Raw genomic sequence first — 144,179 nt, forward strand, 5'->3', positions numbered from 1 at the left:
GTGATAAAGGCTGAGAATGGTGTGAATAGCGTCCATTAAGCGATTGGGAATGTGTAAATGGCAGAACAAAGGTGCAGAGCGTAGGGATGTGGCAGGTGGTCCTAGTGGAGTGACGGGGGTGTGGACGGTAGTAGAGCAAGATGGAAAGTGATATTATAGAAGTGAAAAAAATAAAAATAAGAATACAAAATAATAAAAATGAAAGAATAAGATGAAAAGAAGAAATAAAATAAATGGAAATGGGGTGAAGGTGGGGGAGAGAGTTCATGCTATGAAGTTGTTGAACTCAATGTTCAGTCCGGAAGGCTGTAAAGTGCTCAGTCGGAAGGTGAGGTGATGTTCCTCCAGTTAATGTTGGGTTTCACTGACTCTTCCCTCTCTCCCCAGACACTGCCAGACCCGCTGAGATTTTCCAGCATTTTCTGTTTTTGTTTCAGATTCCAGCACCTGCAGTATTTTGCCTTTATGTAAATCTGATGGTGGAGAGAATGCCACAAGTGTCTTTCGGTAAATATGTGACAAAGAATTCTGAGCTCCAAGCAAAATGTGGTCTTTTTTTAAAGACCTTGTACTTTGGCCATGTGTGGTTTTGCAGCTATAGGTTGCTAAGCCCAGTACAAGTCAGATGAGACATACTGACCTCCAGAAGCATGCACACAAACCCAGCAGAGAGTGCGGATGGGTGAGCTACCAAGCCTGAGAAATGGATCCTGAGATCAAGGTAAGGTGCGTTTTTCAATTTTCAATTTCAATTTTCTTGGTAATACAGTTCTCCCATTTTACTGTTGTTTTCCGATCCAAAATGTGATTACCTTACTGCAAAAGAATTTTAGCTTATTACTTAAAATGCATACATTTTAAACATGATGTAGAATTACTTCAATTTGATCTTTAGAAATGCCTTTGAATTGAGTCTACTTGGCATAGTGAGAATGGGCTATGTCAGGGTTCTGTTGGTTCAGTTTATTCACTGACTCCAAATTCCAGAGCAGCATAACCTTTGACCTGTTACAAAGATTGGAATATCATTTTAATTGTTTTAAAGGAAGTATGAAAACATAATTAAAGGATGAACTTAAGATGCATCATGTATAACTTAGCCCAGTATGTATAACTGCTTAGCCCAGTTTACTAGGTGGTGAGTGCGTGGTTCTGAATAATACTAACTGCTCAGGGTTTGATCCCTCCTTTGCCCGAGGTAGATTAGGGCCTGCTTTTTCACCCAGCCCTGAAATAAAATCATGGCATAAATCAGGGTTTGGCAACACTCAAATGATTGAGGATGTTACCTGGAGCAGAAGCTGTACAACTTGATATTGTTAGGGAAGTCCTTGAGCATGGGGAAGTGATGGCCGAGTGGTATTATCACTAGGTTATTAATCCAGAAACTCAGCTAATGTTCTGAGGACCTGGGTTCGAACCCTGCAACAACAGATGGTGGAATTTGAATCAATAAAATATTAAGAATCCACTGATGACAAGGAAATGATTGGCAATTGTCGGAAAAACCCATCTGGTTCACTAATGTCCTTTAGGGCAGGAAATCTGCTGTCCTTACCCAGTCTGGCCTACATGTAACTCCAGAGCCACAGCAATGTGGTTGACTCTCAACTGCCCTCTGAACAAGGGCAACTAGAGATGGTCAATAAATGCTGGCCAACCAGCGACACCCATGTCCCACGAATGAATAAAAAGAAATTGATTTACAAAGCTCTTTAATCAAGTTTAGGGTGTTCTCTCCTGGAATCTTACAGAGCAGAAGGAAATCATTCAGCCTACCAGGTCTGCACCGATCACAATCCCACACAAACCCTGTCCCTTTAACATCATGCATTTACCCAAGGTAGTTGCCCTGACACTTAGGGTCAATTCAGCATGGCCAATCCACTTAACCCGCACATCTTTGGATTGTGGAAGGAAACTGGAACCCATGCAGACACAGTGAGAATGTGCAGACTCCACAAAGACAATGACCCAAGCCAGGAATCGAACCTGGGTCCCTGGTGCTATGAGGCAGCAGTGCAAACCCACTGTGCTAACGTGCCACTCTCTAAAGGCATATTCACTGACCAAATGAATGTAATCAAATACAGTGTTGAATTTTGAGACATTCTGCTTTCATTAAGGTATTCTTGCAGCTTGACAAAGTTCAAATCAAGAGATTCACAATGGAGTTTCCACATTAGGCTACATTCCCAAGCAGAGTAAATGCTAGATGGTGGAACTTATCAGCCTCAAAGGAAAATTGCATCTTCACTAGTGTTGCAAACACAAGTTACCCCCACATCTGGCTGTTTTTGAGACAGAGCCAACCTTATCTCTCTGTTATCTCTTATCTATCTGTTCCTGGATTATTCCTTTCTGTCTGGATTAAAATCTTCACTAAAAAGTGGAACACAGAGTAAGGTCATCTGCCTTATGGTAAGAATCTGCCCAGTGAAACATCAACAATAGCAATCAGATGTCTGAAATAGCAGTACATTTCTCATGTTGAAGTTCCCCCAGTAAAATTTCAGCAAATTTGAAATATTGTCCATAATCTTCTGTTTACATCACTTATTCCTGATTGAGTAGAGGCTAAGCCTCCTGAGCAACAGGTATTGACCAAACATTTGAATCATATGTCTATGCAGTACAGTCATAGTTTCTGCGTAAAGTGCCTCTTTTAAGTCTACATTTATATCCCTATTGTTCCTTTCAGCTTGCTAAATGTGATAATGGCACTTCATGGCCCCTCCCTCCTGCCAGTCAAGGGGGGGATGGAACAGTGCTCCGTCTGCCTCATAAGATGGCAACAAGTCTGTAAAGGGTGGCACGGTGGCATAGTGGTTAGCACTGCAACCTCACAGCACCAGAGACTTGGGTTCAATTGCTGACGTAGGTCACTGTCTGTGCAGAGTCTGCATGTGTTTTTGTGGGTTTTCTCCAGGTGCTCCAGTTTCCTCCCATAGTCTGAACGATGTACTGATTGGGTGCATTGGCCATGCTAAATTTGCCCTCAGTGTATCCGAACAGCTGTCGGAGTGTGATGACTAGGGGATTTTCACAGTAACTTCATTGTGGTGTTAATGTAAGCCTACTTGTGACTAATAAATAAACAATGATGTGTGTTCCCAATAAAGCTCCTGCCTCATTTATCACACAAAGATACCAACTGTGATATGGTGGCACAGTGGTTAGCAACGCTGCCTCACAGCGCCAGGGAGCTGGGTTCAATTCCAGCCTAGGGTGACTTGGAGTTTGCAATTCTCTTTGTGTCTGTGTGAGTTTCCTCCGAGTACCCTGGTTTCTCTCCACAGTCCAAAGATTAGGTTAGGTGGATTGGCCATGCTAAATTGCCCCTTAGTGTCAGGGGGATTAGCAGGGTAGATGCATGGGGTTATGGGGATAGGGCCTGGATGGGATTGTTGTCAGTGCAGGCTCACTGGGTGAACAGCCTCCTTCTGCACTGTAGGGATTCTATGTTTTCATACAACCCATTGAGTTTGCACCAACTCCGTAACTCCACGTATTTACCCCAACAAATCACTCTGTTCAAGAGCAGTTCGAGATGGAAAACAAATGATGCCAGTGAAGCTCACATCCCAAGAAGGAATTAAAAAGCTTTCATTCTCCGTTGCTATGTTTCTCTCTGCCAAAATTGTGACCAGGGATTTTGTATTTTGACTCATGATTACAAATTTCAGTTAAAATGGCCAATTAACACCCTTCATCTGCACTGTAACTATAATATTAGGTGTTAATAGTGATAAGAGTAATCAGATGTTTGAATTGGGTGCTGGACATAGGATTGTTTGTGTCAATGGATAGATGCATTATCCGATAATTACACCACCATATTGTGGTCTCTGTAGTTCAGACTATATCCAAAGGTGGGGAGGGGCGGGATATACTCATTTGCAGGGGGAGTATTCCACACTTTCTTTCCCTAAAGTTTATTTTATTAGCCACAAGTAGTACATTAACACTGCAATGAAGCTACTGTGAAAATCTCCTAGTCGCCACACTCTGGTGCCTGTTTGGGTACACTGAGGGAGAATCTAGCATGGCCAATGCACCTAACCAGCTCATCTTTCGGATTGTAGGAGGAAACTGGAGCACCCGGGGGGGGGAACCCTTCCAGACATGGGGAGAATGTGCAAACTCTGCACAGACAGGGATCCAAGCTAGGAATTGAACCCGGGTTCTGCGAGGCAGCAGTGCTAACCACTGTACTACAGTGCCGCTCTCTGTGTCCCAGCAAGTAATCAGGAAATGAATACTGGGTGCCTTCACCCCCGCCAGAACCAGTGTGCTGTGATGGTAAAAATACCAAATACAGGAACTGTTTATTACATATTCACCCACGCTCGGAATTTGTCACAGCAACATGATTCATTGTATTTACTAATAATGCCATCTGGGGGCACTGTGACACAATTATTCACGATCAAATTCCATTCAGTAGTTTGACCTTACAGGTGTAATTGCACCTGTACTGAGACAGAGCAACACGCATGCCAGCTTTGATATTTCACTGCACAAACACCTATGGCACTAATATCAACAAATAGCTTCCAAACAATGGCGAATGTTCTCAGAACACATTTAATTCCTGCAGCTGCATTTCTTAAGATGAGTTAATGGGCTGGCTACAGGAGACGTAAAGATAAGAATGCCACTAAATAATGGCATTCTATTATCTGTTAACTGCAGAGATGCAGAGGTGTAGAAGATTGCATCTGTCCCAGGGGATGGTGGACCACCTCTACCTGACCCTACAAGAGCTGGCATCACATCAACTGCCCGTGACCCTCAAACTCACAGCTGCTCTGAATTTCTGTGCAAGCGGTTCATTTCAGGGCAGCACAGGCGACTGTACCGAGTTCAACCTTAAAAATAAAACTCTCTGCTTCCGCTGCCTTTTGAGGAAGAGAGTTCCAGAAAGTCCCATTGGACAACAGAGATTTCTTCCCATCTCTGTCTTAAATGAGAAACCCCTTATTTTTAAAGGGGTTGGCCTACCTAGTAGTATTATCGTGAGACAATTAATCCAGAAACTCAGCTAATGTTCTGGGGACCTGGGTTCAAATCCCACCATGACCGATGGTGGAAGTTGAATTCAGTAAAAAACAAATCTGGAATTAAGAATCTACTGATGATCATGAAGCCATTGTCGATTATCAGAAAACCCCATCTGGCTCACTTTAGGGAAGGAAATCTGCCGTCTTTACCTGGTCTGGCCTACCCATGACTCCAGAGCCACAGCAATGTGGTTGACTCTCAACTGCCCTCTAAACTAGGACTACTCGGGATGGGCAATAAACCCTGACCAGCCAGCAATGTCCATGTCCCACGAACGAATAAAAAAAAGTAGCGACCCCTAGCTCTAGATTCTCTGACAAGAGGAATCTTCTTCTCCACATCTATCCTGTTAGTACACCTCAGGAAATATAAATGTCTCAATCAAGCTACTAAACTCTAGTGAGGATACAAACCTAACCTGTCCAACCTTTCCTCATAATGCAACCCACCCATTCCTGGTGTTAGTCTAGCAGTTAGTCTCTGAACTGCTTCTTACACATTTACATCTTTCCTTAAATAAAGAGACCAACACTGAACTCAATGGTCCAGATGTGATCTCATCAAGACCCTATGCAACTGAAGCCTAACCTCAATTTTGTGATCAATTCCCCTCACAATAAACAATAATATTATATCTGCTTTCCTGCAGCAAGCTGCATTAACCTCTGTACCTGTATGTTGGCTTTTTGTGAGTCTTTCTGTGTCTGCGTGGGTTTCCTCTGGATGCTCCAGTTTCCTCCCACAATCCAAAGATGTGCAGGTTAGGTGGATTTGCCATGCTAAGTTGCCCTTTGGTGTTCCAAAATACGTAAGTTAGGGGGATTGGTGGGGTAAATGCACAGGGTTATGGGGCTAGATAAGATGCTTTGTTGGAAAGTCATTGTAGATTCGATGGACCAATTGGCCTCCTTCTACACTGTAGAAATGTTATCGTTCTATGTACTTGGACATCAAGATCCCTCAGCACCTCAGAGGGACCGGTCCTAACACTTGCCAGGGGGAGTAATTGATGAGGCACAGATTTACTCAGATGTGGAGGGCTTGAAGTGCCAGGATCTGAGGAGTGCCAGGATGGAGACGTTCCACATGAGGATGCCATCGCGGTGGCAGGAAACAGAAAATAAGCACATGGAAAGCTGATTGCCACTAGGTCCCAAAAGGAGTAAGGTCTGAACAAAATGACAAGTGCACATATCTATCCATTAGTGACTTGGGAGTGATCAGGAAATCCTTCACGATCATTGACATCTCCAGCAAGCTCATCATCTAGCCTGGGACAATTAACCCTCAAGGATAACAAAAGGACAATGAAGGGATCAGTGTTGGAAAGGTCACCACACAAATGCCTGTACAATGTGAAAGGCAGCACAATCCGAGTCAACCGCGTGGTGTGTAGTCTTTGCTACCAACACATGACACTTTGAGCAGTCGTTGAAGCATGAACTTTGTCACAGGGAACATAATGCATCCATGGCATTTGCTTTCACACCCATAAGGAACGCAGCTCAGTGCTGATGCCTCAGCATTAGATGTCACCCTCCTCCAAAGACACAGAAATGCGCATTATTCAATTGTGTGTTGTGAGGTGTTTCTCTATCTACATGCACTTTCAAAGTTTGGCTTGCCGTATGTCCCTTAAATGACACAAGGGGTGAGATAACAAGACTTTGCAGAATATTAAATGAATTTAATGATAACTGATGAATGGGTGCTTAGGTTATCCTTGGAACACGATGGCGCATGGAACCATGTGCAAGTGGTATTTACGTCCCAGGATGTTAGGTTGTAAAGTCAAATTGAATTTACAAAGATATGTTTCATATCTGGTGAATGAGCACCTGTGCCACCAGTGTGCTTTCATAATTTATGAACTTCATACACTGTCACTATGCCTGTGCACAGCCCCAACATCCACAGCATACGTCCTGTTGCCTGAGATGACTTTGGCGGGTGTCCTCTGGAGACCCAGGACTTAGAAGAAGGCAACCTGCTGTGAGTGTCCTGTTGTGAGGCAGGCATAGTGGCACAGTGTTAGTGCCACTGCCTCACAACGCCAGGGACCCGGGTTTGATTCCCAACTTGGGTCACTGCCTCTGCAAAGAATGCACATTCTCCTTGGGTCTGCGTGGGTTTCCTCCAGGTGCTCCAGTTTCCTCCCACAGTCTGAAAGACATGTTAGTTAGGCGCATTGGCCATGCTAAATTCTCCCTCAGTATACCCTAACAGGCGCTGGAGTGTGGTGACTAGGGGGTTTTCACAGTAACGTCATTGCAGTGTTAATGTAAGCCTGCTTAAGACAGTAATAATCTTTAAGGTGCACTCTCCTTGACTTGAGTAGCTGGAGATCAGAGATCACAGACTGAAAGGATTCAGTATAAAGGACTTAGGGCTATAGTATATGGGATGGATAAAGAAAATAATTTAAGAATTACTTTTCAGTAAAACTGAGAGAAAGCTGCATTTTCTAAGAGCAATGCATGTACATAGTTAACTCCCTTCACACCCAATGTAACATTGTCAATAAAGATTACACACATTGAGAAGTTGCTCTCCTAAGGGTTCTTGCAATGACAACTAACACGAAAGTACGATGCCAGTCTGGATAAGTAAAACCACAAACTGATAAAGGAACATGAGGCCCCAAGCTTGATTATCTTTCTAGGTTGACCAAGCAGTTCAACAAACATAACTGTTATCTAACCCTAGATTTTCAAGAATAAAGTCAGAACAGCATTTCTTAGAAATTGAACAGGAAACCTAATTATAATAAAGGAATCTTCTCACCTAATATGGGATAATTATTGGGGGTGCTCTGCTATTGAGAAAATAACCGTCTTCCACGCCATTTCTTAATTTGACAATGCCAAAAAATCAATTATAAATATCTCAGAGCAATCCAGGCAACAGGTAAGTGATCTGTGGGGAACAGAAGAGTATGGAGTGGGAGTGATGGGGTTAGGGCAGGCAGTGGGGTGGTTCTCAGCAGGCATCCCCCTTTCTAATGCCCAGTTCCTCCATTGAGTGCCTTTGATTGAGGGACTTCTCCGTGCCCTCCCCCACCAGGGCTGGAAGTGGCAAGCTGGCTGCGTGGTTTTAGCTGCCACGCACACTGCGGGGTGATGGTTTGCCTGTTGCTAGGTTAATACCAACAACAGCAAGATGACGGCCTTAAAAGGTCAATAATTTGCCACTTAAGGACCTCAATAGACAGTGAGGTGGGAAGATCGACCATGGGCCTTTCGTATTATAATCCTGGCGGAGGTGAGAGGGCAGCAGGATTCTATTCCACCACCATCCCAGCCAATTACACGCTCTTCCTGCCTCCAGATTTGCCACCAGGGAGATCAGAAGGTTCTACCCTGAGTCTCTTGTCTACATCCCAGCGTCTTACACACACCATCTGGAATGGAAAAACATTGTTTTTGAGATAAATTCGATACAATCCAATGAAAACATTTTCACCATTTTTTTTGAGGAGATTCTTCTGATCTTCTGCTGAAGCTATGGGCAAGACATCGAGCAACCTCACCAGTTGTTCTACACTTCTTGTTATCAGATTTAGGCTTAGAATTGCACTGCAATTGAGATGATAGTATAACTTGTTAAATACATCTGCTCCACTCATTATTGCTTCAGTAGTTTTTTTTTCGGAGACATTACTTTGGAAATTAGATGCCTCCAGCCATGCTGTTGTGGGTTCTATTGCAAAAGAGAGTAGCACCTTATGGGATTCATATTGGAGTGTCTTATTAGGTGAAGAGTTACCTGTTCAAACTGCTGTCTTACAATTAAGACTTACCAGGGGAATTTGATCCTTTGGGTAAGGGTATAATTTGAAGATCTTTATTACTTAGACATAAAAAGGGTTTTAGATGGATTCAACAGCTGGGTATAAAATACTTAATTAGGATCTTGGATGCTGAACCAACTTAGTTGACTAATGTTTCTCTATTATCCCATTAGGCACAACAACAGGCAGTATGATTACAGGAGCTTAAAATAGTTCATAGGCAGCACACATTTATTATTTTAAAACCGAGACTGCAATGTTGTGAAAAAATCCGAGTACAAACAAAGTATATTCACCATTGAGAAGCTTTAAAAAAGAATGTGGGCATTGCTATCAAAGTTAAAAATTATCCCCCATCTTTAGTTCCCACAAAAGCAAGTGATTGTTGTTGCTGCCCTCGTGGTGGACCCTCTTCTTAAACTGCTGCCACCCATGTGGTCAATGTACTTCTGCCATCGGGTTACATAGAGATTTCTAGGATTTTGATCCCGCGTTGGTGAAGGAAGGAACAGCAGACTTATTGTATCTTTTTAACAGAGTTCCAATTTAAATAGATTTTGTTTTCCCCAAAAATATACTCTGGTTGTAAAATCAATAAAAGTACATTCCAAAACATTTTAAATTGCATATTACAGAATAAAATTCAACTTTTCTTCATTTCAAAAGTTGCACTTTTGAAATCTTTCAATTCAGTATGATATTTAATATATACATTCAGTGTCGAACAAAGAGCCAAGGTGCTCCGCAGTTACCAACCCATGGTGTACTACGGTGTGTATGTCTGAGAAGAATAGATCATAAAATCTGTAAAAATACATTTCAAAACATTTTGGAATGTACAGTAAAATTCAACTTTTCTCCATTAGGCATGTTGCACCACAAGGTACCTCAATATAAATGTAATGCATTTGATACTTACTGTATAAGTTCAGCATCAAGTATATAGGTTGAGGGGTGCTATATGTTTACCAACCCCTTGGTGTACTATGGCAGGCAACTCTCACATACCCCTAACAGCTACACCTGCAATGTTTGAGGCCCTTTCCCAAAGACACTGGCTCTCTTTTCCTCTCTCACTTTTCAGTGCTGTTCTTTGCTTTGTAATATCACTTAGTAATTCTGCTTGTTGTAAGATCAGACCAAATCAGGGAGAATTAGTGGGAAATTAACATGATGACATAGGCAGACACCGACTTTGTTAAATTAAAAGTGTCAAAAATGTTGCCAAATTTCTAACTGAGGACTGGAGGCAAGTTGCAGATTCCATAACAGGAGTGTTCAGGCACTCTGTCCTCATTAACCACTTAAATACATACCAGTGAGCCTCAGGTGTCATATGTAAAGCATATTCTCCTTTTTATACCCACATCTTAGGATGGAGTATGAAGGAAGAAATAATGGGAGCTTGTCAGGAAGGCACACTGTAAGTCAACCAAGACAGGAGCTAGTTTCTGGATTTTGCGGACTAATAAAATGCCATTATGCCAGAGGGTAACTTGCAATTGGCTAAGGTTAATGACTCATATTATTGTTGATTTATGTACACTGAAGATGATTGATGGCGGGAGTAATTACTAAAAAAACCTATAATTGACCTGTTTTGAATTGTATATGTCAGATTTCATCGGAGAGGTCTAGCTACTCTATCTCAGAGCTGTCCTGACCCTTTAGGTGGTTTCCTAGCAGCTGCTGGCCTAAATAAAGTTACATCTTTAAACGGAGATACTGGCCTTGTAAGTCTCGTATTGTCTAAAGTTAAGGTAGTACCAGCCACCTCGACAATCCCACCAACACATACCAATAATCATGGGGGGGTTTTAATCTACATATGGAAAAATCAGATAGGCAAATGTAGCCGAGACGGAAGGTTCATAGAAAATTTTTAGCATAGTTTCTTAGCAAAGCACATTATGGAGCCAACTAGAGAGCAGGCTACACTAGATCTGGTATTGTGCATCGGATAGGATTAATTAATGACCTCATAATGAAGGCACCCCGAGGTAACAGTGACCATAACGTGATTGAATTCTACATTCAGTTTGAGGGACAGAAGAGTGCACCCAAGACTTGTATGTTAAACTTAAATACAGGTAACTATGTGGGCATAAAAGGGGAACAAGCTAAAGTGAACTAGCAAATTAGGTTAAGGGATGAGTCAATAAAGATGCAATGGCAGACATTTAAAACAATAGTCATCAACTTCAGGAAGCATAGTGGAGAACATGCCCCTGTCTACCTCAATGGGGATGAAGTAGAAATGATCGAGAACTTCAAGGTTCAATCACCACAACCTTTAGAAATGGTTGAGAACTTCAAGTTTCAACCACCAACAACCTGTCCTGGTTCATCCATACCGACACTACTGTTAGAAAGCCCACCAAATCCTCTACTTTCTCAGAAGACTAAGGAAATTTGGCATGTCGCTATGACTCTCACCAACTTTTACAGATGCACCATAGAAATATCACAGCTTGGTATGCTCTGCCCAAGACTGCGAGAAACTACAAACGGTTGTGAATGAAGCCCAATGCTTCATTCAAACCAATTGTCCACCCATTGACACTGTCTACATTTCCCGTTGCCTCGGGAAAGCAGCCAGCATAATTAAGGATCCCATGCACTGTGGACCTACTCTCTTCCACTTCTTCCGTCAAGAAAACAATACAAAAGTCTGTGGACACGTACCAACCGACTCAAGAACACCTTCTTCCCTGCTGCCATCAGACTTTTGAATGGACCTACCTCACATTAAGTTTATCTTTCTCTACACCCTTGCTACACTACATTCTGCACTCTCTCCTTTCTTTCTCTATGTACTGTATGTTTTGTCTGTATGGCGCACAAGAACTAATGCTAGTGCGTGCCAATACATGTGACAATAATAACTCAAAGCAAATCCCATCAGTATTTCAGAATACACAGAATAGGTACATTCCAACAAGAAAGGAAAAAAATCCATCCATGCTTAACGAAAACATTTAAAGATAGTATCACACTTAAAAAAATATACAATTGTGCAATGATGGGTGACAGTTGGAAGATTGGAAGAATATAAAAACTGGTAAAGTATGGCAAAAGGATTATTTAAGGAGGGAAAAATTAGAGTGCAAGGTAAAGCTGGCCAGAGATATAAAGAATTCTCTAGATATTATAAAGGGGAAAGAGTTAACAAAGTGAACATTGGTCATATAGAAACCAGGGCCGGAAATCTCCAGCTGTTCATACCTGCTGCCAGCGGGGATGGAGAATTTGGTGCTTAGCCAAATCTCCATTCACTGCAGCGGGACCAGAGAATCCCGCTGGTGTGGATGGCTGGGGAACACTGTCCTAAGTCTGGAGAATTAGTAATGGAAAATAAGGAGATGACAGATGAACTGAACAGGTATTTTGCATCAGTCTTCACTGCAGAGGATACAAGTAACATTCCAGAAATAGCTGCAAATCAAGAATAGGGAGGGAGAGAGTAAATCAAAAAAAAGTTACAATAAACAGGGAAGGATTTAAGGAAGGATGTAAATACATTGGAAACAGTTCAGAGAAGGTTTACTAGACTAATATCTGGAATGGGAGGGTTAACTTATGAGGAAAGATTGGACAGACTAACCTTGTGTCCACTGATGTTTAGAAGAGTAAGAGGCAACTTGATTGCAACATGTGAGATGCTGAGGGGTATTGACAGAGTGGATGTGGAGAGGATGTTTCCCCATGTGTGCGAGTCTAGATACAAGGGTCACTGTTTAAAAATAAGGAGTCATTCATTTACTGATGTGGAGGTGCCGGCATTGGATGTGGTAAGCACAGTAAGAAGTCTCACAACACCAGGTTAAAGTCCAACAAGTTTATTTGGTAGCACGAGCCACAAGCTTTCAGAGCACTGCCCCTTCATCGGATGAGTGGGAGTTGTGTTCACAAACAGGGCATAATCTTGTTCATTTAAGACAGAGATGAGGAGAAATTATTTCTCTCAGAAGGTGGTGAGTCTTTAAGAACTCTCTTCCTCAAAAGAAAATCAGCGGTGATAGAATGGTTTTTCCTCATACAAATTCTGCGGAATTTCATTTTGCAGCTATTAAGTCTATGAGGTCATTGTGCAATAGATTCTGTAGGTAATTGGACAATAACAGCTGTTAAATCCACAAGAGATACGTGTTGCATTTTTAATGTTTGTGGAATGTTCCAGAAGATCACTTATATTTGAATGCCCCAACTAGACAAGCAGGCTAACTTCGAACCATAGAATCTCTACAGTGCAGAAGGAGGCCATTTGGCCCATTGAATCTGCACCGACCACAATCCCACCCAGGCCCTATTCCTGCAACCCCACACATTTACCCTGTTAATCCCCCGACACTAGAGTCAATTTAGCACAGCCAATCAACCTAACCTGCGCATCTTTGGAGGGTGGGAGGAAACCGGAGCACCCGGAGGAAACCCTCGCAGACACGGGGAAAATGTGCAAACGCCACACGGACAGTGATCCCGGAATTGAACCTGGGCCCCTGGCGCTGTGAGACAGCAGTGCTAACCATTGTGCTACCTTGTGCCCAAAATTGAGCAGATTCCTGTACATTAGCAGACAAAGAGAGAAGTCACCTGGCCCCCTTGACTCAATCTTGTCACAACTCAGATTGTCCATTCTCCATGTTTAAAGGAAATGTGCATTTTTCCATATATCCGTGGATAAGCCTGCTTGGGTGCGACAATTGCTTTTAAGTGGAAGTATTCTGGAAATTGTTCCATGTCAAGGTAACCTTCTGCCTTCCTGTTGTCTTGGACCATTCAGGCGGTCACATAACTGATGAATAGTTGAGGGCAGAGCAAATGCCATGACGAGCTCAATAAAAGGTGGAATTCCAGCCTTTAATTATTTAGGAACAATTCAACATTGACAATCATATTTATGCATTATTAATTTGGAAAGGCAAGACATACAACATGTCCAAAATTGCTTGGCACAATGCTTGACATCGTAAACAGTTTGAACTTCATTGCCGTCTGATATGAAACTTTCTGGAAAATTTTGGTACACTTACAAAACCAATCTTTACTTATTTAAGTAACAAAACAAATCAGCATTCTGTTGAAACATCCGTCACATGTTCCATGTTTACTCGTTTCTGCATATTGCAATTGCATCATTTGGTGTTCCATTCTATTCTGGGTTCGGTGCACTTTGCAGCAAGGCATTCTTTGCAGTTGCAAATCTTGTGCAAAACTTAAATGGACTGCAAATGACATTGTCAGGTTTAGAATGCTGGGGTCCTGAAACACATTAAAATCGAGTGGTTGGAGAATGAATCAGCAACCCTCAACAGGGGAAAGAAAACTTGCTTTAGCAAATAGATCCTGAAAGAGTTGTAACTGAAGCGTAAGAAAATTATGAAGAAAGATGCCAATCTTCCTGCTTTAGGTACAAACATGTGGAGAATTTTCCATCGCAGCAATATATCTTCTCTGAAATCAAAAGGGACAAATTATATGCTGGAGGAATCTGTAACAGGAGTAAAATGGTATAGATGAATAAGGGTGTATGAGAATCATAGAATCCCTACAGTGTGAAAGCGTCTGCATCAACCATAGTTCCACCTGGGCCCTATCCCCACAACCCCATTTACCCTGCTAGTCCCCCAACACTAAGGGGCAATTTAGCATGGCCAATCAACATAACCAATCAACATCTTTGGACTGTGGGAGGAAACCAGAGCACCCGGAGGAAACCCATGCAGTCATGGGGAGAATGTGCAAACTCCACACAGACAGTGACCCAAGCCGGGAATTGAACCTGAGTCTCTAGCACTGTGGGGCAGCAGTGCTAACCATTGGGCCACTGTGCTGCCCTGACCAAGCTTTGAGGAGTAGCTGATTTCTGTATAATGGAGAGAGTTTGAGAGTTGTGTTGGATGCTTACTTTCACGGTTCAGCTCAGAGTTGCATGCTTTTTCATGTGTGCATGAGCATTCTTTGCAATTCCACCAATCGTTCCCCATTATAGATAATTAAATGAATATAAGTTGAAAACAAAATCTCATTTCTAACTCATAGACTTTGACAGTGCATCGCTGAAATACAGACTGGCTGCAATGATAGAGATCTTTCCAAAATATGGAATGAACCAAATGGGCAAAATTAATCCAGGCAACAAGGGTCTTGCTCATTGGCTGGAAAGCTGGCGAGATGCCAGATGTCACCTCCTTTGGGGAAATCAATATAAATCAAATGAAGCTACAGAAAATTGAAGAGAGTAATTGGAAACAATTAAGTTAGGAGATGTTGTGAGAATAATAGGGTGTAATGTAATACCCTTCCCAAATTGCATTTAATCAGGCAGGATCAAAGGTGCCAGATGAGGACTCTGCTGCCTTCCTGCCACATTAAGTGACTAGCATCAGACCTTTTCTATGACCAAGGACCTCAGAGGATGGAAATCCAACCTACACTCCCCCCACTGAGGACTGCTGGCTAATCAGAGGCCAGCAGCTCCCCATTGAAGGCAGTGCCAACAGGGGAATGGTGGAAGCTGCTGGTAATGTAACCACCAGGGGCGCAGGATTGCCAAGGGACTCAGATCACAGATGATGAAGGTGGGAGGGGGAGTGGTGGGATACACAGGGATGAGGTCACTGGCTACGGGGTCAAAGAGGTCAGAGAAAGATGGGGGATTGGCTGTCATTGGATCCCTTCTATCGAATGTTGGGTCCCTCGGTTTCGTTAAGGGGAAGTCGTGTCTGACAAATTTATTGGAGTTCTATGAGGATGTGTCTAGGGCGGTGGATAGAGGAGAGCCGGTGGATGTGGTCTTTCTTGATTTTCAGAAGGCGTTTGACAAGGTACCTCACAAGAGGTTACTGCAGAAGGTAAGGGGGCATGGAGTTGGGGGTAGGGTGTTAGCGTGGATAGAGGATTGGTTGTCAAATAGGAGGCAGAGAGTGGGGGTTAATGGGTGCTTATCGGATTGGCGGTTGGTGACTAGTGGAGTGCCCCAGGGGTCGGTGCTGGGGCCTCAGCTATTTACCATTTATATAGATGATCTGGAGGAGGGAACCGAGTGTATGGTGTCGAAATTTGCTGATGACACCAAGATTGGTGGAACGGCAAATTGCGCGGAGGGTGTGGAGAGTCTGCAGAAGGATCTAGATAGGCTGGGCGAATGGGCCAGGAACTGACAAATGGAATTTAATGTTGGCAAGTGCGAGGTGGTCCACTTTGGTAGGAATAATGGTAGGAAGGATTATTACTTACGTGGCGAAAAACTGCAGCAGGTGATGGTGCAGAGGGACCTCGGGGTCCTTGTGCATGAGTCGCAAAAACCCAGCCTGCAGGTGCAGCAGGTGGTCAGGAAGGCAAATGGGATGCTGGCCTTCATAGTGAGGGGGATTGAATATAAAAGTAGGGAGGTCTTGCTGCAGCTGTATAGGGCATTGGTGAGGCCGCAGCTGGAGTACTGTGTGCAGTTTTGGGCGCCGCACTTAAGGAAGGATATTTTGGCCTTGGAGGGAGTGCAGAGGAGGTTTACTAGGCTGATACCGGAGTTGAGGGGGTTGAGCTATGAGGAGAGGCTGAATAAACCAGGCTTGTACTCGTTAGAGTTTAGAAGAATGAGGGGAGATCTCATTGAGACATACAAGATGATGAATGGGATGGATAGGATAGAGGTGGAGAGACTCTTCCCGCTCAGAAAGGATAGTAGGACTAGGGGACACAGCCTCAAGATAAAGGGGGTGCGGTTTAGAACGGAGTTGAGGAGGAACTTCTTCACTCAAAGGGTGGTGAATCTCTGGAATTCTCTGCCCGTTGAAGTGGTGGAGGCTGCCTCGCTAAATATTTTTAAGACGCGGGTTGATGGGTTTTTGATAAGCGAGGGGATTAAGGGTTATGGGGAGAGGGCGGGAATGTGGAACTGAGCCACGACAGATCAGCCATGATCTCATTGAATGGCGGGGCAGGCTCGAAGGGCTAGATGGCCTACTCCTGCTCCTATTTCTTATGTTCTTATGTTCTCAACTAGCCACCGAATGTCTTTGAATAAGTCCTCCCCCCGACACCACTAGGCTGTTCACCACTAGTTGAAAATCTGTGGTGGCAGGCTGAGACTCTTAAGAGAACATTAATTGGCAATGGGATGAGGAGTCCCACATGCCTTTCCATCATGGACTTAATCCGCTCTGCCCCACTTTCTCTTCAATGGGGAACTATTCAACTTAACCTGGGAAGAGGCAGGAAGGCAGCAGGGTCCTCATCTGGCACCCTCGATCCTAGCTGATTAAATGCAACTTGGGAAGGGTATTACATTACACCCTAGTAGATTTCTCACAATATCACCTAACTTAATAATTTCCAATTACTCCCGTCAACTTTCTGTAGCTTCATGTGATTTATGCTTCGGGTGTGAAAAGACCAATATTTTCTTCAAGTAGTTTTGCAGTTAGACTTCTTTTCTAATCTATTTATTTATTGTTGATGATCCAAGATGATATTTCTGTCTGTTTTTCAGTGTATCTTCACACCCACACTGTTTTTCCCTTTGGGAGGATGGGGGAAGTGATGGAAAGATTCCAGAGCTGATTACCAGTCAGTTGAACCATGGTTTGACTGCTTCTTCCATGAGCAACAAGTCCTGGCGTTGGACCCGAACCTGGAGTTTCAGGTCCAGCAATAGGGGCATATTACCGTGCCATAATTAAACCTCCTTATGGTTGTCATTCACTCTGCACAGATGCAGATCAAGGAGCTCTGCTGTTTAGTTTTAATCAGTCAGCAAAGATCAACTTAACCATTTGTTATTACAATGTATGTTTCTTTGAGACTTGGTGAGATAGCAACTTCATTGCATTCTTATCTGTTGGAAGACGTTCACTTCTCAGCTGTGACAGTCTGGCTTCAAAAAGCCAACTTAGCTGAGATCTTAGTTCTTAAAAACATAGGCCCTGATATTCTAATTCAGAGCCAGGGCATGGAATGATCAAAGTGTTCGCTGGGAGCAGAAATTTTTAGTGGATCTCAGTTCGAAGTTTAATTTTAAATTGCCATGGGCAGAAGCAAATGGGCCTCAGCTCCCAACCGCCGTACTGGGACATGTTTGGGAAATTCTCAGCTTTGCCGATAATTCTACTCACTATGCCCTTAGGAGGCATCAACTGAACTGTAGGCAGTTGAGAGTTTATGTGAATTCTGTTGAGGCAGAACGTCTTCTTCTGCTACCCGGAGACTAAGGTAATCAATCTCTGATCAACTATCTTAATAATAATGCATTTTGAAGCATTCAAACTTTCCATTTGCCTACAGCCCTGGATTGGGCCTCTAGGTCCATGATTAGTCATGCTGAGCCTTACAACAACAGGGCGGCTTTGTGGCACAGTGGTTAACACTGCTGCCTCATAGAGCCAGGGACCGGAGTTCAGTTCCGGTCTTCGGTGTCTCACTATGTGGAGTTGCACGTTCTCCCCGTGTCTGTGTGGGTTTCCTCCAGGTGCTCTGGTTTCCTCCCACAGTCCAAAGATGTGCAGGTTAAGTGGATTGGCCATGTTAAATTGTTCCTTTGTGTCCCAAGATGTGTTGATTAGGGGGATTAGTGGGACAAATCTGTGAGGTTGAGGGAGTAGGACTGGGTGGGATGCTCCATTGAAGAGTCAGTGTAGACTCGATGGGCCAAATGACCGCCTTCACCACTGTAGGGATTTTATGAACCGAACAGGACAAGCACCACGGAATGAATTTCAGGCACAGAAGGCCTACCTCAGTCATACATTATCCTAGCTGTGGCCTTAGATTTGGGAAGGCATGAGATGCCTGTTCTGCCACATTTACAGTGCTAGATTTAACCCGTTGGCCCTTCAACCCTCATTTATTTCACATTCCAGGACTATAGTTTTAACTCTCCCAGTTTTTCTAGCTCTGAGAAGTGTGATATAAAATATTCTTCTTTGGGTTAGCTAAAAATCCCTCCTTATAGGTCTGTCACAAAGCCATGCTTTATACCGAAAATGACTTCATGTGTTTATTAGGCTGCAAACCACTGGTGGAGTTTTAAAAAGACTGAATGGCAGGATTCTTTTAAAAAGGAACTTAGACAACAGCTCCTAAAACGCTAAACATTTGCATCACTGTACCTTAAAAATCCCAAACTCATTAAAGGGGAGTCAGTCTATCTAGAAACACCCAATCCAGACAATAATCTGGAAGGAATGTGAATGGACTATCTCTTCACCCCATTCACAGAACATGCAGACAATCACCGGGGTATAATACTGGGCCTGGAACAAACATTAGACATTTTAAAGACAAACATTAGACATTGACACTTTGGACAATGCACTCTGGCTGAGAAAGAGGCTTCTCTGGCCATAGTATAATAAAGTCAACTCGTTATAACCTTTTTCAATGAATCTGGGGCGAGGATATCATGTGACATATTCACTGACCTGTCTTTTGTTTTCAGAAACTGTTTTCCCCCAAGCCACGAGACAGGAGAGGAAGAGAAACCAAGACGAAGGACCCCTGATTTCGGTTCTCTCTCACTCCACCCATCCAGCAAGGTTGAGCCCTGCCTACTGCTTTGAGCATTTACTCACTACAGGTTGTATTTTCAAGAACCAACTCTATCCAGAAGGACAGAGAAACAGTCCATCAACTTCTTTAAACCATCTCAATAATGAGTCCCGAGGGTCCATCAAGCACTGTCTATAACCGTTCAAGTCATTAACCTACAAACTCATATATCAGTAACCTTTATTTGACTTTAAGGACTGCTTAATCTATGCTCCCACTTTCCACCTTAGTTGTGTGCTTGATGAATCTTTGGGTGCATGTGGCATGAAAGTTGGACCATTTTTATCATCTTGTTTCTGATAGTTGTTTAAGTAGAATAAATGCTATTCTCTTTTCTTTGTAAAAAAAAGCTTACAAGGAAAACTGTCTGGCTGTGCTTTTTAATAGTCACAGCCCACAAATGGTTAAATACTTCCTGAATTGGCAAATGCACCCTGTTTAAAAAAAGGCCTGTTGCAATTGAAAAGGGATTGGGAAAAGAGGGGAGACATTCTACCCCTCCTCAGCTGGCCACTCTTATCAAAATTCACATTTTTGAGGGATTATTTGTACATACATCCACAGACATTTCCATCCCTCCACACTCTTTGGGTTTTTAACATTGAAGTTCTGTTGCTGCAACCAGGTGAGAAGGGGTAAATTGGGCTCCTTTCTATTCATCCTACTTGGTTGCTCACAAAAAAGGTTTAAGTTTCTTTTTCATGAGGATGTGCCTTTCCCAAATCAGAATGTATTTCACTACTTAAGCTGTGAGCAATAAGGCGCCAGTCAAACAAGGTTCTTCTGAGTCAAAGAAAGGGCAAATCAGCCGCAATATCTGAGGGAAATAGTAAAAATGTGACACATACACACACGCACACACACACACATTACAGAGTGGGAGGATATATTAATCAGCCCTTAAGTCCTATAAAAGTTACTGAAATATGGGTCTTGTAGGCTGATGAGTTGACTGGTCTCAGGCTGCGTTTGATGGTCCTTAGGGATTCAGTAATAAGGTAGTTCAAAGATGTTAATGGACAATTTCTCTGTTCTTCTGGAGATAAAAAGAATAACATATCGTTAAGTGTCCTTTAATGATGCTTGATGCTAGATTTTAAATGCTGCAGCTGGTTAAGGTCAGCTGGTTTCTTTGAAGTGGTTGAAGTTGTAATTAATATGAGATCTCGTTTCTCTGGTAGAATCAGTTTCGTGAGCTGGGTGACAGATTTATTCCAAAAGTGAGTGGGGGAGAGAAGCAGCCTCTAGCCTGCTTCCTCTGCTGAAGTCTTTCTTGACCCCACCTTTGTCACTTGCAATCTTTCTCCAGTTGTTGCCCAGCCTTGCCTTGAAACACTTCACCCATTGTGTACTGCCGAGAAGTTTTGAGTGTGTTTGTTTATGGCAGCTATCGATTGTAGGATATACCCCTCTGTTCCCACTTCACTGAGGGTGATTTATTTCTCACCTTTACCTTGGAACGTGAATTTACATTTTTAACCAGTTCGCTCTCTCAGTCCAAAATTTCCAGTCAGCTGAAAGTCAAAAAATTCTATCTTCAAAAGTAAAGGTCATTGCCTTATAACACGCCGTCATAAAGAAGTGAAATGAGATTCACTTTAACTTAAAGTTTATTTATTAGTCACAAGTAAGGCTTGCATTAACACTGCAATGAAGTTACTGTGAAATTCCCCTCATTGCCACAATCTGGCGACCGTTCAGGTCATTGCGCCTAGCCTAATTACAATATGTAAAAACACAAAACAATAAAAATACACATTCACTTCCAGTCACTCATTTAGTCTTGATTTGGAGTATCTCATTATCTCTAAGTGAATCTCTGGATGGGGTATTCACGATCACATTTGATTTCCCTGCGATGCTGGTCATTTCTAGGTGACATGGTCAGAGAAACAAACTCTAACAGAATAGGCCCACTTTCTGCATTTTAACTTTTCCACAAAGGTCAAAGGGTTGTGGTTGGTATACACTGTGGTCTCACTGTTGTCTCCCTGTATCTATAGTTCAGAGTCAGTTGAAACCCAAGGATTTCTTTTCCTTCTTGTGGAATAAAATTTCTGATGTTTGTTCAGTTTTTTTTGGAGAACTAACTGATTGGTCTTTCTCTTCTTGACTCATCGTCCTGGAGAAGGACGGCCCTTACCCTGAGGTGAGCAGCATCAATGACTACTTCAAATGCTTGGTCAAAATTCGGAGCTGCTAACACTGGTGCCTTCATTAAAATGGATTTCAGCTTTGCAGACGCTGTCTGGCATTTCCTGGTTCATACCATTATTGCTTATTTCTGTAGTAGGCCTGTCAGAGGGTAGCTCTAGTATTAATGTTTGGGATGTAATTCTAGTAGAACAATACATCCCTAAAAATCTCATGATTTCTCATTTTGTTGTGGGAATGGGAAATTGTACAACTGTTAGTATCTTTGCAGCTCTGGGCAGTACTTGTTCCTGACCTAACATGTGCCCCGGATGGGTCACCTGATCTTTAGTGAGCTCATCCTTTGTGAGATTGACCACTAGGTCAGCCAACTGTAATTTCTGGAAGAGGCTTCCGGCAGCTCCAGATAAATTTCCCAAGTATCGCTGCCCACAAGGTGTTGTCTAGATATACTGCAGAATTGGACAAGGCTGCCACTATCTGATTCATCAGCCTTTGAAAGATATCTAGGGCATTTCTAAGTGCACATGGCTTGAATTGGTATAACCCATGCAGAGTCAGGAGGCAGAGATTTTCTTTGTGTGGGTGGTCAAGGGAACTTACCAGTGTCACTTGAGTAAACCTATTTTTGTAATATCAGCTGCGTTACCTGCTCAATCTATGTCATCTTCCAGACAGGAAGGTAGGAGATAGCTCTGGCCACAGCATTGATTTTTGGTAGCCAATGCAGAGCCTTGTGGAGCCATCTGGCTTGGTCACGAGTACAGCAGGGAGCTCCAGCTTACAGCCAGGCTCTATTAGTTGGTTCTCCAGCATGTGGTTAATCTTCTCCCGAACCTGGGCCAGTTTTTCAGGATTCAGATGATGGGCATGTTGACATAAGGGGGGGAGCTTGTTCCACATCCACATCATGTAGGGCTAAAGAGTCTGGCTTGTCTCTCCAAGTATTTTTAAATACAGTCAGCAGCATATTAGACTCCTTCTTCTGCATTAGGTAGGTGAACGTGGTGCCCAATTTTGTGAGAGGTTCTGTATTAGCTAGCCGGGCAGTATGGGGTTCAATGTGGGCCTCACTCATGTCTTCCTCCAATTCACCCTCACTGTTCCTCTCGCCCTACAGGCCTCTTGTTATTGGACCGACCATTAACAGCTTGTCCCCCTTCTTGGCTGGGGTTTATTTCATCATGTGACGTGGCCTTTGTTTTTTATTTCTCTGTGCTCTGTGATGTCAATTAAGTTACACTAACCATCTCCCTAAGCATCTTTGGAGGGGGGGCGATTCTTCCAGCTCGCTGCACTGCTTTTGTAGTACAGCAGGCCGAGAGACTCAAATGGAGGCCATTTTGCAGGTGTCCCACCGAGTGCCACGGTCTCCCCGAGTCTCTGACAGCCAGATTTCCGGCGCCATTTTGGCGCAAAGCTGAATAAATTACAGTAATCCTCATTTTAATATTATTTGCATCTCATTAGAGGGCCTGGGACTGAAGTCTCCAGGCCCACTAGTGACCGTCAGGACTGTTTCACTTCAGTAGGGTTAACAATAGCTCCCCACTTGCAGGGAGTTGGCAGCCCAACCCTGCTGGAGTGAAGAGGGCCATGAAGGCCCCCCCAGATGTTTGGGGAAAGGGGGGTGCCCCCTGGGTATTGCCAGCCTGACAGTGCTAGCCTGCCCCCCCCCCCCGGGCACTGCTCTAGGGCATCTTGGCACTGCTCACCAGGCATTGGGCAGTGCCAAGGGGGTGGAGCCTAATGGGAGTGGGGACTAATAGGGGTGGGGCCTCTGGGGATAATTAGGGGGATGGGGTGGAGGGAACCCGCTGCCACTCTGCAGAGGGATCAGTGACAGTGGAAGGGAGGCCAGTGATCGGGGCTGGGCATTGGGGTGGGAAGGGGGCTGTTGGGACATCGGGACTGCCGGTGGGGAGAGCGGGAAGTGTGGTGAGACTGAGAAGGGGGTGGCGAGGCTGGCCTGGGCATGTTAGGGAGGGCCAACGATTGGACTGTGGGGTGGTCATACAGCCAGCGATAGGGGGGCGGTGGGGCTGGCCACGATCAGGAGGCCTGCAATGCGGGGTCGCTGCACGTGCGCTGATCTTGTTCAGCATTATGCTGCCAGCCTCTCCAGCGGAGTAAGTGCTGCCCACAGGTTTTTTTTTGTGAGATTCACACTAGTGCACTTTGTGAGAGTATGGGAGATTCATTTTGAAAATCCCACTTAAAAAACCAGTGGGATTTATTCTGGTTTTTACACGAATTCAAAATTCTTTGGGGGAGAATCCCACCCCTGATCTTTTAGTGGTTCGCCCAGTATTGGGTAGGAGGAAGTTAGCTTGTAGTCTCCTCGCTGCAAGGTTCAGGCCCAAATGATTGTCCGCCTGTTTTTTCATAATAGCTCGGGAGATTTTTAAATGTTCTCGAGCCATTTCGCAGGCTCTCATGGGAACACAGTTCAGTAATCTAACAAGGAGGCTTGATAGTTTAATTTAATGCTCTTTTCATTCAATGATCAGTATTATGCACTTCCACAAATAGTTTCTAGTTAGCAGTCAGCAACTGGAATACCAACTGATCTTCCTCTTTCTGCTGAGCCAGCCCCCCAGAATCAGTTAACCTCAGCACATATGAGAGATTGAGCTAGGGGCTAGTTTATATGCCTAAACTATTCACCAGATAAATTAGCCACTGGTTTTAAATCATGCTTTAGGATGCTACTATGCATGCTGGCCTGGATGTCAGACTAGCTTATGTTTTCCCTTTTACTTTGTGGTTCAGTCTAAAACAAATAATATTTTATTCATAAAAAGTTTCAAAGCATAAACAATAATGCTGGTGCCTAATGTAATGTATGGTTCATCAGCCATTTTATTGTTATACATTCTAGCAACCGAATGTGAGTTCCTGTCCATTCTTATAATTTCAGTTTAAACAGGAACCAGGTGTAGTTTAAAACAAATGTGAAACCATTGCTATTTCTGTTATAACCTAATCAAAATCAGGAAGCATCACAGGAAAATATTTAGTTGGTTTAATTATTCTTAGTGAAGATACTTAACATTTATTGTATTGTTATAGGGGTAAAATGATTTTATCCATGAAGCATGGTGTCTTGTGACAATTTAGATATTCTTTATCATTTGTCTGAAATGGGCGTTTTTTTTATTCCTTCCTGTGGCAAAGTGAGGCAGACAATATTGAACTCACGAACAGACAGATTGTATGTATCAGCTCAGAGTATTCAGGATCAAGTGTTGTGCAGTCATACACGTTCAACTTTTGTAAGACTAAGTGTTTGGCACTGAAGTGTTCAAATAAAGCCCGGAGCATTTAAGTGAAGAATGTGCTGTACAATTTAAAATGACATCATTATGCACAGTGAGAATAGTTTTTCTCTCTCTTCCACATGCTCACTTAACAAACACAAGCTATTTGTTTGCCTATTCTCTGTCTGTTCAAACATGTTTGAAAGCAGAAGGGCAGGTCATTTGCATCATTGACATTCCACAGCAGGCCTGCCCAACATTTTCACATAGTGTCATAGAGGCATAGCGGTTTACAGCACGAAAACAGGCCCTTCGGCCCAACATGTCCATGCCTCCCCTTTTCGTAGCCCGTAAGCTAGTCCCAGTTGCCCACGTTTGGCCCATATCCCTCTATATCCACCTTGCCCATGTAACTATCCAAATGCTTTTTAAAAGACAAAGTTGTACCCGTCTCTATTACCATCTCTGGCAGCTTGTTCCAGACACTTACCACGCTCTGTGTGAAAAAATTGCCCTTCTGGACCCTTTGTATCTCTCCCCTGTCACCTTAAACCTATGCCCTCTAGTTTTAGACTCCTCTACCTGTGGCAAAAGATATTGGCTATCTAGTTGATCTATGTACCCCATTATTTTATAGGCTTCTATAAGATCAGCCCTAAGCCTCCTACGCTCCAGAGAGAAAAGTCTCAGTCTATTCTGCTTCTCCTTATAACTCAAACAATCAAGCATCTGTGAGGTCCACGTTTAAATTCTTTTCTCACTCAAGGGGCTGATGAGCAAATTTTGGTACGACACGGTTTGGCACATCATTAAATATTAATTTTTAATGACCAATGTCAAAGCAATAAATTGATTGTTTATCAAGATGCAATAAATAAAAAGTGCTAATATAAAGTGCCAAGAAGCAGGGTTAACCAATAAGACTTTATTTATCTTTACATTTTTGACAGTAAGAAGTCTCACAACACCAGATTAAAGTCCAACAGATTTATTTGGTATCAAAAGCTTTCGGAACACTCCTCCTTCAGTAGGTGAGTCACTCACCTGATGAAGGATTTCTTGAGAGAAATCTTTGTATCCTCACTGGCTACAGGAGAGGCCAACACAGTAAGAAGTCTCACAACACCAGGTTAAAGACCAACAGGTTTATTTGGTAGCAAATGCCACTAGCTTTCAGAGCACTGCTCCTTCGTCAGGTGAGTGGGGAGTTCTGATCACAAACAGGGCATATAAAGGCACACACTCAGTTTATAGAATACTGATTATAATGTGACTCTTTACAGGTAATCATGTCTTAAAGGTGCAGACAATGTGAGTGGAGATAGCATTGAGCATAGGTTAAAGAGATGTGTATTGTGTCCAGACAGTACAGTAAGTGAGATGTTGCAAGCCCAGGCAAGTCATGGGGGTTACAGATAGTGTGACATGAACCCAAGATCCCAGTTGAGGCCGTCCTCATGTATGCAGAACTTGGCTACTAGACTCTGCGCTGTCATGTGTCGTGAAGGCCGCCTTGAAGAATGCTTACCAGAAGATCAGAGGCCAAATGCTCATGACCGCTGAGGTGTTCACCAACATGAAGAGAACAGTCTTGCCTGGTGATTGTCGAGTGGTGTTCATTCATCTGTTGCTGTAGCGTCTGCATGGTCTCCCCAATGTACCATGCCTTGGGGCATCTTTTCCTGCAACATATCAGGTAGACAACGTTGGCCGAGTTGCAAGAGTATGTAGCGTGTACCTGGTGGATGGTGTTCTCATGTGAGATGATGGGATCCGTGTCAATGATCCGGCATGTCTTGCAGAGGTTGCTGTGGCAGGGTTGTGTGGTGTCGTGGTTACTGTTCTCTTGAAGGCTGGGTAGTTTGCTGCAGACAATGGTCTATTGAGGTTGTGCGGTTCTTTGAAGGCAAGAAGTGGGGGTGTGGGGATAGCCCTGGCGAGATGTTCGTCTTCATCAATGACATGTTGAAGACTCCGGAGAAGATGTCGTAGCTTCTCCGGTCTGGGGAAGTACTGGACGATGAAGGGTATTCTGAGCACCATGTCCCGTGTTTGTCTTCTGAGGAGGTCAATGCGGTTTTTCGCTGTGGCGCGTTGATTGTCGATCGATGAGTCGAGCGCCATATCCTGTTCTTATGAGGGCATCTTTCAGTGTTTGGAGGTGTCTGTCACACCCCCATTTCTTGCCTTCAAACAAACGCACAACTTCAAACAGACCATTGTCCGCAGCCAACTATCCAGATTTCAGGAGAACAGGCTTAACTTACTTCTGTCACAAGTAGCCTTATATTAACATTGCAACAAAGTTACTGTTAAAATCCCCTAGTTGCATGTTCGAGTACCTTGAGAGAAAATTTAGCATGGCTAACCAGCACGTCTTTCAGGCTGTGGGAGGAAACCAGAGCACCCAGAGAAAATGCAGACACAGGGAGAATGTGCAGACTCTGCACAGACAGTGATCCAAGCTGGGAATCGAACCCACGTCCCTGGAGTTATGAGGCAGCGGTGCTAACAACTGTGCCACAGTATTGCCCAGAAAAAAGATATTAGTGGTTGTAAAAATCATATACTGTTGATAATACGTAAACATGTCAATGAAGGATATTATGAGTAAATGATTGTCAAAGGTTTTTATTTTAAATGATACACTGGAAAGATTAAAGGTTTGGTTCTTTCCTTTCTCCTCTTCAAAACATAGAAATGCTAGATGCAATAGTGTCACGCTTGTGTAAAAGATATTTCCTTTAAGCAGTACATCAACTAAGAATTTGGGCAGTTGTGTGCAGCCCCTTTTTAATTGTGGAGTGGTTCAGTTTGAAAACAACTCAACAAACAAGCTTTAATCTTAAACAAGAAAGAAGTTATATTACTACAAAAATGATCATGAAAGTTATTCACGTAAAAGTGATAAGGTTATTAACTTAGGTATTTTTGAAAGATTAAAGGCAGATAAAAATACTTAAAAGATGATATTTCAAATGGGCGGCACAGTGGCACATTGGTTAACACTGCTCCTCACGGCTCCAAGGACCCAGGTTCAATTACAGCTTCGAGTGGCTGTCAGTGTGGGGTTTGCATGTTCATAGAATAGAATGTTCTTCCTGTGTCTGCGTGGGTTTCCTCCGGGTGCTCCGGTTTCCTCTGGGTGCTCCGGTTTCCTCCCACACTCCAAAAATGTGCAGGGTAGGTTGATTGGCCATGCTAAAATTGACCATTAGTGGCTTAGCAGGGTAAACGCACAGGATTGGGTGGGATTGTTGTTGGAAATGGGCTGAATGGCCTTCTTCTGCACTGTGGAGATTCTATGAAAATCAGGCTTTGTGAGATATCATTGCAGGCCCATTGCTTAAACTCCTTCGTTCCAGAGTGAAGCAGTTGAAACTTACTGGCTGGAATTTTGCCCCATCCACCATGGAAATTGGAGTGGGCAGGATTTTGAGGGTTCAGGATGAGCGAGGCTATAAAATCCTGCCCAATGTCTGGCTTGGCGTAAACAATGTCTTGGCTTGCCGGCATACCCACATAATGTCTGGCTTAGCAGCAGTGATGTCTTCTGCAGTCGATGCTTTGGAGGTTTGTCTTTTCAGGTGGACTCAGCAGGTCAGTAGGTTCCTGGGAGAGAGAGAAAATTTTACATTCCTCACTAATTCTGCAGTTTTGGCACAAGCAGGTTGCCAGTACTATTTCAGCAGAATAACAATTGATTTCTTAATACCTTCCTCTTTGTCCACCCTTAGCCAAAAACTCTGTCTGAAACAATGACCGCAATTCTCCCATCGCAACTTTTCTGGTGAGCTGAGGTAGGAGATGCGCGTCGCCAGCCTTGTACCGGGATTTGCGCATGTGCTGGGAACGCATGCGTATCTCCTAAACCTGGCCAACAGTCACGGGTCAGACCACACTGGAAATGGGAGGGAGGGCAGGGTAAGTCATTTAAATCTTTTTAAAATGTATTTTAAATACGTTTATCAGTTCACTTTCAGGAACTTTCCAGTCCCGATTGAATCTCCCAACCGCAGGAGTACTTCATTCCGGTGGGATTTATACTAGCTCCCCATGTCCGGGGAACTAGCGGGAGAGACCGCCAGAATGAAGGGAGGTCAATTGGCCTCCCCCGCCCCAGGGTTGGGTGGCAGAGGGTGGTGCCCTCTGGGCGTGGGCAGCCATAACATTTCCAACTCGGCCAACGTTGTCTCCCTGATATGCTGCAGGAAAGGATGTCGGAAGGCATGGGACGCTGGGGAGGCCCTGCAGATGCTATGACAACGGATAAACGAACACCTCGACAATCACCAGGCAAGAGTGTTCTCTTCCTGTTGGGGAACACTTCAGCGGTCACAGGCATTCGGCCTCTGACCTTAGGGTAAGCGTTCTCTAAGGTGGTCTTCACAATACATGACAATGCAGAGTTGCTGAACAGAGGCTGATAGCCAAGTTCCGCACACATGAGGATGGCCTCAACCAGGATCTTGGGTTCATGTCATGCTACCTGTAACCCCCATGACTTGCCTGGGCTTGCAATATCTCAGTAATTGTCCTGGCTGGAGACAATATACATCGCTTTAACCTGTGCTTAACCCTCTCTCCACTCACATTGTCTGCACCTTTAAGACTTGATTATCTATAAAGACTCGCATTCCAACTATTGTTTTGTAAATTGAGTTAGTGTCTTTATATGCCCTGTTTGTGAACAGCCCCACTTACCTGATGAAGGACCAGCGCCCCGAAAACTAGTGGCTTGTGCTACCAAATAAACCTGTTGGACTTTAACCTGGTGTTGTGAGACTTCTTAATGAGCAGCCTAGCCATGCCAGTCTGTGCCCCAGCATTGCCCAAGGGGCAAAATGCGGGCACAGCCCATTGGGCATCAGGCAGTGCCAAGGGGCCAGGGCCTATTGCAGGGCAGAGCCTAGGGGTGATCGGGTGGGAGTGAGGGGTCCTGCTGCCACTCTGTAGACAGGATCTGTCCAGGATGGAGGGAGGTGAGCAATGAAGGTGGCCTGCCTGGGGAGGGGGGGCTACCTCCAGGAGGGGTCAGCGGCAGGGGTGTCTGCCAAGGTGAGGGGTGTGGGGGGGTTTCCACTGCTGTGGGGAGGGGGGGGAGGTGGTGGGTTGTGCCCCGGGACACTCCAGGGCAGGGGGAGGGGTGGGATTCAGGGCTGGCCTGGGAATTGGGGACCGTGGTTGGGCCTTGGGGCAGCACAGCGGTGGTTCAGTAAACGGGGAGTCTGACAGATCGGAACCACCCGTGTGTGTGTAGAGTTCCAGAACTGTCAAACACTGGTGCCAATAGGCCCCACCCCCATGGGTTTTTAATGATATTCACAAGTGGAACCACTGCAGTGCGCAGAGTGCCGAGATTTGGGTGAAAAGCTGAACTGTTTAAAATGGCTGCTAACCCAAACCATCAAATCATGCTTCCATTTTAGGTATTGGGTTAGTTCCTGTCTGGAGGCACAGTCCCACCCGTTGTCTTTTTAGCTGAGGTGATTAACCCTTTCAAATATCTCAGCCATTAACTTGATTGGTTCTCATTCTCCCAGGTTTGGAAGGTATGAAAGAGTTATTCACATCCCCAGGGAAGCCAGAATGAGTTTCTGTTGAGCCTTGTGAAAATGCAAATTGAACTTCAAACATCTTCACATGTTTGGATATGTCTACTTGCAGTCTACTTTGAGCCATTTAGAGTTTGACCACATTGGAGTTGGGAAAGGTCAAGTGACTTGTGGCAGCCATCTTTAAGACACGTGTCTAGTTAAAAAGGTAAATTAGCTTTTTTTTTGTAAAATAATTTTATAACACAACCACTGGGGCAGGAGAGTGGTTAATACTACTGCCTCACAGCGCCAGGGACCTGTGCTCGATTCCTGGCTTGGGTTACTGTCTGTGTGGAGTTTGCACATTCTCCCATGTCTGCATGGGTTTCCTCCAGTTGCTGCAGTTTCCTCTCACAGTGCGGGACGTGTGGGTTAGGTGGATTGGCCAAGCTAAATTGCCCTTTGGTGTCAGGGGAATAGCTAGGGTAAATCCTTGGGGTTATGGTGGAGGGCCTGTGTGGGATTGTGGCTGGTGCAGACTCGATGGGCCAAATGCCTGCACTGTAGGATTCTATGATTCTAATTACATCTTTGTGACACTAATGAGACTGGAAGTGCATATATATGTGTGAAGAGACAGATCGTTTTAAAGAACAAGAACAAGTTTGGGAAACTCTGGTTCCTGCAACGTTTTGATGACAGTGTGGGATATCCAGAACAAGGGAGCATAACCTTAAGGTCAGAGCTGGGCTGTTCAGGGTGATGTCAGAAAGCACTACATCATACAAAAAGTAGTGGAAATCTTGACCCCTCTCCCCAATAGGTTGTTGACGATAGGTCAGTTGAAAATTTAAAACCTGAGATTGACAAATGTTTGTTAGGCGAAGGCAGTAAGGGATCAAAGTGGGTCAACAGAGTTAAGCTACAGATCAGCGATGATCTAATTGCGTGGTAAAGGAGGCTCAAGAGGCTGAATGGCCTCTTATCTCTACATTCTTATGTTTTCCAAGTCTGGTAATAATTCAGTTTCAAAAAATTATATCAGATGCCTTTATGAATTGTTGAGTTTCCCAATTGTATATATACATTTATTCTGCATTTTCATATTTTAAAAGTAAGAGTGCATTTGCAACAAATGCCTATCCATGGAAGCTTCTTTTAAAGAGGAATATGTTAGTGTAAGATTCCCTGCTGGTCAAATTGGAAGAGGCATTTCCTGGCACAGAAGTTAAAGAGAGTACATTAAGTAGTAAAGGCAGCGTCAGTAATCCTAGAACCAGGCACATCAGGCAAAAGCAAGACAGAGAGCAAGGGAAGTCCAGGTTAAACTGCATTTATTTCAATGCAAGAGGCCTGATGGGCAAGGCAGATGAACTCAGAGCATGGATGGGTACATGGGACTGGGATATTATAACAATTACTGAAACATGGCAAAGAGAGGAATAGGACTAGCAGTTCAATTTTCCAGGGTACAGATGCCAAAGTAAAGATAGAACAGGAGGTAAGAGAGGAGGCGGAGTTGCACTTTTGATTAGAGAAAACATCACGGCAGTACTGAGAGGGGATATATCTGAGGGTTGGCCACTGAATCTATATGGGTTGAACTGAGAACTTTGATAGGGTTTGATAGGTCTCCAAATAGTCAGTGGGAAATTGAGAAGCAAATATGTAAGGAGATTGTAGACAGCTTCAAGAAAAATACGGTGGTAAATAAGGGATTTTAACTTTCCCAATATTGATTGGGACAGGAGGAATTTCTCATTCAACATTTGGATAGCCCGACTAGACAGGGGGCAAAACTTGACCTCCTCTTGAGAAATAAGGAAGGGCAGGTGACAGAAGTGTTAGTGAGGTATCACTTTGGGACCTGTGATCATAATTCTATAAGTTTTGAGACAGCTATGGAGAATGATAGGTCTGGCCCAAAAGTTAAAATTCTAAATTGGGCAAGGCCAATTTTGATGGTATCAGGCAGGAACTTTCAAAAGTTAATTGGGGAAGTCTGTGGAAAGGCAAAGGGATGTCTGGTAAGTGGGAGGCTTTCAACAGTGTGTTAACCAGGGTTGAGGGTAAGCATATTCCTCTTACAGTGAAGGGCAAAGCTGGTAGAAGTAGGGAACCCTGGACTCGGGAAATTGAGGCCCTGGTCAAGAAGAAGAAGGAGGCACGTGACATGCATACGCAGCTGGGAAAAAACTGAATCCCTTGAAGAGTATGGAGGTACAGGAGAAGAGTTAAGAGAGAAGTCAGGAGGGCAAAAAGGGGGCCTGATTGTTTTGGTAGATAAGGCAAAGGAGAATCCAAAGAGCTTCTACAAATACATGAAGGTCAAAAGAGTAACTAAGGACACAGTAGGGCTTCTTAAGTGTCAACAAGGTCATCTGTGTGTGGATCCACAAGGAATGGGCGAGATCCTAATTGAATATTTCTCATCAGTATTCACAGTTGAGAAAAGCATGGATGTTAGGGAACTTGGGGAAATAAATAGTGATGTCTTGGGGAGAGTACATATTACAGAGAGGAGGTGCTGGAAGTCTTAAAGCATAAGATTAAATCTCATGGGATCCAGGGTGAGGTAGCTAAACGGATACAAAATTGGCTTGATGACAGAAGCCAGAGAGTGGTTGTACAGGGTTGTTTTTCAAACTGGAGGCCTGTGACCAGTGGTGTGCCTCAGGAATCAGTGCTGGGTCCACTGTTATTTGTCTTTTATATTAATGACTTGGATGAGAGTATAGGAGGCATGGTTAATAAGTTTGAAGATAACACCAAGATTGGTGGCATAGTGGACAGTGAAGAGAGTTATCAAGGATTGCAACGGGATCTTGATCAATTAGTCCAGTAGACTGATGAATGGCAGATGGAGTTTAATGTAGATAAATGCGAGGTGATGCATTTTGGTAGACTGAACCAGGGCAGGACTTACTCAGTTAATAGTAGGGTGTTGGGAACAGTTACAGAACAAAGAGATCTCAGTACAGGTTTATACAGGTGGACAGAGTGGTGAAGAAGGCAATAAGCACACTTGGTTTCATTGATCAGAGCATTGAATACAGGAGTTGGGATATCTTGTTGAGGTTGTACAAGACATTGGTAAGGCCACATTGGAATACTGTGTACAGTTCTGGTCACCTTATTATAGAAAGGGTATTATTAAACTAGAAAGAGTGCAGAAAAGATTTACTATGATGCTATGGGGATTTGATGGTTTGAGTTATAAGGAGAGGCTGGATAGACTGGGACATTTTTCTCTGGAGCACAGGAGGCTGAGGAGTGATTTATAGAGGTCTATAAAATAATGAAGAGCATAGGTCAGCTAGATAGTCAATATCATTTCCCAAATGTAGGGGAGTCTAAAACTAGAGGGTATTGGTTTAAGGGAGAGGGGAGAGATAAAAGGGTCCAGAAAGGAAATTTTTTCACACAGCGGGTGGTGGGTGAGTGTCTGGAGCAAGTTGCCAGAGGTAGTAGTAGAGGCAGGTACAAATTTGTCTTTTAAAAAGTATTTGACAGTTACATGGGTAAGATGGGTATAGAGGGAAATGGGCCAAAAGCAGGCAATTGGGACTAGCTTAGGGGTTTAAAAAAAAGGACAGCATGGATAAGTTGGGCTGAAGGCCTGTTTCCATGCCGTAAACCTCTATGATTCTATGACTACAAGCTTCCTCACGGACTGGAACGCTCCAGTTCATAGAATTTATAGAATCATTACAGTGCAGAAGACGCCATTTGGCCCATCGAGTTTGCACTGACTCTCTGACAGAGTGTCTTAGCCAGGCCCTCTCCCCCACCCTAACCCTGTAACCCCGTACATTTACCACGGTTAATCTATCTAACCTACACATCTTGGGATACATAAGGGAATTTAGCATGGCCAATCCGCCTAGCCTGAACATTTCTGGACTATGGGAGGAAAGCAGAGCACCTGGAGGAAATACCCACAGATACGGAATGTGCAAATTCCACTCCAGCGAATGCAGCCCTATGAATCCAGTCTGTGGTTTGCAGGAACTGGCTGCATGCAAATTGGCTGCTGCATTAGAAGTTTATTTATTATTGTCACAAATTGGCTTTTTTAACACCGCAATGAAGTTACTGTGAAAATCGCCTAGCGTCCACATTCCAGCACCTGCTCAGGTTCACTGAGGAAGAATTTAGCATGGTCAACGCACCTAACCAGCACATCTTATGGGAGGAAACCCATAAACACCTGGATGAAACCCACACAGACACGGGGAGAATATGCAAACTCCACATAGACAGTGAGCCAAGCTAAGGATCGAATTCAGGTCCCTGGCACTGTGAGGTGGCAGTGCTAACCGCTCTGTCGGCCACGTCGCAATTTCAACCTAAATTGCATATCTTTGGAGTGCGTGTGGAAACCGAAGCACCTGGGGGAAACCCACGCAGACACGGGGAGAATGTGCAAACTCTTCCGCACAGACCAGTGACCAGAATTGAACCCGTGTTCCTGGTACTGAGAGACAGCAGTGCTGACCGCCGTGCCGCAAGCGGCAGCTTATGGAAGAAGAGCCACCCTGGATGTAAAGTACTGCAGGACTTGTCCTGTGGTGGGGGAAGGTGCTATATAAATGAAATTCCTGTTCTAGTCGCCCCCCCGCCCCAAATCCCTGGCTGCTGAGGGCTGGGTCCCTCTCTGACGTCAGAAGCTGGGAGGCAGCAAGATGGTGGCGGCTGGCGGGCGGAGCTGAGAGGGCGGCTCGGAGCGGGGAGGCCGCCTCGCCAATAAACCTCCCCCTCCCTCAAACAAACACCTCCAACACTACCACTCGCCCTCCCGGGGATTATGCCTTATCGCCGAGGCCGGGACCTGAGTGCAGAATGCTGCGTTCCACCGAGTTTTTCCGCAGCATCGAGTGTCCGTTTTACGGCGCCGGGCCCGGCTCCTGTAACCGGCCCTATTGTCACTTCAGGCACCGCAGCCACAAGCCCAGGGACAGGCCGGAGGGAGACGGAGCGCCTCTAGCAGCCGACCGAGGTGAGTGGGCTGAGGAGGGTCTCCATTTAACCCACACCACCCCCCCCCCCTCAACCTCTCTGGCCCACTCATTAAAGGGGGGGGGGTCGGCTTATTACTGGAGGGTAGCCTTCATGTCTTGTCTTGTGGGTACTGGGGGGTGGTGGCCTTCATGTCTTGTCTTGTCTTGTGGGTACTGGGGGGTGGGGTGGCCTTCATGTCTTGTGGGTACTGGGGGGGGTGGGGTGGTGGCCTTCACGTCTTGTCTTGTGGGTACTGGGGGGGGTGGGGTGGTGGCCTTCACGTCTTGTCTTGTGGGTACTGGGGGGGGTGGGGTGGCCTTCATGTCTTGTCTTGTGGGTACTGGGGGGGTGGGGTGGTGGCCTTCACGTCTTGTCTTGTGGGTACTTGGGGGGTGGGGTGGCCTTCACGTCTTGTCTTGTGGGTACTTGGGGGGTGGGGTGGCCTTCATGTCACGTCTTGTCTTGTGGGTACTTGGGGGGTGGGGTGGCCTTCATGTCACGTCTTGTCTTGTGGGTACTTGGGGGGTGGGGTGGCCTTCATGTCACGTCTTGTCTTGTGGGTACTTGGGGGGTGGGGTGGCCTTCATGTCACGTCTTGTCTTGTGGGTACTTGGGGGGTGGGGTGGCCTTCTTGTCTTGTCTTGTGGGTACTGGGGGGGGGTGGGGTGGCCTTCATGTCTTGTCTTGTCTTGTCTTGTGGGTACTGGGGGGGGTGTGGGGTGGCCTTCATGTCTTGTCTTGTGGGTACTGGGGGGGGGGGTGGGGTGGCCTTCTTGTCTTGTCTTGTGGGTACTGGGGGGGGTGGGGTGGCCTTCTTGTCTTGTCTTGTGGGTACTGGGGGGGTGGGGTGGCCTTCATGTGTTGTGTCATGAGTACTGTCCAAATTAAATTATGCTGCTGAATTTGAATATCCCCTGGGACGAAGTGGGAGGGTCTGCCTTCCTGGTACATGCTTCAGTGTTTTGGTTTGTGTTATGTTCAGTAAGGTGTCAAGGCCAGACAGTTTGGAATTGCCCTTTTAACTCCCAGCAAGTGTGAATTGTATTTCCAGGTTAATTTGTATACTCATTTCAGGTATCTATCTGCTTGATGTACCTGAGGCTGGAACTCACTCTCTTCAGATTAAAAGGGTGTGATGCATTTCTCTGAAAAAATGTGTCCATGTAACTTGACCTCATTTGTAATCAATAGTTTGTCATAGTTAAATTTATTTAGCTTATCAAACTATCCAGATCTAACTGCTGTGATCAATGTTATGCAATATAATAGGAGTACCAGGGTGGGTGGCAAGTAGGCAGTGAACTCCAGCTTTCTTACAGTTTTAGTTATAAAACTTTGTGAACTGATCTATCATTACTGAATCAATTGTACATTTAGATACAGTTCAAAGAAAATATTATCTTTGATATGCAGCACACTAACTTTAGATAAATTCACCTGAGGTACATCAATTATTTTCACATATTACAAGTATGTGATTTCATGCAGAATGATGATATGCATTTTCCTGACTATTATAGATGTTTAAAGATCATAACGAATCATAGAATCCTACAGTACAGAAGGAGACCATTTGGCCCATCAAGTCTGCACTGTCTCCTAAGAGCATCTTGCCCAGGCTCCTCGACCCTGTCCTATCCCCTTAACTCCATGCATTCACCATAGCTAATCCATCTAACCTACACATCTTTAGACTGGGAGAAAACTAATGCCGACGCGCAGATAGTTATCCAAGGCTGGAATCAAACTCGGGGCCCTGGTGCTGAGAGGCAACAGTCTTTGTCACTGTGCTGCCCCACAATATAAAACCACTAATATTGGTTTGTTTATTTTTTTAAGCTCTATTTATCCCTTCTTGCAATTTCTGCTCCTTTACAGCTTTTTGCATCTTTGGCACAGTGGTAGCACTGTTGCCTGGCAGCGCCAGGGACCTTGGTTCAGTTCCGGCCTTGGGTGACTATCTGTGAAGAGCTTGCACGTTTTCCCCATGTCTGTGCGGGTTTCCTCCGGGTGTTTGGTTTCAGTCCACAGTCCAAACTTGTGCTGGTTAGGTTGATTGACCATGCTAAATTGCCTCTTAATATCAGGCGGATTAGCAGGGGAAATACGTAGGGTGGCGGGGATAGGGCCTGGGTGTGCTTGTTGTGGGTGTAGGCTCAATGGGCCAAATTACCACCACCTGCCATATAGAGATTCTATGATTCAATTGAGCATATATTCTAATTTCTTTTTCCTTTATTAAAGGCATCGCACACAGTTCTCCGCATTAAATTTTATACAATTTGTTGTTGTCTCTTGAAGTCTTTTACAGTTCACTTTATTGCTTGCCTTTTCCCACACTGATATCGTTTTTGGTAATGTTTTTCCAGTACTCCAACCTAAATCATCTAATTGTGTACAGGCAAAAAAAAATTGATCTATGAAATCAGGGACTTCCAATCTTGCTCCAATCTAAGCATCAGTTTATGATATGTTGACCTTATGTTATGGCCCATTAGCAAACCCTCTAATTATCATTTCTTGATACATCATATTCTTGAATTTTTAGTTAAGTGGAATGTCCTTGAAATTTCATGTGTAGTACATTTACTCATTGCCTTAATCCAATTGGTCACTTTTTCAAGAAATTGTTAAATTTGTCAAATACATCTTTTCCATTTAAAATAAAACTATGCCAACTGTTCTTGGTTAACCTTTGAAGGTTAGGTGACCTTTTTAACCTGAAAGCTAAATTTAGATTTTTCCTCTAAGACTTTTTGGAACATTATGAATGTAACATTATTGTAGGTTCTGTTTTTTTTGTTGCTTCCATAGTATTGTACCTTAATGGAGGTAATTGTGATACATTACTTGACACTTGGCTGAGGCTGATTACCTTTGTGGTATAATAGAAAGTGAAAGTATATCAGTGTTGGTCATCTCAATTTATTTGCAAGTGTATACTTGGAGTTGAAGGACCTTGAGGAGAAATAAGTGAAAAATATTTTTCGAAATTTGCAGGAGACTAGAAAGTTTTGGTTAAATGCAGCCGTTGTTCAGTGGTAGCAATTTTGTCTCTTATCAATAAACGATGGGTTCAAGCCCACTCTATAGATTTGGCCGTATAATATAGTATAATATAGGGGTCTGCTGACCTGTAGGTGCTGTTTGAGATTTAATATTCAGTTGAGATAGTCTGTTCTTTTTTCGAGATGAACTTGATCTCCGAACCATCTTGAGCTTGTGAAAAGCACTATATAAGTGCAACTTCCTACTTTAATGAAGACCTTCTGAAAATGTACTTCTGTGCTATGTGCTTGATGATAGAACTGTTCCATTATGAGTTGACCTATATTGTTCTTGCGGGTCGAACCAAGTAAACAAACTTAAATTACGTTCGGACAAAGAAAAAGGGGGCAGCTCCCCAAAAGGAGGGGGAACGGCCCAAACGGAAACAATAAGTACAAAGGAAACTTAAGACACGTCAAATCAAAATGTGATTATCGGGGTCTATAAGGCACCTCAGCCCCTGCGGTGCCCAACGGGCACAGAAGGCCTCGACAGTACCCGTGGACATCGCTTGACCTATATTTGATGACACAATATTGCCACAATCTTAAATGCATGCTATGTCTAGTGCTGTAGGAGATTGTAGAATTTGTTTCAATATATTGGTCATTTTATTTATGCATTTCATTGAATCATATAGCATAGAAGGAGGATATTTGACCCGTTGTGTCTGTGCTGGCACTGTAACAAAGCTATCCAATTGGCCACAATCTCTGTAGCCTAGAAGATGCTTCCCCTGTTCACGTATAACCATAGAAAATTACAGCTCAGAAACAGGCCTTTTGGCCCTTCTTGACTGTGCTGAACCATTTTATGCCTAGTCTCACTGACCTGCACTTGGACCATATCCCTCCACACCCCTCTTATCCATGAACCCCTCCAAGTTTTTCTCAAATGTTAAAAGAGACCCCGCATTTACCACTTTATCCGGCAGCTCATTCCACACTCCCACCACTTTCTGCATGAAGGATCCCCCCCTAATATTCCCTTTAAACTTTTCTCCTTGCACCCTTAGCCCAAGCCCTCTAGTTTTTTTTCTCCTCTAGCCCCAGTGGAAAAAGCCTGCTTGCATTCACTCTATCTATACCCATCAAAATCTTATACACCTCTATTAAATCTCCCCTCATTCTTCTACGCTCCAGGGAATAAAGTCTGAACCTGTTCAATCTCTGTTTGTAACTCGGCTTCGCAAGTCCCGGCAACATCCTTGTGAACCTTCTCTGCACTCTTTCAACCTTACTTACATCCTTCCTGTAACTAGGTGACCAAAACTGTACACAATACTCTAACTTCGGCCTCACCAATGCCTTATACAACCTTACCATAACACTCCAACATTTATACTGGATACTCTGATTTATAAAGGCCAATGTACCAAAAGCACGCTTTACGACCCTATCCATCTGTGACGCCACTTTTAGGGAATTCTGTACCTGTATTCCTAGATCCCTCTGTTCAACTGCACTCTTCACAGTCCTACCATTTACCCTGTATGTTCTACTTTGGTTTGTCCTTCCAAAGTGTAATACCTCATACTTGCCTGAGTTAAATTCAATTTGCCATTTTTCAGCTCATTTTTCTAGTTGGTCCAAATCCTTCTACAAGCTTTGAAAACCTTCCTCACTGTCCACTACACTTTCAATCTTTGTATCATCAGCAAATTTGCTGATCCAGTTTACTACATTGTCATCCAGATCATTGATATAAATGACAAACAACAATGGACCCAACACCAATCCCTACGGCAACTTCCTTTTATCCAGATCTTCCTTATAGATCCAACTTCCTTTTATCCAGATCATTATAACTTGTGTTTTTAATAAATTATGTTATGCAGTGTTTTAAAAAAATCTCCACTTTTTCCCCCTGTTTCTTCTATAGATCCATGTTGGTTGATGTGTTAACTTAAGCATGTTCTTCCAAGTGACAATTTTGCCCTGAATTAAAATTTTCCTTGATCTGTTAATATCTGATTCACACTAACTTATTTTTCCTCATGCACCACTCCTACATCTAAGGTGCATTAAAAATGTGATTAAACCCACTTCTATTTCCAACCTCGGGCAACCTGGGACTTGGGTGACTTTTCTATTTGAGTGCTGTCAACATTTAACATTTCTCTCTTGCCATTTTTATCCTATCCAATTTCAATACCCCCTTCTTTCCCATGACATTAGCAGCATTCTCTTTTGTAAAGACTAATGCAAGGTATTCATTTAGTATCTCATCTGTATCTCCATAAGCTTTCCATTTTTGTTCTTAATTAGATCTTTCCTTTATGATTAAACATAAGAGATAGAAACAGAAAAAGGAGGCTAACGATAATTATAAGGTTCATAATCAGGTAGAGAATCACACAGAATACAGAGCAAGCAGAGGAAAATCAAACTATGTTGTTGTTCTTCCACTGCTACTGGGTCAAAAGCCTGGAACTCCCTAACATTGCTGTGGGTGTATCTACGCCATTTGGACTGCAACAGTTTAGGAAGGCAGCTCGCTCCATCTTCTTGAGGACAGTTAGGGATGGGCAAGAAATGCTAGCTTTGCCAGTGATATTCACGCCTCATGAATAGAAAAGACTAAGAGCCTCGGCGTTCCCTTTTATGTTATCTGCTAATCTTTCTCGTACTGTTTCATTCACACTTTTACTTTATTTTTCCGTTTTCCTCTGTGTGCTCTTTGATTTTTTTTCATCTTATGAACCTGGCAATTATCATTAGCCTCCTTTTTCTTCTCTATTTTTAATCATCAAGCTCTATGTTTGTATGTCTTTCCTTTTTCCTCTTCAGTATGTACCTAGACTGCAGCTGAACAATATGCTGTTTGAAGGATCGACCTCCCACTGCTCCACTATTCCTAAAAGAACAAAACTAAATCTTTAAACTAATGAAGTGGATCTCAGAACAGTACATGAGCAAATTGTAAATTGGGGAAGAAAACAATTCCACAAAGAACCAGAAATACAACAGGAAGCAGGGGAGAAAACACCAAAAGATTCGGAAATGAAGCACCAACACAATATTTCCAAATTGTGTTCAGTCTTGCCAAAGCTGGAAAACTACTTGGTGAGGGCTTTGTGTAGACTGGATTTTTTATAATCTCAAGAGCAGCCAAGAGTTTTTGGAGCGTGCACAAAGCAAAATTCCACAAGGAAACACAGAATTCAAACTAACCTACATGCTATATTACACAAACTTTGTTTAAATATTGATTTTCCTGCAAGTAAATTGAAATTTCCAACCTGTAAAACATTTTTTCTTTACATCATTCTCGTCCCAATCACTTGATTATTTCATCTGGTGTAAAGAAAGAAATACATTTACATTTTACATCATCTGTTATAATTTCAGGATGTTCCAAAGTACTATGTAGCTATTGAAGTCTGTTAAAGTGTTGTCACTGTTACAATGTGGAGAAATGCATGAATCAGCTTCAAATTTAATGCCTATTATGGTTCAGGCCAGAAACTTCAAAGTGTTTATGAAGGCTGTCTGAACCATAGGTTTTCAACCTTGAATTTGGCTAGGATAAGCATGAGATGCTTCACATCAGGTATGATTCAATTGACCCACTAGGGACCTTTTATCAAACACAGTTTATCTGAATATAATCAAGATGTACAGTAAGAAAATTAGCAAGAACTTTTATCAGTTATAAACAAGAAGCAAAATAACCACTACGCTGTATAACCCTTAACAAATATATATAAGCTGCCCCAATCAAAACACCTCCATAAACAACCCTTTAACAGGTTCAATACAGCAAGGTCTACTGCTCGTGATAATTGGATTGAGACTGTTAAAAGAATTCTGCAGTCAAATGCTTTTGAGACTCAGAACAGTTTGAAGACATTCCAAACACCAGGGAGACTCTGGTCCAGCCCCCAACAACAGCAGTTTTTCATTCTTCAGGAAAACGAGAAGTTCCAAAGAAGAAAAAACGGGGAGAGAGAGAAAAACACTTTTTAGCTTACTGTCCATTCTAAAACTAAAACTCAAACCTGCAACTCCAAACTGAAAATGAAACTTTAAACTCACTGACAAAAACAGTTCAAACATATATGACCATCTTCCTAACAATGCAGAATCATAAAACTAATCCCAGAGTAACCACATAAACCCCATTTAAACCACTTAAGTAGCAATAAATGGACTCATTGTAATCAGCTCAGCAACAATGACACCACTGAAGCTGTGAACTAAGAAACATCTGAAACTGTGAGGTGCAGAAATCATTTTTTAAAAAAAACTTTTTAAAGGTTTTTTTGCATCCATATTTACTGAGGAAACGGGCATGGAGTTTATGGAAATAGGACAAGCAGGTAGGGAGGTCATGGAACCTTTCCAGATTAAAGGAGGGGGTGCTGGCTGTCTTGAAACAAATCAGAGTGAATAAATCCCCAGGTCTGGACAGGGTATTCCCACGGATCTTGAGGGAGGCTAGTAGTGAACTTGCAGGGGTCCTGGCAGACACATTTAAAATGCCAGTATGCATGGGGGGAGGTGCCGAATGATTGGAAGGTAGCTCATGGTGTTCCGTTGTTTAAAAAAGGTTCCAAAAGAAATCTGGGAAATTATAGGCCAGTAAGTTTGACGGTGGTGGGCAAGTTATTGGAAGGTGTGATAAGGGATAGGATCTACAAATATTTGGATAGACAGGGACTTATTAGGAAGAATCAACATGGCTTTGTGTGTGGTAGGTCATGTTTGACCAATTTTTTTTAGAGTTTTTCGAGGAGGTTACCAGGAAAGTGGATGAAGGAAAGCTGGTGGATGTTGTCTGCCTGGGTTTTAGCAAGGCCTTTGATAAGGTCCCTCATGGGAGGTTAGTTAGGAAGGTTCAGTCGCTAGGTATACGTGGGGAGGTAGTAAATTGGATTAGAAACTGGCTCAATGGAAGAAGCCAGAGAGTTGCTTCTGAGTGGAGGCCTGTGACTAGTGGTGTGCCGGAGGGATCGGTGTTGGGTCTGTTGTTATTTGTCATCTATATCAATGATCTGGATGATAATGTGGTAAATTGCATCAGCAAATTTGCTGATGATACAAAGATTGGAGGTGTAGTGGACAGTGAAGAAGGTTTTCAAAGCTTGCAGAGGGATTTGGACCAACTAGAAAAATGGCGAATGGAATTTAACACAGACAAATGTGAGCTATTGCACTTTGGAAGGACAAACCAAAGTAGAACATACAGGGTAAATGGTAGGACTCCGAAGAGTGCAGATGGACAGAGGGATCTGGGAATACAGGTACAGAATTCCCTAAAAGTGACGTCACAGGTGGATAGGGTCGTAAAGAGTGCTTTTGGTACATTAGCCTTTATAAATCGGAGAATCGAGTATAAATGTTGAAGTGTAACGGTAATGTTGTATAAGGCATTGGTGAGGCCAAATTTAGAGTATTGTGTACAGTTTTGGTCACCTAGTTACAGGAAGGATGTAAATAAGGTTGAAAGAGTTCATGGAAGGTTCACAAGGATGTAGCCGGGACTTGAGAAGCTGAGTTACAGAGATGTTAAATATGGAGCGTAGAAGAATGAGGGGAGATTTGATGGTGATGAATAAGATTTTGATGGGTATAGATAGTGAATGCAAGCAGGCTTTTTCCACTGGGGCTAGGGGAGAAAAAAACCAGAGGGCATGGGTTAAGGGTGAAAGGAGAAAAGTTTAAAGGGAATATTAGAGGGGGGCTTCTTCACGCAGAGTGGTTGGGAGTGTGGAGTGAGCTGCTGGATAAAGTGGTAAATGTGGGGTCTCTTAACATTTAAGAAAAACTTGGACAGGTACATGGATGAGCGGGGTTTGGAGGGATATGGTCCAAGTGCAGGTCAGTGGGACTAGGCAAAAAATGGTTTGGCACAGACGAGAAGGGCTAAAAGGCCTGTTTCTGAGCTGTGAATTTCTATGGTTTTTTGGTACATTAACAACAAAATGCCTGCCATGTTTTTGGAACAGGTATCAACTATTACACAAATATTAGTTTTTGACAAAGACCTGAGGTCAAAATGTGGCTGACTGAAATTATGTTTATCTTTCCCTGAAGTTTCTCTGATGACAAATATCCCAGTAAATAATTACTGCGCACAGTTTGGTCTCCCATATTGTAAAAATAATTTGAGGTTCTCAAGAAATAAACTGATTTACAAGAATGACACTAACATTAAAAAAGGTTGAACAGGCTGGGACTCTTTAGGAAAGAGATGCTAGAAGGGACACCTGATGGAAGCCTTTAGATAAGGAAAGGGTTTGATAGGATTGATGTGAAGATGATTATTCTACTTGTAGGGAGACCAGAACTGGAGCCATGGTGGCACAGTGGTTAGTGCTGCAGCCTCACAGCGCCAGGGGCCCATGTTTGATTCCTGGCTTTGGTCACTGTCTATGTGGGGTCTACATGTTATCCCTGTTTCTGTGTGTGTTTTCTCCCATAGTCCAAAAGACATGTTAGTTAGGTGGATTGGCCATGCTAAATTCTCCCTCAGTGTACCCAAACAGACGCCAGAGTGTGGCGACCAGACGATTTTCACAACAACTTCATTGCAGTGTTAATGTAAGCCTGCTTGTGACTAATAAATAAACTTTAATGTTGCCATTAATAAATATAATAGCATTTAGGAAAAACTTCGATACAGCATATGTTGGAATCTAGATCTCACTAGTTGAGCTGAATAGCACAGATGCAGTTAAGAAGGAGCTGGATAAATAAACCAGAGAAAGGAATAGAGGTTTTTACTAATAGGCCTGGGTGAAAGTTTTGTGGAGCATAAACACGGAGGCAGTTCAACTAGGTGATCCCTTTGTGCTTACCTTTCTATGTAATGCAGATGAAGTTGTAGACCAGATATTAAAATACTCTATTATTAAACAATATATTTTGCTTTTGACATTTCCCTTTTATCCACTCGTAATATAAATATGTTCACACTTTACTACACACGTGGAAAAGAAAATGACTGGCCTGTATAGCCTTAATACCAGAGTTGCCAGTGGGTCACCATAACTCTGCCTGTGATCACAATTACTGATAAATATTACAGTTTCCACATGGAATAAACTTTATAAAGGCTTTGTGCAATTTAAACTTTAACTTTAGATTTACGTAGATCTGTAAATTACATTTGAAAGAATTCATAATTTTTTTGATAATGTATTGACTTCACTTCTGCTAACCATAATACTTTTCTCTACAGTTGCTATTCTACAGTCTCACTTTTTTCTACAGTTGCTATTTTAATTAGTTTCAGAATCTGCACAAAAAAAAGTTGCAGTATTAACATTAAAAGAAACTTTGAATTACACTTTTTAGATGCTATTTATATATTTCTTCGATGTGAATGATGTATTTGAGAATTCAAAGGCAGCTTTGATTTGATTAGAGTTGCACAGGAGAAGAGTTGTTATACTAAACTCCCTCTTTTGTGATCTTGACATTGATGTTTCTAGGTCCAACTTGGCTGAAACTCGTTAAGTCAGCACAGACTAAGAATTTTATATGTTAACTGTTTGGCGTGTATGATACAGCTGTGTTGCAATTATCAGCCTAGTTTGGAGAACCTCAATTCTCTCTCTCATGAAAATTGGACATTACATCTTTAAGTTGTCGTGTAAAAGTCAAAGTTGCATTTGTTTTGCAGTTAAATTTTATTATCTGCTGCTGGATTTTGAAATTCTGTAATAACAGTATCGCAAGTTTAGAAACAAATTGTGGAACGTGGACAGTTTTTTGAAGTGTCCAAACACTAATTTTAGCATTATACTTCCTATTGAACTGACAACAGAATGCTTCAATCAGGCAGACAGGTAATTGTGCAGAATTGCTCATCACCCAGATTTAATCAGAATAGCCAAAAGCAACATGTCCATACATGTTTGTGCGTGTGTGTAGTGTAATAAAGACAGGAAATTTTGGAGATATTCAGCAGGCCTGGGACACCTATGGAAGGAGAAACGTTTTAAGTCAAAGACCTTTCATATTGAAACATCAACTCTGTTTCTCTCCACAGATCCTCCCAGACCTACTGAGTATTTTCCAGCATTTTCTCTCCAAGTTTCCAGTATCCGCCGTATTTTGCTCTTGTGTAACTTCTCTGTAACTGATTGGAGAACATCAGAACTGCAAACAAATTTATGATTACACTGAGAATGGAAGGAAAAATATTGTCATGTGTAACTTCTTTGTGGTTAAAATTGCCAAGGCAGTCTCAAAAGGGAAATTACATTCTCAGGGTTTCCTACCTATAAGACATAGGAGCAGAATTAGGCTACTCGGCCCATCGAGTCTGCTCCGCCATTTAATCATGACTTTTTTTTCTCCTCCCCATTCTCCTGCCTTTTCCCCATATCATCTGATCCCCTTATTAATCAAGAATGCATCTATCTCTGTCTTAAAGACACTCAATGACCTAACCTTCCACAGCCACCTGTACAACTATTTCATTCCTACTTCAACGTTATGAAATTCTGAAGGACATTAAAAATAAGTGAATTCTATAAGCAGTTTCCACTTACTGAATCTTATAACTTGCATATTTGTTTGTATAAAGAGGGGTAGTTGTTTTTATACCATTTTGTCTGCTGTGGCATAGCTCAGGGAAACACTGTTTCCCTTCCTGCTTGTTTCCTACATAGTTCCCCTCTTGTTAGTTTTCTCTTTGACTTTTTGTTTCCCTTGCTCCAAGTCTTTACATGCTTTCTGCTATTGGGGAGACTGATTACCTCTGGTGCTATATATTTGATCTCACAGATGTGTTGGGAAAATTTTCCTGGACTATGAAATATTGAATGTTCACAAAAAATGTGTTTTGCAGTTTTGATTTGAAATCCTGAAATCTTTTAGTTTGCTGCAAAAACATAGAAACTAATAAAAAAAATTTGCAACTTAATGTCGTTTCTGTGCATGTTTGTCCTTGAGTCCAATTACTGCTTTTTAAATCTTCTGTTCCTTTTCAATTTTACATTCTTGTTTACCTCACATTCTGTCCTTCATAATTCTACCTGTCTTCTATCTCACGTGCAATCTAAGCCAGTCTTAGGCTCTGATTTAAAGTTGCAGCAGGAATGGAGGAATGTGTGACATTGTGTATTTCTTTGTTTGACCCGTGTGCCCCTCATTCTCTTCTGCACCAGGTGGATCTGAATGGGTGGATTGGTGGCCTGGGGTTGGGAGGGAACAGTTGGGTGACTCTATCTGGAAAGTAATGGGAATTATAGCATCTGATATTGGTCCAGTATTTTGGAGTAGTTTGTAGGCCTCTGAACAGCAATTGGATAGAACATGAAACAAGAAATTATTGGAGTTTGTAACAATGGCAACATATTAGTTATGGGTCTTCCTGTAGACTGGAGCAATCAAATCGGCAACGATGGTGTGGAAGATGAATTTGTAAAATGCTTTTGTGACATTTTCCTACTGCAATGTGGAACCAACATGGGATAAAGCTAACTTAGATCTGGTATTGTGCATTGAAGCAGAGTTAATTAGTAGGAAAAGATCCACCTAATACAATTGAATTCTGCATTAAATTTGAAAACAACATACTCCAATCATAAACAAGAATCTTAAACTTTAATGAAGCCGATTACATAGGTATGAGAGAAGTGGCAGAGGTTGGGCAAAGGTATGATGGTAAATAAACAATATAAAACTTTTTTTAAACAATTCAAAATATTTAACAAAAATGCATTCTGTTCAAAAAATCTGCGAAAGATCATCCGTGTCTTACTAAGAAGAGGCTTACAATGTTGTGAAAATCAGTAACAAATCTGAGGATTGGGAATATATTAAAAATCAACAAAGGGACACCAAAATGTTTAAAAGGGAAAAAGTCAAAGTAAACTAGCTAGGAAAAATAGTAAGTAAAAGCTTTTTTAAGTATATGAAAAGGAAGAGAACAGTTAACTTTAACGTTGGTCTCCAGTCAGGAGAAATTAACATGGGGACTGAGGAAATGGCAGGAACATTGAAGACATATTTTGCCTTTCTTCACAGTAGAAAACACAAGTCATACTAGAAATAGAGGATAACCTAGAGGCTAATTTGCATGAGGAAATTAATGTAATTTATATCGGCATTGAAAAGTGCTGGAGAAACTTGTGGGACTCAGATCCCCAGGGCCTGATGGTCCACATCCTAGAGTTCTAAGATAGCTGCAGAGATAGTGGGTGTACTGGCAATGATTTTCTAAAATTCCCTAGATTCTGGAATGATTCCAGTGGATTGAAAGTTAGGAAATTTAAGATCACTAGTCAAGAAAGAAGGGAGGGAGAAATCTAGGAAACTACAGGCCAGTTAACCTGATGTCTATCACTAGGAAGTATTATCAATGCACTTAGAAAAGCACAGTCCGATTAGAATAAGTCAGCATAGTTTTACAAAAGAGATATCCTGTTTGTCAAGCTGAGGGTAAGAAACACAAACAGAAAAGATAGGAGCAGGAGGAGGTTATTTGGCCCTTCAGGCCTGCTGTGTCATTTATTACAATCATGGCTGATCATCCAACTCAATAGACTAATTCTGCTTTCTCCCCATAACCTTTGATCCCATTCATCCCATGCACTAAATCCACCTGCCTCTTGAATGCATTCAATGTTTTGGCATCAACTATTTCTTGTGGTAATGAATCCCACTAGTCACCATCTGCCACTTCAAAAAAGACCCATTTATTCCTGCTATCTGCTAACCAATTCTCAATCCATGCCAATATGTTACCCCCATACCTTTTGCTTTAATTTTGCACATTAACCTCTTAGGTGAGACCTTATCAAAAGCTTTGGGGCTTTTATTATGTTAAGTACAAGTTGTTATAGTTATTATGACAAGTGTATAACTTATGTATGTATATACTAATGTCTTAGATATGGATCAAATAATCCTTTGTAATGCCATTGACGTGGCTTGACTAACGAACTACCTTGAATTTTTTTGCCGTCATCCTGTATTTATTTATAGTAGTCATTCAAATTTAAAGTTTCAAAAACAAAAATCAATAGCTCTATCCATAATGTGAAGACATTGTGTTACAGGTACTGCTTTGAAATTGCTTACTTAGAACAAAACAAAGCTACAGACCCAAATTTAACTGTCAGCTCTGAGCCACTCTTGCATTATGTTGCATAGAATATACAGCACAGAAATAGTTCATTCAGTCTATGGTCCCCCACCTGCTTCCTCTGCCCCTCTTTGTTTAATCCTATCAGCACAACCTCCTAGACCTTTCTCACAGAACTTGCAATTCACAACAGTCAAAATTGATAATCCAATGCAGATTAAGGGAGTGCTATGCTGTCAGAGATCTCATTTACAGAGGAGACATTCAACTCTGACCCTGTCTGTCCTTCAGTTGGATGAAAAAGATTCCATGGCACGATTTTGAAGAAATGCAGGGAATTAACTGAGGGCCAGTATTTGTCCCTCTATCAAAATTTACGAAAAAAACTATCTGGACATTATCACATTGCTGTTGTGGAAGCTTGCTGTCTACAAATTGGCTGCTCCCTTTACTGCATCACCAACATAAAGCACTTCATTAGCTGGAAAGAACTTTGCACCATCCTGTGGTTGTGAAGAGCTTTCTGTAAATACAAGTTTTCATTTCCTTAAATGCATCTGTGCTATTTGTCTCCACTGTTTTTGTGCTAGCAAGTTCAATATTTTAGTAAAACAGTTGAGTTAATGATTGCTTTAATGTTCAAATCACTTTAAATATTGAAACTTCATTTTGTTGGTCTACAACAGATTCAAAGCAGAAGTTGATGTTGTGATGGTCTCGAGTCCTTCTGTCAATGATTTGCTTTATTTCACATCCAGATTAGAGTGGACACATGATGTGTGTGCAAAGCTGATGCCACACCCATCCTAATCATATCATTTTTTTAAACAAGAAGTTGAACAAATGGTATTGCATCCCCTTTCTCTACTCTCTCTCTCACCCCTCCCCTTGTGATGAGATCTGCCTGAACAAAATTTTGGATCCTGTTGTAATGACCTTTTTTTTCACAAGGTTCATACTAGTCTGGGTCATGAAAAGAATATTTTCAGGTCAATGGTACTGCAGTTTGTGCAGAATTGCACAATTGCTGGGGTAAAATAGTCTGTTGCAGAACACACAAATGTTTAATTGTATGCTTATTCCGGTGTGGACTGTGTAAATTATATGATAGAAAAACTTTAGACCCCAAATTTCCAACCTTAGTGGTTTCATTTGGGTTCCTCCTTTTATGTAGACATTGGAGTGGATCTGGTTGGGTTATGCTGCTAGTTTAGCAGGGTACTCCATGAATCATATCTGATTTCAGTTCTTGTCTTTTGTGGAATATTGATGTTGGTCACTGCATTTATTTTCAACCTCCTGAAGGAAAACAATATGGTGGTGTCATAAACTTTAAATCTGACTACTTCTATCAGTTGACTTGTCATTGTTGAGGGTCCCATCACCTGTGTCAGTGTTTTTGCTTGAGTGATCAATGACAACTCCATCTTACCAAGAGGCTAGAGTATGGGGATAGCCCTATATGTAAATTGAAGAGAGTTGGATAGTCATTTACCTGGAACTATTCAACTACATCTCATCATAACTTGCTGCATCCCAGGAGATGGATCTCACATCTGTTTTCTCAGATAAGGTGGATGTTAGTGAGTGAAAGCAAGTAAGATACTTTTTCTGCATCCTTACAATTCAGAGCCTTTTTTTGAGCTTAACTTGTTGGAAATATGTTTAAAAATGTGGAGAGGGCAACAGGGCATCTGAATCTTAAGTGAACGGCAGGGCCAACATTTATCCCAAAATTAAAGGTTCTGAGGGGAATAACTCACCACCTGATGCCCAAAGACTGTCCACCTTCTCCAAGCAGAAATCAAGAGTCTAATGGAATACTCTCCACTTGCCAGAATGAGTCTAGCTCTAACAACACTTAAGAAGTTCAACACCATCCAGCACAAAGCAGCCTGCTACCTCTTTCAGAAACATCCAATCCCTCTGCTACTGACAGGTAGTGGCAGCTGTGTACCATCTACAAGATGTGGTGCAGGAAATCATCAACATTCCTTTGGCAGCACTTTCCTAACTCATGACCACCATCATCTATGAGGACAAGAGCAACAGTTACCTGGGAACACCACCACTTGGAAGTTCCCCTCCAAGCCACTCCACCCTGACTTGGAAATATATCACTGTTCCTGGGTCAACATCCTGGAACGTCGTCCCTAACAGCACTGTACCTACACTTAGATTGCAGTGGTTCAAGAATGCAGTTCACCACCGCCTTATCAAGAGCAACTAGACAATAAATGCTGATCTAGTCAGCCTTGTCCACGTCCCCAAAATGAATTTTAAGAATTGCAATAACGAAGGAGATTTAAAATAAGTCTGGCTGAGATGGAGAGTGAATTACAGTCAAATTGGGCACAAAGAAAAATAAGTGGAGGAGATATTGGATTCAGTGAGAGAGAAAGGGAACATGGAGAAAGTAAAGTAAGAAGGCTCATTTAAAATTTACATTTTAAAAATCTTCTTTTTATCTGAACTTTGAAAAGAAATTCTTCCTTTCTTTGAGTTACAAAGCCAGTGGACAGGGCAAACCCTTAATCAGTCTCCTTTATTTTAAAATCCAATTCAAATTGAATCCATTTCACAGTCCCTACAAATTGGACAGACTAAATGGAAGCTGATAAAATAGGCATGACACTCGATCCTATACTTGATCTTAGCCAAAAGGCTGTATCTGAATGAGGGGCCAGAGAGGTTGGTTGACTCAATGCATAAACAATTATCACAGTTTAAAGAATGCCTGTGATGCTAATTTATCAGATTTGAGTTTATTGGACAATTAATAAACAAATTCAGCTAGTCTTATAATGGGGAGGATGAGGGCAAGATGCTATTTGTGCAAAGCAAATGGAATGGTGTAAATGGATATTCACAACTGATGCCACATCTCCCAATTCCTGAATTTGTTGGCCAATGTTTGCAATAATGATGCATGGCACTAACATACTGTTGTTTTTCCAGCAATATTCATTGATTTTACGTAGTGTGTAGCTGAGCCAAGCAGATCAGCAAAGACCCAAATGCAACCCCTTACCTATATGATAAGTAACTCTTGACTGAGATAGCAGTAAAATTGCTGCAGATGTCTTTTGTGTCCTTCATAGGAAAAAGTAGGAAGAAATGTCAAGCAGGTTTTCTACTTCTATTGCTATAACAAGAGGCATCTATTAGTGTAATTAAGTAGTTGCTGGATTGACATTGGTTAAAATGGATGTAACCGTTCAGTGCACTTGGATGGGATATGTGAGGCACCCATGCATTGCTAACCCAACAAGAAACAATTGCCTTCAGACAAAGAAAGGAACATGTTCATTAAAACAAGTACTACTAAATAAGCCAATCAAAAGTGTAATGCAGTTATTTCTATTTGTCTTTTGAACATTTGATTTTCTTTACAATGTCTGATGTCCTAGAGCACTGCTTTTCTGAAGATGGTGATGCAGAATGGTGTACAAAGCATCAAGAACCTAGACAGAAATGGGTCATCCCTCGTATCAGTTGTTGCACGGAATTACTGTTATGTGTGCTGATGCCATGTGCTTGAAAGTGATTTTTTTCAAAAACTGTAATTAAGTCAGAGCCTTTTAGCTAATAGATGAGTGTTCAACCACTCCAGTTAAAACACATCTCTTTCAAAGTGTGGTGTTAACCACACAGGCATAGTGCTGAGATAGTAAATTTGACAACAGTCCATTTGACCATATCTTTCATTGAACAATCAAATAATTACAGAATGCTGTCTCGCCAAACATGGCTGTCATGTGAAATAAATGTTGAGGAACAAATTAAATGGGATTTAAACATGTTTTGCTACGTTATTTGATTAAAACATTGTGAAAGCAACCACACTTGGGCTTAGTCCTCGTCTCATTTTGTGTCACTTTAAACAGAGCTAATTCAACACCCCTCAGCAATAGATTTAATTTCACTCCACTGCCTTTACAGGCTTGGATTGATGAGGCCAACCATTACATCTCTACATTAATAAATTCATTCATTGTATCATAGGTCACTGGAAAGCATTTGGGAGTGAATGAATCTTACCTCACTAACAAGAGTTCTGAGGCAAATTGCAGTATGTCAGCAGCTGCCTGGCTGAAATAAAAAAAACACAAAATGCTGGAAGCATCAACAGATTAGGGTAGCATCTACGAAGGAAAGTGACGTTAAACATTTTGTTTCCTTTTAACCCTTCACCAGAACCCCAACTGCTGTCTTGGATGGTCAATTGGCAGAAGATCTAAAACATTTAACCCTACTTTCACCTCATGTAAATACTCCCTGACTTGCTGAGTGTCTCTGGTAGTTTCTCTTTTATCTCTATATTCCACATCTGCAGTATTTTACTTTTTGCTGCCTAGTTTAGATGGCTTAACCAACCATGGTGGCACAGTGGTTAGCACTGCTGCCTCACAGCGCCAGGGACCAGGGGTTCAGTTCCCATCTTGGCTCACTGTCTGTGCGGAGTCTACACGTTCTCCCTTGTCTGCATGTGTTTCTTCCGGGTGCTCCGGCTTCCTTCCATAGTCCGAAAGATGTGCTAGGTAGGTGCATTGGCCACGCTAAATTCTCCCTCTGTGTACCTGAACAGGTGCCAGAGTGTGGCAACTAGGAGATTTTCACAGTAACTTCATTGCAGTGTTAATTTAAGCCTACTTGTGACCAAATAAAGCTTAACTTTAAACTTTGAAATTAGTGACTGCTTTGTCTGTATCTTTGAGTGCATGTTACACAATACTGTTTCTACATGGTATGCCTCATTTATGAGCCACACCTTATATCAGGCTCACGATAGTGCCCTAGTCTCTCCATTAGAAGGCTGTTGGTTCAAGCCCCACTTGAACATGCAATCTAGGCTGGTAATCCAGTGCAGCACTGCATTGTCGGATATGCCAGTTTTCAGACATAATGTTAAATCTCGTTTGCCCTCACAGGTGGTTATGGATGATCACATTGCTCTAGGGCATGAATTCGTAGCTAATATTTATCCTTCAGCCGAATACCACCATAGCTGGTCTTTCAGCTCAATGACATTTGCGACATCTTGCTGTGGTTAAACTAGCAACTTTCAAAAATAATTAATTGGATGTTAAAATGCTTGGGATATTCTGAGGATTTGCTTGTATCCTCTGGTGCTGAGCACAGCAGCATTAGGTTGAGCCTGATTTGCTCATCCATGTTGGGAAAATTGACTGCTTGGAGTTGAGAACCAGTATGCATAGAGGGAAATTCAGAAACATAGTGAGTAACAATTTGAATGTGACTGGTATGACATTTCAATATCATCGGTACCTCTGAGCATTAATTTTCTTTTTAAAATAAATGTAGTTATATTTGTTAGCTTTGAAGTGGCTATAAAATTGCAGACTTTTATTGAGAATGCTCTCTACTATTTCTGCCCATAGGCTGTAAGGAACTCTTTTTTTGGCTTTTTTACATGGGTAAATTTGGTTGATGAGCAGCTTATTTAACTGTAGGTGGCATTGCAACCAAGTATGAGCCTTTTCTCATCTTGTGCCCACAATGGAGATGTTTTAATAGTGATCAGTGTACAAGTCAGTTGTGGAGCATGGGTTATCTTTTGATCCCCACCGTGGGGCAGAAGTATGCCTAAAGCCGTCTTAATGGACGTGGGTGATTCAGCCCAGATCATGGCACCTCATCTGTATGGCTCAGTTGCAAAGCTGCCGTTATGTTTGCATGAGTTGCATCTAGATATTTTTGACTTGAGCGGAGTTCAACTCCCCACAGCCCCTCAACTGGGACCAACAGTCAAGAGTTGGGAGTTGGCACACGGTTAGAAATTGCGGTGTTGTGTACTCTGTAAATATATGTTCTTAGGGTTGATTTTTGAGTGCAAGCTCCTTATAGTCCTGCAAGGAGTATCCTGGAACAATTTTATTGGGAACAGTGGGGACTATGAATACAGTCCAGCCTAAGCTGTGCTTGTCAATTGACTCCAGAAAATCACATGTTAGAGATTTAGAGGAGTTCTAGTATAAGAATTGTTGTTGAATTGAGAACAACTATGTCTTGCTTTAATTTGCATCTCAGAAATTTTCTCCAGATCAGTGGAATCATAAGTGGTGTAAGTAATTTGTGTATTCTTGAACACTGCTCAAAATGAAGTGCAAGTTAAAGGTGAAATCATCACTGAGGCATATGCACTTTTCTCATACTGAGGTGTTTTTAGGGGATGGTCCAATGAGATATTAGCAGCTGCGTAACCCTGGGATCTCTGATACTGCAAGTGTATTATCTTCAGAAACCAAGTGGTCCCTTGTCGGCAGCGTATATTGCAAATATGAGTGGTGCAGAGAGTGGTATGGTGCAAAGTTAAATTCTAGGAAGACATGAACAAGTATATCTTATACCTGTTGAGCAACAAGAATCGTGGTAAATGATTGTTTGCCTATCTGTAGATCTATTTTTAAACTTTGGAAAATAAATAGCATATGCGATTATACTTTTGGTTAGTCCTTTCGTGATGCAGATGATGATTAAAGTATTTGATGTGGACTGTAAGTCTGCAACTCTGTCAGAACGTGTTTTATAATTTCTGTGCAAGACTGTGCTTTTCTAGCAAACCATGCAAAAAAATTAATTTGACTCTATTTTAATGTAGCCACGAGAGGAGGTTTGCTATTCAGTTTGAAAACTAGTGCATTTAAGAGAAAATGCTTTGTTTAGTCTACTAAAATATATATTTTAGCTAATTAGAGTTAAAGTAATATTAGCAGTTACTTTTATTACAGAGTGAGTAGCAGGTTGTGTATTGCTCAGAACAGGTACAACTGCATCGGACTATTGCTTCATTTGCGCGTTTATTTAGACCACATTGTTAAATGAAGCAGTCAATTTTTTTCTTTCTTGTTCAGTGTTACTAGCAATTAGCTGTTGGGTTACTTGTAAAACAGTTGTCAAATATTAACTAATATGGCAACCTTAGGTATTTTTGTGCATACAGTGAACAAAGTAGGTGCTCAGCCTTGGATTTTTGTGCCTGCCAGTCAGATCCTGAGTGCAATGGGTGTGATGTGACTGACTTTTTTTTGTTCTAAAACGAGTGAATTTTATTTATGTATCTTAGTCTGACCCTTGTTGGAAAATACACAAGTGTAAATGCCCGTTGGCAATAAGATTCAGCTGTGGCTCCCTGCCTACCCCTACCATTATCTGCTGAATCTACAAACAAAAATGATCTTCAGGTAGATACCAGAAAGCTGACGTTGCCTTGAGATCTATACCTCGATGCTAGTAAACAACATAAAAACGAGCAAGGATCCTGTTTTGATTCCGCTCCAAATTGGATGCTGGAGCCAATTTACAGTATTTGTATTTTTGTTGCAGCTGAGATTTTCTAATCCGTATGGATTAGAGTTTGAAAATGTGACCATAGCTCAATATAAATTGCAGTTTGCACTGTCAGGGCATTCAAACTTTGTGCATCCCTAAATTTTATATCCCTTTAGTCTGATGAACTAACTTAATTATTTAGTTGATTGTAAGAGGTGGCAGCACACCTACACTGCTGGGTCGGTTCTCCAACTCAAAAATCCCAGGAAATTATGATGTGTAGGAGTTACAGAATAGCACAATAGTAAAATATCATGCTGTGTGAATAATGACGTAATTGTATTATGCAGTTATTCACACGGCGCAATGATTTCCTGGAACTTTTTCCCTTTTTGCCAAACCTACAAATAGTTGATAGTCGTAGCATCACTTTCCCATTCACGTCAGTGATGATGGTGAATTTCCTGGATTTACACTGGTTTCCGCACCATGGCCCCAATGGCGCAAGTGAACCCGTGGTCACCTGCTATTGATGAGAGCACAAGTCCAAGATTTTTAATTAATGACCATTCTTATACTGGGCCAACCCATTTGTTGTAGGGTTCTTGTTAAGTTTCTTACTGTTTTAGGGAGGGAAGAATGACATAAAAGCAAATGGGAACATTTTCCAACAATGAGTATGCCATTGTTTTTCTGTGATGTGCTTCTTAAAACTCAATGCCAGTGACTGCAAATTTGAAGATGCCTTTTTTGTATTGTAGATCAACTTTTCAAAGACAAAAACATGATCATACAGGTTTAATATTACAGTAGAGGTAATGACTCAGTTTCAGAAATCTGGTGACTGCCTTGATGACATTTATTACAACAATTTGTTAGAAGTAGTTTAGTTAGTCTCCAGCTGCTGAACATCCAGGCATGAGACATGGAATAAGAATGAAACCAAATAAAAATCACAGGTTTCTTGGCTTCCGTCTTTATTTTTATGGAGCAGGAACTGTCAGGCTTTTTTGCAACATGACATTCTGCAACCTCTTGGAATATATTTGGTTATTCATATTTTTATTCAATTTAACTGATTTGTAATAGATTACATTCAACAACAAGAAGGTTGACAGGTGAAGTAGTGGAATGGAGTGTTTTAAAGAGAGAGCTGTTATGCTAGCTGTGAAAATAAATTGTTCCAGATTGGAATTTGACAGTAACACTTAGTCTGTTACATGCAAGTCAGACCAGATAATAATTCTTTGAAAATGTGCCACTGGTGAAAAATAATGTTGACAAGTGTTATAAATTGAGTGCATAGCAGTTTAATTGGAACCAGTACCTGGTATTAAGAAAAACTGTTGGGGAACTAAAAGTTGGTTGGGAAAGTCCCTTTAATAAATGATTTGGGCAGTCTTCAAAAATGGATATATAAGTTTCAGTTTAAGTTTGTATCAGAGAGTGATGATAGCTGTGCTTCAAATAAACTTGGTTTCAGGTCAAAACGCACTAGTACATTGTCCTGATATTTGTAGCTGCAGCAGGAATAGCAGCACGCACATACCCATCTCACCAATAACTACTGCAAGAGAACACTAGAATGTATGCAAACAAAGAACTACCAGTGAATTTTTAAGAGTTGTAAGGGTATAGTTGTAACGCTTGTTTACTCTTTTTTTGGTTTATGTACTTTCACGTCTGTTGAAAGAGTTGTTCTGCAACAATCGCTGTGGTGACAATGGGTAAGCAAAGAAAAATCCTCTTTTATCAGTGGTACTTTTGAAGCAGTTCTTGAAATGTGTGTCTGGAGTGTCTCTCATTAGATGCTAAATTGTTGGTTCTGTTCTGCTTCTAAGTAGAGTATTATCTAGCTGCCATTCAACATCCACCCCCAGAGTCAGTCAGTCCCGGAACTTGGAAAAATATTGCACTGTTGGGAGAGAAAGGTACAGGTGGAGAACATGCACAGCTTTGCATCACAGTTGCAACTAGCTGAAGTAAATGCTGTGAACAGCATAGGAAAATTGCTGTTTTGAAACTATTGTTTGTGATTTCCACCCAGTTGCAGCACATTTTGCCACCTACTCAATTCAGTTAACATTAGGCTCACTTTAATGCAATAAAAATGCAAACGTCTTAATTCTCATTTTAAGTATCGCCAACTGTTTCCTTTTCTCTTCATGTCACTCACATTCAAATTAAAAAGTTGTGTAATATTTTTGATTTGGTAAGGAAGGGCAAGAAATTGAAATAGTAATTACCTTATGTGGAAGTAATCTTTTTTGGATTTATGTTAATCCCAATGGCTTATTCTAGTGTTCCTTTGAAAGGAATAAACTGTATATGTGTATGATAATTCAGTTTTGTGGATTGTTTTGAACCCTTTATTTAATATTTACAGTACTTTAATGTTTGTCTTTCTATAGAACTTGGTTATGATCCATATAATCCTGAGCTTCCTAAGGGTTCTTCCAGAAATGGAGACGGGATATCAGGTGACCTTACAGAATCCAGCTCCAGTACGCTTGAATTGGAACTGGTCAACAAAGCCATTGAAGTTGTCAAGAATGAAGTTGAACAAGAGCAGAAAAAGCTATGGCGATATGAGGATCTTCTGGATGCAGAGGAGGAGTATGTCCCTTCAACACCATCGACACAGAAGGCACTTGGCAAGACCAAGAGTTGCAAAGAGCTTTCACCTGTTGAGGATAAACTGACAAACTCTTTGGAGTATAATCCAGACAGTTACTGCCTAAATAGTAATGTGGAGTATACCCCTACTCCACTTTCAGTTACTGCTTGTTTCAGTAAATATACTTTGGATACAGATGACGAAGCTGATGCAAAGGGTAGTTCATTAAAATATGTTCCAACGCTCGTGACTAAGCCAGTCAAATATGCTACCTCTGTACCCAGTAATAAATATGTGATTGACAATACCAAGCCATGTACTGATTTAGAGTATGACCCTTTGTTGAACTATTCAGCCCGGCTGATGAGCAAAAAAAGAACAAAGGAACAGGGAACCAAGAGACTCAGAGAGAGCAATTCGGAGGAGCGCTACACAGCTGCAGCAAAGAAACGTTGCCATCGCTTGAAGCCCAGCAAATGTGACGCGGAGTTCCCAGACTCTGGAGATGAACTTAATAATAACTATCCAAAAAGTCACGGGAACGCTTCAAATCCTGCGTATGGTGACAATAAGTCAGATGAAGGATTGTCCTTAAAGGCTAAAGACTTGAATAAACGATCTATGAAAGAGATTGCAGTTCAGTATGATGTAGATGATGTTTGCTCTTTTGAGAGCAAACAACAAGAGAATCGAGGGAAGCAGAAGTTGAAAGCAACCAGTCATTCATCTAAAGTTCCAAAATGCAACAAGGAGGAACTTAAAGGCCGAGAGAGTAAAGATAAAAAGGATAAAGATAGCCTAGATGGCTCACAACTGAAGGTGAAAAAAGACAAAATTGACAGCACTAAAAGCAAGTCTTCCCACCACTCAGAGAAAGCTAGCAAAAAGGGAAAAATAAAATGTGATAAAGACAGACTAGAAATTAAGCAAGAAAAACAAGGGGATAAATTAAAAAGCAAAGAAAAGAATGGTGATAACTTGTTTATTGAAAAGAAACACAAAGGTGATGAGAAGCATAAGGTTAAGGAAGAAAAACAAAAGATTAAGAGTGATGAAAGTTTGAGTAGTAAGATGGAAAAAGGAAAATCTAACAAATTGAATGGGGTAAAAAGTGAAAACCAATCAAAATCTAGATCAAACAGTTCAACAGAGTGTGCAGGAAAAATCAAATCTCATGGATTTAAGGTCACAAGCATCCCGAAATCAGACAAAAATGACAACTTAAAATCCAAAATGGTAATGCATAAAAATGGGATTCATGTAGCTACTGAAAGAAAAGATGAGGAGATTAGGGGTTCAAAATCTGTGAAAGGTAATGCAAAACGTTTGGAAAACCGAAAAAAAAATGCATGCTTTGCAAAGCGAACACTCAGTCACACAGACTTGTTTGGTGATGATAGCAGTGATGACGAAAGCACCAGTAAACCCCTCGCTGCCGTAACTTACGAATCGGACTCTGATCAAGACCCCTATTCTAGTTCTAGTGATGATGAAACTGGGGGAAACTTAGAACAAAGATCTTTGTCTTCAGCGGATGAGATTGATTTTCCTGGTCTTGAAAAGGATTTTGAATTTGAGTCGGATCCTATGGAGGAATGCCTGAGGATTTTCAACGAGTCTAAAGAAGTGAAGAATGAAGATAAGGGTAGAGTTTCCAAGCAGGTAAAACTTTGTCTGCTTTATGAAATAGTAGTAGTATGTCTATGACATGCCTTTGTTTTACACAACATATAGTGGAGTATTAAGGAATGCTAAGGATGTCTATAATCTCTCGCTTGTTTTCTAGGAGCAAACAATTTGACTTTAAATGCAGCGCATCCTCAGATTCACCATAAGTACTGTGCAGCAAGTTCTAAAATTATTATAGAAACATTATATTTGTGTCTCCTTTCTGTCATATTTCTACATAACCATATTTATATGATTCATTTACTTTCTTAAATACTACTACTTTAAACATCCAATTATTCTTAAGCAGTCAGCTACAGCGGATGTTATTTTTGAAAATGCATTTTTCAAACTTGCTTTTTAAAAAACTGCTTAACAACAATATTTCAACTTGTAATATTTTCCAACTTTGGTTGTGAGACTCTGTAGTTTCTGAGACTTATCCTCTAATTTGATTTATTATTGTCACATAAGAACATAAGAAATAGGAGCAGGAGTAGGCCATCCAGCCCTTCGAGCCTGCCCCGCCATTCAATAAGATCATGGCTGATCTGTCGCTGCTCAGTTCCACTTTCCCGCCCTCTCCCCATAACCCTTAATCCCCTCTCCTATCAAAAACCCATCAACCCGCGTCTTAAAAATATTTAGCGAGGCAGCCTCCACCACTTCAACGGGCAGAGAATTCCAGAGATTCACCACCCTTTGAGTGAAAAAGTTCCTCCTCAACTCCGTTCTAAACCGCCCCCCTTTTATCTTGAGGCTGTGCCCCCTAGTCCTATTGTCTTTTTTGAGCGGGAAGAGTCTTTCCACCTCTATCCTATCCATCCCATTCATCATCTTATACGTCTCAATGAGATCTCCTCTCATTCTTCTAAACTCTAACGAGTACAAGCCCAGTTTATTCAGCCTCTCCTCATAGCTCAACCCCCTCAACTCCGGTATCAGCCTAGTAAACCTCCTCTGCACTCCCTCCAAGGCCAAAATATCTTTGCGCAGGTGCGGCACCCAAAAATGCACACAGTACTCCAGTTGCGGCCTCACCAATGCCCTATACAGCTGCAGCAAGACCTCCCTACTTTTATATTCAATCCCCTTCGCTATGAAGGCCAGCATCCCATTCTCCTTCCTGACCACCTGCTGCACCTGCAAGCTGGGTTTTTGCGACTCATGCACAAGGACCCCGAGGTCCCTCTGCACCGTTGCCTGCTGCAGTTTTTCGCCTCGTAAGTAATAGTCCTTCCTACCATTTTTCCTACCAAAGTGGACCACCTCACACTTGCCAACATTAAATTCCATTTGCCATTTCCTGGCCCATTCGCCCAGCCTATCTAGATCCTTCTGCAGACTCTCCACACCCTCCGCACAATTTGCCGTTCCCCCAATCTTGGTGTCATCAGCAAATTTCGACACTCTACACTCGGTTCCGTATATTTTTTATATATTTTTTATATATTTAGCATACAGTTAAAAAGTATTGTTTCTTGCAGGCTATACAGACAAAGTGTCCTATTCATAGAGAAAAAAAGAGGTTACAGAATGTAGTGTTACCGTCATAACTAGGGTGTAGAGAAAGATCAACTTAATATGTGGTAGGCCCATTCATAAGTCCATTCCTTGGCAGCAAGGAAGATGATGATCTTGAGTTGATTGGTATGTGACCTCAGACATGTCTATCTTTCCCCGTGGAAGAGAGAATGTCTGGGACATGTGGGATCCTTGATTATATTGTCTGTGTTTTTCGTAGGCAGCGGAAAGTGTAGGCTGAGTCAGTGGACAGGAGGTTTGTGTGATGGACTGGGCTTCATTCATGACAGTTTGTAGATTATTGTGGTCTTGGACAGAGCAGGAACCATACCAAGCTATCAGACATCCAGAAATGATGCTTTCTGTGGTGCATCTGTAAAAGTTGGTGAGAGTTGTAGTGGGCATGCTGAATTTCCTTAGCCTTGAGAGAATGTAGAGGCAGTGGTGGGCATTGTTAACTATAGAGTTGGCGTGGAAGGATCACAACAGTTGTTGGTGATCTGGACACCTAGAAACTTGAAGCTCTCGACCATTTCCAGTGAATCCGACCCACTACCGTGGTATCATCAGCAAGCTTGAAAAATGGAAGTTTTATCTCCGCAGTGTCAGAGCAATACCCCTTTATTCTTTCCGTTCGCCTCACTAGTGATTAATCCAGGATTACTCTTCCAGTGTTGTCATTTTCCAACTTACTTTTCCTCAATGTTGCCACTAAGAACAAATCTCCACCAATTCTTGAAAGCTCAGGGGAACTCTGGTGCTGCTTAACTCAATTGAATCTAGTACACTGATAATCCCAGTATATCATTAAAATAATGCAATTTGACTGATTCAGTTGTCACAAAATGGCGGCCCTGGTATTGAATGATGTAACATCAGTGTGTAACATATGGTATCCTCTCAGTGGAGATGTAATCTTTGTATCAACATTTTAAGCCCATGCTTACAACAGGAAAACTATGTAAGCAGGAACATTTCACTTGTGTTGAATTGCGTCATTCAAAATTGAACTTTCTAACATCAAAAATATGGTTTTAATCAACAATATTTTATAAAAATATAATTTACAGGACAGTTACATTATTAGGATGTTTTATATGTTAAATGCACAATACAAATATAAGTTTGTGCCTTCAAGTGAAACTTAATGAAGGTGTCAAAGACATTGGCCTTTGTGTAAAAAAAAAGTTGACTTCGATTTGATATCAAATTGCCACTAGAGCAATGGCCTGAATTTTGGCAGTAAGCAGCAAAGTAACAGCACTTGCCACTGACCTTGAAAGTTTCCCATGGAAATCTAGTGATCTTTGTCGCATTGATTTCACCTTTTCTGTTGGTAATTTGATTCTGGTGCCAACTGAAGGGCATTTCCTGAGTCCAGCTATACTGATGCTATTCAGCAGCCTGTCGCATTCTCGCAAAACAGGAAGTCAAAGTGGCTCATTATTTGTCACTGTTTAACCATTTTACAAAGAGATAAAGATTGAGACATATACATGGGATGAAGGTAGAAGCTAAAATAGAAATAAACAAAAAATGTTTTAAAAACTAATGGAATTGTTACCATCACGAAATTTGACATTCCACAATGATTAGATTTTATGGAATCAGAAGTTCAGTGATTATTACAACAATAATGTATTCACATTATTTGTGATGTTTGCATGGTGAGAATGTTGCTTTCTGTATGTAGACTGTAATGTTGTCAAAATTATCCTCATGATTTTTCACTTTACTAATGTAAAGGAAGTTTTTTGTGGTCATCCTCAGCAAGTTGATTACTTTTGTGTGGTTGAAGAGCAAAAAATTCTGGTTTACCGGTGGAGCAATGTTGTGTTCTCTTGAGCTCCTCCAAATAGACGTTGGTCTCCTCTAGGAGGGGTGTAATTGGGAAGAGATGCAATAAAATTATGGAGCTAATAGCAAGTTATTTTTGTTCCTTTCCCCCAAAGGGGTTTCTTTTATTCTGTGCTTTCCATTCCACTATGCTGTAATTGATAATTAGCTGAAGCAAAAGGTGTTGGTCTTCCCTGGGGAATAAGAGTCCTTCATATAATTCATCCGTTATTGCTAGACTTCTATTTATAGTATAGAACAATATATAGTATTCTGAACATTTGACTCTTGTACTGATCACAAAGCTACTGAGTGAGCAAGAGGGAAGATTAATTAGAAAACTGCTGTAAACCAAGCCAAGCATGATGCTGCTGATTTCCACCATGCAATTTAACAAAAGCATCATCCCATTTTGAGTTCATTCAGATCTGGTTGCTCTCCAGTTGTATTTCTGAAATCATCATTGGCCAGGAATGACTTTAACAGATATCTGATTTCCAAATAGTGTTTCAAATAATGCAGTATGGCTACTTTTGTTCGCAAAATCTCCATCACTTCTTTGCGCAAATCAGACTTCCCAGCATTAGGGTTATTAACATGTGTCCTGACTGACTTTGCCTATCTGTTTCTAACCAGATTATCAACTGTTGGTTTGTTTCTTCAGCCTTTATACTGATCATGAGTGTTTTCACAGAACATAGCTTCTCTTGAAATAAAACTGCATCATGATATGCATGTTCCATCTGCAGTCAGCTGGTGTTTCAGAAGTTTTTATAGAATAAAGCTGTTGTGATTCAGTTTGCAGTTATCCCATGAAAACAGACAGAGACAGAGGGGAACTGGTGGATGTGGTGTTTTTAGATTTTCAAAAGGCATTTGATAAGGTGTCCCAAAAGGCTGCTACAGAAGGTTAGGGTGCACGGAGTTGGGGGTAAGGTGTTAGCATGGATAGAGGATTGGTTGTCTAATAGGAGGCAGAGAGTTGGTATCAATGGGTGCTATTCTGATTGACGTTTGGTGACTAGTGGAGTGCCGCAGGGATCGGTGCTGGGGCCTCAGCTATTTACCATTTATATAGATGATCTGGAGGAGGGGGCTGAATGTAGGGTGACGAAATTTGCTGATCTCGCGAAGATGAGTGGAAAAGCAAATTGTGCGGCGGGTGTGGAAAGTCTGCAGAGGGATCTGGATAGGCTAAGTGAGTGGGCAAGGACCTGGCAGAGGGAGCACAATGTTAGCAAATGTGAGGTTATCCACTTTGGCAGAAATAATGGAGGGATTACTATTTAAAGGGCGAAAAGCTGCAGCATGCTACGGTGCAGAGGGACCTGGGGGTCCTTATGCATGAGTCGCAAAAACCCAGTCTGCAGGTGCAGCAGGTGATCAAGAAGGCAAATGGAATGCTGGCCTTTATATTGAGGGGGATAGAATATAAAGGTAGGGAGGTCTTGCTGCAACTGTACAGGGTACTGGTGAGGCCACAGCTGGAGTACTGTGTGCAGTTTCGGTTGCCACACTTGCACAAGGATATATTGGCCTTGGAGGGAGTGCACAGGATGTTCACTAGGCTGATACCAGAGATGAGGGGGTTGGACTATGAAGAGAGACTAAATAGTCTGGGTCTGTACTCTGGAGTTTAGAAGGATGAGGGGGGGATCTTATAGAGACATATAAGATAATGAAAGGGATGGATAGGGTAGAGGTAGAGAGATTCTTCCTGCTTAGAAAGGATAGCAGGACTAGAAGGCACAGCCTTAAGATAAAGGGGGAGGGTGGGGGGGGCAGTTTAGATCGGAGTTGAGGAGGAACTTCTTCACTCAAAGGGTGGTGAATCTCTGGAATTCTCTGCCCGTTGAAGTGGTGGAAGCTACCTCGCTAAATATATTTAAGACATGGGTAGATAGGTTTTTGATAGACAAGGGAATTAAGGGTTATGAGGAGAAAGTGGAACTGATCCACTTCAGATCAGCCATGATCTTATTGAATGACAGGGCAGGCTCGAAGGGCTAGATGGCCTACTCCTGTTCCAATTTCTTATGTTCTTATGTAATGTTGCAACAGTAGCAGAAATGAGAAATAGCAAATTTTTGACACGTTGTTATAGGGGGGCACAGTGCTTAGCACTGTTGCCTCACATACCAGCAACCTGGGTTCAATTCCAGCCTCGGGTGACTGTGTGTGTTCTCCCTGTGTTTGTGTAGGTTTCCTCCTACAGTCTGAAGATGCGCAGGTTAGGTGGATTGATCATGATAAATTACGCCTTAGTGTCCCAAATGTGTAAGTTAGGGTGATTAGTCTGGTAAGTATGTGGGGTTATGGTGGTAGGGCCTAGGTAGGATACTATTGGATAGTTGATATAGACTTGTAGGCCAAATGGCCTCTTTCTGTCGGGATTCTATGAATACATGATGAATTTACATGAAGGCAAAATAAAAATTTTATTACTACACGTTTTCATTTAGAACACACCTCTTGTTTATAGCTGACACTCAAGAAAACAACTTGGATATTACTTAAGAACATAAGAACATAAGAAATAGGAGCAGGAGTAGGCCATCTAGCCCTTCCAGCCTGCCCCGCCATTCAATAAGATCATGGCTGATCTGTCGCTGCTCAGTTCCACTTTCCTGCTTTCTCCCCATAACCAATACTTGACTTTGCTGTGTTCATAAACTAAAGCTCAATCATTTTATCAATATACAAAGTTGAGGATATCAAAAGACTGACTTGCCATCAGTTACTGTGTCATTACCCAAGTCAGGGGATCACTCCTCATTTAATGAAGAGTGCAAAAGACATGCCAGGGGCAGCACCAGCCATACCTAAAAATGAGGTATTAACCAGGTCAGACTACAACACAGGGCTACTTGTGTGCTAAACAGAGTAAGAAGCAAGTGGTAGACAGAACTAAATGATCCCACAGCTAACTGATCAGATCTAAGCTCTGCAGTCCTGTCACATCCAGTTGTGAATGGTGATAGGCAATTAAATAACTTGGGAGAGTCCAGCATGTCAGTGTAAATGATTAGGCTGAAACATTTGCAACAAACTTCTGTCAGAAGTGCTGAGTGGATGATGTAGCTCTGCCTCCTCCAGAGGTCCCCAACGTCTCAGATGCCAGTCTCCAGCCAATTTGATTCACTCCATGTGATATCAAGAAATGGCTGAAGGCATTGGAGGTTGCTTTACGGGCCTTTTACTATTCCGGCAATACTACCGAAGGCTTGTGCTCAGAACTTGTTATGCCCCTAGCCAAGCTACGACACTGGCACCTACACAGCAATATGAAAAATTGTCCAGATATATCCTGTACATAAAAAGCTGGATAAATCCAAGGTGACCAATTACTGCCTCCTTGATTGTCAGTCCAGTGTTAGAGTAAATGTTAGAGAGTGCAGTACCTTTTTCCCAGTCCTATTCATTCTTGGGTCTGACCCCATAATGCCCACAGTGTGATTACTTCTCATCTTAAATATTGCAACTGCTCCCTCTGAATATTCATGATGTGGAGATGCTGGCGTTGGACTGGGGTAAACACAGTAAGAAGTCTCAACACCAGGTTACCTGTTGGACTTTAACCTGGTGTTGTGAGAATTCTTACCCTCTGAGTATACCAGACTTATTAAATATACGTTGCTATCTTAAGTTCTTTCAACATCCTAAAACAAAAGTAATCAGATCCAGTAACTTTATCCTACTTAAGATCATTGACTTCTATAGCATAAAGCTTAAAAGTACCCATATCTGGAATTAGTGGTACTGGAGCATTTTCAATATTGACCAGAGAAACAAAAGTATCCATGTAGCATGTTGAATCGTAGAAACATAGACTAGTACAACACAGAAGGAAGCTTTTGACCCAGCTAGTCTGTGCAGGTCTTTCCAAGAACAATCTAGTCTATCCCACTCCCCTCTCACCCCATATTTCTCCAGTGTTTATCTCCATTAAGTTGCTGTCTAATTATATGTTGAATCTGTATCCACCAACCTACCAGGCAACACATTCCAAACACTTATTGTATAAAAATGTTTTTCTTCATGTAGCCTCTGACTTTTTTTTGTCAATTATCTAGAATTTGTACCCTCTGATTACTAATTTGTTTATTATTGGAAATAGTTTCTCTTTATTTTCCCGAGCTAAACCCTCTGCTTACAAGGCTAAACTTGTACATTATTCCTCAGGCTGCAAATATGTGCTTATGGTATATAATTTTCTACATTTAAAATTTTGCAAAAGGTGGTCAGACTTCCAGATAAATGTGAGGTAATGCATTTTGAAAGATCTAATATAGATAGGAAATATACAGTAAATGGCAGAACCCTTAAGACTGCTGATAGGCAAGGGATCTGGGTGTATAGGTACACAGATCATTTGAAAATAGCAATGCAGTGGAAATGTTAATCAAGTAGGCATACAGCATGCTTGCCTTCGTAGGCTTGGGGCATTAAGTTTAAAAATTGGCAAGTCACGTTGCAGCTTTATATAACCTTTATTAGACTGCACTTAGAATATAGTGATCAATTCTGGTCGCCACACTGCCAGAAGGATGTGGAGGCTTTGGAGAGTGTACAGAGAAGACTTACCAGCATGTTGCCTGGTATGAAGGGCATTGGCTATGAGGAGAGGTTGGAGAAGTTTGGTTTATTCTCACTGGAACAACCAAGGTTGAAGGGCGACCTGATAGACGTCTACAAGATTGAGAGGCTTGGACAAAAATGGGTAGTCAGAAGCTTTTTCCCAGCGTGGAAGAGTCAGTTACTAGGGAGCGTAGGTTTAAGGTACGAGGGGCAATATTTAAAGTAGATGTGCAAAGCAGATTTTTTTTTACACAAAGGGTAGTGGGTGCCTGGAACTCACTGCCAGGGGAGGTAGTGGAAGTGGATACAATAGTGACTTTTAAGGGGCATCTTGACAAATACATGAATAGGATGGGAATAGATGATATGGTCCCGGAAGGGTAGGGGTATTAATTCGGCAAGGTTGGTGCAGGCTTGGAGGGCCGAAGGGCCTATTCCTGTGCTGTAATTCTCTTCGATCTTTGATTTTTGTTTTACCATGCAAATGGTGGACTCTGTTATTTTGCCACCTTTAAATTAAGGATGATCAACACTGCCAGATAGACCAAGGAGTGGGGTGTGGAGAAACTGGTGGATACAGTGCCAGTTGGTATGCATGTGCAACTGTTCCTGACACCTGACTGATCAGCCTTAGGAGTTACTGAACTTCATTTTGCTTTGACTTTACCCTTTTCTTATATTTCTGGCTATTGTTTGAATATCTGTTCAGCATGTACACTGATGGTGGTATGAACACTTTGTTTAGCTCAGGTTGAAGAATTACTGTGACCAATGTCTGAAATGAGTAGAAAACTAAGTTGGTGATGTTTACTTGTATTACACTGTACAAGCTTAGTTTGAAAGTGAAAATATTCTTCCCAAGAAGAACTTCTGTAACAGCTGCTGCTATTTAGTTACAATATATGAAAATCCTGGAATTTTCCTAGTGTGTAATTTTACTCCTTAACTTATAGCTTGATACTGCATATCAGACAGTTGGAGGGGCAGGGGACGTGGTTCGGGGTCACAAACTCAATTGTTAAAAGTAGCGTAGGAAACTAACTCCATTTTACTAACTTAAATTATTTGGAAGTGTTCCATGACTTTCAAATTTGTACTACACATTTTTTTGTTTCGTATGTAGGTGTCTGTGGAAAGTAATGAAGAGAAAGAATCCAGTCTAACCACACTTTTCCCGGGGCAGAAAAGGAGAATTTCACATATTTCAAAGCAAGAAAATGTAAGTGGAATATTAAGGTTATACTGTCATGACTTTGCATATTTAGGTCACTGCCTATCACTTTGCATTAGATTTTCTATTTCAACCAGCATCGGAGTTGAGAATGTACTGCGAAGGTGAATGCACGAACTTCCTGCGTATCCATCTATGCATTACAAAATGTTAGGCTGAGAAGCACCACTACTTTACACGGATTTATTTGTTTTGGAAGCTATTGTGAATATTCCCAGTTTTTAAAGGGCTCCCTTCTAGCAATTGGTCATCATGGCAATGTTTGTGAACTTGATATGATTTTGGATTTTGTTGGATAGCTCAATACATCAGATTGGTACAGAAAATTGAGACCAGGAAGATCTTTGATTCAGCCATTGGTTTGCTGGCTTCAGCAGGAGTGGTGATTATAACACTATAATTGCCTTTCATCCTGGGCTCCAGTAAAAGAAAATTGACCCCCAATTAGAAGTGTGTGAATGAGGTCTCCAGTATGAAAGAGTCGCACACAGCAGTAATGCTTTTCAAATGTGTAATGTCCTAAGAAGTTGCCACGTTCTGTAGTAGTTTATCTTATTACAAGTCGCAATCTTTAGAAGATGAACAAAGGGAGAGCATTGAAAATAGAAAAAATGAACTGCGCTTCTTGGCATATTGCTCTGTGTTTAGTTATTTGATTGCATATAAATTGAGAAAAGTTTGTGTGTTCTTGTATTTTGAAATCTGTAAACTTGTAAAACTGCCCCATCTACATTAAGGACAATCCAGCAAGCTTTTAAGTAGCTGATTGGTGCTCCCACTTTTTTCTGTATATTGGCTGTTGCACAAGTGACTGGAAGCTATAAAAGAAGGGTGGCACTAAATATAGTTTTCTGTGTACGTTACATAAAGTAGGACCACGTAGTAAGAGCAATGTTTCTACATTGGCAATTTTAGTCATCACATTTTTGAATTCTATTTCACAATTTGTGAGAATGGAATAGGAGGATATATTGATGGGGATAGGTGCAGTTTTAAAAAAGAAACTGTCCTTTCACGAAATGTCATTTATATAAATGACATAGATGACTACGTGGGGGGTAGGATCTGTAAGTTTGCCAACGACACAGACTAGCTGAGTAGTTAATAGTGAGGTTGAGTGCCTTGGGTTACAGGAAGATATAGACAAGATGGTCAAATGGGTGGATTAGTGGCAGATGGAATCTTATGCTGAAAAGTGTCAAGTGATGCACATTGACAAGGAAGTACACTATGAAAGGTCTGACACTGGGAAGTTCCAGAGAGCAAAGGGACCTTGGCGTGTTTGTCTAGAGATCGCTGCAAGCAGAAAGGCAGGTTAATAGGGTGCCCAAAAAGGCATAGGGCACACTTGCCTTTACCATTTGGGGTATAGGTTACATGATGCAATTGTATAGAACTTTGGTGAGGCCACAGCTAGAGTACTGTGTGCAGTTCTGGTTGCCACATTTATAGGAAAGACATGAATGCACTGGAGTGGGGGCAGAGGAGATTCACCAGGATGGAGCATTTTAAGTTAGAGAGGTTGGATAGGCTTGGGCTGTTTTCTCTGGAGCAGAGAAGACTGAGGGGTGACCTGATTGAGGTGTTCAACATCGAGGGGCATGGATAGGGAGCAGCTGTTCCCCTTAGTTGAAGGGCCAGTAATGAGGGGATGCAAGTTAAGTGAGGGGTGGGAGGTTTGGGGGAGGGGTTTGTGGAAAAACGTTTTTACTCAGAGGGTGATGACAGTCTGGAATGCACTGTCTGGGAGGGAGGCGGAGGTGGGATACCTCACATCCTTAAAAAAAAAATACCTGAATGAGTACTTTGCACGCCTTAATGTTCAAGGCTATGGGCCAAATGCTGGCAAGTGGGATTAGGTGGGCAGTTCAGGGTTTTTCATGCATTGGTACAGACTCGATGGGTCAAAGAGCTTCTTCTGCACTGTAGGATTCTGTGAAATGTGAGCATCACTAGGAAGGTCAGCATTTGATACCCATCTGTAATTGCCCTTGAACTGAGTGGATTGCTCAGTCATTTCAGAACAGTTAGAATCATTGCTGTGATTCTAGAGGCCAGACCAGGAAAGGTTGGCAGATTTCCTTCATGAAAGGACGTCAGTGAAGCCAGATGGGTTTTTCCAGCAATTGATGCAGGTTTCATGGTCGCCGTGTCTCAAAGCTTTGCTGTCGATTCCTTTCAGTTATATTTAAATTCCACCAGCTGCCAAGATCGGGTTTTAACCCATATCCTCAGAGCATTAGCCTGGGCTTCGGGATTGCTAGTCCAGTGACATTACCAGTAAACCACCATCTCCTTCTCCAGTTAGGCTGAAAGTCCTGTTTCTGTAGCTGTGCTTTGAATAGGATGTGTTTTGCCATCGTTTGATTTTAACTCATGAATTCTGGAATTATAGTTGACATTACTGTATTTTGCCTTAACTCAGTGATGAATCAGTTACTGTAATAGTCTCATGATTTAGACACATTTGAACAAAACTTTGCTCTCAAGCTTCAACATGAAGTGTGAAACATGATTGCAAGATTGCATTTTAGAGACAAAAACAGAACTTTCTTGCAATAATAGGAATGCATGTGAGAACGTTTATTTTTCTTTTAGGTGGAACCAACCAAGCCAGTCGTCCGTCCTTTTCGTAGACTGACTGCTCAGGAGGTTTGCTATCAACGGAGTTTGATGGCACAGCAGCAAGCAGCACAGCTGGCAGAAGTGGAAAAAGCAGTTAGCGCAACTTTCACCAATCGAGGAGAGAAGAAGAGAATTGCGCATAAGCCAAAAGCAGATGCAGTGCCATCAGCAAAACAGTGTAAGTTGTCAGTTCCTTTTTTGTGTAATACCATATGTAACTATTCTGATTGTTATATTTGCAATCCTTTGAATAATTCTGTGATCCATGCTCCCTTCCACCTCTGATCTGTGACCAATTTGCTCTTCCATTTGTCCCTGTCTGCATTAATGTCCATTAGTTGTTGATGATCGCGATTCACTGTTTTCTCTCCAGCTAAAAAGGCAGCAAGTGCAAATATGCAGTAAGGCTGTTCCACACTGAAAAGGCTTTATTAAAATAGAATTCATTCACTACAATTCTTAGCTCTACAACCTTTTGGAATCAGACACTTTTGATGACTAGCAGTGCCAAGTAGTTGAAGGCAGGAGTTCTGGTGTTTAATTTCTTACTAGATCTGTGATACGAAAGCCAATTTTAGGGCCTTAACTTGCACCTTTTCTGACATCAAATAACACAGGTGAAAGGTCACACCTTTTGAGTCGTAGAATCATACAGAGGCCTTTCAACCCATCAAGTCTACACAGATAAAACTACGCTCAATCTACTTTATTCTCACTTTCCAGCACTTGGCCCATAACCTTGACTGTTTTGATATTTCAAGTGCTCATCCGTGTACTTGTTTGTTTTTGACGTTTCCTGCTTCTGCCACCCTTCCTGGCAGTGCATTCCAGACACCTACCACCCTCTGGGTGAAAATAATTTCCTTCAAATCCCCTCTAAACTTCCTGCCTGTCACCTTAAAATTATGCCCATTGATCCTTCAACTTAAGGGAACACTGTTCCACCCAGTCCAAACCCCTCATAATCTTACACACCATAATCAGGTTGCCCCTTTAATGTACCGATGGCTGTAGAAGTGTTCTTCATCTTTCAAAAATAGCAAATACCAATAATGTGTACGCTCGTGTTGTCAGAGTATTGCATTTGTACCTCAGGATACAATTGTGAACTCTAGTTTATTGTCCTGTATAAATGTATGGATATAATATTTACTGTAGTATTGTCAGGGTTTTAGTAACTTGTTTTGTGTACTTTAGCTCCAGTAAAGCTGAAGATGGAACCTTTAAATAGAACTGTAGAATCTCCAAACTGCCCAAGGAACAGCAGCCTCGGTTTTAAGTCTCAAACCATTGCTGGTATGGCATCAAAAACTGCATCTAGTACAGTACAGAGGAGGATAGCACATGCTCCCACTTTGAAGGTAAACTTGCACATGTTGTCTCTATACAAGCTAGGAAACAGATATTGGAGCATTTAGAAGACTAGTGCAGCAGTTTTTTTCTGCAGCTTCTGATTCAGGTTCTGTTGCAGTAATCAGTTTGAAATTTTATTTCTCTATATCGGTTTAATATCCCCTTCTGTTTTTCTCATCAGTAGCTTCCTTTTTAAATTTGGAGTTGTGTTATGGGGTTACATTTCATTGTCATCAACAGCACTCTGGTACATTCTGCCCTGCCTCTCCTGTGTGCCACGTAACCAGCAATATTCTGTGTGAGCTACTTTGCTTTAGGCTTTCATTCCTCACAACACATGGCATTGCCTTGCATTAAGGGCTGCAAATTTTCTATCTGCCATCTGGTTTGAATTTTTCTGCTTTCATACTATATGGCACCATCACAAAAATCAGTGTTAGCATCCATTATCTAAAATGAAACAGGGTAGATACTCTGATCTCTCGCATTTGTTGTTGAAATATTCAAGGAAGCACCAGTCTGGTGCATTTACTTTGCAAAACAAATTTGTAGTAAATGATTCCCCAGCCAACAGCCTCTGAGAATTTTGCGTGCTTTGGAAAGATTAGCTTTGAAAGCAAGGTGTCAAAGCAGATGTTGCCAGACCCACATTGCCAGCATTTTCTGTTTACAGTTCAGATTTTTTTTTGAAGTTTATTTGTTCGTGTCACAAGTAGGTTTACATTAACGCTGCAATGAAGTTACTGTGAATATCCCCTGGTCGCCACACTCCGGCACTTGTTTGAATACACTGAGTGAGAATTTAGCATGGCCGACGCATCTAATCAGCACGTCTTTCAGACTGTGGGGAAAAACCAGAGCACCTGGAGGAAACCCACACAGGCATGAGGAGAATATGCAGACTTCGCGCACATAGTCACCCAAGCCGGGAATCAAACCCGAGCCCGTGGCACTGTGAGGCAATAGTTCTAATCACTGTGCCAATGTGCTTTTGCCTTTGTGTTATCATTTAAGTAATGCTATCTTATCTGGAGGCTTGCAGCTTCTTTTGAAACTGATCTTTAGAAAACTTGCAAATTCTTGGTGCTGTTGACTGTGGATCATTGTTTTCAATTTTGTTTGCCAAAGTAGATGTGTTGGAAAAGTCCTTTTGTTTTATTGACTATTCTAACAATGTGATTATGACTGATCAGAGATCTGTTTCACTCTGCATATTTTAATCCGTCTGATTTGTGAATTTCTAGCTTCAAGTATTGTAGACGCTTGTGCTGAGTTTTCTGCAGAAGCTAAAAATAGGCAATAACCCAACAAGTAGTTGATTGTAATCTGTAACTGTCTCTAATAGTGAAATATTTGTTCCAACTCCTTTTGTGCTTGTAATATTTTGGAGTTTCAGAGAAGTTAGTAGTAACTGAATTTTTCAAAAGAACTGTCTTGGGCTTATTGATATATTTAGACGTTACATCTGGCACAATGTGTCCTCCAATAATTCCGACTTTGCAATTGTAACTAAATTTCTGTTGTGGACACCATTATGTATCATTATCTCTAACCAATGTGAAACATGTTTGATGTTGTGCAAACTTGTCTTATGGAGGGCCAAGATTTCTATTCCATCAGTCTGAGACAGTCTCGGTGGCCCTTCGTTTTGGAAGGATCTCGAGTGCTGAATTATATGATGGACTGACCAAATGTTCAGTCAAGGGACTGCTTTAATGAGATAAAGGCAGAACAAGTTTATTAAGTTTTCAGGTAAGCTAAAGCAATAGACTTGGGCAGTAATTTACAATCTTATGTGGGCTATGTAATTCTCGCATTATGACCTGATGGGGTGTCTCAAATATTTCACTTCTTACAGCTTTTGATCTTCAGATTCTTTTCTGTTCTCTTTCTTCCTCCTCTTTGTTTCTTGTCTTGTTTTCTAAATTTTTCCACTGTGTGAATCTGATCGGGAGGCACTCCTTAATCCTGGCTCTTTTCTTATTAATCTCTTCCTTGTCCAATTATTTTCTGCCTTGCGATCATGCTTTTCTTGACCAACCAGGAACAGTTTATGTTGTTTTTGCTAACATTATATATTTACATAATGCCTTTTGTATTTACCTTTATATCTTGAGCCTTTTGCATACCGTGCTTTCTTATCTCGTACAGAAAGACATCTATATTCCATTCTTGTGCAAGCAGTTTCTCACAGGCAGCACTGAAGGTTTCGCTATTTGTTACAGCAGGCAGCAGAACTTGACAAGCTCCCAGAGTTCCTCCCTCTACCTTGACATCTTTTCTATATTTCGCCACACTTCTAAGTTTTCCCACTTTATTGAACAACCGAATTCCTAGATGTTAGTTTCAAATAACGAAGTTAGATTTTAATGAGTAGATTTTTGGTTAGTAATCTAATAATCTTACATTTCTGAAAGAGTTGAATCCTAACTTATTATACCCAGTATTCCTTAACATGTTTCATATCCTCAGCACATCCCAAAACACCTAATCTGTTGCTTTTAGAATGTGTTGGCTTGTTTTGCAGGCAGAACGTGCAGACTCTGCGCACAGAGTGACGCAAGATTGTGCTGCAATATCATTTGAAATATGTACTGTTAACTGTTGTGTATGATTTTGATGCATTCACCTGTGCTACTTCCATTCCCACCAGCATTGAGTTTTTCCATTCAGATTTGTGCTATCTTATTCAATGATGTCATCACCTTCATTGGACTAAAATCAGAACAGTACTTGCAATTTGGGTGGCAACAAATAAACAACATTAGAAAAAAATGGATACAAAATTGTGAGAGAAGGTGGCTCAGTTGTTAGCACGGCTGCCTTACAGTGCCAGGGATCCGGGTTTGATTCCTGGCTTTGTCACTGTGTGTGGAGTCTGCACGTTCTTGCCATGTCTGCGTGCGTTTCCTTCAGGTGCTCCGGTTTCCTCCCACAGTCCGAAAAACGTGGTGGTTAGGTGCGTTGGCCATGCTAAATTCTGCCGAATAGGCACCTGAGTGTGGCGATTAGGGGATTTTCACAGTAACTTCATTGCAGTGTTAATATAGGACTACTTGTGACACTAAAATAAACTTTAACTTAAATCTTGAAATCATTTTTATTAAATCATCATGAGAATGAATGGTAAAATACCTGGATAATTCGCATCTAATTATCTTTGAACTGTGACCTCCAATTAATATGCATATCCTACAACTGGAGGCAACAGTTCAGAGATAATTAGATATGAATTATCTAAGTATTTCACCATATATACAATATATATTTAAATGTTGTCTGAGAGTAGGGAAGAAAGTAGTGTATACTTAATTGCAGGATTAACTGTTCTGTCTTCTTTGCACCAAAAAACTAATTCGCACTTAGCGAGTTCTCCAAAGGGAGGTCAATTCTCAAAGGCAATAAAAATGCTGGACTGGCCAACAACACCCACATCCCATGAAGTAACTTGTAAAAATTTAAGAAATGAATCTTGCATAGGTTTTCCTCCTCTGAGGGAAGAGTACATGCAACACTTACACAAGGCAGTGTTTACTTGTATCAAAATCATGTTAGCACCTGCTATCTGAGAAGTGGGGTAAAATCTGTTGCTAAAATATTAGGAAAAACACCAGAGCTAAATAAAACACCTCCTTTGCTATTTTTCCCCAAAAATTAGTCAAGCTTGAAGAGGCCCACAATTCCTACAGAATATGGCTCCAAAGTTCCTACCAATGTGAGACAGCGGTATTTGAATGTGTTCATTGACGAATGTTTGAAATTCTGTGGATCTGAACAAATGGCTTTTGAAAAGGTACAAGATTTTATATCTATGGTATGTTATTAAAATAATGCTTGGGAAATGCATGCTAATTCTAATGATGAAGGTTTCTAAGAATTTAAGTAAATTGCTAAAAACTTAACAGTTTGTGAAGAAGCTTATGTCAAGTTACTTTTGCATAAGTGTCTTGTTTTAATCGGGGACTGCTTTTTAGTTACAATTGAGAATAAATTTGTTGTTGTTTAAATTTCTCTTGCTCTCGTAAAATATAACCTCTGGATGTTGAAAATGGCCTTCGGTCGAGCAGCATTTGCAAAAAGAAAGATGATACTGTGAATATAAAATCCACCGCAACTTGCATTTATCCGGCAACTTTTAAAACAGTAAAATATCCCATGATGTTTTACGCAAGATATAAAATGTTAAGGAATTTTGGGGGGGGAAAGGTGACTAAAATTGGGTTGGAAGAAGGTTTTTACAAAGAATTAGAGAAAGCAGAAGTGTTTGGTCAGCTGGTTCCAGAGAATGAGACCAAGGTGGCTGAAGACTTTGCCACCAATGGAAAGGCAATAGAATGGTGGAGTTTGAGAACCCAAACTATTGAGAAAGGGAGCTGGAGGAGATTGCAGAGGTAGGATTGAAAAGATTGAGGAGAATTTCAAGATGAATGTAAGAATTTTAAATGTAACATTTTTAGGGTTTTTTAATTCTTAGTGTTCTGTGACACTACTTTTTTGTTGTGTTAAAGTGAAAAAAGAACTGATTAGCACGAGGAAATTTGGAACCTTAACCTAGTTATGTTTTGTCTTAAACTCTACTTTTGAAAATAACCTGCTAAATTTGTAGCTTGCTGCTCAGGCTTGTACTTCACAGTATTATTTCAACTGAGTAAATGCAGATTAATCTTGCTACAGTAGAAAATAGGAACCCATGATATTTCCTCAACGTGGATATGTCTTAGTTAATTGTTATGTATAAAGTATACTTGACCAGCTGTGATATTTCCACTTGAATGTTGCAGGCTTTAAGTGAAGAGAATACTGTATATCAACGAAGTACTAGCAGGACAGTGTACCTGAATGTGGCTGTAAATACCTTAAAGAAGCTGAGGAGTCAAAATGATGCCATACCATCACCTACAAAGAGTATGTTGCTACATGATAGTTACTAGTTTACTTACCATCAGACTATAATACTACTGCCTTTTGTGTTCTCCTCTTTACTCCTGAAGACATTGACTATTTAGGAAGATACAGTTTCACTGACTTGCTCAGCTGTTTGATTACATTAGTGATCAGCATATCTAATAATGACTCTCTCTTGCCCATTTAATAGAGCAAAAAGAGCTCAATCTCTTACAGCATCCACAAGAGCACTTGCACAATAACTTTCATATATTTGTGCGGCACAGTGGTTAGCACTGCTACCTCACAGTGCCAGGAACACAGTTTGATCCCTGGCTTGGGTCACTGTCTGTGCAGAGTCTGTATGTTCTTCCCGTGTCTGTGTGGGGTTTCCTCCGGATGCTCCAGTTTCCTTTGACAGTCCAAAAGACGTACTGGTTGGGTGCATTGGCTATTTAAATTCTCCCTCAGTACACCCTGACAGGCGCCAGAGTGTGGCGACTAGGGGATTTTCACAGTAACTTCATTGCAATGTTAATGCAAACCGCCTTGTGACACTAATAAATAAACTTTGAAACTTTAATATAGTGCCTTTAATATAGAAAAATATTACTATAATAATATTTCAGTGTTAGGTTAGCACAGGATTAAGCAATTCAGTTGAAAATGGTTCAGAAGAGGAGCAGGTGGTGAGTCACATGGAAGATCTTATAAGAGGATAAAGGGTGAGACAGGAGAGAATCCAGAGAAATATCTAGCATTAGGGCAAAGGAAGACTGGGAGGAGATTTGACTTCGTGGGCAATTAGAGGTCTGGGGGTGATGAGATCTAAAAGGAAGTGTATGTTAATGACTTTTTAAGTCAAACCATGAAAGTAGAGGGATCCTGTGAGACCGCAACATCAAAACACCATTAATGTGATAGCAGGAGGGAGTAGGTTAGGAAAATTGGGATTGTGAAGTGAATTGAGATGATGATTGAAATTACAGAGGATTAGTAGATGCGCAGTACCAAGGCTGAGGAAGAGTGGTGCATCGGGAGAGAAATTTGGGATGGAATTAGAAATGTAATAGAGCATGAACATTTTAAAGGTGAGAAAGAAGGTGCCAGAGAAACAGGAAGGGTTAGAGTGTAATTTGACAATGCCAAACTCTGGCAATTTGGGGAGGGAAAGTGAGGAGGCCTCAATAAGAGGCAAGATGTAGTAACCCATGAGCCAGGTTTCTGCCAATCTATGATAATAATGCTATTGTCCACAATGTTATTGATGAAAGGACCTTCTTTGCAAGTGAACAGATGGGTGATCTAAAGTGAAATGTGGAGAGAAGCAGTAATTTTTGACCTGCTGGAACAAGTTAAGGGGGCAAAGGTTGGTGTCAGCAGAAATTGCTGGAGAAATCCCTATTGCAGATTGAGGTTTTACCCAAACTCTTAATGAAGTGCACAGTAGGACACCTGGTTTCATAAGGAGATTATGAACTGAAACCTCAAATTTCATTCTCCAGCATGTATTGATCAGTGTTGCTAAAGTCTAACAAATAACAACTAATTGCAATCTTTCAGTTATTGAAGAATAGTTGGTATGCTGTTCACATTCACCTGTCACCTTGAAGGGTCCAGACATATGCCTATTAGGCTAAATCTACTTGGTCAAATTTATTTTCCAGTGAACCTAATATAGACAAAGAAAAGAAGACAGCAAGATATTGATGTAGTCCGATAGCCAATCCTGCACAATCTGTCAGCTGTTTGAAACAAGGAATGTAAATAATTACTGTTAAACCATAGATTCTGCAACAAATCTGCCAACAGTCGATGACATCTTAATTGAAGAGATATTTTAGATACTTCATTGAAAGGCATTTCTGAACTGGTTAATTTTACTTTCAAAGACTGGCCTTTTAAGGGAGTATTTGGTGCTCATTTACCATTGGTATGAAGCGGGTTGGCTTGTCACCAACTTTATAGTTTCTACGTGAGTCTTAACTTGAAAGTCCAACCCGAGAGTGAAAGGAAATAAAATGAGATTCCGCTGTGGACGCCAGCCCAATCTGCTTCACTTCGGAGTAATTCAGGGCCTTGGGACTTGATTCATGCTACACTTGTTTAGTGTTGCAAAATGGAAATCAATTGCTGAATTTATGTGAAATGAATACCTCCCCCAAGATGTTTAAAAGCAGTTTGGTATCCTTTGTTTCTGAGTGCTCAGATGCTGCTTTGCTGTTTTCACCGAGACAGCTCCCTTAGGTGATTGGTGTTGTAAATGTGAGTGGGTTCTTTCAGGCTCGTGGCTTTTACACTGTCCACATGAACCTGATGGGGTTTTGCGAAACATCAATTTGTTCAAGAGCCGTGTTCAATAAGATTTCAGTAGTCTGTGTTTCAAACTATGGCACTTAGAAGGGAAGTATGTAGGAAGTGTAAAACACATGAAATTAATAAATTGCACTCCTGAAAATTTTGTCAATTGACACCATTCAGAAAGAGGTGCTGCTTGTTGGTATATGAAGCAATGCTTCGTGTTACAGTTATAATAGAGAAAGCTGTTGGCAAGAAAACCAATGTCTCTAATAGAGAGAAGTCTTTGGGTTCTTGTTTTTTTTCTCGCCTGGAATGTTATTAATTACTGACTAAGCACTCTGAAAAGTTTCTAATTAATTTTGTTTCCACTACTCACTGTGCCTTCGCTCAGAGCCTGCTGCTGTATGTGCCAACAAGAAAGTCCAGTCTCATGAAGCAATGCTTGGGGGAAAATTGGCCATGAAGACAAGTTTCACTCTAAATCGATCTGGAAAACAGCAAGATGTTGAACTTGCCGGTGAGTGAAAGTTTCTAAAATATTTAGTACCTGCCAGATTCATATTCGTATTTATCTGTTCTTCAGCAACCTTAAGTTGAGTCTGCATGTAATGTGATCATACAGTGGATTGGAATCTCCAGTATGCCATGATGTGGCTCTGAACAAAGTGCCTTGCTGATCTTTGTCACAATGCTGGTGAGACACTGAATGAAGATCAGACACTTCCCCATAGCAAGTGAAGAAATTGACAAGGAAGCTCGACGTGGCCGGTAGCATAAGCAGCACTGGCAAAAGATTAGCAGCAGGCCCCTAACCACATGATTGTTACACTATAAAACTTTGACGATTAGTAACAGCATCGAGGAGTGAACTGCAAAAATTGTCATCCAGATTGTGTTCAGTCATAAACTGCTGTCAACTTTGCTGTGAATGAATGGAAGTCTTATTTCATTGCAGGTGCAATGTTGTACAAGAGACTGACCGAGTACGTTTTAACGGAAGAGCAATTGCAAGAAAATAGCTACCCAAGGCCTCATCCAGAGAAGCCTGGTATTGCAGTGCTTTATAATCAGGATGAGAGAAAGAATAACACTGACCGTAAGTAAATGTATACCACCAATAAAAGTTATTTTTTTAAAAAAAACCTTTTAAAAGGCACCAACAGATTTTTCTTCAGAGTACTTTTAACTTTTGTATTCTGAAAGTTAGTGTTCAGAGTAAGCAAACCAACCAATTCTCTTCCAGCATCCGCAAAATAATTTTTATTAATGGCCAAATGAAACTGTAGAGCTGGAATTTTGAAGCAGCAGTAAATTTCTCTTCCTTATCTTACAACCTACAATTTTCACCTTTTTACTGTAAAACTCAATGGCAATTTTAAACTCCCCTAACTGCTTTTAATTACCAGAAACAACACTGTTCATGATGCTGTCTAAAATCTTAATTTTGTTTTCATATCTGCCAGTTTCCTCTTCCTCTGTTCTTAATAATGCCTGGGCAACTTTTAAGAATCAAATATCCCAAACTTATCATATCTGTTGTCATTATTGTCAAAATACTTGTTGCTAATTGCCATCCAAGATTAAGCTCAAGTGACATTTCTTCATGTGTGAGTCTGAACCTAACCTTTTGGCTGCTTGAAGGCTCAGCTGAGTTGTGTGGATTATGTAATTTTTGCATTGGGGTAAAACCAGACCTGAGTGAGTTTCAGCTGACTACAGGATGCTGCAGCTGCAGGGCATTAATGATTATTTAATGCAGCCACAGGCGCCTGTGCATATTTGTTGAAGGCAGTATTCCTTTAAGGGGCTGCCTCTTTTACTTTGTCCCTTGGTTCGTTTGATTTGATTTAATTGATTTATACAGAAGAGTTGAGATAATGCGTTTTGGAGGGTGTAATACAGATAGGAAATATACAGTAAATGGCAGAACTCTTCAGAGTACTGTTAGGCAAAGGGGACTGGGTGTACAGGTACATAGGTCATTGAAAATAGCAATGCAGTTGGAAAAGGTAGTCAAGAAGGCATATGGCATGCTTGCCTTCATCAGCCAAGGCATTGAGTTTAAAAATTGACAAGCCACGTTGCAGTTTTATTGACCTTAGTTAGGCTGCACTTGGAATATAGTGTTCAATTCTGGTCACCACACTACCAGAAGGATGTGGAGGCTTTGGAGAGGGTGCAGAAAAGATTTACCAGGATGTTGCCTAGCATGGAGGGCATTAGCTATGAGAAGAGGTTGGAGAAACTTGGTTTGTTCTCACTGGAATGACGGAGGTTGAGGGGTGACCTGGTAGAAGTCTACAAGATTGAGAGGCATGGACAGAGTGGATAGTCAGAAACTTTTTCCCAGAGTGGAAGAGTCAGTTACTAGGGGGCACAAATTTAAGGTGCGAGGTTTAAAGGAGATGTACAAGGCAGATTTTTTTTTAAAGAGTACTGGGTGCCTGGAACTTGTTCCCAGGGGATGTAGTGGAAGCGGATATGATAATGACTTTAAAGGGGAATCTTGACAAATACACGAATAGAATGGGAATAGAAAGATATGGTCCCTGGAAGGACAGGGGTTTTAGTTAAGTCGGGCAGTATGGTTGGTACAGGCTTGGAGGGCCGAAGAGCCTGTTCCTGTGCTATAATTTTCTTAGTTGAAACCCTCCCAAATGCCCCAACTGTGACAGCTGTGTCACCCTGGGGGAGAGGCCAGATTTGGGGTTGGGGACTACTTTGAGCAAATTGACTTTTGAACCAGTGTGATTAATCATGGAATTGAAATGCACGTGACTATGTAAGACAGTCATACCCATTTCAACTTCCATGATCATTTTTGCTGTTATTGTCAGTGTTATCCAATGCATCTAGATGGAAAACATGCAGAAGCTCCAGGCCCGAATTGTGGTGGACTATTTAACTGCAGATGCATCACATCAGAGCCATTGTCATCAGGTGTTGCATTAAACCTAAAGTGCAAAAATAGACCATTCAGCCCAACTGGTCTATGCCAGCATTTATGCTGCACACCATCCTTCTCCCATCTCGTTTCATCTAATCCTGTCAGCATACTCTTCCATTCTGTGCTCTCTCATATTTCTGTAGCTTGTCTTTGGATGTCCTATACTATTTTCCTCATTCCACATTTTGCCACTCTGAGTAAAGATGGTTCTCCAGAATTCCCTATTGAATTTATTAGTGACTGTTATGGTCCCTGGTTTTTGTATATTTTAAGGGTGAAGGGGGAAAAGTTTAAAGGGAATATTGGGGAGGGGGTGGGGGTTCTTCACACACAGTGGTTGGAGTGTGGAATGAACTGCCAGATGAAGTGGTAAATGCGGGCTCAATTTTATCATTTAAGAAAAACTTGGACAGGTACATGGATGAGAGGGGTGTGGAGGGATATGGTCCAGGTGCAGATCAGTGCGACTAGGCAGAAAAATGGTTTGGCACAGCCAAGAAGGGCCAAAAGGCCTGTTTCTGTGCTGTAATGTTCTATGGAAACAGATTCTGTGTCCTAGATCACCTTTCTGATATTTGTGACCTTGCTCAGTTTTTCCAGATAATTATAATTTCTTTCTGATATTATCTTTACAGATTTCTTTGCTTTCCATTTTCTCTAATGCTTCTATATCTGGATTATAATAAGGATATAAAAACTGTACACAGTATTGCATGGTCTTACCAAGGTTTTGCATGAGTTTAACATGACTTTCCTGTTTTCCAATCCTCTGTCTAGAAGTGAATCCCATTTTGTTTGTTTTTCTCAATGGCTTATTAACTTGTTGCTATTTTTAGTGACTTGTTTATCTATATCCCAGAATCCTTTGCTCCTCATCCTTGTTGCATCTTCTACTGCTCAGGCAGTATGTAGTCATACTTGCCTGTATTTCTCATATTTAATCCCAAGATGAACCTCCAACCACATTATTTAAGATCACATGTTTCCACATCGGTAGTGTTGCTCAACCTTGTCCTGTCTCAGCTTATCTGCTGAAATGCTTGATCATATCTTTGTCATCTCAAATCCAATATTCCAACATGTTCCTAGCTAGTCTCACACTGTATCCTTTATGAATTTAAGTTCATCCAAAACTCTGCTGCCATATCTTCACTCACACTCAGCCCTGTTCATCTATCACCGATATGCTCACTGACTTGTCTTGACCCAGTCAATCAGCATCTTCGTTCTAAAATTCTCACCCTTCCAAACCTTGCTATGGCGTGCCCCCTCCGTATTTCTACAATTGCCTTCTGTCCAAAACCCTCTGTGCAATTCTGGCTCCTTGAGTATCCCCAATTTGAGTGTTCCACCATTGGATGTGTCTATTAGGGTAGGAAATAGTTAACAGTCAGGTTAGTAACTATAGGTTAATTGGTTAAGCACATCACTGGCTGTATATAAAGGGAAAACAGGTGTAAAATGGTAGTTTTACATCAGTAAGAATAGAGCTCTGTAGAAGAAGGCAGGACATGGCCTGAAATTTTCCAGCCCTTTTGGAGGGTGTGGGCCGCACACAACCCTATAGAAATTGGTGGAACTAGAGGATCCTGTTGCCGGCCGAAGGTGGGCTGCCTCTGCCGCTGGAAAATATGCTGCAGGGGCGCTGGAAAATCCTACCTTTGCTTTCTCTTTTTATTTACTGATTAGCCATTGGAGTGTAACAATATCTTCAGCTGCCTAGGCCCTAAGCGCTGGAATTTCTTTCCTACACCTCTTTGCCCCTCTGCTCACTTTTCTCCTTTAAGACACACCTTTTTTGACCACGATTTTGGCCTTCTGACCTAAGATCACCTTCCAGGGCTTGATGTATTGGTTTATAATGCTCCAGCCAGAGTACTTTAAAACACGATATAACTGCAAATTGTCATTGAACTTCATTTACAAACTAATCACCATTCTGCAAGTTTAGTCACACGTTCCTATCCAGCATGGGTTCTTGGATAGTGGTCAGGTGATTAAATTCCCCTACTGATTCAACCAGTTTGGCCTTCCTATAGCTGCTGTAGCTTAGGTTGGCAGATTCCGTTGCTGACACCCTAAACCAGCTGAACTGTCAAATGAGCATGGACATGATTTCTAAAAGCAAAAAGACTCGATGGACTTTTGAAGCCTACTATAATAGTGTATAATTTAAATGTAACTGATTTCTAAAACCTCTGCAAGTGGTTGTCAGTTCCAGGTATCAGATTATGCCTGCCACTTGTCTGCTCAAACAAGCTGTCCGAATATAAGAACATAAAACTGGCCTTACCAGTTAAAGCAGAGAAGTATTTGTATAATGGCTCTTCAAAATCAATTTGTACTAATGAAACATCCATGATGTTGCAAAAGAGGAGTTATGAGCAAGTGAAGCTGCGATGGAGGGCAGGGAATAATTATACCATGGTGCATTTGTGTAATGGAGTTCCTGTTTAGGAGTTTCAAAATTTATCCTTGCATTTACTAAATTTTTCCACACTACTCCATAATGAATTCCGTTGAATCTTAGTAATGGCAATTCCGAAAGCATTAACAGTTGGTTGAAGTATTAGAGTTTCTTTTTGTGCAAGTGGAGGAAATTGATGTGTAATATGAAGATGTTGCAGCGCCACCTGTTGTGGAGCTGTGTTTGCAGCCTACAAATAATTTCACTAAATAATTTCCACTCTAAACATAGACATTGGGTTTTATAAAGGAAAAATTGTCAAGTATGATAGTATATAGTTCTATAATCAGAGATTATATGCAGGTTGAGTGACTAACTAATAAATGCTTAGGGTGTGTGATGACAACTTCTGGAAATTCCATGCAGCTGAATATGTGTATTTGTGTTTTACTGTCTAAAATGTACATATTTCATGTCTGTGTGTTTATAACCTTAGCTCTAATAAGGATCTGCTGCCGCTGTGGAGCTGAGTATAATGTATCCATTAGTGGGGATTGTATCCGCAAAGAAGAGTGCAACTACCACTGGGGACGATTACGCCGACATAAAAGTGAGTACAATGTTGATATCTAATTGTGGAAATGATGTAAAGAGAAAGCTTGTTACGTGATTCGGGCACAGTTTTATGTTACACCAGTGAATATTTGAATGTAATTTTGTTTTGCCCTGACCAGTTTAAGAATCTTCTATCATGTGAGTATATTGGAATTAACATGTTACATAAACTGTACAGCATAGCAACAAACCATTCACTACAATTGGACTTCACTTGTGCTTACGCTGTACGCTCGTCTCCTTCAACCTGCTTCACCTAACCCTATCTATATAATGCCATTCAGCTCAGCTAGCCCTTGTTCCACATTCCGATCACTCAGGGAAAAAGATCCCCTGCATTTACTTTTGGATTTATTAGTGACTAACCTATATTTACGACCCTTAATTTTGGCCTCCTCCACAGCTAAAGACATTGTCTGTCTTATCAAACTTTCTTTAAAATCTGAAAGACTTCTAGCAGATTACGGCAATAAAATAAACCCTGCTTCAAAAGATCAGTATTGACTAACTCTTTGCCGCCCTTGTTGGTTAATGCACAAAATGTCAACATAAAATTGTTTGTTTACGTGTGTTGACACCATATTATTGTAATCCTGTAATGATATTTGAGGGAAAAATTCAGCTGTTGTACAGCTGGTCGATACGTCAGGAGGAATTCAAGTCGGATGCTGAAAGAGCAGGATAATTACTAATCGTAGCCTTTAAAGTCATTATGTTAAGTAGAGTTAATGGAGTTTTGTTTACTTATGTTCCCCTGTGATTTATGATTAGAATAATTGACAGGGTCATGTGATGTCATTTATGTGCAGTTCTGGGTCTGTAGCAAATAAAGCTTTTGCAGAAAGCAGTTATGTTTGTAGTCGAAGCTTGTATGAAGTGAGAAGGATTTCTCTCTCTCTCTCTCTCTCTCTCTCTCTTTCCCCCCCCCCCCCCCCCATATGATGTGGAGATGCTGGCATTGGACTGGGGTGAGCACGGTAAGAAGTCTCCCAACACAACAAAATCCAACAGGTTTATTTGGAATCGTGAGCTTTCAGAGCACTGTTCCTTCATCAGGTCAGACTCCTTTGAAGCAGTGCTCCAAAAACTCGTGATTCCAAATAAACCTATTGGACTGTAACCTGGTGTTGTAAGACTTCTTACTGTGCTCGCTTTGAAAGCTCCAAGACTGTTAACAAACTTTAGAGCATTTATGCCTGGGTTTGCTAACTTTATTTAAAAGTGAATTTGATCTATGTATGAATGGGGCTTATTTTGAACTGGAACAGTCATAAGCTAGAAAGTAAAATTGCTTCCATTCATTTTTAAATATTATTCAACTGTTAATTAAGTTGCTTCATTTGTTAGAGTAATATTTAATGTTATTAATTAAAGTTGGTTTCATTATAAAAATCCCTCCTTTGTCAGTGAAATTTGTGGGCGGCACGGTAGCACAATGGTTAACACTGCTGCTTCACAGCTCCAGGGTCCTGGGTTCGATTCCAGGCTCGGGTCAGTGTCTATGTGGAGTTTGCACATTCTCCTTGTGTCTGCGTGGGTTTCCTTCGGGTACTCCAGTTTCCTCCCACAGTTCAAAGATGTGCGGGTTAAGTTGATTGGCCATGCTAAAATTCCCCCTTAGTGTCCAGGGATGTGTAGGTTAGAGGGATTAGTGGGTATAATATGTAAGGATATGGGGGTAGGGCCTGGGTGGGATTGTGTTCGGTGCAGACTCGATGGGCTTAAGGGCCTCTTTCTGCACTGTAGGGTTCTGTGAAATAATTCCTGGAAGGAAATATCCTTTCCTCACATTTTTGCCAAAATAGAAAAATTGTTGGGGGTCTGTTTTCATAACATACCGTGATGTTCTGATTCAGGGCCCTACCAGAAACTGGGGGCTCCTCTGGAATTAAAAAGCATAAGGGTGGAACAGTGGTTAGCACTGCTGCCTTGCAGCGCCAGGAACCCGGGTTCGATTCCTGGCTTGGGTCACTGACTGTGTAGAGTCTGCACGTTCTCCCCGTGTTTGTGTGGCTTTCCTCCAGGTGCTCCAGTTTCCTTCCACAGTCCAAAGATGTGCGGGTTAGGTGGATTGGCTGTGTTAAATTGCCCCTTACTTTCAGGGGTCTAGCTAGGGTAAATGCATACGGGGATAGGGCATGGGTGGGATTGTAGCCGTTGCAGACTTGATGGGCCGAATGGCCACCTGTTGCATCGTAGGATTCTGATTTCTATGAATTCGTCATTTTGCTTGGGATTATTTAATTTAAAGACAGGTGAGCACCTATCAGGTGTTGCATTTAGTTAAATAGGGAGTGTCTTGTGAAAAATAGCTCTGTCAGTGGCGAAAGATTTTCTGGGTGTGGAAGAGTTCAACTCGAGTGGTTTGCAAAGGCTGGTCAAAACAACATTTTTGGATTTGACCCATACGTGACAGTTTCCTCCCCTTGAGAAACCAGCCCTCAACCATGTCATACCAAATTCCTGTAATTCTACCTACTTTTGTCATCTCTGAATACCACACCCAGATGTCCTTTGAAAAATTGACCTCACCTGTCTCCAATGTAGAAAAATTCTTTCATTAATTCTGCTGTAGATACTGGACTTTTTAATGTGGTGAAAAAGTTGCTGTAAAATTCAGATTATAATTTGTTTAATTATGTAAAGTGCCACTGATGTCTAATTTCCATGAAAATGTGCATGAAATTATAACTTGAAATTGTTAGCATTCCTAAAGGACTATGCTTTGTTGCGTAACTGCTCCAGCATCACTGTAATTGGGTCTAGAGGGTGCAGATTTAATCAACTTGGCTGTAAAAGGGTTGGCATGTGACCCAAAACCAGAATAATTTGGAATAACTTCACTACAAGGACCATCTCGCTAAGATAGGTCAGAAGACCAAGAGCAAAAATAGCCACTTTCATAAGCTGGGAGATTTATCTTCTGCTTCTCAAACATTGCAAAGCTCTCTGGTACTTAGTGTGAAATTTACACTCTTGAGAACTGAACTGCTCCCACACAACCCAGTTGATCTTGCAACTGAAGAAGGAAATAACAGCAGGTATTGTGAAACTAGCCAGCACTAAATGGCTGCCTGTGTTCACAATGTATTACAAAGCTCATGAAAAGGGCTAGGGCATGTGGAGAAAGTAGATACATAGCTGAAAGGATAGCATAAGGAGTAGTGGTAAAAGGTAGATTGGAGGAAGGTAGAAATCATTGTTCCACGAGGATCTGTGCTCAGAAAACTCTTATCAGCAATTGACATCAACAATTTGAACTCTAACAAAATACCAAACTTGGTAGGAGTCCACAGCTAACACTAAGGAAGAATGCAGCATAATTAATACAATGGAACCTTAAAAAACTTGGAGGTGGGGCATTTAAATGGAAAGTGAACTTTAACACAGATAAGTGGCAGGAAAAATAGAAACATCACTTGTACTTCAGGGAATAAGAAACTGGAGTAGATGAGCAGCAAAGGGATCTAGGGATACTGATGAACAAATCACTAAAAATAAACTTCAGATTAATGTAGGAATTAAATTATAACAAAGCACTGGGTTTTAATTCTAGAGGCATGGAATTTAATAATGAAGCTATGTTAAACTTGTATTTGGTGGTCAAAGAGTGCTGTGTACTATTAAGAGCTTGGAACACTGGAGAAATTGATAGAAAACTTAAAGATGGCACTAGAACCGCAAGATGATAGATATCCAGAAGGACTGAACAGTTTGGGACTTTGTTCCTTCGGGAAAAAAAAGAATTGGAGATAATGTAATAGCAGTCTTTAAAAATTGAGTTGAGCAGGGTGGATATGGCAAGAAGGTTTTTTATTTGTGGGGGAATGCAAAGCAAGGAGCCATAATGACAGGATAGATACTGATAAATCCAAAATGGGAACGACGAGAAGTTTCTTTATTCGGAATGGTTAAATATGGAATTCTCTACCCCAGGTAATAACTTGGATGTTTTCAAAAGGAAAATGAACAAGCACATGAAAGAGAAAAACAATATAATGATGCACTGAAACGCTGAGATGAGGCAAACGGACCCATCAAATTCCAGCACAGATTAGCATAAAGTACCTATTTTGTGCTGTCTATGTAATTTTATTTAATTTCGTAACCTTCCAGGCTCCACAATCTTGATCTCGAAAGCTACTGGGTGGTGAAGGGATATTTTTGGTTGTAGCTTATCTCCTTTTATAAGTTTGTATAATTTTTTTTAATTATAAATTGCCCACACAGTTCAGCAAATTGATACTAAATGAACATTCTACCTCTGACAGAAAACATACAAATGAAATTCAAGCATTGGTTCTTTTTTAAAATTGCGCAAATGTTTTCTAATCTTATTGTTTATGTTGCAGTACCTGGTGGTTGGGAAACACAGTACAGCTGCTGTGGAGGAGCAGTGGGATACGCAGGATGTCAGACAGCTAAGGTGAGAAAAGCTGATTAAAGGTGATGGATCATGGGTTCATGAACTCAACGATTAGAAACAAAAGAACTTGTTGAGTAGTAGTTCAATGCACAGATACCTGTAGTGCTGTGGTGTAAATTAATTGCAGATCAGAATGTCCATATTATTATTCAATTTGGTAGCAGGCAGCATTAAAACGAATGTATCAACATCTAAGCTTAATGCTGTTAGCTTTAGTTGAAGGTTTCTTTTTTAAATTTTTACTCCATTCTTAAAATTACAAAGCCAATGCTCAGAGTGGGCAGGGCAAACATTTCCTTGCTTGCTTCAGAAGCCAAATTCGAATTGAATCCAATTCATGGTCTCCACAAGAGAGACAAACACAATCCAAGCTGACCAGAAGAGGTTTGCACCGCATCTTGGGCCTAATCTGACATTTGATCTCAATCAAAGTCAAAAGGCTGAGATTGGAATGGAAAGGTTAATGGTATCTGCTTTTCGATTAGGCTGTATAAACTGTTTCCCCCATACTGGATCAGATGATGTGCAGTTAGTGCACAGTCAGTTATGATATTAGCAAAATTGTTGAGCTCAAGAGGCATCCATGAGTATTTCTCTTTCTATGAACGAGTTTCAAATGCCTTCATATTACTAAAGGAGCATTTAGAACCATAATTTATGTAGTATCTCAAGTAATCTAAAATGCTTTTCATCCTATGATCTATTTTTAAAGTATTGTCACAAATACATGGCTAATTTATACACACAACACAAATCACTAGTTGATTTGTTTTTGTCATGTCGCTTGAGGGAAGGATGTTGGCCACAGTTTTGGAGATTTTTAATAAATATCATTTCATGGTACTCTGTCAGGAAGAATCATATTATAAAATATACAAGTGGCACGCAAATGATTAGCACGCAAATGATTAGCACTCAAATTATGCATCCCAGGCAGCTTTATCTACTTCATGTAGTTTACACCTCAAGCAACGGATTGACTATATATCTTTTCTAAGGTGATGGGACTAAAGGGATCAAAGGATGTCAGGAAGGGCAGGACCTGGATATTGATTTTGATGATCAGCCATGATCAAAATGAATGGTGGAACAGGTTCGAAGGGCCAAATGGCCTACTCCTGTTTCTAGTTTCTATGCTTCTATGAACTCAAAATGGACTGTAATGTTCCAAATGAAGCCTGGTCTGTAAGCTGTATGATTGACAGTACTCGGTTGCTCATAGGAATAAATGAAATGGGGGCAAAAGGCATTACAGCCCGTTGAGTCTGCTTTGTCATTCAGTAGGATTATGGCCAATCATCTGATTTGATTCCTGCCCAATCTCCAAATCTCTTGATTCGTTTAGTGTCTGCTATTTGAAACTATTTGTGACAAAACACGATAACCCAGATAGCCCTTTGATTTTTTTTCAATCAATAAGCAAACTTTTTACAAGTTTTTTTATTCATTTATGGGACATGGGTGTCGCTGGTTGGCTAGCATTTATTGCCCATCCCCAGTTGCCCTTGATGGGCAGTCGAGAGTCAACCACATTGCTTGTGGCTCTGGAGTCGCACGTGAGCCAGACCGGGTAAGGACAGCAGATTTCCTTCCCTAAAGGACGTTAGTGAGCCGGATGGACTTTCTGACAATTGACAATGATTTTATGGTCATTAGTAGATTCTTAATTCCAGATATTTTTTATAGAATTCAAATTCCACCACTACTGTGGCAGGATTTGAACCTGGGTCCCCAGAAATTAGCAAATTTTCTGAATTAATAGTCTAGCAATAATACCACTAGGTCATTACCTCCCCTTTAGTGGCAGCAGTGAAGGGAGATAGGTGTGCTGTCAATCCCCAAAGACCAGTGGCACAAATGCAGAGGGTGCAGCTGTGGTTCTGATTTCCCTTTTTGAGTTGTAGTTTCTATTTGTTTGCAGACGGGCATGGTGTTACATTCATGATGATTGTTAATCATCTGTATAGTCATTATGTGAGTAAATTGTGATTGAAACTTCTGACTGTCATTTCAGTGCCCATTGTATTTGGATTACAGCAATTAATGACCATAGCTATGAAGGAACTTCCAGAGGGGCATTTTATTGAGGCCGAAATGAGCATTTCAAAGAAACATTGTATAATATATTGAAGCATTCCCTTTTGTTAAACTTTTAGTTTGAATGTATTCTTCTTGCAGCAACATGTACAGGATGGTCGTAAAGAAAAATTAGCTGGTTTCATGAAGACGTTTGATAAAGAAATGCCACCAGATGAAAACCCAGGTATCTTTGCCCTGGATTGTGAGATGGTAAGGACTATCGATGTACAGCATTATTATGTGTATATATAAATAGAAGTATGGATTTATGCCAGTTGTTCTTCATACAGCCAAGTTCCTAAAATCAGCTGTGTTGTTTGAAAGGGAGGAAGGAACAGGAGTGAGTCATCATGGTCAGTGATACATAGCAGCATTGTTAGTAAAGGCATGAGAGCAGGTCACCTGTTATTGCATGACTAATGGAGTCCAGAGACAGAGAAAGTATAGAAAGGATCTTGAAGGTACAGAATGCATTGTTATTCAGTACTCAGTAACACTTTAACTCAGCAATACTGAGCATCTTGGGATATGGTCACGAGCCATGAATCAGCCAAGTTGGAAGTAGTAAAATGCTGACCTATATAGAGGAGCAGAACAGATACTTATGGCATGAGTGAATTCTGTGCAATGCAGAAAAATATAAGCAGGTATACCTTGTTTTTTCTGCATTGTGCATCAGTTGGTTTTGATAGAGCAGATTCCACTGAATTTGCTAGCTCACTCTACATTAATAGTACAGTATAGATGTGTAGAAATATTTTGCACCAGTGATGCCTTGTTCATTCACCTGTTGGAAGCATTACAACCTATTCAATAACAAAAAACATCAACAGTAAGTTTTTAGGACTCTTAACTTTGCAAAAGGTTATTCATTCTGAATTAGTATTACATTCTATAGATGTCTGAAATATTATTTTATATACCATTTTCTATAAACTATCAAAGGATTTGGGTATGTATGTCATGTGAAACTTTGCTTTGTATTATAGCTTTCCTTTATTTAATAACCAGATGACTTTGTTTCCAGTGCTACACAAAGCAAGGTTTGGAGCTGACAAGATTGACTGTAATCAACCCAGATCTAAAGGTGGTGTATGATACTTTTGTCAAACCAGACAGCAAAGTCATTGATTATAACACCAGGTATGTTTAAAGATTAAGTGACAGCCCTTAACTTGTTACACTTAAAGGCTGCGTTTCTAATGATAAATTACTTCCTGCGGTATTGTTTGTAGTAGGTGTAAATGATCTGGAGGAAAATGTGGGTGGCCTGATTTAGTAGGTTTGTGGATGACACGAAGATTGGTGGAGTTGCTGATAATGCCGGGGATTATCAGAGGATACAGCAGGATATAAATTGGTGACTTGGGCATAGAAATGGCAGATGGAGTTTAATCTGGACAAATGCAAGGTGATGCATTTTGGAGGATAAAATTTAGGTGTGAATTGTACCGTAATTGGCAGAATCTTTAGGAGCATTAACAAACAGAGGGATCTGGGAATGCAGGTGCACAATTCCCTAAAGGCGTTAACACAGATGATTAAGAAGGCATATAGTATGCTTGCCTTCATCAGCCGGGGCATTGACTACAAGAGTTGAGATATCGTGTTGCAGCTATATAAAACCTTGGTCAGGCCACTGCGTGCATTCACCATAATACCAGAAGGATGTGGAAACTTTGGAGAGAGTGTAGAGAAGGTTCGCCTGGATGTGTTTTCTGGTCTTGAGGCTGTTGACTATGAAGACCGGTTGAATAAACTAGGATTGTTTTCACTGGAAAGATGGTGGCTGAGGGGGTGACCTGATAGAGGTCTACAAAATTGAGAGGCATAGATAGAGGTTTTTTCCCAAGGTGGAAGTGTCAATTACACAGAGGCACAGGTTCAAGGTGAGGGGGGGGGGGGAGAGTTTGAAGGAGATGTGAGGGGGAAGTTTTTCACGCAGAGTGATGGGTGCATGGAACGCACTGCCAGAGAATGTGGTGGAAGCAGGCACATTAGCAACATTTAAGAGGCATTTGGATGGGTACATGAATAGGGAGGAATAGAGGGATATGGACCGAGTAAGGACAAAGTTTTTTTTCTGGTTTAGTTAGGGCATCACGTAAATTTGAAGTCATCCGTTTTGGTAGGAATAACATCAAAATGGACTACTATTTAAAGGGTAAAAAATTGCAGCATGCTGCTGTGCAGAGGGACCTGCATATCCTCGTGCAGGAATCTCCAGGAGTATGTTTGCAGGTGCAGCAGGTAGTTAAGAAGTCGAATGGAATTTTGTCCCTCATTGCTAGAGGGATGGAATTTAAAAACAGTAAGATTATGTTAATAAGAAATAGGAGCAGGAGTAGGCCATCTAGCCCTTCGAGCCTGCCCCGCCATTCAATAAGATCATGGCTGATCTGTTGTGGCTCAGTTCCACTTTCCCGCCCTCTCCCCATAACCCTTAATCCCCTCTCTTATCAAGAACCCATCAACCCGCTTCTTAAAAATATTTAGCGAGGCAGCCTCCACCACTTCAACGGGCAGAGAATTCCAGAGATTCACCACCCTTTGAGTGAAGAAGTTCCTCCTCAACTCCGTTCTAAACCGCCTCCCCTTTATCTTGAGGCTGTGCCCCCTAGTCCTACTGTCTTTTTTGAGCGGGAAGAGTCTCTCCACCTCTATCCTATCCATCCCATTCATCATCTTATACGTCTCAATGAGATCTCCCCTCATTCTTCTAAACTCTAACGAGTACAAGCCTAGTTTATTCAGCCTCTCCTCATAGCTCAATCCCCTCAACTCCGGTATCAGCCTAGTAAACCTCCTTGCAGCTGTCGAAGCTGCTGGTGAGGTCTTACCTGGAGTACTGTGTACAGTTTTGGTCTCCTTACTTGAGAAAGGATATACTAGCACTGGAGGGGGTGCAGAAGAGATTCACTAGGTTGATTCTGGAGTTGAGACGCTTGGCTTATGAGGGGAGACTGGGGCTATATTCATTGAAATTCAGAAAGAATGAGGGGAGACCTTATAGAAACATGAGATTATGAAGGGAATAGATAAGATAGAAGCAGAGAAGTTGTTCCCACTGGCAGGTGATAGTAGAACTAGGGGGCATGGCCTCAAAATAAGGGGAAGCAGATTTAGGACTGAGTTGAGGAGGAACTTCTTCACACAAAGGTTTGTGAATCTGTGGAATTCCCTGCCCAGTGAAGCAATTGGGACTACCTCATTGAATGTTTTTAAGGCAAGGATGTATAAATTTTTGAACAGTAGAATAATTAAAGGATATGGTGAACGGGTGGGTAAGTGAAGCTGAGTCCACTGGGGAGCTGCCCCCTTTTTCTTTGTCCGAATGTAATTTAAGTTTGTTTACTTGGTTCGACCCGCAAGATCAAAAGATGAGCCATGATCTTATTGAATGGCGGAGCAGGCTCGAGGGGCCAGATGGCCTACTCCTATTATGTTCTTATCATGATCAGCACTGGCTTGGAGGACCGAAGGGCCTGTTTCTGTGCTGTACTTTTATTTATTCTTTGTCTTAGTTAACTTGGCCTTTGATAAGATGAGTCACTGCCAAGAACTAGTTGCAATAATAAGGGATGACCATTTCAATGAAGAAAGATTTCTGGTCATTCCACAATATAAATTTTGTTTTTGTAAGTAGTTTTATGGATTTGAGATGTTTGCACTGAATATAAGAGATCAATCTTGATCCAATTTGTAACTTCCATACTTTCCAGCAACACTCTAATTGAGGGGAGGCAGTAATAATCCAAATCGTATCCAATTTCCATGATAAATATGAATATAAACTTTCCTTTTAATCCAATTCCTCCCATACTTGGTGTTTCCTCCCCCTCCCAGAAAAGCCAGTACTTTTCCAAAGGTCTGGCTCTTACTGGAAACGGATTACATACCATCACCATACTGATGTGTGACCTCACCCAGATGCAAACTGCGAAAGCCCATTTAACAATTGTCATCAGGTCATTCAGCCCAACAGGGCATGGCAGTTGAGACAAAACCTGTGAAGAGATGTACATGACTTAGCAGGAGGGCAAGGGATGTTCTTATTCCTTTGTCTCTTTACTCCTTTCCAATCACTGCTGCTCAAATTAGGTCAGCTAACTTAGTACAATCAAGGATCAAATCTGACTCGGAACTGGTTCCGTGTCTTCTGAAGGACCGCGTCTATCTCCACTTGGAAAAGCAAAGCTTGATCAGGGATAGTCAGCTTGGCTTCGTCAGAGGGAGGGCATGCCTAACAAATTGAATTTTTTGAGGAGGTGACCAAGTGTGTAAATGAGGCTCGTACAGTTGATGTAGTTTATATGGATTTCAGCAAAGCCTTTGACAAGGTCTCATACGGGAGACTTGTAAAGAAGGTAAATTCATGATCAAATAGGCAGATGGAATTTTACATGACATGCTAAATTGCCCCTTAGTGTCCCAGAACGTGTATTTTAGAGGGATTAGTGGGGTAAATAGCTGGGATTATGGGAATAGGGCCTGGTGAGATTGTTGGGGCAGACCTGATGAGCTGAATGGCCTCCTGCACTGTCGGGTTTCTAAGGCAGAAGGGCATGTTAGTAAGGTTGTGATAAAAAGCACATGGGATATTTGCCTTATTCAATCGAGGCATAGAATACAAAAGCAGGGAAGTCATGTTGGAGTTGGATAGCACTTTGAGGCCACAGCTTGAGTACTGTGTGCAGTTATGGTTGCCACATTTTTGCAAGGATGTGATTGCAGTGGCAGAGGAGATTCACCAGGACGTTGCCTGGGATGGAACATTTAAGTTATGAAGAGAGGTTGGATAGGCTTTCATTGTTTTTGTTGGAGCAGAGAAGACTGAGGGGTGACCTGATTGAGGTGTGCAAGATTTTGATATAGACAGAGTGGATGAAGGACAGTTGGAGGATCAGTCTTGAGAGGACATAAGCTTCCTACCCCTCACCATGAACTTATGGGAGATGTGAGGAAAAAAATTTTTATCCAGAGGGTGGTAATGGTCTGGAATGTGCTGCCTGGGAGGATGGGTAGAGGCGGGTTGCCTCACATCCTTTAAGAGGTACCTGGATGAACACTTGGCACATCATAACATTCAGGGCTATGGGCCAAGTGCTGGCAGATGGGATTAAGACGGTAAGAAGTCTCAACACCAGGGTAAAGTCCAACAGATTTATTTGGTAGTAAACGCCACTAGCTTTTGGAGCGCTGCTCCTTCGTCAGATGAGTGGGGAGTGTTTACCCCAGTCCAGCGCCAGCATCTCCACATCATGACTACCATTGGCACTGAAAACTGCTGGCTCCAAGTGGACAGGATCTCCAAGAAGATCGTGCATATTGACACAGACATCAAGTTTCTACAAAATGCAAGAGAGCAGATGGGGTTAGGTCAAAGTTCTGATGTTTCTAATGTGTCGGTACAGACTCAATGGGCCGAAGGGCCTCTTCTGTGCTGTCTGATTCTATGATCAGGTAATGTGATGCACCCATTACCCAAGCTATTGGGAAAGCAATGGAGTGGTGAATTCCTTCATAGAATCATAGGAACCCTACAGAACGGAGGGGCCATTTGGCCCATCAAGTCCGCACTGACCAGAACCCCATCCAGGATCTATCCCCATATCCCTACGTATTTTACCCACTAATCCCTTTAACCTACGCATCTCAGGACACTAAGGGGCAATTTTAGCATGGCCAATCAACGTAACCCGCACATCTTTGGACAATTCTTGTAAATTGATTGTTTTAAATGGCACTCTTCGTGGGAGTAGGAGTGCTTCTGCAGGAAAGACTTGACCACTTTACATAATTGGGTGAGAAAAAATACTTTAAATTATGAAATAACTATTGTGCGTATGGTTTGGTATTGAGACAGTGGTTTGGTTTTGGACATCAGTGACTACTGGGCTGCAGTTGTTCTCCAAGATCAGATGCATCTAAATCCCTTGATTGCATTGTTCATTTGTTATTCACTCTAGTCCATCATTTCTACTCTCTTGTAAAACCTTTCAATTCCATGCTTATGAATTTTGGGTACTGATCTACTTTTAGTCAATTATATTACTGAACCTTCATGCAAAATCTTATTGTCACTGGCTTGGAGTTTCCTCCTTGAATGCAAGCTGAAATTCAGAGCTGAAAATGCACCAAGTGTTGTGCCCAGTTTGCCAGTGTCAGTTAAGATCCAGATATCCTCCCAACCTCACTAGACTGGTCAAATTTGAAATTAATGTTTTTGCTGATTTATAATCGGAATCCAAGGTAAGCAGGAAACACATATCGTGTTCCTTTTAGCATGAACATTTTAGTTTCAACTCATTTAACCATTTGCTCAACAAGTTTTAAGAACCTGCATTCAGGCATGCCTTTCAATTCTTAGTTCCAATTAAAATTTGTGAAGACTGAAATCATTGTCTTCAGCCCCTGATACAAACATCATCTCCTGGCCACCAATTTCATTCTTGTTCCTATCCCATCCCGTTTCCCACCCTTCATAAACTTGAACTCATTCAAAACTCTGCCAGTCATATCTTGGAACCAAATCCTGTTCACCCATCACCTCCTGTGCTCACTGACCCAATAGGCTCCTGGTTCAGTAGTGCCTTGGGTGTTAAAGCCCTCCACAGCCTTGTTGTCACCAACATTGTTGCATCCACCAGCCCTGTGGCTGTCTGAGAGCCTTGCATTCCTCCAAATTCACTCTGGGTTATATGAAGGACAGATCTAAAAGATCAAGTTAACAGGCATGTTGTAATTAAGCACATAATTTACATGCTCAAAATTCAATGACTATTTTAAAGCCCATTACTTGTCTATACCCAAATTGCTGTCAGATCTCTGCCCTGGGGTTTCTTTCTTATTGACATTGTGTTTAAAGTGAGGCAACTCATTCCTTTTCTTCTTTGTGTAGATTTTCTGGTGTAACAGAGGAGGATCTGGAGAATACAACAATCACTATTCGTGATGTACAGGCAGTATTACTGAACATGTTCAGTGCTGGAACTATATTAATTGGGCACAGCTTGGAAAGTGATTTATTTGCACTAAAGGTATGCATTGAAAAAAATTCTAATTTAATATCCATTCTTAAGCAAATAATGAGCTGTTAACCTGAACCTTGCAGCAATGTTTCTGCTGCAAAAGACAAATGGCATGTGAGAAGTTTTGAGTACAGAAGCAGGGATGTGCTGTTACAGTTACACAGGGCCTTGGTGAGGCCACACCTAAAGTATTGTGTGCAGTATTGATCTCCATTCCTGAGGAAGGATGTACTTACACTCGAGGGAGTGCAGCGAAGGTTTACCAGGCTGATGTATGAGGAGAGATTGACTAGGTTTGGATTGTTGTTGCTGAAGTTCAGACAAATGAGGGGGATCTCATAGAGATTTATAAAATTCTAACAGGTCCACACAGGGTGGATGGAGGAAGGATGTTCCTGATGGTGGGGGCATCCAGAACCAGGGGTCACAGTCTGAGGATTCAGGTAGATCATTGAGGATGGAGGTGAGGAGACATTTCTTCACCCAAAGGTAGTAAGCCTGTGGATTTCATTACACAAAGAACAAAAACAGCCCGGGAAACAGGCCCTTCGGCCCAACGAGCCCGCGCCGCCATCCCAACACCAGTCCCCCCCCTCCACCCATGACCCTTATCTAATGTTTTATGGCCATCCACATTGAGGGAAACTAATTTAGGGACAATTTATTACTGCCGCTCAGCCTAATAGCACATCTTTGGGGTGTGGGAGGAAACCGGAGCACCCGGAGAAAACCCACGCAAGCACAGGGAGAATGTGCAAACTCCCACAGACACTGGCCCAAATCCATGTGTCTGCACAGCAATCAGTGATAGTCACTGAGCTGTCGTCTTGCCCAGTATCTGGTCCGATTTAAGCACACACTAATGACATGAAGCACTAGGCCAATCTCGAACAACCAAGAGCAGCCCAAGTACAACCCATCGCGTGTACGCCCCTCGTCGGTCCGCCTTGTTGTCCAACTTAAAACCTGTGAATGAAAAGAGAAAAAAAACACATTATTATTGTACCATATACATTTACCTTACCGGGGACGCCCCAATGCTAATGACCCTTATTTAAAACAATCTCCTATATCCACCCATCTGCAACCCACTCATGTGCCTGTCTAACTTACTCTTAAACAACTTTAGCGTGCTTGCCTCCACCACCGTACTTGGCAAAGCATTCCATACCTCCACCAGCCTCTGTGTGAAAAACCTCCCTCTAATATCTGTGTTATACCTCCCCCCCGCACCCACCTTAAGCCCATGTCCCCTTGTCCTGTGTGTCTCTATCATAGGAAATAGCTTACCTCAGTTTATCTATACCCTTCGTAATCTTATATACCTCTATTAGACCCCGCCCTCAGTTGCTGTCTTTCAAGGGAAAAGAGCCCTAATTTATTCAATCTTTCCTCATACCCCAGTCCTTCCATACCAGACAACATCCTGGTAAACCTCCTCTGCACTCTCTCCAGAGTCTCCACGTCCTTCCAGTAGTAAGACGACCAGAACTGGATGCAGTTCTCTAAATGTGGCCTAACCAATGTTCTGTACAACTGCAACATTAGACTCCAGCTCTTGTATTCTATACCCCTTCCAATAAAGGCTAACATACAGTAGGCTTTATTCACCACACAGGAAGTAGTTGATGCCAAGACATTGAATGTATTCAAGAGGCAGCTGGATATAGCATTTTGGGGCAAGTGGGATCAAAGGTTGTGGGGAAAAATGCAGGATTAGGCTGTTGAGTTGGATGATCAATCGTGAGCATAATGAATGACGGAGCAGGTCTGAAGAGCCAAATGGCCGCCTCCTATGCTTTGAAAATAAATCGGCAAGAATTTACTGTTCCATATTTAGAAAAATAGGCATTTTATGTTTTGTATAACATTAGAAATTTGTATGTTTTAAGTAATGTTAATAATGGAAATGGTCTTGATTTTTATATCTGAAGCATTCATGCTTTCTACAATATTTATATTCAGTTGATGCATATTCACATGGCATTGCACAATGCAAGGCAAGAGTATGTTTTACTCTGAATATTACAAAGTATTTACAAACCCATACCTTACTGTATGTGCTTTCACAAGTTGGGTCTGAATGTCCCGTACAGATCTGGCAAAGGCCGTAAAAAAATTTGTTCTGAGTGCAACAGCACATTTGCAATCACTGATGTTCCTAATTATTGCACAAGGTGCTTGATACCAAAACCATTAACTTTAATATGGCCTTTATTGTATTCCTTCTATTTTATGCATTTAAGTCAGAAAAATTATAAAGCAAAGTTCTGTCAACTAGAAATTCCTGTGGCTGGTGAGCACAAATTGGCCCCTTTGCGCGACTGCAAAATAACTTTTTTTTAAAAAGTGAGCGAATGTAGCTTTTAAAGAATGCACAACTTAGTATTATTGATATTGAAATTATGGACTTTGGTATTGGTCTTAGTCACATATCATGTTACACTTTGCTTTTGACTCTATTTTGGTCAGAGCAATAGCTTCTCATAAACTTCTGTTGTCACAATATGAAGCTGAATTTCTATACCTGGTTTTGAACGAAGAGTTCTCTTAATGAGCTATTTTAATTGTATCTTTTTTAATACTTCTATAAAACTTTTCTTTCATTCTGAGCTTTTTTATTTTTGTTGTTTTGATACAGAATTGTACACACAATTGCCAAGGTTAGATAATCATCTTGTGTGCAATTTATTTGCCATCTAAAATTTGCTGACCAGTTTGGTCTAATTTTTTTCATTCTATGAAGTGATGTTACTTGATGTTAATTAAAGCACTTTTTTTTACACAAGTGTTCTCACCTGTTTTGCCAGTGGGTGTTCCTAGAAATGTCAACAGCTTCTGCAATTCCCTCTGGCTGCTTCTGACTGATTATCATTTGTAGTGATTATGTATCTATTTTTAAGATAGTAAACCCACAGAATTTTTGAAATAATAATGATGGTGACTGTCAGCATTCATCATTACTCCTTGAGTAGGAGGGGAGTGGCATGTAAGATGGAGTGGGTGCCTGTCCTACCAATTGGATTGGCTGGTAGCTGCAGAATGCAGTACCTCTACCCCAATGAGGGGTGAAAATCCCACTCTGCCCTCATTAATTCACCCCTCAGTGTTTTATCGGTGCAAGTCAAGTACATGTTCCACATGCCAACATAGTTTCCAAAGCGTGTCATTCCCCTCCATCCACTCCAAAACTACACATTATTCTGCCCGTTGTGTTATGATCCCATCAATCCAAGCTTGTACAGGTGTATTACATCTTGTCCTCAAGATGAGGGGTCACACGACACCAGGTTACAGTCCAATGGGTTTATTTGAAATCACAAGCTTTGAGAGCTCTGCTCCTTCATCAGGTGACTTCAGCTACAACTCTCATCAACTTGTACAGATGCACCATAGGAAGCATTCTTTCTCGTTGTATCATAGCTCGGTATGGCTCTTGCTCTATCCAGGACTGTAAGAAACTGCAGAGTCATGAGTGACGCCCAGTCTATCACACAAACCTCCAATCCATTGACATTATCTATACTTCCCACAACCAACATAATCAAGGACCCCAGACATACTCTCTTCTGCCTCCTCCTGTTGGGAAGAAGATGCAAAAGCCTGAGGACCTGTACCAACCGACTCGAGAACAGCTTATTCCCTGCTGCTGTCTGACTTTTGATTGGACTTACCTCACATTAAGTTGATCTTTCTCTACACCCTAGCTGTGACTGTAACACTACATTCTGCACTCACTCCTTCTCTATGTACGATATGCTTTGTATAGCATGCAAGAAACAATACTTTTCACTGTATACCAATTCTTTGACAAATCAAATCAGGTACCAACACAACCTCTCCATCCCCACTCCAACACAATCCTCCCAACCAAACATCCATTTACCTTCTCCCTGTTCTGTCAATTTCACTGGGCCCTTTAGACCTACTTGCTTTATGACAGCCAGTGCAGTAACAAAGAGGAGCATGGCTTCTGAGTTTATTAGATTTGCAATGTATTGTGACCTTCAGGAACACTCTCACTCCAGGCTGCAAGCAGCTTCAGTCAATGGGAAGTTTGAATAAAGTTTTCCAGAGTGGGTCAGTACACTTTAAGCTCGTATAATTCTAGTGGAACGGAACTCTACATCCTTAATAGGAAATTATGACCCATCATGTGGATCTGGATATCATCATCCTATTGGCAGAAATATTTAATTATTATCCATTTAAAGAACAATTAAGGTCTTAATCCTTTTGTTCATAAAATAATTTGGCAAGTTGTCATGGAGCTTTTAAGAGTGGAAAGCTTATGCATCCCTCTAATGGATTAAAGTCTTGCAGATTGCAGTGTGAAAATTTGAGTTGTTGGATTGTTTACCAAGCCAAGAGCTTAAGTAAAATCAGACAAGAACTGCCATTTCTAGATAATTAAAAATTACCAGTGGTGCAAAGTTTAGATCTATTGTCTAAGGTATTTAGATCAAGTGTGTACTCCTTATTTAATCCTGAGTCCATGTTTCCAAGCAGAAGTGCACATGCTTAATCTTGGATGAGCACAGGATCAAAGTTGGCTTTGATGCCTCACTGGTCAAATTGCACCCTGTTGTTGTTTGCTGTTTAGCTTGAGGCCTTAAAAATTACTATTTCGTGAAACCTCTCCTAATATAAAATCATTGGCTTAAGGAAAGGAATGCTAAATTGGTAAGAAGTAACAGAAAGGGTATCGTATAAAAGTTGATAAATATATACATGAATGTGTGTACATTATCTAATGTACATGCATATATATATTATATCCCTTGCTTTGAAGATGCAAAGCACTCTGAGGAAAATTGGCTTAGTTCATATACCACAGAAGCAGAATACAAGTTGTTTATGTAGCAAATAGGATACTATTTAAATTTAGAATTTGATTAAACCTGAAAAATATGTAGCAAAATTTTACTTGTTACAACAAGCATAAGGCCTTAAACAGGGAGTCCATGCCCCCTGAAGTGAACATATCATGGGACTGTTTTGAAGAAGAGCAAGGGGATAATGCTTGGTGTCCTGGCTAATATTTGTCCCTCAGTCAACATCATAAAACAGGTTATCAGGTCATTATCATGTTGCTCTTTGTTTTTATTCATTCAAAGGATGTGACTTCATTGGCTAGGTCGCAGTTCTTGCCTGTCCCTAATTGCCCTTGAGAGTGCAAATTGGCTGCTACATTTCCTACATTACAGTCAATGAAGTACTTTTGTAAAAAATGTAGTCACTGTTGCAAAGTGTTTTTTCATATCTTTCTTGAGGCATGGGTCTCATTATTGAACTTCATTTTCAAGTTTTCTTCCCTCACTACCTTTCTTGGAAGTCGGGGAATAAAAATACATTTACATGGTCTTTTGCTTTTCCAACTTCTCTTTCCCCTCAAGTCTGAGTGTATTGTTGCCTTTCAAAATCAGTGCTCATCTTTAACATGTCGGGGGCCCTACCACAGTATGAAACTGACCTAATTAAAATCGCATGCTGACCCGTGTGCCTGTGACCATTTGTAAACTTTCCTTCCCTTTCTGCTTCAATCTGTTCTGCAGTCTTTGCCACAGTTAACCGCACAATTCTCTATTTCTGTCTTGTGTTATCCAGTTGAATAGGACCTTCCTTGCATAGTTCTGTTCTTGTCTATCAAACCGTCTAGTGCCTCTCTTCTCAATACTTCACTGTTGTCTCTGAAATCCCTCAAGGACCTACTCTTGGCCCCTTCCTATTGCTGATATGTGTGTTGGTTTTGAGCAACATTACCTAAAAAAAAATCAGATTCCACTTCTATGCTGATGGTACCCAACTCTACTTCACCATCACCTCCTCTCTCTTTTGCTCCGTTGTCTCTGACCTTCACACTGTCTGGCATCCAGTACAGGATGAGGAGAGGTTTACTTTGATTAAACAATGGAAGACTGAAGCCAGGTCTTTGGTCCCTGCTAAAAACTCCTTTCCCTAGCTACCTCTTTCATTCCTTTCCTGGGCTATTGTCTAAGGCTGAATCATTGTGAGGCTACAATCTCAGTGTTATATTTGATAAAGATTAACTTTTGACCACACATCAGCCCATCACCAAGAGCATCTAATTTCACCTCAGTAGAAATTGCCAGTCTCCACCCCTGTCACAGCTTATCAGCTGGTAAAACCCTCATTCCCTCCTTTGTTAGCTCAAGACTTGACCTTTGCAAACCTCTCCTGGTTGTTTTCTCATCTTCCGATGTGCATAAACTTGAGCTCATTCAAAATGCTGTTGCGTATGTTCACTGACCTGCTTTGGCACCCAGTTGTAAAATTATCATGCTTGTTTTCAAATCCCGCCATGATTTAATATTTCTAGAATTTCCTTGAATCATTCTGTTCTCCTCTAATCTTTGTCACTTGCACATCCTTGATTTTAATTACTGCATTATTCACAGTGGAGCCTTCAGCTGCCTGAACCATAAACTCTGGGACTCTCTCCTTAGACCTCCATGTTTCTATCTCCCCATCTTTTAAGATGCTTGTTAAAACAAAATTTTGGCTAAATTTCTAGATACGTGTTCTACTACTGTGTGCGATTTGGTGTCAAGTTTTGTTTGATAAAGCTTCTGTGAAACACCTTGGTACATTTTATCATGTCAACATACTTTTATGAATGTAAATTGTGATACATTTAAGTATAATTTTTTGAAAAGTTTAAAATAAACATGGGAGCAAATTGATTCCCATTAATCATGGTGAAAATAAGTAGAAGTGACAGCATAGACAGTACAACTGTGTTTCTTCTCTTCTAGCTTATACATAGCACAGTGATTGACACAGCAGTTGTGTTTCCACATCGTCTGGGATTGCCGTATAAAAGAGCACTGAGAAACTTGATGGCAGACTACCTCAAACGCATCATCCAGGATAATGGTATGTGGTGGTTAGTGAAGAAAAGGCAGTACATGTAAGATTATTATGAATTAAAGCAATTAGGAATGGGATTTCCAAGGTCCACTATTTAAATAGTTTTAGCTTTGGAATTGTTAGTTGTTTATTGCCTGAGGACGCCATAAATGTCCAATAACTCCTTCAAATTAAGTAAAGGTGCACTTGGGTGCCAGATCAGAAACCCTGAGCTATGTTATGAAGCCAGACTATACTCCAGTAGTCTTCAATTTTGGTATAAATCTGAGGAAAGGAAAATTGGGGTTTTTTAACAAAGCAAGCTATATTGATACTACAGTTTAAATATAACTCTAACAAAATGTAAAAAGTTTAATTCCAAGCTGTTGAATAATCCTTAAAAGTGAGAAAAAAAACAACTCTTAACTTCTGACTTATTACTATTCATTCCAATTAAGCAATATCTTATCTTATAACCTAAACCCCAGTTTAAAAAGAGTTAGCAAACCCAGGCATACTTGCTTTAAATTGGATAAACAGCTTTGGAACTGTTAGAATGCTTGTTGGCTTCTATTTTTAAACAGCCTTTTCCAGCAACTGAACACACACCTGTTTGTCTCAGCCACAAATTTGGCTCCCTCCATCTCAGGTATCACATACCTATATGACCCTGTATACCTCACTCACCTTTCCATTACTTTAATCAAGAAAATACTGCAAGGGTCTTTTTCTTTGGTAAACAAACTCTCATTAAGTCTTCTGCAAAATAAATACTTTGGCTAAAAGGAGTAATTATTCTGCTCTCCAGCATCTGCTGTATCCCTTTCAGATTAACAGATTGTTCATTACAAAACACTGCATCATAAAGCAGTCCCCCCCCTTAAACATAACACACATTAATAGCACAGTATAATCATAGCCTATTTTTGTCCTCAAGATCTGAAATCTGTACAGTTGCACTGGAAACACACTTAGTTTTTCAACTTGTGAAAGTATGGGAGGAATCCAATGACCATCATTTTTATTATGTTTTGAATGAACATGTTATTTGTTGAAGAAATTAAATAGGATTCTATGCCTGTCGCCTTCCCACTGGAAAGACATTAGTTATGAAGCCATGATTCAAATTTCATTTAAAGTTCCTCTGTGCATAAGTTTTTGATATTTTAAACATTTTCTTTTATTGTTGAACTTGTGCATTCTCAATATTATGCATTACATCTCGTTGGATCCATAATTATTGGATATCAGTGCTGTGGATAGACCAAGAAATAACCCTGAGCCACAATTGCACTATCCACAAGTGAAAGGAGAGTACATTCTTTCTCGATTGCTTATTCTATGTTGGTTAGAGCATGTTATGGAAATTACATACTTTCAAAGAGGGCGAAATTAATACCAACACACAGGTCAGGCAGTGCTGCATACTTTGCTACGACTGTCACGAGCATGAATTCCATCTCGAGCATCAACTGAATTTCTTAATTTTCTGCCCTTTTGTCACTTTGAAGACAGTTTGTCTTTGCTGTGGAATCATGTTGTCTTGGAACCAATTTGGGGCAGCAATATTCAGTAGCCTTGGTAACGTTCAAAACCATCAAAGGAGTTGACTTTCATCCAGCTGCTCATGTTGGATTAAAACTTCTTCCTGGAGTGCTAAGACCCACCATATTGCCTTGCCCTATGCCCTGACCAATTTTCCAGCTTTCATCATGTAACCATCTCTATTAACGACATTTTCTTTTCCACAGCATACAATTCAAATAAAATCTGGTGATTGCAGACAATGTAATGCATTAACATTTATTTTTATTTAATGATCCAATATTACTTCAATTGGTTCTCCAACTAATGAGATATCACCATGAGACATAATCTGATGATAAAGCCTATTAAACACTGCATACTCTGTCACTATTGGCTTTGAGAATTCTAGATCTTAACAATATGTAATCTCCTCGATTTTGTTTTTTTGTTCATTTTTGTTACCAGTTGAAGGACACGATTCCAGTGAAGATGCTTGTGCCTGCATGGAGTTGATGATGTGGCGATTGAAAGAAGATGCAAAATTGAGAAGATGACATCTCCTGTGTCTCTTCACATGTGCAAAGGACTGACATTGCCAACAAAAGTCAAAGATACGGATGTTGTGATTTGTAATAGTTTTGCAGAACAAAAGGCAAAGTTTAGGCTGTTTTAAAAAAAAAAATCCAAAACTGCCTTTTTTGTTTACAGTATTTATTTGTTTTTATATATGTAAAGATCTTGTCACAACAATTAACTCCACACCCATTGTAAATGTTCAGTGACCACAATTAAACTTAGTAGCATTTTGACATTTCTTTAAAGCGGCATTCCACGAAATGCAGTCATTCTTGCTGCTAACTAACTAGTATGTATGGGTAAGTATAACTCAGAAATACAAAGCCAATGGATTTTTTAAAAATCCAATTTAAGAAAATCATTTTGACTATCGACCCAAAGATAGAGTATGCTATTTCTTAATTTCTTTGTTTCATTTCTTCAATGTTGTGTTATGTGATTTTCAATGCTGAAAGGATTAAAAATCTGATTCTTTTATATGTAAAGCCTGCTGAATAACTTTTTCACTTTAGCTGCACACAATTTTTCAGAAGTGCTTTTTGTAAGATTGATCTGTTAAATTATCTATCGTGTTGACCGTTACATTAGATTTTTGATTTGTTGCTCGGATATAACTTCCTCACTCCTTTCTTGCTCCACTCCAGAACTTAGAACAGACTGGCTGACATTTTCTTTGTCTCCTGCTTTCATTAAGCATCACCTCACCTCTCACCTCTCTGTTATGCTTTTTAACTGGTCATGCAGGTCCACATTGAGACAATTGTAGATGACATGTTGGCTCCCAATTTCATATCTATTGCACTGTCTAATCATATGTTGCTGCTTAATTCCATACTGACAGATTTATTGTGGCTTTGTTCCTAGTTTGGTCAAATGCATGTGATCTTCTGTTTATTACTGCACTTTTATTTCTTCACACTGATTATTGTGTGTGAAATGAGAGAAATTATTGGAACTATCTTTAGCAACTATATCGTAAAAATGTGCCACATTGTTTAGTAGTGGCATACAGCGAGCACACAGTTGCCCAACACCATCTTTTGTGCACAAGTCTAAAATCCCAATTCATTTCAGAAAGAAAGTTCGACCGAATTTGGATTTTTTAACCATAAATATTTGACTTTTTATTAGCTTAAAATTGTACCCTAATGGCAATGTGTCTTTAACAAAACAGAAGTACTGCTTTACATGCCGAATATTAGATAAATTGAACTTGCTTAAAAAGCTTCTATGATAGCACTCTAGATCCAGCAAGGATTCAGGCAGGGCTTTAGTTGAAAATTATGATATTTGACCTGCAGAATAATCATGTACTGATAGCTGCAGTTGATTTTATTGCTTATCCAGTAAATAGTAGAAATATTATCTTTTTAAAGTTTTTATATAAATATATGTAAATATGCATATGTGTTTTCAAGGATAAAATACTAGAGATTATAAAGTTTACTAAACTATATCAGTTTATGAATATCATTGGGACTGTGTTGCACCTTGTAACTGCTTTACATGTTCCTAAAATGGTTGTTAATATTATATTAAGGTGGCTTCTTGGCACACTGGAGTCTGCCGTGAACTATTGTTTAAAGGCAATAGTTTTCGATCTAAACTTGACAAGGTAGTATGACAGTCATTGAGTAATTTTGGGTACATTGCAACATGTGATAAAGGGCTAACACTGCCGGAGGAAAATATGCAACAGTATAAAATAAACCTTGCTGGTTAAGAGAATTACAGTGGGCCCTCTGACAGCTCAGTGTGGAAAAGAACCATACAGGCAGGAAAGGTTCTGTTTTAGTCCTTAATGTATGCTGCAGTGTGTGACAATAAGGATACTAAACCTCACCCCTGAGCTAAGGAAGGGAAGATCTGCCTGCATTCCAAATCTAATGATTAGCCACTGACTGTGCATGTACAGTCACTGAAGGCTGGGATCTGTCAGTTTGCATGGAACCATTTGTTGCATCAATTAGTACTTTCCTGTTGAGAGGGGAAGGTGATGCTTTCACATTCTTTTCTACAACTTTAAATAGTAAGTAAAGACAAATATCTGCACTGAACATTCTTGGTGAGGAAAACTTAACATTTTAATTCTTCAAAATTATTTTTATCGCGCTTTCTTAATGACTAAGTCAACAAATGCATTGTGTGCTGTGGTTCCAAAGCCATACAAAAGGAGGTCCTAAATTCTAGTCCTGGTTTGAACAACATTATCTGATCCCAGTTAGAGCAGCGGTTGGGCCACCACAATTCGTCTTTGATCTTTTCTTTAACCTAAGAGCACAGCCACCTTGGGATCTTGTGCTTGATTGCTGTCCTGTTGCTATTGCTAGAAAGAGCATGGCCATAGGTGTCTGGTGAGGACAGAATCTGACTTAACTGTGAAGGGCTGTAAATGACAATAGCCCCCTAACACTTGCTGTGGCCACTTGAATGAGGTACTGACTGGAGTGCTGCTGACACATAGGGAATTGAACCCAACAGGAGTTGAGAAAGAAGCAAATGGGAAATCTGCATTCGTATTTATGTTGTTTAAACTTTTTGTTAAATGCACAGTATTTCAATATTGTTTAGAGCTGTAGCTAAAAGAAATTCACTCTTAGGCTTTCTCCTTTTGGCTTATTTCAGAAAAGGTGATGGTGTTGAAGGGAATTAAGATGAATGAAACTCTTAAAAATGAATGTCTTGTCTGCCCTGTGTTCGCAGTAACTGGGTAGCCTTTACCCATATTTTTCCTGGTTTTAAATACATTGGGAAACTACTTTCTTTAGATGCTCAAGCTGCTAATCAGGTAGTTTTGAGTTTGATTTTCTGTTTGCAATGGCATTCATTTTGTTTCAGAAAACCAGATTCTAGACTACTAATTAGCAACTTCATGATAGCAAACAGGACAGTTGTAGAGTCTTGCTTGCTTGCTGTTGAACAGTTAGTGTGAGGGGAAAAAGCCTTGGGCCAGTGAGACCTATCATTGTTTTAAAGTAATGAAGAGAGTGGACTATATTGGAATTCTTTTGTTGGGGAGAAATGAAGAAGTAAACGTGTTTATAAAGCTGTGTTATAATTGGGAGCAAAGTTTGCGAGTTTGAAGAAATGTTATTTATAAAGATCTTTTAATTTCATTACTGTAAATGCTAAGAAAAACAGGAGTTTCATTTGAAATCTGCAAGTGCTGGTGAGAATATTTGGAAACATCACCTTTTTTGTTTAAAGAGCCCCCAAATCGCTACTAAAACACAACATCCCTTAATAATGTAATCAGTTTAATGTGTTAGGTGATTAATTTTTTTTTACATGTTTAATTTTGGATGTAAAATACTAAGATTCTATGAAAATAATCCAGTGAGGGAGGAGTTATGCTCTGAGTTCATGCAGAGCCCTGATGTACAGTAAGCATGAAAATGCAGTGAGTTATGTAAAGATTTATAGTATTCACAAGATGTTCTATTTGTAGGCCTTTATGACTGGTCTCAACAGAAAATAACTGCTAATGATTTGGAAAGACTAAGTGAAAATTTTAAATACAGTGCTGAGTTTTAAACCAAGTTGGAAAGAAAACTAAACTTCTGTAGTGTTGACTAAGCATTATTAAGAGGTGGAACTGTGATTATATATACATATATATATACACTGTAGTAATTTACATTCCCTGTTTTGCAATAAACATTTTTTTAAAAAAGCTAAAGGTTTCTTGTGCACTTGCTTTACATTTTAATGTTAAAATGGCTGTTTAAGGTGCATCTTATTACAGTGAGAATGATAATTGCTACAAGTAGCCTGATGACAACTATTTCTGCTTTCAACTGGGCAGTTTTGAAGTGATGGTTTGTCACGTTTTTCTCAGGAATTAGCTACCTGGAATACTGTGATCAACCATTCCATTTCATTTTATTTGAGGGGGTCAGGTTGCTGTTGCAGAGAACTTTCAATGTAATTTCTACTGTGCCTCCCACAAAAAAAAACTATTGAACAAATCAACGGAGAAATCCATGATCCAAAATTTCGGAACGAGGTAAATGGGAGAAAGGCAACCTCTGTGGGTGATAAAATAGGTGAAACAAAACATTTGAAATGTTTGAGTGGGTGTTGGGTGTTATAACTAATGCCAAATGCATCACTTGGTGTTCATCATTGATTTGCATTCCCTTGGTTGCAGACTGGTGAATGAGTGCAAGGTATTTGCTAATTTAAAGTCTGCTTCTAAACAAACTTTACTAATGAGAATATTGTCTTTTTAACATTTACTTAAATGCTAATATTTTTAATGCTTCTTATACAAGTAACTCACCAGTGCAGGAGTTTGTTTAATTGAAGAATTTCCTCACATTGCATTTGTCCCTTTTAAACAGTTACTGACATTTTATCTTAAACTGGTATATCTTAAATTCTGTTGGATAGAAAAGCTTAGGTTTTGGGTGAATGTGTGCTGCATGTTTTTTTTCCAGAGGATAGCCTCATCTGTTGACCTCTATACAATGTCCATGACCTTTAGGGTTATAGGTGACCATGGGGATCGATTTGGTAATCAGGAAGTCTTTTAACTTTTTCTTTATTGTGTTTTTGGAAGCACGTGGTATGTTGTCATCTGTTTCTTAAAGTTGAAAGGCTACATTGTGGTGGTATTGATCACCAATTGAATTTTGCAGAGCAGTGAAGAGCTTTTAAGTGCTTAACTGACCAGTGAATACCAATGTTAATTTCTATATTGATTGGTGATTATCAAATTAACCTTGGACAGATTGGCTGAGCATCTGTTGTAGAAAGATAAAGCTGATGCAAATGTTAGAAACCAAGTTTTCACCTGCCCCCCACACACACAAATATTGCCCACCTTAATTTCAATGTTGAATTTTATAAACAAATCTAAATAATATTGGAATGCATGTTCATTGCAATACACTATCTAAATTTGCCAGCATAATTAATTTGAGTACAATTAAGGATTTAGTAGCACCGAATTCCTAATCTGAATTCAACATGTGCACCAAATAGTAATTTTGAAACTAAGTAAAATGCACAATTCCATGTTCCAGTTGTTCTTTAGTTACTCAGTCTATTGGCTAAGAATGATGAAACAAAATTAGATCAGTATTTTTGTGAACCAGTTCAATTTCCTTTAAACTGATAAACTCAGTGTTGGACAAGTTAGGCCAAGCGCAGCTGTAAGGACTTTGGTGCCCCACTTCTGTCAGCGTGATGAGAAGTGGAATTAATTCTCATGGGTTACTTTTCTCAGACGTATGTCAGTAGCCTACATGCAACTGAAAAAAAAGTAATAGCCTAGGACATTGGGAGGAATAAAAGGAATTTATTATCAGATATAAACTCAGATTATTTGTGCAATAATAACAGCACATCAATGTCGATGTTGATTCGCAAGAAGATCGTGCTTGACTGGAGGATGTGGCATTCAGCTGGATCTCCAGCCATATTGCAGAAAGTATTTGACAACGATCCACTTGAAAGAGCTTTAAGCTCAAAGCTGAGTCCAGTGAAAATCTTGTACAAGTTTTTAATTGATTGAAGAATGGGAAACACTGCTTGCTAGAAGCAATTTGATTTTTAAAAAATCTCTCCCTTGTTTACAAATGCCTTTTATGAACTCGCCCCTTTCTATCTCTGTAACCACCTCCAGCCCCACAACTGAAATATCTGTGCTGTTCTAATTCTAGCTTCTTTAGCATTTCTGATTTTAATTGCTCCACCATTGATGGCACTGCCTTCAGTAATTAAACTCTGGAATTCCCATTCCTAAATTGCTTGGCTTCTCTGCCTCTCTTTCCTCATTATAAGATGTTCCTTAATACCTACCTCTGACCAAACTTTTAGTCATCTGTCTGAGTTCCTTATATGACTGGTATCAGAGATATTCCTTTATAATACTCCACTGAAGTGCTTTCTGAGATGCTGCATGAATATGTTTTTGTTTTGTTGGCTAAACTAGGATGGTCCAAATGGCTTTTTCATCTGTAATAACTTGGTTACACTTAAAAAGCTTTTCATTACAATAACTTGAACTTATCAATCATCAGAATATGGTGGCCTATGATGTCTTGACCCTGTGCCATTTAAGAACATAAGAAATAGGAGCAGGAGTAGGCCATCTAGCCCTTCGAGCCTGCCCCGCCATTCAATAAGATCATGGCTGATCTGTTGTGGCTCAGTTCCACTTTCCCGCCCTCTCCCCATAACCCTTAATCCCATCTCTTATCAAGAACCCATCAACCCGCTTCTTAAAAATATTTAGCGAGGCAGCCTCCACCACTTCAACGGGCAGAGAATTCCAGAGATTCACCACCCTTTGAGTGAAGAAGTTCCTCCTCAACTCCGTTCTAAACCGCCTCCCCTTTATCTTGAGGCTGTGCCCCCTAGTCCTACTGTCTTTTTTGAGCGGGAAGAGTCTCTCCACCTCTATCCTATCCATCCCATTCATCATCTTATATGTCTCAATGAGATCTCCCCTCATTCTTCTAAACTCTAACGAGTACAAGCCTAGTTTATTCAGCCTCTCCTCATAGCTCAATCCCCTCAACTCCGGTATCAGCCTAGTAAACCTCCTCTGCACTCCCTCCAGGGCCAAAATATCCTTGCGCAGGTGCGGCGCCCAAAACTGCACACACTACTCCAGCTGCGGCCTCACCAATGCCCTATACAGCTGCAGCAAGACCTCCCTACTTTTATATTCAATCCCCCTCGCAATGAAGGCCAGCATCCCATTTGCCTTCCTGACCACCTGCTGTACCTGCAAGCTGGGTTTTTGCGATTCATGCACAAGGACCCCGAGGTCCCTCTGCACCGTCGCCTGCTGCAGTTTTTCGCCCCGTAAGTAATAGTCCTTCCTACCATTCTTCCTACCAAAGTGGACCACCTCACACTTGCCAACATTAAATTCCATTTGCCATTTCCTGGCCCATTCGCCCAGCCTATCTAGATCCTTCTGCAGACTCTCCACACCCTCCGCACAATTTGCCTTTCCCCCAATCTTGGTGTCATCAGCAAATTTCGACACCCTGCACTCGGTTCCCTCCTCCAGATCATCTATATAAATGGTAAATAGCTGAGGCCCCAGCACCGACCCCTGGGGCACCCCACTAGTCACTAACCGCCAATCCGAATAGCACCCATTGACCCCCACTCTCTGCTTTTCTTGCCCTACAGCATATGAACCTATGTGCTTTTGAAAATTTTAGTTTGAATAGCAAGCTTGCTTTCTCTGTAAATATTCACCTTGCTTTTTTTTTCAGGTGTTACGAGATTGCAGTATTTGTGTTGGGGTTCCAAATGTGCATCTGCGATTCGTAAATTTATTTTACTACACATGGATATCGAACTTTGTTCTTGGGGTTTGAAATAGTTCATCTTTATCATTCCAATCTAGGTTGGCCTTTCAGTGTGGTATTAAGGGTGTGTTGCAGCAAAGTCAGAAGTGTTCTATTTCGGATTGGATATTAAATAGAGCCCCCATCTATCCACTGCCTTGGCTGTGCGCTGCATTAATAGTGAGAGAGTTGTCCACTGTCCTGACCAACATGTATCCCTCAACCAACATCAATAAAACAGGTTGGTTATTATGTCGATGCTCTTTGCCAGCCCTATGCTCAAATTGGCTTTTCATACAAGTGACCCCACTTCAAAAATATTTCATTGAACCAAAATACTTTGAGATTAAAGTTCTCCTTTTTTTATATTTAATTCCTTGAATAGTTTTGGCAATAAATAATTTCATTGTGCCATACTGGCTTCAAATTGTATATTTATACTAGTGTCAAAATTATCAAAGCTTTGGTGAGGAGTTTAAAATATTGTTTTTAGGGCAGTGGAAAACAAATGTGATCAATGGCAACTGGTGCATTGGGCAGATAGGTGGCAGATGGAATTTAATCCTGACAAATGCGAGGTGATGCATTTTGGAAGGAATAATGCGGAGAGGAGCTATGTGATAAAAGGTAGACCGATTAGGAGTATAGACATACAGAGGGACCTAGGAGTGCAGGTTCACAAATCCTTGAAGGTTGCGACACAAGTGGAGAAGGTTGTTAGGAAGGCTTATGGAATGCTAGCCTTTATAGGAAGGGGTATAGAGTATAAAAGCTACCGTCTAATGCTTCAGTTGTATAGAACGTTGGTTAGACCGCATTTGGAGTACTGCGTCCAGTTCTGGTCACCTTACTCCCGGAAGGACGTGGAGGCTCTGGAGAGGGTTCAGAGGAGGTTTACCAGGATGTTGCCTGGCATGGAGGGGCTGGGGTACGAGGAAAGGTTGGAGAAACTGGGACTTTTCTCCTGGGAAAGACGGAGGTTGAGGGGGGACATGATAGAGGTATATAAGATACTGAAGGGAATAGATAAAGTCAAAAGTGAGAGAGTGCTCCCTAGACTGGGTACAAATACGAGAGGTCATGATTTAAGGGTGAGGGGGGAGAGGTATAATTTGGATGTGAGAGGAAGGTTCTTTACGCAGAGAGTTGTGGGGGTATGGAACGCGCTACTGAGGAGGGTGGTGGAGGCAGGGACGTTGGACTTGTTTAAGGTTCAGTTAGACAGACACATGAGTGAAACGAGGATGGAGGGTTATAGTAGGGGCTATTAAATAAGGTCAGAACCTCGGGAGACACCGGAAATGCAGACTTGTAAGTTAACGTTTTTGTCTTTTTATTCCGCAGGTGGAGGTCCACCTCATTGTCAAACGAGGGGCATGCACACGGTGGGTCGTGCGTGGGCTGCTCTTGGAGGTTCCGGGAGTGGCCTAGTACTTCGTGTCGGGTGTGTGTGCTTGATCGTGGACCGGTAGACGGGCGCCGCAACAGCTCAGTGACTAGCACTGTTGGCTGTGCAGATACATGGATTTGGGCCTGTGTCTGTGGGAGTTTGTGCATTCTCCCTGTGGTTGCGTGGGTTTCCTCCGGGCGCTCCGGTTTCCTCCCACACCCCAAAGATGTGCTCTTAGGCTGATTGGTTTACTAAATTGACACTATTCTCCCCTGAATCTGGCTAAGTTAGGGGTTCCATTCGTAGACACGCAGGGTAGAATAGGTGTAGGGTGATGCAGCGGCGCGGGCTCGTTGGGCCGAAGGGCCTGTTTCCCGTGCTGGGTTGTTCTTTGTTGTTCTTTGTTAATATAAAAATCAACCATGTGCCCAGCTCCTAACCATGTGTTTGGGGTTGAGATAGAGCTACTGGCCAGTAAACTTTGTTGAATGGGTAAATTGAATTTTGTTGATGACAGAAGAGGAAATTAAAAAAAAATTGGTTCATTACGCTCCCTTGTGCTGTTTACTGATACGAGGGAGCAGATGTGAGGCTCATTTCACTTCAGAGAAAGTTATGATGAGAATATGCGTGGGCTGGGGATGACTCTCTGTAAGAGAACTAAAACCACAAAATATGCAGTTATAGGGTGACCTTTAGAGGTCTATAAAATAATGAGGGGCATAGATAAGGTAGATAGTTAATATCTTTTCCCAAAGGTAAGGGAAGTCTAAAACTAGGGGGCGTACGTTTAAGGTGAGAGGGAAGAGATACAAAAGTGTCCAGAGGGGTAATTTTTTCAGAGTGCTGTGTGTCTGGAACAAGCTGCCAAAGATGATGATAGAGGCGGGTACAATTTTAGCTTTTAAAAAGCATTTAAATAATTACATGGGTGCAATGGGTATAGAGGAATGTGGGCCATTGGGATTAGCTTAGTGGTATTTTTTTAAAAAAGGGTGGCATGGACAAATTGGGCCGAAGGATCTGTTTCCATGCTGTAAACCTCCTATGACTCTGTGCTTTAAAAAAAATTATTGGCTTCTTACACATTCTTGGCCAAGAATGGATTGTCCCCATGAATTTTAGGTCACCCAAAACTTTGCTGCCTCTGTCCTAACTGGCGTCAAATCCTGTTAACTCATCATCCGTGTTCCGATTAAGTAAGACCTCTATTTTTAAATTGCTATCCTTTCTTTCAAGCACCTCAGTGGCCCCTAACCTTAGGTTTGTAGGCGGCACAGTGGTTAACACTGTTGCCTCGCAGTGCCAGGTGCCCAGGTTCGATTCCTCGGTTGGGTCACTGTGTGGAGTTTGCATGTTCTCCCTATGTCTGTGTGGGCTTCCTCCGAGTGCTCCAGTTTCCTCCCACAGTCCGAAAGACATGCTGATTTAGGTGCATTGACCCAAACAGGTACCTGAGTGTGGCGACTAGAGGAATTTCACAGTAACTCCATTGCAGTGTTAATGTAAGCCATGTGACTAATAAATAAACTTAAAGAAAAAGCTGAACTCAATGTGGCACATTTAGTTTGGATAAGCTCAAAGTAATCAGGCAGTGTCAATGTGGTTTTGTGAAAGGGAAATCCTGTTGGATTCTTTTGAGAAAGTGAAATGCTTTTTAAGGTAAAGGGGAACTGGTGGATGTAAATTTCCAAAACATTTGATAAAGTGCCACATCAAAAGTTATTGTGGAAAAATAAAAGCACATGTTACATACAACATTTTGGCATGGCTAACAGGAGAAGCGAATAAATATGTCTTTTTCAATTTGGCAATATGTAATGAGTGGGTGTGCTACAGGGATCAATGCCAGAACCTCACTATATGGCCGCTGCTACCTAGGGGTGCCTTCACTGAGATCATTAATTACACAATACTAGGTCTAGCTCTCTGGCTCCAGAACTTGCTGTTCTGAGAAACTATCCCAACAACATTCAATGAACTTATCTAGGCTACCTTTTGCCCATTGGATTTTTTCCCATATACACGTAAAATCTCCCATGATTATTGCCATTCTGACAAGTTCCAATTATTTCTTCCTTTATTCTCCACCCTATCTTGTGGTTATTATTAGGTAGCTTGTACTGGACCCCCACAAATGATTTCTTGCCTTTACCATTTCTCATCTCTACCCAAACCATTTTCGCATCCAGGTTTCCTGAACTCATCATCTCTCTCCGTTGTGCTAATGCCATCATTAACTAACAGCCACACCACTTTTTTCTATCTTCCTGTCCTTCCTACAGATCTTATACCCTTCAATATTCAACTCCCAGTCCATGTCCTCCAGCAGCAATGTCTCTGTAATGGCTATTGAATTTATTTATTTCTATGTGCTCTCTGTTCATTTTGTTTCAAATGCTGCCTGCCTTCCTTCAGACACAGAACTTTCAGTTTTAGTTTTATCATTTTATTATTTTTAGAACCTGTGGTGTCATCTGTCGATTTACTGTTAGATTTGTCTCTTTCTACCAGGGTAGTAATTTCCAATGATGATGCTGCCTTTCTTTTGAGATGAAAAGAGGAGAAAAGAGGTGAAAGTGTGTTCAAGTGAAGGACTTATTGAGTGTGGTGACTTGAGGCCAATGGAGATTGATGGTGGTGAATTGGATGGAGACACAAGACACTGGGAATGAGAGTAATGTAGCTACAGGTAGCACATGTTCTTCAGTGGCACTGGTCTCCCAGTGGGATTGGGGGTAGGCAGTTTTGTAAAGAGGCTGAAAACTGATAACCCTCGTGTGACAAGAGGCAGCCCTGGTGATGCCAGACCTGAAGAAAGTTTGTGCTCTGAGGCACAGCTGTCTTCTGCAGTTACCTCAATATCCTTCTGACAGCTGCTGGGAATTATTTCCTGTCATACGCTGATGATGCCAGTTTTAATTAGACTTTTATTGCCCATGTCACTGATGCAATGAATGATCAGAGTTACAAAATATATGGCCTAGATTTTATTTTGAACTGAATAACAGTGAACTTGCACTTTTTCTTTGACTATCTGACAATTATGAAATAAGATTCTTTGTGCTGTGCTCTCCATTCCTCATTGCAGTCCAGCAGCTGCATTGCTAAATTGAAGAGGAAAGCCAATCAACTGATCAAGTTTTTCAAGGCAAAGATGCCTGGCTGGTCACTGGTTTGTCCCACTTTAAGTTCCTTCCTGATCCACTGAATGGCACGTGTTTTACAGAGCCAAAAAAAATCTTAAATTGCAAATTCCAGAAGATAATTTAGGCATACATGAAAAATAACATGCAAGTTCTTTGTACATGGTGGCACAGTTGATAGATACAGACCCAGGTTCGATTTCAGGCCTTGGGTGACTGTAGTTTGCATGTTCTCCCTGTGTCTGCATGGGTTTCTTCTGGGTGTGCAGGTTTCCTCCCAGATTCCAAAGATGCGCAGGTTAGGTGGATTGGCCATGCCAAAATGCATTTTAGTGTCCCAAGATGTGTAGGTTAGATGCATTAGCCATGGTAAATGTGTAGGGTTATGAGGATAGGGCGAAGGAGAAGGCCTAGATAAGGTATTCTGAGACTGCAGAATCGATGGGCTGAGTGGTTTCCTTCTGCACTGTAGGGATTCTATGAAACTGCTTGTGTCGACCTTCATCTGAAGGACATCCTAATACTGTTCCATTACAAACAAATAATATTTAAAACTGGCAATCCACTGCAATGGAGCATTGCCTTGCCAGAATAAACATGGATTGACAACATCAGTGTGATCTCCAAAAATGGGGGAGCATTGTAACACAATTATGGAATAAAGGATGAATAATTTGGAGGTGATGATCTGTAATTGGCTCCAATTAAACATTGCAGAGCCCTGGTTAAACCTGAGTTTTATTCATTTGTGGGACATGAGCATTGCTGGCTGGCCAGCATTTATTGCCCATCCTTAGTTGCCCAAAGGCAGTTTGAGAGTCAACCACATTGCTGTGGCTCTGGAGTCACATGTAGGCCAGACCGGATAAGGACAGTAGATTTCCTTCCCTAAAGGACATTAGTGAACCAGATTTTTTTTAAAATTGAATTCAAATTCCACCATCTGCCATGGCAGGATTCGAACCCGGGTCCCCAAAACATTAGCTGAGCTTCTGGATTAATAGCCAAGTGATAAAACTACTAGGTCATCGCCTAATGGAATATTCAGACCCAAAACTCAAATCGAAGGCACTATTTGAAAACCTTGGAGGAATCAAATTGGAGAGAAGTATAGTTGATCATAGAGTTAGTTTAGTTTCAGCATACCAGCCTGAGTCAGAGAAGGCTGACATTCAAGTGCAGTACTGAGAAGGTGCTGCTTTGTTGTCAGTGCCACCTTGTAGGTGAGATATTAAACTAAAATTCCAGTATCTGCTGATATTTGCTTTCACCCTGTTTACCTTATCTTGGTTGGCTATAGAAGATTCAATAGCAGCACTTTGTAAGCGAGCAGGGGAGTTTACCTGGGTGTACTGGCTGTTGATCATCCCTCAATCAACAGCTGTTGACTCAGTCACAACCAGATTGCTTCCCCACCCCCCACCCCAGGATTTTGGATGGTGTGGTGGCATATTGGTTAATATTGCTGCCTCACAGCACCAGGGACCCAGATTTGATTCCTGGTTTGGATCACTATCTGTACAGAGTCTGTACGTTTGCTCTGTATCTGAGTGGGCTTCCTCCAGATGTTCCGGTTTCCTCCCACTGTCTGAAAGCCATGCCCGTTAGGTACTTTGACCCTGCCAAATTCTCACTGTGTACCCAAACTGCCATCGGAGTGTGGCGACTAGAGGATTTTCACAGTAACTTTATTGTGGTGCTAAAGTAAGTCTATTTGTGACGCTAATAAATAAACTTTAAAACTTTACTGTGTGCAAATTGCCTGCCCATTTCTACACCACAATTTGGGAGTACTTGCTTTGCTGTAAAGCGAGTTGGAAAGTCCTGGGATTGTCAATATGGTTGTAAGCTTTTGCTTTCTTCATTCTCCAAGGTGTAAATTTTTCATTTTCCATTTGAGAACTGGCCGGATGAATGGATAACTGCATGGCTGTTGATCCAAAATACGTACCTTATTTTGGAATTAGATCTGGTACCATTTTGCTGTGTTATTTTCAAAGACTGAAGCTAGGTTCACGGTGGAATAAAATATTTTCAGGAGCTAGAAGCAAATATTTGATATTTCCTTGGCTATTAAAAAATCTTATAACGGGGAGGGGGTCACCTCAACTGGAGGTGTCACAGATGGGGAAATGTCTCCAAGATTACATGCTGACAGCACTGTCTGAGAGATTCAGGCCCTCATCCTACTGGAATCTGGGAGCATTCCAGAAATAATTTGTATGGCTATACATTGAGAACCCATTAAAGAAAATTAAATACAATGAAACTGATAGAAGTGGATCTATTTTGAGATTATGCCACAGAGAAAGATCCAGATGACTCACAACAAAATCCAAAATAGAGAATGAGGAGATATTATAACAGGGTCAGGGTGAGCCTTTGACACAGGGAAATCCATCCTTTCAGGTCAGAACAGAACCTAATACGCAATTTTAATTGCAGAGTCAGGTAGTGATGTATTTCAGAACCCTAAAATGAAAAGGCACTTTTGAGGTGGGAAATTAATTGTGTGTGATGGCAGCTTTGACAGAATCTGCAATGATAGAAATTTTAAACGAGGGTAATGGAACCCAAAAAAGGTAGGGTGGGAGATCACAACTTGTTGAAAAGTACATGATCTCTTTGTGTTTCTTACCGTACGATTGGGGGAAGTTTCTCCGAAATAATTCAAATACTCATTAAGTTTGCTCTAACAAAAAAAGGAATCATTTTAATTTAGATATATATTAAAATGTTTGCTCTGGGTTGGAATTATCCTGATAATAACTGCAGATTGATGGATGATGTTGCCAGTAGGTTTAGTTCATTACGTCCTCAGCAGCAATGCTGACCACGTGGCTTAAAATTACTAAATCATTCATTCATTCATGGGATGTGGGCATCGCTGGCTGGCCAGCATTTATTGCCCATCTCTAGTTACCAGAGGGCAGTTGAGAGTTAACGGCATTGCTGTGGCTCTGGAGTCACATATAGGCCAGGTCAGCTAAGGGAGGCAGATTTCCTTCCCCAAAGGACATTCATGAACCAGATGGGGTTTCCCAACATTTGACGATGGTTTCCTGGTCAGCCGTAGATTCAGATATTTTTAATGAATTCAAAGTGCAGCATCTGCCATGGTGGGATTGGAACGGGGGTCCCCAGAATATGAGCTGGGCCACCTCTTCCCCATACAATTAGCAACCCACACAGTGGAAATTCCCTCCACAAAGTTAGGTACTCCGGGTTTGTGCTGGCGAATGCAGGTGAGTTGTGACAGAAGTAATAAAGTTTGCAATAAATCTCTCAAAGGAGGTTGCTCAGAAAAACATTCGCGGCCGAAATGGAGAAAGTGTCCAATCTGCTCAGCGTTCCGGGCTCCAGTTCAGTGGAACAAGTTAGCCTTCTCTTCAATAACTGTCCTGTAACATGATCAATAACTGTTCCTAGCTGGGCGCCCGCCAGTCCTACTCGGCTGTCAAAGTCCATTAGTTTTCAACAAAATAAGTCGTTTAGATCATTCTTTTCCCCCCAAATCTCCAAGTCTTTTTAAATCGAGCAGATTAGAGCGAGGGCCTTTGTTTTGCCACACGGGGGGATTAGGAAAGATTTGCCGCTAGAAAAGTTGGCGATTTAATCGCACGTTTATCCCTGAATACCTCTTTTTTTTAAAGTGGTGCTGGTTGCGGATTAGAGCAGCACAAAGCGGCGCCTTGTGCAGAATAAACTTGATGGGAGAGAATTCTCCCGTTTGTTTGAAAGTGTGAGGGATTTCTGCAGATTTCCCCGCTGTTATTGTCCCCTGCCCAAACCCTGCTTTCAATTTGTCCCCATATTCCTGGTCCTATTTTCCACTGATTGTGAAGTTAATATTGTCACTAATCAGCAGAAGGATCTCTTTGAGCATCCTGAGGTGGAACCTGGTGTTGTTCTTACTGCATCTTTACTGCCTTCAACTCAAATTTACTGGGAATGAACTTTTGTAAGGCGGATTGTTGCTACTGTCTCCTGCCCATGTTCCAGACTCTCCAAGTCTTGAGTAGTTTTATTTTTTTTAAAGAAGCTTTACATTCCAACGTCGGCCCCTTGCTCACATTACCCACTTTCAACCACGCGGTACTTTTAAAAAGCTTTTTTTTAATTTAAAAAATGTGTACCGTTTACTCCACTTAACCCAAAAAAGTTTGTTTTTTTAGTTCAATTTATTACGAAGTAATTTACAATGATCACAATATAGGATACTTCCATAGACAGTCATGTGAGTTATAACAATTCCCCAACATGTTCAACGAAGAGTTACTGTCAAATAATTTAGCGAATTGGACGAAAATAGTCTCCAGGTCGCGGTTAATTTGACAAACCCCAACCGGATAGTTTAATTCAAGGTCGCCCTGATCTGTCCCGTTTTGAACAGGGAAAACACCGATGCCTGATTCCAGCCAGAGTTCGTTTGATATCACTTCAATGTTGATTTTAGTTTGTTTCCTGCGCCTGTTTTGGGAAGTACTTTGATATTTCAGATGAAGGTGGCCAGGGATTGGAGTAATTATGCAGTAACTCAATACTGAGCCGGGGGGTGATCTTTGTTCCTACTGTGTAATCACCCAAGGTAAGATTTGTTAGAAATTGTACATTCACCAGGTTATGTACGAATTTGATCTCTCAAAAATAAGTTTTTTGTTTGCATACAGTAAAGGCACATGGATTAATTGGAGATTAATTTGATTTACAGTTATTGCAGACATTTGATTTTGTATCATTTTCACTTTTAATATATAATTACTTTCTCGTAAAACTAAACAAAAATGAATGTAGCCACAGCGCGATTAGATGTGTTTCACCTTGAAGGCTGAACGGAGGCCAGGGATGCTTAGAACATTTTTAATAAGCACCCTCATTTAGAAATAACACGCAATAAATAAAACAGAATCAGAACATGAAATCCTGGGACGACACAACAGGCCAGCGGTCTCTGTAAATAGGAAAGATGTCTACACCATTGTTTTGTTTGCACCACGAGGAATTAATCTCTCTGCCATTCCCCAATCCTGTGCACTTCTCTGGGACACAGTAAGAAGTCTCACATCACCAGGTTAAAGTCCAGCAGGTTTATTTGGTAGCAAACGCCACTAGCTTTCGGGGCTCTGCCCATTCGTCAGGTGAGTGGGGAGTTCTGACCCCTGGGAGTAACATCTTCGTGGTCAAAACTTCCAAATCATTTCACAGAGACATGAGGAAAATTAATGATAGGAGACATTGAGCCGATGGGGCAGGTTAGAAAGCCCCGCTTAAAATTTTGGTTTTAAAAATTCGATTTTTAGGAAGATGTTTATAAGGAAAGGGAAGGTTTATGGAGGGAATGTTTTGGGTCGTGAGGGCAATCCCGCTTCGTATTGGGGCAGGGAGTGGGAATACTACATAGGAGCAGGAATGAGACCCTCAATGGCTGTGCCATTGGGTAAAATCATGGCTGGTCTGATTGTAATCTCAACCCCACATTCCTGCCGCCCTCCCATCACCTTTCACCCCCCTGTGTGTTAATCAAGAATCTATCTGTGCTCTGTTTTAAAAATATCCCAAGACAATTGCGGGGTGGGAGGTACATGCTGCTTTTTTCTGTATATGATTGTTTAATATGGAGTACCATCAGGTACCTGTGATTCTTTAATATGGAACAATGAAGACACTCATTGGGAGCAGATATATTTTTCCAAACCAAACAGCAAAATGACTTTGGAGTTTCTCAGAGTAACAATGTACATTAAATAATGTGCTGATCTGTACGGAGCTGCCCTCAATTTGTGAGGATTCCAGTTTTAAACCAAAACATCTTTTGTGAAAGCTTCACAAAAGGCTGGTAGAAGTTTGGAACTCTCCCAGAAGCGGCAATTGTTGCCAAATCAAACGTTGATTTGAAAACTGAGATTACTAATTTTTAGTTGAATAAATATAAGGGATATGGAGCGGGGTGGCGGGGGGGGGGGGGGTGGGAGGGCGGAGGCGGGGGTGGTATATGGAATAGTCTCACTGTTAGACCATGAGGGCGAAATACCCCAACTCCTGTCATTCATTCAGAGCTGTTTCACGTTCCATTTTATCTTGTGAATGAAGTTGAAACGGTGACTGTAACCGACGCAGCCACTGCACCTTGTAACATCTAATGTGACTGGAATCAGGTGGGCAGCTGCTGTGATCTTATTGTGTTTCAGGTTGTGGCCGACACAACACAAAGCAGTGAAGAGGGGAGTGAATTCCGGACCTTCAGATGAGGTTTAACTGACCATCAACTGATGGGAGGGTGGAGAACCACTGTCAATCTGATGGGGGTGGGAGGGAAGGGGGGGCTTGGGAGTCATTGTTTCAGAAAGGGGGCTAGTTATCAACCCCCCCACCCACCTCTGAGTTCCTCTGCCATTGGCTGGAAGCAGGAACCCAGGGAGTTGAGAGCAGGAAAGTGACCCAGTGTCTAAGCTATAAATAACAGCGTCTGGAGACCCAGTCCTCACTCAGCAGTGGGCTCGCTGGCAAGATTAAATAAAAGCTCCTCTCGAACCGTGAGTACAAGCTGACAGTGCCCAGCTGCTGCACCATGTGTGAGCAGAGCTTTGATTTAAATCAGGTTCAAGCGCCATCCAGTCAGCCGTTTTGTGTTGATTTCGAATCCACGTAATGTTCGAACATTACTGTGAGAATTGAAATGGGATTAGAAAATGTACTGGGAGGTGAAACAGGGTGGGGTTTTTTTTTGGTGGAGGGGTGTCAGGTGTTCGAAACCTTCTCACTTCTCTCACTCCTGATAGCTGAAATATTAATATTTCTGGTTTCTCTGTGGATTTTTAATCTGGTTTGCTGCAGGGGATGTGGCGGGGGTGGGAGGGGGGGGATGGTGTTTTGTGTTGTGCCAGAGTTCCTGGTTACTGAAGCGTTTTACAGAATTGAATGTAAAACAGTGTCCGCCAATGATGTGAATCCCCAGGGATAGTGAGAGCAAGTTCACTGCTGATGGTCGTTTCTGAATGATCTGGAAAACATTTTCCCGGCTGGAAGTCAGTGATTTGAAGCTGTATTTCTGCTCAGCTCAAACTGCCAGTGATTCAGGGGTGTGTGAGGGCTGGGTGGATGGATTGGTGGGGTTGGAAGGGTGTTAAACCCATCTTTAATCACGCTCGCTTCACTTCCTTCCAGATTTCCCCTGCTGCACAATGCTGCCCCACAGCACCAGGGACCTCAGGTTCGATTCTTGGTTTGGGTCACTGTTAATGTGGAGATTGCACATTCTCCCCGTGTCCGTGTGGGTTTCCTTCAGGTGCTCCGGTTTCTCCCACAGTCCAAAAGACGTGCTGGTTAGGTGCATTGGCCATGCTATAAATTCTCCCTCAGTGTACCCGAACAGGCGCCAGAGTGTGGTGACTAGGGGATTTTCACAGTAACTTCATTGCAGTGTTAATGTAAGCTTACTTGTGGCACTAATAAATAAAATTAAAGGAAATCAGAAATGCCCAGATTGTATCTGCTAATTCGATCTCTGCGGGGAATGCTTTACAAAAGTCCAGGGTTAAAGTTTCCTTTCTTTTCACCAAGGTTTGAAACAAAGGAACACAGGAGCCTGCTACTTGGTTCAACGTAATCATAGCTGATCCTCTGTCTCAAAACCATTCTCTGCGCCCTCCCCATACCCCGAGACAATCTAGGCATCTACCTTCTATTTCTTCCTTAAGTATATTCAGTGATTTGGCCTCCACTACTTTCTGTGGTAGAGAATTCCGCAGGTTCACCACCCTCTGGGTGAAGATGCTTCTCTTCATCTCAGTCCCAAATGGCCCACTCCATGTCCTGACTATGACCCTTGCGTTTGGATGGAAGTGAGTGCACTGGTGGACTTGAGGCACAGATTGATTTGAATAGTGAATAGACCAGCTTAGAAGACTATAAGATGTAGGAGCAGAAGTAGGCCATTCGGCCCATTGGATCTGCTCCGCCATTCAATTAGATCATGACAGACTCTCTCTCTCGTTCTCGTCTCGCTTTGTGTAATCATCTAACAGTTCAGAACAACCTATTCTCAGCGATTTAGGAATATCTGTTCAAGAGGAGGCCACTCAACCTTTTTAACCCGATTCGTCATTGAATCAGATCATGGGTCTATCTCTCCGTTCCACTTATCCTCTTTTCTCCCTGCCCTTGTCTAGAACGTATCTGTCAATCTCAAATGTAAAATTCATTGAATTAACATTTACTGCCTTTCATGGGAGAATCCATACTTTGACCACCTTTTGTTTCTCTCCTGAATGGTTGTTTCTGATATTGAGCACAATTCTAAATACCTCAGTGCAGTCCCTCTTTATCCTTTTGTACTCCAAGGAATGCATTATTCAATTTACACCATCTCGCCTCATAATCTAGCTGCCAGAACCTGAGTGAATCCATGTCCCAAGAAGGGAGTTGGTTAGTTTAGATGGTTAGAGTGTAATGCAGAATGACAGTTCAATCATTGTACTTGCTGTGATAATTCATGGCATCTTGCTTTATTGCCTGCCCATGTGGAGTGATGCCCTTCAAGCTATATAACCAGTTGTCTCTTTCTAATAAGAGAAAGGTGCAGACCTTTTTAGACTTGATGACTACATTTGGGGGGGCACAGTGGTTGGCACTGTTGCCGCACAGCGCCAGGGGCCCCAGGTTCTATTCAGGCCTTGGTTGCCTGTCTGCGCGGAGTTTGCACATTCTCCCCATGTCTACGTGGGTTTCCTCTGGATGCTTTGGTTTCCTCCCACGGTCTGAAAGACATACTGGTTAGATACATTGGCCATGCTAAGTACCAAAGCAGGCGCTGGGGTATGGCAGCTAGGGGGTTTTCACAGTATCTTCATGGCAGTGTTAATGTAAGCCTACATGTGGCACTAATAAATAAATTTTAAACTCCATGAATTGGGTGCACTGAGTTTAGAAGTGTAAAGAAGGTTTGTAGATTATTGCATCTTTGAAGAGTGAAGTTGAAAACTGGACTATTAATGCAGTGACTATAGGCAAGAAGATGCCTTCTGTTTGAGAGGAATATGAATGCAATGGTTACCCTTTGCATGACGTTGCCAATATTCATCTGCTGGATTATTCTTTTGCTTCTCTCATCTGTGGCATCTATAATAAGACCTCTTTCCAAGGAATAGCTTACACAGCAAGCAGCAAACAACCATAATTCTTGAGACCATAGCATGATTGTATTGTAAGTCTTCCCTTAGATGTACAGGTATCTGAAGTACACCTTCAACATGCTAGTTCTGTACTTTACCAAGAATCAGGAAGCTGCACTGACCTTGTTATTCTGTGGATCATGGGTGTGGGGTAATCAAAGGAGGAGGGACTGTGGCAGATGATTTGTCTGAAGATAGAATCATAGGATTCCTATAGTGCAGAAAGAGGTCATTCAGCCCATTGACTCTGCACTGACCACAATCCCACCCAGGCCCTATCCCCATTACCCGACATATTTACCCTGCTAATTTCCCTGACACTAAGGGGCAATTTAGCATTTCCTCCCACACCCCAAAGATGTGCTCTTAGGCTGATTGGTGTAACAAATTGTCCCTAAATTAGTCTTCCCTCAATGTGGAATGCCACAAGCATAGACAAGGGTCATGGGTGGAGAGGGGACTCATAATGTTAAAATGGCAGTGTGAGCTCATTGGGCTGAAGGGCCTGTTTCCCATGCTGTGTTGTTCTTTGTTCAATCAACTTAACTTGCACATCTTTGGAGTGTGGGAGAAAACTGGAGGAAACCCACTCGGACACAGGGAGGATGTGCAGGCTCCACACAGTTACCCATGGCTGGAATTGAACTCAGGCCCCTGCGCTGATCTGTCAGTGCTGAGATTGGCACATGTGCAGTGGCATTGCTGGCCTCCCAATAGCTGCTATCCCTGCGACCCCTGCATCGCTGGTCCTCCCATCCCTCCATGGTCCAATCGCCGCCAATTCTCCCCCAAACATGCCTGGGTTGAGTCCCGACTTCATCCCCCCTCCTCCTGTTCTGCGTCAGTCTCCTGCCCCGACCACCCCCCCCCCCCCAACCCCAATGGCCTGCCCCGATCGCTGACCTCCCTCACCTTCCCCTCCAGACACGACTGCAGAGAGGCAGCGGGAACACCACTCTCACTGATTTCCCCCCCAGAGGCCCTGCCCACTTGGCAGTGCCTGATGCCCGATGGGCAGTGCCAAGGTGCTCCATTTTGTCCCTTGGGCTGTGCCAGGGGGCTCAATTTGGCATTGCAAAGATGGCAATGCCCAGCGGCACCCCCTGGCACTTGACCCTCTGGGCAGCAATTGCCCCCCTTCACTCCAGCAGGGTCAGACTGCCAGGTCCCCATTAATGGAGAGTCCCTGTAAACCCAGCGGGAGTGAAATACTCCTGGTGGGGATGGGGGAGAGGCTAGCGGGCTGGAGACTTCTGTCCCGCACCCCCTAATTATATTTAATTTGTAGGGAAATTACTTTTTGAATATCTAATGCAGATTTGTGCCAATTTCTGGTGCAGAGCTGATGGTGCTGGAAACCTGGCACTGGGAGTTGGGCTCAGGGCCGGATGCCCAGCGCGAATTACGTGAATTGGCTGGTGCTTGAATCTCCCGGTTGGCTGCAGTGAAAAACTCAGCACACGGGATGGGCAAATCGCCCTCAGTATCTTTCATAACCTCAGAGTGTTCCAAAGACTTCACAGCCAACGAACCAATGGAATACTTGCAGGAGGCCATTCGGCCCATCAAATCTACACTGACTCTCCAAAAGAGCATCATACCCAGGCCCTATCCTAAGAAATCTGCACATTTAGCCTGGCCAAACCACCTAACCTGGACATCTTTGGACTGTGGGAGGAAACTGGAGCACCCGGAGGAAACCCGCACAGACACTGGGGAAAATGTGCAAACTCCACATGGATAGTCACCTGAGGCTGGACTCGAACCTGTGTCCCTGGTGCTGTGGGACAGCAGTGCTAACCACCGTGCCTTTACAGTACGTTTTGAAGTGTCAATACTGTCACACTGCAGGGAAATGTTGCAGCCAATTTGTGTATAGCAAGGTCTTGCAGATTAATGACCAAACTGTGTTTGGCAATATTGCTTGGAGATATATATTGGAAAATGTCATCGAGAGAACTTGCCTACTCTTCTTCAGCTATAATTGTGATCCTTTATATTGACCCAAGAGGCAGGCAAAGCCAAGGTTTAATTCTTAATCTAAGGGATGGCACATCTAACAGTTTAGTACTGTTGAGGATTAACCAGACAGTGCACGGGGAATACTCAATCTCTGAAGGTTTTATTATTTGATGCAAGGAGAACAGTCACAGTGAATATCACTCTGGTGTTCTGAACTTCATTCAGATAATTAGCAGTTACAGTGAATATCACTCTGGTGTTCTGATCTTCATACAGATAATTAGCAGTTACAGTGCATTTCACTCTGGTGTTCATATGGATAATCAGCAGTTACAGTTAATTACAGCAAATGAGAAATGAAGAAATTTCCAATCCTTCATTTGCATACATAGTCCACCAGTCAAAGCATAGCTTTTTTGCCCTTTCTAATCCAATAGAAAACCATCTTCTTCATTAGTGTATTATGTCACCATATCATTTGTCAGTAAACTGAAGCATCAACCTGGATTATGTGGTCAACTCTTTGGGGTGAGGCTTGACTTGTGACTTGGGTTACCATTGAATCATAGAATCGTACAATGCAGAAGAGGCCCTTTGGCCTATTGGGTCTGCACCAACACGCAAGAAACTCCTGAACTCCCACCTAATCCCATCTACCAGCACTTAACCCATAGCCTTGAATGTTATGACATGCCAAGTGCTCATCCAGGCTTTTTTTTTAAAGGATGACGATCTGTGATGCTGTATAAAGTTCACTTCTGCTAATGAATGTTCTGCCAATTGCAAACACTATTCTGCATTCCAGAATAGAGCGATCATTCTGTCTCCTCTCTAAACAGTGAAGGCACAAGGAGAAGGGGAGAAGATACCAAACAGGAATAATATTTACATTTTATAACATTTACATTTTATAATCTAACTCATCCAGAAAAATAATTCCATATTTTTTCTCTTTTAGGTATTGAATTGGGAGGTATATTTCACCTCTCTGCTGAAGAAAATGAACATGGTGTATTATTACAGAGGGAATAGTCATCGCCTGCAGAGCACAAACCCTCTGGCTGCAGGGTTTTACTTACATCAGCAGGTGAATAACCAGTTGGAGCAAACACAGTCAGGAGGGCAGCAGCCATTTATTCAAACCCTCACAGTGGCTGAACACTTAGCTGGTGAGTATTTATTATTGAAAGGTTTAAACTTTATTTACTAGTGTCACAAGTAGGCTTACATTTACACTGCAATGAAGTTACTGTGAAAATCCCCTAGTCGCCACACTCCGGCACCTGTTTGGGTACACTGAGGGAGAGGCCAATGTACCCAACCAGCAAGTCTTTCCGACTGTGGGAGGAAACTGGGGCACCCGCATGAAACCCATGTAGACATGGGGAGACTGTACAAACTCCGCACAGACAGTCACTCAAGCTGGGAATCTAACCCAGGGACCTGGCGCTGTTAGGCAGCAGTGCTTGCCACTGTGCCACCCCATCCATTGCCATTTCCATTGATTTGATTAAATATTATAATTGGGCAATTTCTATAATGCACAGGAGATCCGCCATGTTAATTTCACAACCATTCTGTATTTTTAATAATCTTTCTCCTTCTCTTTAAACATTGTGTTTCCTATAAGTTTCTATCATTCATTACATAGGCCAAACTTTTTGAGAACAGATTTTAGATATTCAACTGGAATTTTTGACTTTCTCATTATATTCGCCACTGTTTCTTCGAGGCTGGGATCTTGCTTTTGCTGTTTCATTTTCTGTTTTGACTCTGGTCACATTTTAATCTAAATTTGTCCTCTCAAAAGTTCAATTTTTCCCTCTCTCTCTCTCTCTCTCTGCAGGATAACAGTTTTCCTCTTGCTCTGTTCCCACCCATCAAGGTGCAAGTACCCATCCTTATTACTGACCTCTCCTGGCACTGTGGAGTAATTTGGGCACTCAGTAAAGGCTCAGACATTAGACACAAATCAAATGTGCTCTTACTTTGCACTCTGTCATATTTGGATGTGGAACAGTAATGATAACGATACTGCACTAGAAATCTAGAGGTCATGAGTTCAACTCACAAGATGTTCTTATATTCTTATGTTAAGACAGTTGAGCTTAATTCAACAAATTTAGTAATTTTGGTTCACAAGGATGATTCCAGGAATGAAGGGTTTGTCATATGAGGAGCAGTTGAGGAGACTGAGTCTACACTCGATGGAGTTTAAAAGGATCTAATTGAAATTCTCAGAATACTGAGAGGCGTAGATAGAGTGAACACGGGGAGGATGTTTCCACTAGTGGGAGAGGCTAGAACTCAAGTGTTCTCAGAGTGAAGGAGCCCTCCTTTAAAACTGAGATGAGGAGGAATTTCTTCAGCCAGAGGGTGGTGAATCTGCAGAACTCATTGCCACAGAGGGCTGTGGAGACCAGGTCATTGAGTGACAGAGATTGAAAGGTTCTTGATCAATAAGGGGATCGAGGGTTATGGGAAGAAGGCAGGAGAATGGGGGTGAGAATCATGTCAGCCATGATTGAATGGTGGAGCAGACTTGATGGGCCGAACAGCCTAATTCTGCCCCCATATCTTATGATTGGCATCCAAAATTTCAACAAGATAAAACCAATCTGGTTAACCAATAGTCTTTGCAGAAAAATACCTTCTACTCTCATCTGGTCTTTCCTGTACACAATTCTAATTCACGCTAAGTTGGTGACTTTTAATGAAGTTTGAAGTGTAAAGGAAAACGATCACTAGAAGGTGGACCACTCCTTCCTACACTTATCAGTGAGGGAAAGGCAATAAATATCAATGTCATTTACAACCACAATTTAAAAACAAAATTATGGAAGTATCATTGTTGTTGTTCAAAAGTGTAAGAGGTGATGTCAGCCTTGCTTTGGAAGACAGAGTTATTCAGATTTTATCTTGCTTAATTGATGGTTTGCAGAAATAATCCTAGAGGCAACATATGGCAGTTGTCATCAGAAACAGAGACGGAGCAGAACAGCCTTTACAACTCAGCAGCTGGAGGCATTGGAGCGAGCTTTTCAGAAAACACACTATCCTGACGTGGAGATGAGGGAGAGGCTTGCCATGTATATTGATCTTCCAGAGGCAAGAATTCAGGTAAATTTAGAGAGTACAAACTGCCTGATATAATTCCTGAGAGTCAACCTTCTGGATGGGTAATTGTACGTCTGGATACCAAAATTGCCATCATTGAGACTACCCAGTGTTGGGCAAGGACATGGCCAGTTCAGTAACAGACAGATAGCACTCCACACATAATAGAGCTATGTTATACCAGAGCTCTATACTATCAATGGGATGGATTGAAAGGAAAATGTAACATTCTTTCAATGACGATGCACTCCTGTTAGCCAATTAGAAAATACAATTCATCATTGTGGAAAATGTCTAACTTTCCAGCTAAGTGAAACTGAGAAATTATTTTAACATATTTTGTGAAATGAATATTTTCCACTTGTGTTTTTATAAAGAGAAATTGAGAATACATAGAATAGTAAATTAGTGTTTACTGAAAGTTGAGGAACAGTTATAAATATTTAGGATGATAATAAATGGAGGTCAATTAGGGACTAAAAAGGGGGATTAAAACATGGAGGCAGTCGGCATGGTGGAGGTACCAAATGAGTATTTTGTATCTGTCTTTACCAAGGGAAAAGAGTCTGTTAAAGTCATGATGGAAGAGGAGGGAGGTAGGATACTGGAAGGGCTAAACATCAATAGAAAGGAGGTATTGGGGCAGAGTGGTGGCATAGTGGTTAGCAATGCTGCCTCATAGTGCCAGAGACCCAGGTTCAAGTCCCAGCTTGGATCACTGTCTGTGTGGAGTTTGCACATTCTCCCTGTGTCTGTGTGGCCTTCCTCCAGATGCTATGATTTTCTCCCACAGTCCAAAGGTGTGCAGGTTAGGTGGATTGACAATATGCTTTGTAAATTGCCCTTAGTGTCAAAGGGGGACAAGCTAGGGTAAATGCATGGGGTCATGAGGATAGGGCCTGGGTGGGACTGTGGTTGGTGCAGACTCGATGGGCTGAATAGCCTCCTTCTGCACTGTAGGATTCTATGATTCTTACCATATTAGAAAGCCTGATAAGTCACCAGGACCAGATGGGATTCATCTGAGACTGCTGAGCGAAGTAAGAGTGAGATTTGCAGAGGTATTGGTCATCACCTTCCCGCCCTCCTTTAGATACAGGGGTGGCGTCAGAAAACTAGAGAACTGAAACTGTTATATCCTTGTTCAAAGAATGCATGTAAAAGATAAGCCCATCAACTTCAGGCTAAATGATTGAACATCAGTGCTGGGATAGCAATTAAATACAATAACCCAGGAGAGGTTAGACAAAAAGAGGATACAATAAGGAAAGGCAGCACAAATTTCTTAACAATAAATTGTGTTTAATTAACTTGATTGAGTTTGTGATGTGCTCAGGGAGAGCTTTGTTCAGGGTCATGTGGGCGATAGACTTCCATTTGATGAAGTCCCACATAGTGTGCTTGTCAGCAAAGTTAAAGCCCACGGGATAACAGTGACAATGGCAGCATGGAAAAGAAGTTGGCTGAATGACAAGCAACAAAGAGTGTGAGCAGCTGAGTTTTGGTAGGCATGGTGACACTGTGGTTAGCACTGCTGCCTCTCAGTGCCAGGGGCCCGAGTTCAATTCCAGCCTTGGGTGACTGTGTCTGTGGAGTTTGCACATTCTCCCCATGTCTGCGTGAGTTTCCTCCGTGTGCTCCAATTTCCTCCCACACGCCAAAGGTGTGTAGGTTAGCGGGATTAGCCATGGTAAACGTACAGAGTTAAGGTGATAGGGGTGGGCCTGAGTGGGATGCTCTTTTGGAGAGTTGGTGCAGATACGATGGGCCAAATGACCTTTTTTCTGCACTATAGGGATTCTATGATTCTAAGAGTCGTACGGACTCGAAACATTGACTCTGTTCCTCTCTCCACAGATGCTGCCAGCCCTGCTGAGATTTTCCAGCATTTTTTGTTTGTTTTTTAGGATCCTCACAGTTGTCTGCTGAGAATAGACTGACTGGTGAGCAGCCAGGTTTTGGGAATTGTGGGACTTTGGAGACTGACAATGAGACATTAGCGAAGTTGAATTTAGAGGTGTTGTAAGTGTGGAGAGTTTTAGTAGCAGTGAGGGTGAAGTGCAGTCAGTGCAAGTCCAGGCTGAATAATCTAATTCTGAACTGAGGCAACATAACAAATTCCTCATGCTCAAAATCATAGAGTAGATTGTTTGTCCGTGCAGTAAATACCATCTTTGCAGAGTCCTTGAAGAGGGAATTGAGTTATTTTCTGATTCTCCAATGATGTGGATATGTGGCTGCTTCTGAATATTGGCACATATGTACTTCACATTTCAAAAATGACCATTGGAAAGACCCTAGATATATATTGAATAAGTTAAAACAACAACACGAATTGTTCACCCAACTTAGGTCTGGTTCAAAAATAGACGAGCCAAGTACCGTAAGCACCAACGCATTTCAGAGAAAGATGAGCTTGTAACAAAAGAAAGTCATTGGATCAAGAGAGGTGACAGGAGAGAAAGAAAAATCCAAATGGAAAAAGACAAACATCACATCCGACAAAAAGATGCGGAATTCTGTGGTTCCATGGAGAACACTTCAACAGCTGTAATTCGAAGCACAATTCTGGCTACACAGCAGTTTGAGAAAGAAAAGCCAGCAAAGCATATTGTTACAGCAAACGTAGGTAAGAAACTAAGGACTGCATGGTTACAGATTCCCTCTTCAGAATGTATCTTCGTGGTTTGTATTTCTATCTGAAATGATTGTGTGCAGCATGTAATTCTTGTATGTTTTCATCTCACTTCCTGTTCCTGCTTTTGTTGTCACATGTTGTCAATTACCTCATAGTAAAGTAGCAATAAATCAGAACTGGAGTGTTGGGGGACGTATGGGTTGGAACGGTGGCACAGTGGTTAGTACTGCTGTCTCACAGTGCCAGGGACCCAGGTTTGATTCCTGGCTTGGGTCACTGTCTGTGTGACGCTTGCACATTCTCCCCATGTCTGTGTGGGTTTCCTCCAGGTGCTCTAGTTTCTTCCCACAGTATGAAAGTCATGCTAGTTAGGTGCATTGGCCGTGCTAAATTTTCCCTCAGTGTACAGGTGCCGGAGTTTGGCAACAAGCAGATTTTCACAGTAACTTCATTGCAGTGTTGATGTAAGCTTATTTGTGACTAATAAATAAAACTTAACTTAAAACTGAGATGGGTCTTTTTCGTAACTGTATAAGAATGCTGCACTGTCCTCAGTAAAGAGGGTAAACACAATAAGGGTCTCACAATACCAGGTTAAAGTCCAACAGATTTATTTGATAGTAAATGCCACAAGCTTTCGGAACACTGTTCCTTCCAAAAGCTAGTGGTTTTTGCTATCAAATAAACCTATTGGATTTTAACCTGGTGGTGTGAGACTTCTTACTGTGTTTACTCCAGTCCAATGCCGGCATCTCCACATCATGTCCACCTCAGTAAAAGGTACAGGTTAAAGACTGGTATTATCTAGGGTGACCTGTAAGAGAAATCTAGAATAATTCCTTCAACACTTCACTTAATTATTCCATAACCAAACTGAAATATGTGGCTTTCATTTGGAACCTGCCTGAACAACTAGCCTGAGGCTTGTAGGGATTGATCAGGAATGAACCTCGGTCACATGTTTCTGCAGAACAGAGAGGGTTTTGACCGCCTGCATTTCGATTTGTCATTCTGTAAACAAATAATCTTATCCTCTAAATAATCTTTCCTGCAGGATCCATTGAAAAGGTTGGGCTGTTGGATGAAAATGTCAGCATTCAGCTACCAGAATGTTCTGCTCTGCAACAAAACGGTGCAGATCTTCAAGAACAAATTCAACGTCACGTGGCTTTGGCAAGTGCTTTTCTGCCGGAGTCACATTTTGGAATCCGTGCTCCAAACCTGAATGTTCATCCTGCCCTGTACCCCTCGTACTACCAGAGGGTTTCCCATCCTCTAGATGCTTGTCCTGCCTCACTCATTCACCAATCCCATAAGTTGTCAGACTTGATCCCAAAACCCAGTAGTGTGGGGGGCCTGAGGCAGACCAAGCGAAAGGGGAACTTGCTGGATCTTAACCTCCAATACTAAAGAACCTTTGTATCAATCACTGAATCTGTGATGCCGGTCATTTTGTATAGTGGAAAAGTGAAAAAAAATAAAATGAGTTTACAGTGAAATATCATTCTGTTGTTTAACTATTTTACCAGCATCACACAAAAAATTGCTCACATGTGGAATAAGTGGTATTTCACTAAAGAATGCATTTATTAAATGCAGACACCCTAATGGGAATCTATGTGTGGAGCCAGAGGAAATGGGTGAGATATTAAATGAGTACTTTGTGTCAGTATTCACCAAAGAGAAGGACTTGGTGGTTGAGGAGTCTGGGAAAGGGTGTGTAGATAGTTTAGTTGGGTTAGTTTAGAGGGTTTTAGTTTAGTTGGGCAGCAGGAGGGCCAGTTCCTATGTTGTAATTTTCTTTGTTCTTTGTACCCCATTTTAAAAAAAAGTATAATGAATTAAGGGCAGGTACAGTAAAGGGTCACTATTTTAGGGTGCAACACAGAATCATCTGCATGATTTAAGAGCTATCGCAGAAACAAGTTGAATATTGCAATGGGGACAAATGATTTGCAGGGTTTTTTTGGGTAAGGGGAGGGTGGGAGACGGGGTGGGGTGGTGATTAGATCAGTGCAGTTTCGGTCTTAGCTTGTTGGCCTGCCATCATAGTTTCCAGATGGACTGCACACCTCCATTTAGCACAGCCAACAGTACAAGGAGAGACGTGGGCAACTGAACGCTCATCCTGAAATTGGCAGGTTTTTTGTATCCATTTACAGGATATGGGCATCACTGCCTAAACCAGCTATTACTTTCCAACCTCTAGTTGCCCTTTAGAAGGTGGTGCGCAGTTGCTGCCTTGAACCGCTGCAATCCTTGAGGTGTAGGTACACCCACAGTGCTGATAGGGAGGGTCTTCCAGGGTTTGGACTCTGTGACAGTGAAGGAATGGTGATATATTTCTAAGTCAGGATCGTGAGTGACTTAGAGGAAACAGCCAGATGGTGGTGTTTTCATGTGTTGATGCCTTGTCCTTCTAGTTGGGAGTGGTCATGCATTTGGAAGATACTGTCTAAGGGGCCTTGGTGAGTTCCTGAAGTGCAGCTTGTAGATGGTACACACAGCTGCCACTGTTCGGCAGCAGTGGAGGGAGTGAATGTTTGTGGAGGGGTTTCAATCAATTGGGCTGTTTTCTTCTTGCGTGTTGTTGGAATTGCTTTAATCCAGGCAAGTGGAGAGTATTTCATCACATTCCTGAATTGTGCTCTGTAGATGGTGGACAGGAGTAGGCCTCTTGGCTGATCTACTTGTGTTTTGAATTCCACATTCCCATCTGTCCCCGATAACCTCTGAATCCCTTGCCTGACTGAGGAAATATCCTCATATCCATCCGCAAAATACTATGAATGCTGGAATCTGAAACAAAAACAGAAAAATGCTGGAAAATCTCAGTAGGTCTGACATCATCTGTGGACAGAGGATAAAGCCAACGTTTCAAGTCTAGTTGACTCTACGTCAGACGGTCATCTTTAAAATTCAGATGAGGAGGAATTTCTTCAGTCAGAGAATCCATGGATCTCTTTGCTGTAGAAGGCTGTGGAGATCAGGTCATTGAGTGTCTTTAAGACAGAGATAGATAGGCTCTTGATTAATAAGTGAACCAGGGGTTATGGGGAAAAGGCAAGAGAATGGGAATGAGAAAAATATCAGCCATGATTGAATGGCAGAGCAGATGCGATGGGCTGCGTGGCCTAATTTTGTTCTTATGGTCTTATGGAGATGGTTCAGGATTTTCTATACTTCATCCCTCACTCTTCTGAACTCCAGTGGAAAGAAGCCCAGTCTGTCCAACCACTCAATTCAGATATCAAATTAGTAAACTTCCTCTGCGCCATCTCCAATGCATTTACATCCATCTTTAAATAAGGAGACCAAAACCAGGCACCATATTCAAGATACAGTCTCATCAACATCATAGAAACATTACAGTGCAGAAAGAGGCCATTTGGCCCATTGCGTCTGCACCAACTACAATCCCACCCAGGCCCTGGCACCATATTCCTACCTATTTACCCACTAATCCCTCTAACCTACGCATCTCAGGACACTAAAGGGCAATTTTAGCATGGCCAATCAACCTAACCTGCACTGAATTAACATCCTGAATAACTGAAGCATATCTTTTTATGCTCAATTCTTCTCCCAATAAAGGGTATCAGTCCTCCTTAATCACTTGCTGTACCTGCATACTAACTTTTTGTGACCCATACACTAGAACATCTAGACTCAACAGATTGGTGTTCCGAGACTTGTAAAGATTTAAGAGTTATATTTTAAAAATTTCATCCCTTTCCGTCGTGTCCAACAGAATACCAGTCATATTAAAAGCTGCTTCATTGCCAGTCAGACCTAGACTTGTATTCAATAAATATACATGTTGTGTGATTTATTCAGGAACTGAACTTTTATCTCTGAGAGGCACTATAAGCTCAGCATACTAAAAACCCACCAATGCAGAGGTGCAGAACTTTGAAGGTTGGAACAACTAAGTTGTAAATTTACTAATGGGTATTATTTTGGGGTGAGCTTGGAAGGATGTAGGTGTAAACTCTAAAGGTCATTTTGAACTATTTATCTGCCAATCGTCTGATTAAACTTGTCATTTGTGCTGTGAGATCTCCACACTTGTGAGCTGGGTTACAACCTCAGCATCTGATGGATATTACTTTGTGGTTGGTTGTACGCATAGTTTCCTAACTGCAGACTCACAGCTAATTCTCACTTTGCTCTGCTATTCCCCAGAAGCTAAACACATTTTATCTTGAGCATCTTGAGATGCTAGAGATCCAGTGTGCTTTGACCTACTTCACATTTACACACTTCTCAGTTAACTTTTGATATGTTTCCTCTGCTTTTTGCCTTTTGCCAATAAATTGCTAGTTGACAGGAGGTTTCAGAATTTCTCAATTAACTCTTTGACTCCTGAATTTTGGTTACAACTTTCAATTCTTACTTTACTTACTTTGATAAATCTTTAAATAATTCTCTTGCATATATTAGGCAGGATTTTCCATCTGCGCTTGCCTCAAGGCTGGAAAATCCCTCCTGAGGTCAATGGACTTTTGTATGATCTGTCCCCGTCCACTACAATTTCTGCGGTGGGCGGGATGGGAAAACTCTGCCCATTGAGTCTACTTTTGATCATCAGCTAAGCAATGGGAGGTGTTATCAACTGTGCTATCAAGTGGCACTTATTGAACATTAACCCACACATCAATGAGTTCTGAAAGGGCCACTTGGCCCTAGACCCAATTACAGCCTTGGTCCAAACATGGATAAAAGAGCTGAATTCCACATGATATAAGAGGGACTGTTCTTGACATCAAGGTAATGCTTGAGCATGTGTCACCTCAAGGAGCCCAAGCAAATCCAAAATCAATGGGAATCGGGGGGGAAACTCTGTACAAGTTGTCCTCATGCTTGTTGTAAAATAAGATGGTTGTGATTATTGGGGGCCAATTATCTCAGTCCTGAGGCATCACTGCAGAGGTTCCTCCAACACTCAGCAAGGGTGACACTGTCCAAGCAGCCCCAATTGATTGCCAGCCTCTCCACCACTTTAAATATTCGTTCTCTCCAATACTGGTGCACAGTAGTGACAGTGTATGCCATTTCCAAGCATCATTGTAACAACTCGCCAAGGTTCCTTTTCCAGCAACTTTCAAACAGTGACCATCTAGGTAACAGGGAGAATGAACAAGTGGGAAACTGTAAGTTCCTCTCCAGGTCACACATCATCCCAATCTGGAATTATATCACCATTCCTTCCCTGTTGCTGGGTCAAAATCCCCTCCCTCCCTCACAGCGCTGTCGGTGTACCTACATCACATGGACTGCAGTGGTTCAAGAAGGCAGCTCACCACCACCTTCTCAAGTGCAAACAGGGATGCGCCCAGCCAGTGAGGTTCACATCACATGAACAGGAAAAAGAAGCATATATTTGAGACATTGCACAATATATGTTGTTCTGAGCCTTCAGATCGAGGTAAACTACCAGCTTGACTCATATAACAGAATTGGATATCATACTAATTACTGTATTAAAATTGCATGAAAATAGAATTATTTTGTCTGAGTTAGCCCACAAACTGTGTAGGCTGAAGGATGATGCATATCAGTGAGGGCTGTTTTAGTCTGTTCCATTATCAATTACAACATAAATGGTAAAAT

At 41.4% G+C, this 144,179-nt stretch overlaps 1 protein-coding gene and 1 pseudogene across 2 annotated transcripts; both read left to right on the forward strand.

Moving 5' to 3' along the window:
• The first annotated feature begins 35,036 nt into the window (after positions 1 to 35,036).
• rexo1 (REX1, RNA exonuclease 1 homolog) lies at positions 35,037 to 110,307 on the forward strand. Its single transcript, XM_080213300.1, has 16 exons — positions 35,037 to 35,349; positions 59,147 to 61,014; positions 70,082 to 70,177; positions 72,788 to 72,992; positions 74,012 to 74,175; positions 77,826 to 77,960; positions 78,949 to 79,072; positions 81,744 to 81,869; positions 82,308 to 82,448; positions 87,203 to 87,316; positions 91,674 to 91,747; positions 93,926 to 94,036; positions 94,854 to 94,969; positions 100,728 to 100,866; positions 107,634 to 107,754; positions 109,720 to 110,307. The coding sequence occupies exons 1-16, from the start codon at positions 35,193 to 35,195 to the stop codon at positions 109,806 to 109,808; spliced, it is 3,780 nt and encodes a 1,259-aa protein (XP_080069426.1). The 5' UTR covers positions 35,037 to 35,192; the 3' UTR covers positions 109,809 to 110,307.
• A 23,504-nt stretch (positions 110,308 to 133,811) lies between these two features.
• Positions 133,812 to 139,976, forward strand: LOC145358905 (uncharacterized; annotated as a pseudogene). Its single transcript, XR_013889522.1, has 5 exons — positions 133,812 to 133,980; positions 135,753 to 135,931; positions 138,281 to 138,604; positions 139,525 to 139,546; positions 139,635 to 139,976. The product of XR_013889522.1 is annotated as an uncharacterized LOC145358905 (transcript).
• The last annotated feature ends 4,203 nt before the right edge of the window (positions 139,977 to 144,179 follow it).

The sequence above is a fragment of the Carcharhinus amblyrhynchos genome, chromosome 26 (assembly GCF_965287045.1).
Source record: "Carcharhinus amblyrhynchos chromosome 26, sCarAmb.v2.hapA, whole genome shotgun sequence".
Lineage (NCBI taxonomy): Eukaryota > Metazoa > Chordata > Chondrichthyes > Carcharhiniformes > Carcharhinidae > Carcharhinus > Carcharhinus amblyrhynchos.

What these genes read in the sequence shown, in the direction of transcription:
- rexo1 (XM_080213300.1), top strand. Translation starts at nt 35,193, where the DNA reads ATGCTGCGTTCCACCGAGTTTTTCCGCAGCATCGAGTGTCCGTTTTAC. An exon ending in GCAAGATGTTGAACTTGCCG is followed by an intron (nt 81,870 to 82,307) that starts GTGAGTGAAAGT and finishes ATTTCATTGCAG; the next exon opens with GTGCAATGTTGTACAAGAGA. An exon ending in GTCATTGATTATAACACCAG is followed by an intron (nt 94,970 to 100,727) that starts GTATGTTTAAAG and finishes TTCTTTGTGTAG; the next exon opens with ATTTTCTGGTGTAACAGAGG.